At 45.4% G+C, this 125,169-nt stretch overlaps 2 protein-coding genes and 2 long non-coding RNA genes across 7 annotated transcripts; 3 read left to right on the top strand and 1 right to left on the bottom strand.

The window, feature by feature from the left end:
- Positions 1-17,504: 17,504 nt before the first annotated feature.
- On the top strand, positions 17,505-23,491 carry LOC109883692 (uncharacterized). Its single transcript, XR_002254218.2, has 2 exons — positions 17,505-17,884; positions 22,924-23,491. It is a non-coding gene; the product is annotated as an uncharacterized LOC109883692 (long non-coding RNA).
- Positions 23,492-35,845: 12,354 nt separating this feature from the next.
- LOC109883694 (cyclin-dependent kinase inhibitor 1B-like) lies at positions 35,846-37,020 on the top strand. The gene is made up of 2 exons (XM_020475729.2): positions 35,846-36,513; positions 36,662-37,020. Exons 1-2 carry the CDS (start codon positions 35,973-35,975, stop codon positions 36,775-36,777), a joined length of 657 nt encoding a protein of 218 aa, XP_020331318.1. The 5' UTR covers positions 35,846-35,972; the 3' UTR covers positions 36,778-37,020.
- Positions 37,021-40,449: 3,429 nt separating this feature from the next.
- kcnq1.1 (potassium voltage-gated channel, KQT-like subfamily, member 1.1) lies at positions 40,450-103,901 on the bottom strand. 4 transcript variants are annotated; one of them, XM_031812741.1, is made up of 18 exons: positions 103,788-103,901; positions 93,322-93,412; positions 87,118-87,244; positions 86,133-86,211; positions 76,459-76,555; positions 75,917-76,057; positions 75,432-75,542; positions 75,079-75,174; positions 74,487-74,603; positions 72,699-72,837; positions 72,413-72,430; positions 68,087-68,143; positions 67,771-67,894; positions 56,603-56,678; positions 44,311-44,405; positions 43,645-43,691; positions 43,327-43,388; positions 40,450-42,724 (listed from the first exon to the last, which is right to left on the bottom strand). In XM_031812741.1, the coding sequence occupies exons 1-18, from the start codon at positions 103,847-103,849 to the stop codon at positions 42,491-42,493; spliced, it is 1,773 nt and encodes a 590-aa protein (XP_031668601.1). In that variant the 5' UTR covers positions 103,850-103,901; the 3' UTR covers positions 40,450-42,490. The 4 variants fall into 4 exon arrangements, 3 of the variants coding, with proteins under 3 accessions (XP_031668601.1, XP_031668598.1, XP_031668600.1); XM_031812738.1 differs by lacking the exon at positions 103,788-103,901 and adding an exon at positions 103,122-103,777; XM_031812740.1 differs by lacking the exons at positions 72,413-72,430; positions 103,788-103,901 and adding an exon at positions 103,122-103,777.
- A 12,468-nt stretch (positions 103,902-116,369) lies between these two features.
- LOC109878583 (uncharacterized) lies at positions 116,370-118,482 on the top strand. The gene is made up of 3 exons (XR_004206735.1): positions 116,370-116,624; positions 118,145-118,288; positions 118,435-118,482. It is a non-coding gene; the product is annotated as an uncharacterized LOC109878583 (long non-coding RNA).
- Positions 118,483-125,169: the final 6,687 nt, after the last annotated feature.

Below are 125,169 nucleotides of genomic sequence, written 5' to 3'. Positions count from 1 at the left end.
AGGTACAAATCTGTCGTTCTGAACAGGCAGTTAACCCACTGTTCCTAGGCCGTCGTTGAAAATAAGAATTTGTTCTTAACTGACTTGCCTAGTTAAATAAAATATTTAAAAAGGCTTCTAAACAGCTTCTACCCCCAAGCCACAAGACTCCTGAACAGCTAATCAAATGGCTACCCAGACTATTTGCATTGTATACTTACGTCACTTAAATAACTCTACCTGCATGTACATCTTACCTCAACACCTGTGACCCTGCACATTGACTCTGTACTGGTAGCCCCTGTATATAGCCTCCACATTGACTCTGTATTGGTAGCCCCTGTATATAGCCTCCACATTGACTCTGTACTGGTACCCCCTGTATATAGCCTCCACATTGACTCTGTACTGGTAGCCCCTGTATATAGCCTCCACATTGACTCTGTACTGGTAGCCCCTGTATATAGCCTCCACATTGACTCTGTACTGGTAGCCCCTGTATATAGCCTCCACATTGACTCTGTACTGGTACCCCCTGTATATAGCCTCCACATTGACTCTGTACTGGTACCCCCTGTATATAGCCTCCACATTGACTCTGTACCGGTACCCCCTGTATATAGTCTCCACATTGACTCTGTACTGGTAGCCCCTGTATATAGCCTCCACATTGACTCTGTACCGGTACCCCCTGTATATAGCCTCCACATTGACTCTGTACTGGTAGCTCCTGTATATAGTCTCCACATTGACTCTGTACTGGTAGCCCCTGTATATAGCCTGCACATTGACTCTGTACTGGTAGCCCCTGTATATATTCTCCACATTGACTCTGTACTGGTAGCCCCTGTATATAGCCTCCACATTGACTCTGTACTGGTAGCCCCTGTATATAGCCTCCACATTGACTCTGTACTGGTAGCCCCTGTATATAGCCTGCACATTGACTCTGTACTGGTAGCCCCTGTATATAGTCTCCACATTGACTCTGTACTGGTAGCCCCTGTATATAGCCTCCACATTGACTCTGTACTGCATGCCCCTGTATATAGCCTCCACATTGACTCTGTACTGGTAGCCCCTGTATATAGTCTCCACATTGACTCTGTATTGGTACCCCCTGTATATAGCCTCCACATTGACTCTGTATTGGTAGCCCCTGTATATAGCCTCCACATTGACTCTGCACTGGTAGCCCCTGTATATAGTCTCCACATTGACTCTGTATTGGTAGCCCCTGTATATAGTCTCCACATTGACTCTGTACTGGTAGCCCCTATATACAGCCTCCACATTGACTCTGTACTGGTAGCCCCTGTATATAGCCTCCACATTGACTCTGTACCGTAATACCCTGTATATAGCCTCCACATTGACTCTGTACTGGTAGCCCCTGTATATAGCCTCCACATTGACTCTGTACCGTAATACCCTGTATATAGCCTCCACATTGACTCTGTATTGGTAGCCCCTGTATATAGCCTCCACATTTACTCTGTATTGGTAGCCCCTGTATATAGCCTCCACATTGACTCTGTACTGGTAGCCCCTGTATATAGCCTCCACATTGACTCTGTACCGTAATACCCTGTATATAGCCTCCACATTGACTCTGTATTGGTACCCCCTGTATATAGCCTCCATATTGACTCTGTACTGGTAGCCCCTGTATATAGCCTCCACATTGACTCTGTACTGGTAGCCCCTGTATATAGCCTCCATATTGACTCTGTACTGGTAGCCCCTGTATATAGCCTCCACATTGGCTCTGTACTGGTAGCCCCTGTATATAGCCTGCACATTGACTCTGTACTGGTACCCCCTGTATATAGCCTCCACATTGACTCTGTACTGGTAGCCCCTGTATATAGCCTCCACATTGACTCTGTACTGGTAGCCCCTGTATATAGCCTCCACATTGACTCTGTACTGGTAGCCCCTGTATATAGTCTCCACATTGACTCTGTATTGGTACCCCCTGTATATAGCCTCCACATTGACTCTGTATTGGTAGCCCCTGTATATAGCCTCCACATTGACTCTGCACTGGTAGCCCCTGTATATAGTCTCCACATTGACTCTGTATTGGTAGCCCCTGTATACAGTCTCCACATTGACTCTGTACTGGTACCCCCTGTATATAACCTCCACATTGACTCTGTACTGGTAGCCCCTGTATATAGCCTCCACATTGACTCTGTACTGGTAGCCCCTGTATATAGCCTCCACATTGACTCTGTACTGGTAGCCCCTGTATATAGCCTCCACATTGACTCTGTACTGGTAGCCCCTGTATATAGCCTCCACATTGACTCTGTACTGGTAGCCCCTGTATATAGCCTCCACATTGACTCTGTACCGTAATACCCTGTATATAGCCTCCACATTGACTCTGTACTGGTAGCCCCTGTATATAGCCTCCACATTGACTCTGTATTGGTAGCCCCTGTATATAGCCTCCACATTGACTCTGTACCGTAATACCCTGTATATAGCCTCCACATTGACTCTGTATTGGTACCCCCTGTATATAGCCTCCACATTGACTCTGTACTGGTAGCCCCTGTATATAGCCTCCACATTGACTCTGTACTGGTAGCCCCTGTATATAGCCTCCACATTGACTCTGTACTGGTAGCCCCTGTATATAGCCTCCACATTGACTCTGTACTGGTAGCCCCTGTATATAGCCTCCACATTGACTCTGTATTGGTACCCCCTGTATATAGCCTCCACATTGACTCTGTACTGGTAGCCCCTGTATATAACCTCCACATTGACTCTGTACTGGTAGCCCCTGAATATAGCCTCCACATTGACTCTGTACTGGTGGCCCCTGTATATAACCTCCACATTGACTCTGTACTGGTGGCCCCTGTATATAGCCTCCACATTGACTCTGTACTGGTGGCCCCTGTATATAGCCTCCACATTGACTCTGTATTGGTAGCCCCTGTATATAGCCTCCACATTGACTCTGTACCGTAATACCCTGTATATAGCCTCCACATTGACTCTGTATTGGTACCCCCTGTATATAGCCTCCACATTGACTCTGTACTGGTAGCCCCTGTATATAGCCTCCACATTGACTCTGTACTGGTAGCCCCTGTATATAGCCTCCACATTGACTCTGTACTGGTAGCCCCTGTATATAGCCTCCACATTGACTCTGTACTGGTAGCCCCTGTATATAGCCTCCACATTGACTCTGTATTGGTACCCCCTGTATATAGCCTCCACATTGACTCTGTACTGGTAGCCCCTGTATATAACCTCCACATTGACTCTGTACTGGTAGCCCCTGAATATAGCCTCCACATTGACTCTGTACTGGTGGCCCCTGTATATAGCCTCCACATTGACTCTGTACCGGTAGCCCCTGTATATAACCTCCACATTGACTCTGTACTGGTGGCCGCTGTATATAACCTCCACATTGACTCTGTACTGGTAGCCCCTGTATATAGCCTCCACATTGACTCTGTACTGGTAGCCCCTGTATATAACCTCCACATTGACTCTGTACTGGTAGCCCCTGTATATAGCCTCCACATTGACTCTGTACTGGTAGCCCCTGTATATAACCTCCACATTGACTCTGTACTGGTAGCCCCTGTATATAACCTCCACATTGACTCTGTACTGGTAGCCCCTGTATATAGCCTCCACATTGACTCTGTACTGGTAGCCCCTGTATATAACCTCCACATTGACTCTGTACTGGTAGCCCCTGTATATAGCCTCCACATTGACTCTGTACTGGTAGCCCCTGTATATAGCCTCCACATTGACTCTGTATTGGTACCCCCTGTATATAGCCTCCACATTGACTCTGTACTGGTAGCCCCTGTATATAACCTCCACATTGACTCTGTACTGGTAGCCCCTGAATATAGCCTCCACATTGACTCTGTACTGGTAGCCCCTGTATATAACCTCCACATTGACTCTGTACTGGTGGCCGCTGTATATAACCTCCACATTGACTCTGTACTGGTGGCCCCTGTATATAGCCTCCACATTGACTCTGTACTGGTAGCCCCTGTATATAACCTCCACATTGACTCTGTACTGGTGGCCGCTGTATATAACCTCCACATTGACTCTGTACTGGTGGCCCCTGTATATAGCCTCCACATTGACTCTGTACTGGTGGCCCCTGTATATAACCTCCACATTGACTCTGTACTGGTACCCCCTGTATATAACCTCCACATTGACTCTGTACTGGTGGCCCCTGTATATAGCCTCCACATTGACTCTGTACTGGTGGCCCCTGTATATAACCTCCACATTGACTCTGTACTGGTGGCCCCTGTATATAGCCTCCACATTGACTCTGTACTGGTGGCCCCTGTATATAACCTCCACATTGACTCTGTACTGGTGGCCCCTGTATATAACCTCCACATTGACTCTGTACTGGTGGCCCCTGTATATAGTCTCCACATTGACTCTGTACTGGTGGCCCCTGTATATAATCTCCACATTGACTCTGTACTGGTGGCCCCTGTATATAGTCTCCACATTGACTCTGTACTGGTAGCCCCTGTATATAGTCTCCACATTGACTCTGTACTGGTAGCCCCTGTATATAGCCTCCACATTGACTCTGTACTGGTGGCCCCTGTATATAGTCTCCACATTGACTCTGTACTGGTAGCCCCTGTATATAGCCTCCACATTGACTCTGTACTGGTAGCCCCTGTATATAGCCTCCACATTGACTCTGTACTGGTGGCCCCTGTATATAGCCTCCACATTGACTCTGTACTGGTGGCCCCTGTATATAGCCTCCACATTGACTCTGTATTGGTACCCCCTGTATATAGCCTCCACATTGACTCTGTACTGGTAGCCCCTGTATATAGTCTCCACATTGACTCTGTATTGGTACCCCCTGTATATAGCCTCCACATTGACTCTGTACTGGTGGCCCCTGTATATAGCCTCCACATTGACTCTGTATTGGTACCCCCTGTATATAGCCTCCACATTGACTCTGTACTGGTAGCCCCTGTATATAGTCTCCACATTGACTCTGTACTGGTACCCCCTGTAGACAGCCTCCACATTGACTCTGTACTGGTGGCCCCTGTATATAACCTCCACATTGACTCTGTACTGGTGGCCCCTGTATATAACCTCCACATTGACTCTGTACTGGTGGCCCCTGTATATAGCCTCCACATTGACTCTGTACTGGTGGCCCCTGTATATAACCTCCACATTGACTCTGTACTGGTGGCCCCTGTATATAACCTCCACATTGACTCTGTACTGGTGGCCCCTGTATATAGTCTCCACATTGACTCTGTACTGGTGGCCCCTGTATATAATCTCCACATTGACTCTGTACTGGTGGCCCCTGTATATAGTCTCCACATTGACTCTGTACTGGTAGCCCCTGTATATAGTCTCCACATTGACTCTGTACTGGTAGCCCCTGTATATAGCCTCCACATTGACTCTGTACTGGTGGCCCCTGTATATAGTCTCCACATTGACTCTGTACTGGTAGCCCCTGTATATAGCCTCCACATTGACTCTGTACTGGTAGCCCCTGTATATAGCCTCCACATTGACTCTGTACTGGTGGCCCCTGTATATAGCCTCCACATTGACTCTGTACTGGTGGCCCCTGTATATAGCCTCCACATTGACTCTGTATTGGTACCCCCTGTATATAGCCTCCACATTGACTCTGTACTGGTAGCCCCTGTATATAGTCTCCACATTGACTCTGTATTGGTACCCCCTGTATATAGCCTCCACATTGACTCTGTACTGGTGGCCCCTGTATATAGCCTCCACATTGACTCTGTATTGGTACCCCCTGTATATAGCCTCCACATTGACTCTGTACTGGTAGCCCCTGTATATAGTCTCCACATTGACTCTGTACTGGTACCCCCTGTAGACAGCCTCCACATTGACTCTGTACTGGTGGCCCCTGTATATAACCTCCACATTGACTCTGTACTGGTGGCCCCTGTATATAACCTCCACATTGACTCTGTACTGGTGGCCCCTGTATATAGGCCCGCTATTGTTATTTACTGCTGCTCATTATTTGTTATTCTTATCTCATACTTTTTTCTTAGGTTTTTTCTTACCTGCTTTGTTGGTTAAGGGCTTGTAAGTAAGCATTTCACTGTAAAGTCTACTACACCTGTTGTATTCGGGGCATGTGACAAATATATTTTGATTAGAACACTGGGTTAGGTTGTGGATGCTATAATACTTGCCACTGGGGGTCAGTATATCACCATAAAGTCACACATAAACAGCTCCAGGCTGGTCTAATGTGGTCTTAGTTTTAATGAAACATGGTTGATGGGTCTTCTATCTTTATCTGAGGCTAAACCCATAGGTATATGAAGAACAGTTGATTTATATTGAACATTTTAACTTGTATACAGGTAGACCAGAGAAGCCACATCCCTTTTGATTGGCAGGTGAGTGGCAACCCTGATTAGAAGCACCTGCTGCTCATCAGTTTGCTCACCTGTGTTCCCTATAAATACTGTGTTGAACGGAAAAGGTTTCTACCTACACACTGAAGAAGGCTGCAAAGCAAAAATGTTTTTTTTTAATTAAGCTTTAAGCGAGATATATTTTTGAATGCGGACCCATTACCCATTTTTGCTTATCTGAATTTACGGGTTTTCACGCACCAACCAAACTTCTGTGAGAGCCTGACGGTCCCCTTTTGATAGGCCACGACACCATACCATTTTCAGCTTGAATCCATCCAAGTTTTCAATAGATATTTCTTTCTCCAAATTGTCCTTCAGCTTGGATAGACTGAAACGCCTGAAGTATGAGTGTAATAAATACTGGTAATAACCCGTATATTGATAAGCATATCATTGCCTATATCATTTGAACAGGCTTCAAATAACCTATGTAATGTTCTGAAACCTATTGGCTGTTTATCTGTTCCACTGAGGATAAGGCACATTTTCGAAGCAAAGTTGTCTTTTGTTAAAAGGTAAAGGCGGTTTAAAACCATTTAAAACAGCCGCATTTATTAAAGGCTGGAATCAATCCCTATCGCAGAAGATCTGCGTTGAAATGTAAAGGCAATATCCGATTGAGCCGATATAACAGCGTTTACAGTTAATGCCGTCTCCGCTCATTCCTTTTACATATCAATCCAGCTCTAACGCGGATCTTCCGCGATTTCGAAGATACCAACACAGAAGATACAGATCGAATCCTGCACCAAACAGCAGAAATACGTAGGCTACAATCACTCCCGCAGTGCAGAAGTCTGTCATTAAACTTCCTGCAAGGATGCAAAAGTGAACCTCATTTGGTGCCATTCCAAATACCCCCCACCAAGCCACCCAATTAGACTACTTTTTTAATATATATTTTTATTTATTGAAACAATAACAATATTACACATCAATACTGGGACATTCCTGTGAATACAATGAAACAATAAAAAAATAAAATAGAACACCATGACATCATTTATATGCGACAAGGCAATGAGGTTGACAGACATTCAGAGACATGACTTCTAATAATTGTTCCTACTTTTTACGTTTCACAAGTCTGAGGGATTTATAAAATTGTAACTGTTCAATGAAAATAAATACGAAATAAGGAATTTTTCCACCCCATGTACATTTGTGAATATAATATTAGGCCAAGATAATAATAATGTTAATAAAATAGTTATGATCGGAATTACAAGGATAAGCATAATGCCATTTAACATCATGAAAGGTAAACATAGGAAATTCTGGAGATTTTATACACGACCATTCATGAATTTCAATCCATAGTTCACTAGGATGGGGGCACGAAAAAAATAAATGCTCTATAGATTCTAATGCAGAGGAACATAAAACACAAGGCATTTTGTCAAAATGGAATCTTTTGGGCAAGAAATCATTAAGGTAAATTAAGGGTAGTCGCTTTTGACCATAGCATGGGGGTTGATCACTTCCATATTAATATATTGAATTATAATCACCAAAAATGACTTTATTAACTGCCAATCGTGGAATTGCTTCGCAAACCTTCATATATTCTCTCTGAGTAATATTAACCTGAAATTTACCAATGAACTGATCAAACAGCAAAAACTCCTAATTAGACTACAGTCACGCCATTTAAAAGGTGAAAAGGGGCGTGTTTTCACGCCAATGGACAACCAATAATCAAGACCGGGCAATATATAGTCGGCATCCTTGGGCCTTTAAATAGACTACCTCCGCTCACAAAATGTCAGTGAGGTTAGGAGTAATATAGATTTTAGGTTGAATCATTAAGTCAGGGATCTTCAGGTCAGCGCTCTAGACTTTTTACACTCTAGACGTTTAAAACCTATTTTCCCAGTCAGCACTTGTTTTTTTCTGAGTTCCCAATTGGCCTGACCGTGGCAGAATGTATTGAATTTTTTCTGGCCCAAGTGATGCATGTGAATGTTTATCCTTTATAAGCTTGGAAAAGAGACCCTTAAACCCAGACTTGGACCACACACACCCTCCACTGACTAGCAGGCAGGGGAAGCAAACATATTGTTAAGGATTGCTTTGCAACAAAAAAAGAAACGTCCCTTTTTCAGGACCCCGTCTTTCAAAGATAATTGGTAAGAATCCAAATAACTTCACAGATCTTCATTGTTAAGGGTTTAAACACTGTTTCCCATGTTTGTTCAATGATCCGTAAACAATTAATAAACATGCACCTGCTGAACGGTCATTAAGACACTAACAGCTTACAGACGGGAGGCAATTAAGGTCACAGTTATGAAAACGTAGGACACTAAAGAGGCCTTTCTACTGACTCTGAAAAACACCAAAAGAAAGATGCCCAGGGTCCATGCTCATCTGCGTGAACGTGCAGAACGTGCAGCCTTAGGCATGCTGCAAGGAGGCATGAGGACTGCAGATGTGGCCAGGGCAATAAATTGCAATGTCCATACTGTGAGATGCCTAAGACAGCGCTACAGGGAGACAGGACGGACAGCTAATTGTCCTCGCAGTGGCAGACCACGTGTAACATCACCTGCACAGGATTGGTACATCTGAACATCACACCTGCGGGACAGGTACAGGATGACAACAACAACTGCCCAAGTTAAAACAGGAACGCACAATCCCTCCATCAGTGCTCAGACTGTTCGCAATAGGCTGAGAGACGCTGGACTGAGGGCTTGTCAGACATCACCTGCCACAACTTCGCTTATGGGCACAAACCCACTGTTGCTTATGGGCACAAACCCACTGTTGCTTATGGGCACAAACCCACTGTTGCTGGACTAGACAGGACTGGCAAAAAGTGCTCTTCATTGATGAGTCGCGGTTTTGTCTCACCAGGCGTGATGGTCGGATTCACGTTTATCGTCGAAGGAATGAGCTTTACACCGAGGCCTGTACTCTGGAGCGGGATCAGGGTGGAGGGTCCATCATGGTCTGGGGTGGTGTGTCACAGCATCATTGGACTGAGCTTGTCATTGCATGCAATCTCAACGCGCTGTGCGTTACAGGGAAGACATCCTCCTCCCTCATGTGGTACCCTTCCTGTAGCCTCATCCTGACATGACCCTCCAGCATGACAATGCCACCAGCCATACTGCTCATTCTGTGCGTTACAGGGAAGACATCCTCCTCCTTCATGTGGTACCCTTCCTGCAGGCTCATCCTGACATGACCCTCCAGCATGACAATGCCACCAGCCATACTGCTCATTCTGTGCGTTACAGGGAAGACATCCTCCTCCTTCATGTGGTACCCTTCCTGTAGCCTCATCCTGACATGACTCTCCAGCATGACAATGCCACCAGCCATACTGCTCATTCTGTGCGTTACAGGGAAGACATTCTCCTCCTTCATGTGGTACCCTTCCTGTAGCCTCATCCTGACATGACCCTCCAGCATGACAATGCCACCAGCCATACTGCTCATTCTGTGCGTTACAGGGAAGACATCCTCCTCCCTCATGTGGTACCCTTCCTGCAGGCTCATCCTGACATGACCCTCCAGCATGACAATGCCACCAGCCATACTGCTCATTCTGTGCGTTACAGGGAAGACATCCTCCTCCCTCATGTGGTACCCTTCCTGCAGGCTCATCCTGACATGACCCTCCAGCATGACAATGCCACCAGCCATACTGCTCATTCTGTGCGTTACAGGGAAGACATCCTCCTCCCTCATGTGGTACCCTTCCTGCAGGCTCATCCTGACATGACCCTCCAGCATGACAATGTCACCAGCCATACTGCTCATTCTGTGTGTTACAGGGAAGACATCCTCCTCCCTCATGCGGTACCCTTCCTGCAGGCTCATCCTGACATGACCCTCCAGCATGACAATGCCACCAGCCATACTGCTCATTCTGTGCGTGGTTTCCTGCAAGACAAGAATGTCCGTGTTCTGCCATGACCAGTGACGAGCCCGGATCTCGAGGAGATGCACTGCAATACTTAATGCAGCTGGTGGCCACACCAGATACTGACTGTAACTTTTGATTTTGAAACCCCCCCCCCCCCCCCTTTGTTCAGGGACACATTATTCAATTTCTGTTAGTCACATGTCTGTGGAACTTGTTCAGTTTGTCTCAGTTCTTGAATCTTGTCATTTTCATACAAATATTTACACGTTAAGTTTGCTGAAAATAAATGCAGTTGACAGTGAGAGGACATTTCTTTTTTTTTTGCTGAGTTTAGTTAGCCACTGGTTTAGATATTATCTATCAGAAAGATATCAGTTTGTCTCTGTGGATGGTTTGTCCTCTGACAAATCAACTGTACATTTCAGTGTTCCTTAAGGTTCCGTTTTAGGACCACTATTGTTTTCACTATATGTTTTGCCTCTTGGTGATGTCATTCGGAAACATAATGTTGACTTTCACAGCTATGCGGACGATACATATGTACATTTCAATGACAAAATTGCCCTCCCTGGAAGCCTGTGTTTCAGACATTAGGAAGTGGATGGAGGCAAATGTTTTACTTTTAAACTCGGACAAAACAGAGATGCTAGTTCTATGTCCCAGGAAACAAAGATCTTCTGTTGGATTTGACAATTAATCTTGATGGTTGTACAGTCGTCTCAAATAAAACTGTAGGACCTCAGCGTTACTCTGGGCCCTGATTACTGTTTCTCTGGACCCTGATTACTGTTTCTCTGGACCCTGATTACTGTTTCTCTGGACCCTGATTACTGTTTCTCTGGACCCTGATTACTGTTTCTCTGGACCCTGATTACTGTTTCTCTGGGCCCTGATTACTGTTTCTCTGGACCCTGATTACTGTTTCTCTGGGCCCTGATTACTGTTTCTCTGGACCCTGATTACTGTTTCTCTGGATCCTGATTACTGTTTCTCTGGGCCCTGATTACTGTTTCTCTGGACCCTGATTACTGTTTCTCTGGGCCCAGATTACTGTTTCTCTGGATCCTGATTACTGTTTCTCTGGACCCTGATTACTGTTTCTCTGGGCCCTGATTACTGTTTCTCTGGACCCTGATTACTGTTACTCTGGGCCCTGATTACTGTTTCTCTGGGCCCTGATTACTGTTTCTCTGGGCCCTGATTACTGTTTCTCTGGACCCTGATTACTGTTTCTCTGGACCCTGATTACTGTTTCTCTGGGCCCTGACTACTGTTTCTCTGGGCCCTGATTACTGTTTCTCTGGGCCCTGATTACTGTTTCTCTGGACCCTGATTACTGTTACTCTGGGCCCTGATTACTGTTTCTCTGGACCCTGATTACTGTTTCTCTGGGCCCTGACTACTGTTTCTCTGGGCCCTCATTACTGTTTCTCTGGACCCTGATTACTGTTTCTCTGGGCCCTCATTACTGTTTCTCTGGACCCTGATTACTGTTTCTCTGGGCCCGGATTACTGTTTCTCTGGGCCCTGATTACTGTTTCTCTGGACCCTGATTACTGTTTCTCTGGGCCCTCATTACTGTTTCTCTGGGCCCGGATTACTGTTTCTCTGGACCCTGATTACTGTTTTAACCATGCTCTTGTCACTTCTAGATTAGTGTAAGGGTGCGTGCTGGTGGCAGGGAAGTCAGGCGCAGGAGATCGAACTTGGTATAAAACGGAGCAGTTTAATAAGTGCTCAAAAACTCTGAAAACCAAAATAATACACGTGGGTACAAAACCCGTCGCACACCAGAACATAACTTGCACAATACTTACAAACAAATAATCACCGACAAGGACAATGAGGGAGAACAGAGGGTTACAAGGCCTCTCCTTGTTCCTGCGGCGTTCTGCAGTCGAAGTCGCTGACCTGCTAGCCATCGCTGATCCTCTTTTCATTTTCCTTTGGTTTTGTCTTGTCTTGTATCACACCTGGTTCCAATCCCATTCATTACATGTTGTGGGACCAACATCGGTGGAAGTCGTGAATTAGACTACTGCAATGCTCTACTTTCCAGCTACCTGAAAAAAGCACTAAATAACTTCAGTTAGTGCTTAACACGGCTTCTAGAATCTTGACTAGAACCAATTAATGCGATCATATTACTCCAGTGCTAGTCTCTCTACACTGGCTACCTGTTAAGGCTAGGGCTGATTTCAAGGTTTTAGGGCTAACTAACATACAAAGCATTACATGGGCTTGCGCTTATCTTTCCAATTTGGTCTTGCCGTACATACCTACACGTACACTATGGTCACAAGATGCAGGCCTCCTTGTTGTCCCTAGAATTTCTAAGCAAACAGCTGGAGGCAGGGCTTTCTCCTATAGAGCTCCATTTTTATGGAACGGTCTGACTATCCATTTGAGAGGCGCAGACTCGGTCTCAACTTTAAGTCTTTATTGAAGACTCATCTCTTCAGTTGGTCTTATGACTGAGTGTAGTCTGGCCCAGGAGTGTGAAGGTGAACAGAAAGGCACTGGAGCAACCATCCACCCTTGCTGTCTCTGTCTGGCCGGTTCCCCTCTCTCCACTGGGATTCTCTGCCTCTAACCCTATTACGGGGACTGAGTCAGTGGCTTACTGGTGCTCTACCATGCCATCCCTAGGAGGGGTGTGTCACTTGAGTGGGTTGAGTTACTGACGTGATCTTCCTGTCTGGGTTGGCACCCCCTCGGGTTCATGCCGTGGGGGAAATCTTTGTGGGCTATACTCGGCCTTATCTCAGGGTAGTAAGTTGGTGGTTGAAGACATTCCTCTAGTGGTGTGGGGGCTGTGCTTTGGCAAAGTGGGTGGGATTATATCCTGCATTGTTGGCCCCACACCACTACAGGAATGTCTTCAACCACCAACTTACTACCCTGAGAAAAGGCAGATGGCCTTGTCTGGGGGTATAGTCGGACGGGGCCACAGTGTCTCCTAATCCCTCCTGTCTCAGCCTGCAGTAATCATGCTGCAATGGTTTGTGTCGTGGGGCTAGGGTCAGTCTGTTATATCTGGAGTATTTCTCCTATCTTATCCAGTGTCCTGTGTGAATTGAAGTATGCTCCCTCTAATTATTTATCTTCTCTCAGAGGACCTGAGCCCTAGGACCATGCCTCAGGACTACCTGGCCTGATGACTCCTTGCTGTCCACCTGGTCGGGCTGTTGCTCCAGTTTCACCTGTTCTGCCTGCGGATATGGAACCCTGACCTGTTCACCGGACGTGCTACATTGTCCCGGGCCTGCTGTTTTCAACTCTCTCTCTACCGCACCTGTCGTCTCTAACTCTGAATGATCAGCTATGAAAAGCCAACTGACATTTACTCCTGAGGTGCTGACCTGTTGCACCCTCTACAACTATTATTTTTTGACCCTGCTGGTCATCTATGAACATTTGAACATCTTGGCCATGTACTTTAATAATCTCCACCCGGCACAGCCAGAAGAGGACTGACCACCCCTCAGAGCCTGGTTCCTCTAGGTTCCTGCCTTTCTAATGAGTTTTTCCTAGCCACCGTGCTTCTACATCTGCATTGCTTGCTGTTTGGGGTTTCAGTATAGCACTTTGTGACATCGGCTGATGTAAATAGAGCTTTATAAATATATTTGAGTATCAGAAAGTTTCCTGGATCGAATCCCCGAGCTGACAAGGTAAAAAATCCAAGTGTTCTGCCCCTGAACTGGGCAGTTAACCCACTGTTCCCCAGTAGGCTGTCATTGTAAATAAGAATTTAGTTCTTAACTGACTTGCCTAGTTAAATTAATATATATATATATGTATATGTGATTCTGAAAGTATGTTGACATGATCAGTCAAATCAAAGCTACAGTAGATTTGGCATCATTTTATCTGTGGCCAATGATGTTGAGCCTTCTTGGATGGGAATGTAATGTAACTATGGCGACGGGGCAGGAACGTTCCAGCTCTCCCTGTATTCTTCGTTTTTTAACAAAACATGTGACTCAACTGCCCCACCTACCCTGAATGACTAGTGGCCACTGACACTAACTCCTTAAGGAGCAGCTTGTTTTAATGACTTGCAAACTGTGTAACGTCGATGTTCTTGTATTATTGACTGTGATGTGAATTGAAGGCTAATACAATAAAATATTTGATTTGAGCTAGCTTAGTTGAATTAAACAGGTTTTTCTGAGATTGTTTAAATGGTAGCTGGGGAAAAGACAAACAAATGTAGCATACATTTGGACTTTCTGCTCATTTTATTATTGCATTAGTGAGCTCTCAACAGCAATGCGCAGGGACACCCCCTGGCACTGTCGATATGTAAATGAATACTCCATTCATCAGCATAAGCATATTTCCGGTTTGAGACCGATTTGATATGTAAATGAACTAATCCATTCAACAGCATAAGCATATTTCCGGTTTGAGACCGATTTGATATGTAAATGAACTAATCCATTCAACAGCATAAGCATATTTCCCGAAATGAGACCGATGTGGGGGTTTTCTGAATGACGGTATTGGGGAAGATCTCTGATTTGTGGCTTAACACCCAATACATCTGTATAGTAATAACCATACAATGTAACAACAAGACTTTTACACAAATGATTGTCGTTTCTTTTCAAATTCTGTGTTAACACCAAATGCTTTTACTTTTCAATAACAGGCTACGAAGATGGCCAACCGTTAATGGCATGTGCACACTATTTGACTTACCTTTTCAAAAGCAAACACGTCTGTCGTAAATAAACAAGTTTAGAAGTGCAATACATTGTATCTTAACCTACATCTGACGGTAATAGATGAATGTGTCAACTTTTAAATTGACCTAACGGTCCCTATCAAATGGACAAAAAAATAAATAAACCACTGACGTTAGTCAGATTTGGTCTGGTTCTAGTGGGAGAATAACGTATAAACTAATAGTTTTATTGTGAGAATAAGGAGTAAGCGTGACTATATGGTAATGTATAATGTCATGTACATACCTAAGTCAATAGTGAATGCGATAGCAATCGTGCAAAAACGGTGAGTAATATCCCTTTTGATTGGCAGAGTGGCAACCCTGTTTAGAAGCACCTGCTGCTCATCAGTTGCTCACCTGTGTTCCCTATAAATGCTGTTTTGAATGGAAAAGGTTTCTACCTACACACTGAAGAAGGCTGCAAAGCAGTCTGTGTATGTGAACACTGAGGCAGTGAAAATAATAATAACAATTAAGTAAGCTTTAAGCGACATGTTTTTGAATGCGGACCCATTACACATTTTTACTTATCTGATTTTACGGGTTTTCACGCACCAACCAAACTTATGTGAGAGCCTGACGGTCCCCTTTTGATAGGCCACACAAGTTTCAGCTTTAATCATTCCAAGTGTTCAATAGATATTTCAATAGATATTTATTTCTCCAAATTGTCCTTCAGCTTGGATAGACTGAAACGTCTGAAGTAATTAATAAACAGAGTGCAATAAATACTGGTAATAACCCGTATATTGATAAGCACATCCTCGTCTATCATTTGAACATGCTTAAAATAACCTGATAATGTTCTGAAACCTATTGGCTGTTTATCTGTTCCACTGAGGATATGACACATTTTCGAAGCAAAGTTGTTTTGTTAAAAGGTAAAGGCCAACACGGTTTAAAACCTTTTAAAATAGCCGCATTTATTAAAGGCTGGAATCAATCCCTCGCGGGAATATCGCAGATAATCTGCAATGAAATGTAAATGCAATTTCCGATTGAACCGATATAGACAGCGTTTACAGTTAATGCCGTCTCAACTCATTCCTGTTACATTTCAATCCAGCTCTAACGCGGATCTTCCGCGATTTCGACGATACAGATTGAATCCTGCCCCAAACAGCAGAAATACGTAGGCTACAATCACTCCTGCAGTGCAGAAAGTCTGTCATTAAACTTCCTGCAAGGATGCAAAAGTGAACCTCATTTGGTGCCATTCCAAATACCCCACACCAAGCCACCCAATTAGACTTGTTTTTCTCTCTCTCTCCGCACCTGCTGTCTCTAACTCTTAATGATCGGCTATGAAAAGCCAACTGACATTTATTCCTGAGGTGCTGACCTGTTGCACCCTCTACAACCACTGTGATTATTATTATCTGACCCTGCTGGTCATCTATGAACGTTTGAACATCTTGGCCATGTACTGACCACCGCACACTGCTCTTGATAGTATCACTGATATTTAATAAGCTTACGTATCAGCCTCACGGCCTTCGTCAGAGCTTTTGTGAATTTTTAAAAATTAGGGTTAGGGTTAAAAAGTCACAAAAGCTCTGACGTAGGCCGTGAGGCCGATACGTAAGCTTATTAAATATCAGTGATACTATCAAGAGCAGTGTGCGGTTTCCTTTTCCCTTCATCTTGTTCAACTGTTGCCATGCACCAGCAAATAAGATTGCTCAGATGTGCGAGTGCCTTCTGAATTTAGTACAGCACTTTGTGACAGCCCCCCCCCCCCCCCCCCCCCCCCCCCCCCCCCATTTAACATCATGAAAGGTAAACATAGGATATTCTGGAGATTTTATACACGACCATTCATGAATTTCAATCCATAGTTCACTAGGATGGGGGCACGAAAAAAATTAGATTCTAATGCAGAGGAACATAAAACACAAGGCATTTTGTCAAAATTGAATCTTTTGGGCAAGAAATCATTAACGGGATAAATGGAAGAACATATTTTAAAATGAGTTTCTTTAACTTTTGGGATAACCGGACAATTAAGGTAAAAGATAGTCGCTTTTGACTATAGCATTAGGGTTGGTCACTTCCATAGCAATATATTGAATTATAATCACCAAAAATGACTTCATTAACTGACAATCGTATCCACTTATTGTTGCATTTTTTTTAATCCAAAAGATTCAAGTCATTATTTGCAGACTTGGAAAACAGAGAACAACCTCAAATAACAAAGTGTTCATAATAAGTCCAAGTAAAGAAAGTGGAATTGCTTTGCAAACCTTCATATATTCTCTCTGAGTAATATTAACCTGAAATTGCCCAATGAACTGATCAAACGGCAAAATCTCCTAATTAGACTACAATCGCGCCATTTAAAAGGTGAAAGGGGCGTGTTTTCACTCAAATGGACAACCAATAATCAAGACCGGACAATAATATAGTCGGCATCCTCCGGCCTTTAAATAGCCTACGGCTCACAAAATGTCAGTGATCGCATCGGAAGTTAGAGGTAACATCCATTTTCTATTTCTTCAATCTTGACATATTGCAGGACGTCATGACGAACGTTCCGACGCCAACTGGTTTGGAGAGCGCGGTGGCAGAGAGAGCAACTCTTCCACGTCGCCATTCAAGCGTTTGTCGGAACTTATTTGGACCCGTCGACCATAATGCTCTGAACCGCGAGTTGAAGGCGAAGCTGAAGGAAATATCTGAACGAGACCAGCGTCGATGGAATTTCCACTTCGAGACAGACGCACCGATTCCCGGGATTTATGAATGGGAAGGAATGTCAGCGGAGTCGATGCCTGCCTTCTACCAGGTGTCGGAAGTTGGCGGACGCAGGTAAGGCAAGCCCTAGCCTTTTTCTGACCAATCAGTCTTCACTGAGCTCAGTGGCGACTTTAGTATGTAAATCTTGGTGGTGCGAACTCCATATTTTCTTATGCATACCAGCAAAGCCACAATACATTAATTGCACTAACCACGACAAGCGTTCCCACAAACTGTTAGGGCCTACATATAGTTATCCCAGTAGAGTTCTTTCCAGCACAATGGATCGAATGAAGCCTCTTACAATAGGTGCCATTTCTCGAACGGGTTGTAGGCTACATGTGCACCACCAAGTCAGAACAGGAGGTGAAAATAGACCAAATGATTAGGTTGAAGCATATGTGCTACGATCAGCTTGATACACAACATACACGTAGTATTACTTTATCTACAGTATACATTTCTCCCTGGCATATTACATGATTGATGCAGCACCATACAATGTTTTTTGACTCACCTTGTGATCTGATCACGTAAACAGGAAGATTCCGTGGTGGTCCTTTGTGGGCATTTTGTTAGTCTGGCATTCTCTAGCTTTATGGTAAACACACCACTCCATTGAATAGCAGGCTAGTGGTTGCTTTGCAGTGCTTGCAGTTAGCCACTGATTCCTTCCAAACGACATTGTTGAATTTTGTTATTTCCAACTTGTGTGATCTTTATAGCCGATGAGCACCAATATGTTACATTTTACTTATCTTCATATGACAAGGATTAAAATGCATTGGTTTGATTTAATGATGCCCGCTAGTTAAAATGCATTGGTTTGATTTAATGATGCCCGCTAGTTAAAATGCATTGGTTTGCTTTAATGATGCCCGCTAGTTAAAATGCATTGGTTTGATTTAATGATGCCCGCTAGTTAAAATGCATTGGTTTGATTTAATGATGCCCGCTAGTTAAAATGCATTGGTTTGCTTTAATGATGCCCGCTAGTTAAAATGCATTGGTTTGATTTAATGATGCCCGCTAGTTAAAATGCATTGGTTTGCTTTAATGATGCCCGCTAGTTAAAATGCATTGGTTTGATTTAATGATGCCCGCTAGTTAAAATGCATTGGTTTGATTTAATGATGCCCGCTAGTTAAAATGCATTGGTTTGCTTTAATGATGCCCGCTAGTTAAAATGCATTGGTTTGATTTAATGATGCCCGCTAGTTAAAATGCATTGGTTTGCTTTAATGATGCCCGCTAGTTAAAATGCATTGGTTTGATTTAATGATGCCCGCTAGTTAAAATGCATTGGTTTGATTTAATGATGCCCGCTAGTTAAAATGCATTGGTTTGATTTAATGATGCCCGCTAGTTAAAATGTTGACCTGTTCAGTCCAAAGCTGCTGTACATATAATTTGACATTGAGCCTTTTTTTTTTTTTTTGAAGGCCACTTAATAATATATGACAGGACCCAAACAGCTGAAATGTGTCAATCCTTACTAAGGATTTAATCTGGACTATGTACTGTCCCCATGAGTGACAGAACACTGAGCCAGTCATGGCACAATGTTCCTATTTGCTGCTTGCTTGCCGCACCACCACAAGGCACTGAGAGGCTGAAAGGCATGTATTTTGGAGCTGCCTTAAGAAAACAAACCTTGTTCGTATGGGCTTTAAATCAGTATTTTTGTTACGTTTGCAAACTGACACTATTAATGCCAAAATAACAGGAAGCCCCAATTTATTTTCTGCTAGAAATGTAGAGACCTTAGGTTGTGGATGCTATACTGACCCAGCTTTGCTGGAACATGCTTGAAAGTTATTTTCTTAGCTAAACCCACGTTTTTAAAGAAATGATATATATTAATAAACCACGAGGCCAGGTCTACAGGTAGACCAGAAGCCACATCCTTTTTAATTGGCAGATGAGGGGCAACCCTGATTAGAAGCACCTGCTGCTCACCTGTTCCCTATGCTGGTTTGAATGAAAATGATGAAACCCACACACTGAAGGCTAAAGCAGAAACGTCTGTGTACGCAGCGACTATACGAAATGAAGTGAACGTTAAGCAACTACTTTATGAATGCGGGCCATCACATTTTATCACATCTAAAATTACGGGTTTTACTCACCAACTTAACCTCTAGGCGAGTCCGATGTTCCTCTTTAGAAAAGCCACGACTTTTTTTCCCCCGCTTGATTATGTTTTCAATAGATTCTCCAAATTGTCCTACAGTTTGGATATGCAGAAACGCTTAAAGTAATAACCAGTATGTCATTGGAACAGGCTTCAAATAACGGCATATGTTCTGAAACCTATTAGCTGTACCTGTTCCACTGAGGATCAGGCACATTTTCAATGTTTGTGTTTAGAAAGGTGTAGGTCTACACGGTATAAAGCCTATTAAAATATACACCTGTTTAGGGCTAGATTGAATTTGTATCGCGGAAGATCGGCCTTAAAATGTAAAGGTAATTTCCGATTGATCCGACATCCAGGGTTTACCGTGAACGCAGTCTCCGCTCATTGCCTTTTCAACTGTGACGATGCCTAGAAACATTTGATTTGGATGTGTGGTATGAAAAATGACGACGTAAAATATTCTGAAATTGGAGGTTTGAATTTATCAAGCCTAAAAAGCCTTATTTGAATGATGAGTTAATGGATCTAGGGTCAGTAATGCGCAAGGCTGAGTACCTATTGTTAGTGTAACACTGGGAATACAAGAGAATAGTGTATGAATTAAAAAAATGGCTTGTTAAGACTGCCTTTTTTATTTTGATGGCGAACTGAACAAGAACCGCAGAACATGTTGTGTAGTCAATTGGTGTGTAAAATATCGACTCGTGATGAAATAAACACACAGATAACCAGCTACTAAAGTGTTTCAGATTTGTTTTGGTGAAGACATTCTTGAGTTTAATAGCATTTATAAAAAATGTTTTTATTGATAAACATGACCTTTCTATACGCAACATCTGCCCTGGCCGACTCGGCAAGTAGAGCTCCTTGGGAGTTATAGGAAACACTCAAAGATATTGGTTATGCTAAGTATTACAAACTGTATCAGACATGCGTGTGTTCTGGACTATTCAGCAGGAGTTTTGGGTGCCAAGAGGTATTTTAAAAACGAACGTGTTCATAACCGAGCAGTACGTTACTTTTTAGGTCCACGTTTGCACCTATACTTGGAATAACTCGGGACATGGGCTGGGAACCAGGTGAGATGGATGACGTCTATGGTGACACTTTGGAATAGACTGTTGGCTTTGCCAGAATAGTTAGCAGTTTCAGTGGCATCTATCCATAGGGGGCGCCTGGGCAACTGAAATGTCTGACTGAACATCTGCACGAATCTAATTTAAGGGAGACATGGATATTATTAAACAACTGATGCAATATGAAGACGATGGGTGGAAGAGATTAATCATGAGCCTGTTTGAGTTAAGGGTGAATTCGTAAGATATTATGTCTGACCTTTCTAAAAGTAAGATCGCATGTGCCCCGATCAGGGATATTGCCTCTGCGTAGTGAAACACTTCGGTATTGTGGTGAAGAGGAAAGACGATTTAACTATTGTGACCTTGAAGAAATGCCGGATCAAATTAGTTTAATTCTCGATTGCCCTTTTCTACCATGATATGAAGGTTCTCTTATTCCAGAAACCACACCAGATATGCACTATGTGGCTGAGTGGAGGAATTTGTGTTTTGTCCCTTGTATTTCCGTTTGAGGAATATTTAAATAAAGCCTGGAATAAAAGGGCTACCTGTAATTAAATTGTACTAATATTTAGCTTGTGTGTATAGGCTTGTCTGTTATGAGTACTTTGTGCCAGACTGCAATCTAGTAACTCATGTTGTTTTTCTGTGTTTACTGCTCCAGGGTTGTAATTATTGTTTGCTTAATCTTATGTACTATGTATTGATTTGTTATTTTTCACTGTGCTGCGCAATGCAGTGAATGCCGGAATAATGAATTTATTTGCCATAGTGAATTATTGTTTGTCAATTAATCCCATAAGGGGTGGGATGACGGTTTGACACAAATACAATTTAATTCCAGTCAACGCCGTTATTCCGCGATTTCAACGATCGATTGAATCCAGCCCTAAACCGCAGAAATCCGTAGGCTACAATCCATCCTGCAGTGCAGAAAGGTTAAATAATTAAACCCCCTGCAAGTATGCAAAAGTTAACCTCATTTGGCGCCATTCCTAAACATTTTTAAAGTTTCCTGTACACCAAGTCAGAACCATAGGATAAAGGGGGCGTAAAAACAGACAATGAAAGTTCTTAAAATCTGACAGTTCCATAAAATAGGGTAATATGGGAGGAGGGGAGGGACCAAATTGTTAGGGTAGTCACATGGCCTACTAACGGCTTACTGACCCTGGCATATTACATCAATATTACATCATTTATGCAGCATACAATACGTTTTTGGACAGGAAGATGGCACAGTGGGCAAATTGTCATGTGACTTTGTCAGTCTGGCATTCTCTGGATTTATGGTGCTTTCTAGATCACTGGGAACTTGGGGGTTTGAAACGAGGTTGAATCGTCATCACTCTAGACTTGGAACTCGGAGTTAGATTTTGAATGCTCATCCATTTACCCAGTCTGCACTCTTTCCCCCCCCCCCCAAATGTTGTTACTGTGAATGTTTATCCTTAAGCTTGGATAAGAGCCTTAAACCCAGACTTGGACCCCACACCCTCCACCAACTAGCTGGCAGTGGAGGTCAACCTTTTTTTAGGGATTGTTTTGCAACTCCGCCTCTGACTCCTTCCAAACCACTCATTGTTGAAATTGCATTTTCCAACTTGTGTAATGTTTATGGTCGATGCCCTTGAGGCTTCTTGGATTGGAATGTCTAATGTAACTATGGCAGCACCCGAGGGGGGCATGAACTTTCTGGCGCTCCCTGTCGTTTATTTTTCTTAAGACAGGTGAGGCTCCGCTGCCCCACCTGCCCTGAATGACTAGTTGTCACTAACACAAACTCTTTAATGGGAAACTTGTTTTAATGACTTGCCGACTACATAATGTTGATCTTGTATTATTGACTAGTATGAATTGAAGGCTAACCGTTCTGCACTTCTTCCCTGCAGATTTGTTCCCGAGGAGAAGATCAATGTCTGAGATGACTAGCCCCCAGCACAATTCTTCTCTCAATTCCCCTTGAAGAAACGAGGGAACCTTTCGATTAACCACGCTGACAAATGCTACCATCTGCTACCATCTGCCGCTTCTGCAGTTAATATTTTCCATCTCGGGCCAAAAGATGGAGTAACCCTCTCAAATAAGCAACATATGTTTATGCCAAAGTAACAATGTATTTAAAAAAGAATAATTCAATTAACTTGTGTTAATTTATTACGTGTGATTGTTTGAAATGGCATCTGTGAAAGACAATTTTGGTGACTTTCTGCTCACTTAATTGCATTAGTGAGCCCTCAAATGATACTTAAGCTTAATTTGCTACATAGGTTATCTGCCTTTTTCAATTATTTTCCATTGGACAAAAGATGTAACCCACATGATGGCCTAGGTTTTTTGCCAAAGTAACAATGTTTTTAAATTATTTGATTTCAACTAATTTATGTTTTAATTCAATTTAAGTTTTCTGCGATTGTTTAAATGGTAGCTGGGGAAACTATTAAAACAATGTAGTTTACATTTGGACTTCTCATTTTATTGTATTAGTGAGCCCTCAAATGGCTAACGAGATGAACAGGGACACTACCTGCCCATGACCACCCCTCACACACAATAGAGAAACAAGAGCAGCAGTCGTTCCATTTGACAGCACTTGAAGAGTGCCTCAACAAATTGTAAAAGTAGACCTATAGACTAGCCCTACACTGAATCATTTATGAGATCTGCCTCATTATGGCTCGTTGGTAGATATACTAATCCCACGAGCTTTAAATTTACTGCTCATTATTCCGCACGGAGATGCAGATGCTATTACCCTCGCTGTCGATATGCAAATCAACTCATCCATTCTACAGCATGTAAGCATATTTCCGATATGAGACCAATGTGGGGGGTTTTCCGATTGACTAGCCCTTAACAGGGATTTGGGGAAGATCTGATTTGTGCCTTAACACCTAAAACAGCTGTATAGTAATACACCAAACAATATAACAAGTAATCAAGATTACACATGATTGGCGTTTCTTTTCAAATTCTGTAACTCCAAGTGCTTTCGCTTTTCCATATCAGGCTATGAAGATGGCCAACCGTTAAGTCAGTGTGCCCCTGCCATTATCTTCTATAAAGCAAATACGCCAGGTGTGTAAAATAAACACGTTTAGAAGTGCAATACATTGCATCTTAACCTACGTCTGCCTGTATAGAGTAACGTCAGCTTTAAATTGACCTATCAAATAGACTAATGAATACATGTGTGGTTTATGTATCAGATTTGGTCTGGTTCTAGTAGAAGTATAACCTAATAGTTGTATTGAGAGTAAGTAACTGGGACTATGGAAATGTATTTAAATATTGAATGCGATAACAATTGTGCAAAAAACCGTGAGTAATATGACCGAATAGATCCATGAGCGATGCGCGCATATACATTACGCAGTAGGAGGATGGGAGATTTGCAGGACAATTTAAGGTTCGCACGTCTCAAGGATTGGCCATAGAGCAGGAAATGATTTAAATATAGATATCAAGTAAAGAAATCTCTTTATACACCAAGTCTTTAGATGTTTAATGAAAAAACAAATCAACTAGTGTAGTACACAGTAGTGGTATTATATGGTTGACTATATTCATTCTCAACGCATTTCATTTTTCATTTTGGTTCCATATTTAATGGAGTTGACAATATTATAGTCTGTACCTGCAGTAGTGTAGACTGAATTCATCCCGGACTAGTGCACTTTCCTCCCGTAACAGATGGTCTATATCGTGTCGCCCCAAGGCATCCAACTTTACCATCAATGTTTCATAAAATCTGTCCCAAGGGCTTGTCATTGCCCACCCACTGATAGAATTCCCTTCGTGATGTAACTTTGTTCCCTCTCCTTTGTCCAGTGAGTGATACAGTGACAGTTGATCTGCCTGTAGGAGAGACTATATGACACACCACACGTGGACAAGCAGCTTTAATTGGCAATAGTTTGGTCTGCACTGTAACGGACGTTTATTATAATGGAATCGAAAGACCATCTAGGTACTAATACTGTCTTGGCCAGTTTGATCAATGAACTGTCTCTTAGGACCAATATGGGTGGTGGTACGGAAGAAATTTCTAACATGGTGTAACAGTGTTCCCTTTCCCCTTGTCCTACTGGTGCCAGTGAAGTCCATGTTCCCCCCTCGTCCTGTTGCCCAGTGTCCCCCTCGTCCAGCTGAGAGTAGCAACAGCAGGCACATCACATAGTGTTTACAGTCCAGTCATTAACAGTCCATGACAAACACAAACCACTCCTACCTTTGCTCCAGTGATCACTCCAGTACATCCCCGCATCGTGGGCATCGTCTCTGCAGCGGTAGCGCCCCCTATAGACACAGCACCCATAGTGCACAACATGACCTTTACCCCACATCCAGGTAAATCTACCCCAGAATCATTCACCAGTCACACTGCTGCTGATGACAGGTGTGAGGCATCTCCAAGAGCTTAGACCTACAGTACCAGTCACTCTGCTGCTGATGACAGGTGTGAGGCATCTCCAAGAGCTTAGACCTACAGTACCAGTCACTCTCCTGCTGATGACAGGTGTGAGGCATCTCCAAGAGCTTAGACCTACAGTACCAGTCACTCTGCTGCTGATGACAGGTGTGAGGCATCTCCAAGAGCTTAGACCTACAGTACCAGTCACTCTGCTGCTGATGACCTATATGCAAAGCATATATAGTTAGCCTTTTAATTTTTGCTCTGCATGCAAAAAGCTTCATGAGTTCTGTCGTCATAGTGAACCACATGCGCTCTGTAGAATGAAAGCTAGACGCAGGTGTAGGACGCCGCAGGGGTGGGGGGGGCAGCAGCGGCGGCTCTGAGCTCAAGTTGCATCGCCCTACATTTGTTTAACAATTAGAAGGTAAATATACAAACATTGGGTGACCAATCACAAATGAACAAAGAGCAGTCGGATCACATGCTAGCTATTTTCATATGATCTTCACTGCTTATGTATTCACGAGACCTGAATAAACTCACTGTCAGCACCCCTTTATCAATACACATTACTACCAACTATATCACACTGTCATCACCCCTTTATCAATACACATTACTACCAACTATATCACACTGTCCTGTCGGCACCCCTTTATCAATACACATTACTACCAACTATATCACACTGTCAGCACCCCTTTATCAATACACATTACTACCAACTATATCACACTGTCAGCACCCCTTTATCAATACACATTACTACCAACTATATCACACTGTCAGCACCCCTTTATCAATACACATTACTACCAACTATATCACACTGTCAGCACCCCTTTATCAATACACATTACTACCAACTATATCACACTGTCAGCACCCCTTTATCAATACACATTACTACCAACTATATCACACTGTCAGCACCCCTTTAGCAATACACATTACTACCAACTATATCACACTGTCCTGTCGGCACCCCTTTATCAATACACATTACTACCAACTATATCACACTGTCAGCACCCCTTTATCAATACACATTACTACCAACTATATCACACTGTCAGCACCCCTTTATCAATACACATTACTACCAACTATATCACACTGTCAGCACCCCTTTATCAATACACATTACTACCAACTATATCACACTGTCAGCACCCCTTTATCAATACACATTACTACCAACTATATCACACTGTCAGCACCCCTTTATCAATACACATTACTACCAACTATATCACACTGTCAGCACCCCTTTATCAATACACATTACTACCAACTATATCACACTGTCAGCACCCCTTTATCAATACACATTACTACCAACTATATCACACTGTCAGCACCCATTTATCAATACACATTACTACCAACTATATCACACTGTCAGCACACATTACTACCAACTATATCACACTGTCATCACACATTACTACCAACTATATCACACTGTCGGCACCCTTTATCAATACACATTACTACCAACTATATCACACTGTCATCACCCCTTAATACACATTACTACCAACTATATCACACTGTCAGCACTCCTTTATCAATACACATTACTACCAACTATATCACACTGTCATCACCCCTTTATCAATACACATTACTACCAACTATATCACACTGTCATCACCCCTTTATCAATACACATTACTGCCAACTATATCACACTGTCAGCACCCCTTAATATATACACATTACTACCAACTATATCACACTGTCATCCCCCTTTATCAATACACATTACTACCAACTATATCACACTCAGCACACATTACTACCAACTATATCACACTGTCAGCACCCCTTAATACACATTACTACCAACTATATCACACTGTCATCCCCCCTTTATCAATACACATTACTACCAACTATATCACACTCAGCACACATTACTACCAACTATATCACACTGTCAGCACCCCTTAATACACATTACTACCAACTATATCACACTGTCAGCACACATTACTGCCAACTATATCACACTGTCAGCACTCCTTAATACACATTACTACCAACTATATCACACTGTCAGCACCCCTTAATACACATTACTACCAACTATATCACACTGTCAGCACACATTACTACCAACTATATCACACTGTCAGCACCCCTTAATACACATTATTACCAACTATATCACACTGTCAGCACCCTTTAGCAATACACATTACTACCAACTATATCACACTGTCAGCACCCCTTAGTACACATTACTACCAACTATATCACACTGTCAGCACACATTACTACCAACTATATCACACTGTCAGCACCCTTTATCAATACACATTACTACCAACTATATCACACTGTCAGCACCCCTTTATCAATACACATTACTACCAACTATATCACACTGTCAGCACCCTTTATCAATACACATTATTACCAACTATATCACACTGTCATCACCCCTTTATCAATACACATTACTACCAACTATATCACACTGTCAGCACTCATTTATCAATACACATTACTACCAACTATATCACACTGTCAGCACCCCTTAATACACATTACTACCAACTATATCACACTGTCAGCACCCCTTAATACACATTACTACCAACTATATCACACTGTCAGCACTCCTTTATCAATACACATTACTACCAACTATATCACACTGTCAGCACTCATTTATCAATACACATTACTACCAACTATATCACACTGTCAGCACACATTACTACTAACTATATCACACGTCAGCACCCCTTCATCAATATACATTACTACCAACTATATCACACTGTCAGCACACATTACTACCAACTATATCACACTGTCAGCACCCCTTAATACACATTACTACCAACTATATCACACTGTCATCCCCCCTTTATCAATACACATTACTACCAACTATATCACACTGTCATCACCCCTTTATCAATACATATTACTACCAACTATATCACACTGTCAGCACCCCTTTATCAATACACATTACTACCAACTATATCACACTGTCAGCACCCCTTTATCAATACACATTACTACCAACTATATCACACTGTCAGCACCCCTTTATCAATACACATTACTACCAACTATATCACACTGTCAGCACCCCTTTATCAATACACAGTACTACCAACTATATCACACTGTCATCACCCCTTTATCAATACACATTACTACCAACTATATCACACTGTCATCACCCCTTAATACACAGTACTACCAACTATATCACACTGTCATCACCCCTTAATACACAGTACTACCAACTATATCACACTGTCATCACCCCTTAATACACAGTACTACCAACTATATCACACTGTCATCACCCCTTAATACACATTACTACCAACTATATCACACTGTCATCACCCCTTAATACACATTACTACCAACTATATCACACTGTCATCACCCCTTAATACACAGTACTACCAACTATATCACACTGTCATCACCCCTTAATACACATTACTACCAACTATATCACACTGTCATCACCCCTTAATACACATTACTACCAACTATATCACACTGTCATCACCCCTTAATACACATTACTACCAACTATATCACACTGTCATCACCCCTTAATACACATTACTACCAACTATATCACACTGTCATCACCCCTTAATACACATTACTACCAACTATATCACACTGTCATCACCCCTTAATACACATTACTACCAACTATATCACACTGTCATCACCCCTTAATACACATTACTACCAACTATATCACACTGTCATCACCCCTTAATACACAGTACTACCAACTATATCACACTGTCATCACCCCTTAATACACAGTACTACCAACTATATCACACTGTCATCACCCCTTAATACACAGTACTACCAACTATATCACACTGTCATCACCCCTTAATACACAGTACTACCAACTATATCACACTGTCATCACCCCTTAATACACAGTACTACCAACTATATCACACTGTCATCACCCCTTAATACACAGTACTACCAACTATATCACACTGTCATCACCCCTTAATACACAGTACTACCAACTATATCACACTGTCATCACCCCTTAATACACAGTACTACCAACTATATCACACTGTCATCACCCCTTAATACACAGTACTACCAACTATATCACACTGTCATCACCCCTTAATACACAGTACTACCAACTATATCACACTGTCATCACCCCTTAATACACAGTACTACCAACTATATCACACTGTCATCACCCCTTAATACACAGTACTACCAACTATATCACACTGTCATCACCCCTTAATACACAGTACTACCAACTATATCACACTGTCATCACCCCTTAATACACAGTACTACCAACTATATCACACTGTCATCACCCCTTAATACACAGTACTACCAACTATCATCAAAGGCTAATGTATCTGCTGCACTATGTACCTTAATAGGACAGCTCTTATAAGGATGTGAATGAAATGAGACAGGATGTTATCAGAGGGAGTTAGATGGACAGGGAGAGCAGGAGAGGTTAACCTCATTGGCTGTGAAGTTGAATACCAAAAAAAGTTTATTCATGTATTTGAAAGGAGTAGTTGGCTTTTATTTTTCTTCTCAATCGATGGATGCCACTCAGCTCAAGGCTGAGGGTTGGCTGTAAAATGAGATTAGACTGCTGCATTTAACCTATATTCTTCCCTAGACTGAGCTGAGGGTTGGCTGTCAGATGAGATTAGACTGCTGGAAAAGAACCATAAAAGATTGGTCTCCTACTGGCAGCGATTAAGAATTTGCATCGGAGTCAACATTACTTGATGGTGCTCATTTGCCTGGGATGCCTGGTAAAAGATGATCATCAGAAATGGGAAGAGATTCGAGGCCCATGCCTGCACAGCAAAAACAAGCAGCTTCAGCTTATTACTGTATTTGGCCACTCAGTAAAATGTATCTGGATCATGGCCAGTCATTTGGACAGGTTATGGGCAAAGATCTCCCCCCTTCTGGGGTCCATTCTTCCTGTCACTGTCCTCAGAGGGCATGTATGATCCTAACTGCTCTGTGAAGCTCCGCCCATAGAATGTCTCTGTCTGTCCTTCAGCTCACTGTCCTCAGAGGGCATATGTATGATCCTAACTGCTCCATGAAGCTCCACCCATAGAATGTCTCTGTCAGTGGATATGTTGGAGAAAATATTCACCAATGCTATCATTTTACATCAACTTTCATAGAGCATGATATTACCCTGAAAAGTAGCCAAACTGACAACGTTTCCCTGAGGCGACACAAAGAAACCTACAAAATGGTATTGTGCTGAGGGCACCGATGTGCAGTAGAGGGTTAAGACATACTGATGGCGTGCAGTTTGTCATGATTGTTTTTTTTTTAATGTAAAAGTGAGTCTGGTCTCGACGGGTCTTATTTGAATGAGGGGCAGGAAGGACTGTGAGGCTAAAGGACTGGGTGGGGGGGAGAGGGAATACGTGGGTGCCTGTTTGTATACGTGTACAGTATGCTCCTCGGTATAGAGGCGTGCTCCTCGGTATAGAGGCGTGCTCCTCGGTATAGAGGCGTGCTCCTCGGTATAGAGGCGTGCTCCTCGGTATAGAGGCGTGCTCCTCGGTATAGAGGCGTGCTCCTCGGTATAGAGGCGTGCTCCTCGGTATAGAGGCGTGCTCCTCGGTATAGAGGCGTGCTCCTCGGTATAGAGGCGTGCTCCTCGGTATAGAGGCGTGCTCCTCGGAAAAGAGGCGTGCTCCTCGGTATAGAGGCGTGCTCCTCGGTATAGAGGCGTGCTCCTCGGTATAGAGGCGTGCTCCTCGGTTTAGAGGCGTGCTCCTCGGTTTAGAGGCGTGCTCCTCGGTATAGAGGCGTGCTCCTCGGTATAGAGGCGTGCTCCTCGGTATAGAGGCGTGCTCCTCGGTATAGAGGCGTGCTCCTCGGTATAGTGCCGTGCTCCTCGAGTCAGTGTGTCCTGTATTGTGATTTCTGCTCCACTAGATTAGTGGGCTGTTATCACTCAAATAATTAGGTCACGGGCCAATAGTTTGATGAGGTAACTTCAACCAACTCTACAGTCTCAGGAAGTATGATACACACTACATCATAACTTGTTTACAAATGAATGCTGATTTTTCTATGAACTCAAGTGTTCTACCACTTTAATAATGAAACTTATTTGGAAGGTAAGGTTGAGTACTGTTGACTTTTCTTTTAAAACTAGTCATATACAGTGCCTTGCGAAAGTATTCGGCCCCCTTGAACTTTGCGACCTTTTGCCACATTTCAGGCTTCAAACACAAAGATATAAAACTGTATTTTTTGTGAAGAATCAACAACAAGTGGGACACAATCATGAAGTGGAACGACATTTATTGGATATTTCAAACTTTTTTAACAAATCAAAAACTGAAAAATTGGGCATGCAAAATTATGATAAGATAACGGATATGATACAACAACGGATAACTGATAAGATAACGGATATGATACAACAATGGATAACTGATAAGATAACGGATATGATACAACAACGGATAACTGATAAGATAACGGATATGATACAACAACGGATAACGGATATGATACAACAACGGATAACTGATAAGATAACGGATATGATACAACAACGGATAACTGATACAACAACGGATAACTGATAAGATAACGGATATGATACAACAACGGATAACAGATATGATACAACAGTTATAATACAATAACTGATAACTATCAGATAAATTATATTTTATTTAACCTTTATTTAACTAGGCAAGTCAGTTAAGAACAAATACTTATTTACAATGACGGCCTACCAAAAGGCAAAAGGCCTCCTGTGGGGACGGGGGCTGGGATTTTTTTTTAAATTATTTTTTATTATTAATTAACATATAAATATAGGACATAACACACATCACGACAAGAGAGACAACACAATACTACATAAAGAGAGACCTAGGACAACAACAAAGCATGGTAGCAACACAACATGGTAGCAACACAACATGGTAGCAACACAACATGGTAGCAACACAACATGGTAGCAGCACAAAACATGGTACAAACATTATTGGGCACAGACAATAGCACAAAGGACAAGAAGGTAGAGACAACCATACAACAACATAATACAATAATACCATATAATACAATAACGGATATGATACAACAACTGATGTCACTTAAAGCAGATGAGATTCCCTGGTCCACATGGGAATCATATCTGCTCTTCACAATGTATTTCTATATTTCTATGTTATTGTAAAATTGCCTTCACCTGAATAAGCCCCTGTGTCTCCCAAATAGGACCGACAATAGGTTAGGTTGTGGATGCTATAATACTTGCCACTGGGGGTCAGTATATCACCATAAAGTTACACATAAACAGCTCCAGGCTGGTCTAATGTGGTCTTAGTTTTAATGAAACATGGTTGATGGGTCTTCTATCTTTATCTGAGGCTAAACCCATAGGTATATGAAGAACAGTTGATTTTATATTGAACATTTTAACTTGTATACAGGTAGACCAGAGAAGCCACATCCCTTTTGATTGGCAGGTGAGTGGCAACCCTGTTTAGAAGCACCTGCTGCTCATCAGTTGCTCACCTGTGTTCCCTATAAATACTGTGTTGAACGGAAAAGGTTTCTACCTACACACTGAAGAAGGCTGCAAAGCAAAAAATATTGTTTTTAATTAAGCTTTAACATTTTAACTTGTATACAGGTAGACCAGAGCTAAACACACCAGCTAAACACACCTGTCAGTCCCAGCTAACACACCTGTCAGTCCCAGCTAACACACCTGTCAGTCCCAGCTAACACACCTGTCAGTCCCAGCTAAACACACCTGTCAGTCCCAGCTAACACACCTGTCAGTCCCAGCTAACACCACCTGTCAGTCCCAGCTAACACACCTGTCAGTCCCAGCTAACACACCTGTCAGTCCCAGCTAACACACCTGTCAGTCCCAGCTAACACACCTGTCAGTCCCAGCTAACACACCTGTCAGTCCCAGCTAACACACCTGTCAGTCCCAGCTAACACACCTGTCAGTCCCAGCTAAACACACCTGTCAGTCCCAGCTAACACACCTGTCAGTCCCAGCTAACACACCAGTCAGTCCCAGCTAACACACCTGTCAGTCCCAGCTAACACACCTGTCAGTCCCAGCTAACACACCTGTCAGTCCCAGCTAACACACCTGTCAGTCCCAGCTAACACACCTGTCAGTCCCAGCTAACACACCTGTCAGTCCCAGCTAACACACCTGTCAGTCCCAGCTAACACACCTGTCAGTCCCAGCTAACACACCTGTCAGTCCCAGCTAACACACCTGTCAGTCCCAGCTAACACACCTGTCAGTCCCAGCTAACACACCTGTCAGTCCCAGCTAACACACCTGTCAGTCCCAGCTAACACACCTGTCAGTCCCAGCTAACACACCTGTCAGTCCCAGCTAACACACCTGTCAGTCCCAGCTAACACACCATGTCAGTCCCAGCTAACACACCTGTCAGTCCCAGCTAACACACCTGTCAGTCCCAGCTAACACACCTGTCAGTCCCAGCTAACACACCAGTCAGTCCCAGCTAACACACCTGTCAGTCCCAGCTAACACACCTGTCAGTCCCAGCTAACACACCTGTCAGTCCCAGCTAACACACCTGTCAGTCCCAGCTAACACACCTGTCAGTCCCAGCTAACACACCTGTCAGTCCCAGCTAACACACCTGTCAGTCCCAGCTAGCACACCTGTCAGTCCCAGCTAACACACCTGTCAGTCCCAGCTAACACACCTGTCAGTCCCAGCTAACACACCTGTCAGTCCCAGCTAACACACCAGTCAGTCCCAGCTAACACACCTGTCAGTCCCAGCTAACACACCTGTCAGTCCCAGCTAACACACCAGTCAGTCCCAGCTAACACACCAGTCAGTCCCAGCTAACACACCTGTCAGTCCCAGCTAACACACCTGTCAGTCCCAGCTAACACACCTGTCAGTCCCAGCTAACACACCTGTCAGTCCCAGCTAACACACCTGTCAGTCCCAGCTAACACACCTGTCAGTCCCAGCTAACACACCTGTCAGTCCCAGCTAACACACCTGTCAGTCCCAGCTAGCACACCTGTCTCCAATAATCAACCAATCTTGATTTTCAGTTAAAAATGCAATTTTTAAAATCAGGTGTGTTTCTAGGGATGGGCGAAAAGTGACACCAATCAGGCCCCTGAGGACTGTAATTGCCCTGGCCTGGTCTACGCTATCCATGATGTAGTGAAAATAATAACAAATTAATTTATGTGACATCTTTTTGAATGCGGACCCATTACCCATTTTTGCTTATCTGATTTTACGGCTTTTCACGCACCAACCAAACTTCTGTGAGAGCCTGAAGGTCCCCTTTTGATGGGCCACGACACCATACCATTTTCAGCTTGAATCCATCCAAGTTTTCAATAGATATTTCTTTCTCCAAATTGTCCTTCAGCTTGGATAGACTGAAACGCCTAAAGTAATTAATAAACAGAGTGTAATAAATACTGGTAATAACCCGTATATTGATAAGCATATCCTCGTCTATATCATTTGAACAGGCTTCAAATAACCTCTATAATGTTCTGAAACCTATTGGCTGTTTATCTGTTCCACTGAGGATATGACACATTTTCGAAGCAAAGTTGTCTTTTGTTAAAAGGTAAAGGCCAACACGGTTTAAAAACGTTTAAAACAGCCGCATTTATTAAAGGCTGGAATCAATCCGTATCGCGGAAATATCGCAGGAGATCTGCAATGAAATGTAAAGGCAATTTCCGATTGAGCCGATATAGACAGCGTTTACAGTTAATGCCGTCTCCGCTCATTCCTTTTACATTTCAATCCAGCTATGAGACTACTCAGACAAAGCAGGTCACCCGCCATAAGGGGTTCCCGTGTGGCGCAGCGGTCTAAGGCACTGCATCTCAGTCCCTGGTTCGAATCCAGGCTGTATCACATCCGGCCGTGATTGCGAGTCCCATTGGGCTGCGCACAATTGGCCCAGCGTCGTCTGGGTTTGGCCGCGGTAGGCCTTCATTGTCAATAAGAATTTGTTCTTAACTGACTTGCCTGGTTAAATAAAAAATAAAAAATAAAAAAATGCAGGGTTTACAGGGTGGCTTCAGTCTCTGCTGATTGGCTTTAAATTTAAATCCAACTATAACGCGGAACTTCCACGATGTCGACGTGCAGGCTACAATCCCTCCTGCAGTGCAGAAAGGTTAAATCATCAAACCCCTCGCAAGGAGGCAAAAAGTCAACCTCATTTGGCGCCATTCCAAATACCCCCCAGCAAGCAGAGTAGTAAGAAAGGGGCGTGAATAAACCAAGGGCAACCAATAAGCAAGACCAGCCATTATATAGGCGGCATCCTCCTGGTCTTTAAATAGCCTTCCTATATCCACATTATATCAGTAGTCGCAGTTGAAGTTACATTGTAGTTAGGTGAAACAGCCCAGTGTGAATCCATTTTGTATTTCTTCAATCTGGACATATTGCTGGACGTCATGACAAACTTTCAGACGCCGACTGGTTTGGAGAGCGCGGTGGCAGAGAGAGCAACGCTTCCCCGTCGCCATTCAAGCGTTTGTCGGAACTTATTTGGACCCGTCGACCATGATGCGCTGAACCGCGAGTTGAAGGCGAAGCTGAAGGAAATATCTGAACGAGACCAGCGTCGATGGAATTTCCACTTCGAGACAAACACACCGATTCCCGGGAGTTACGAATGGGAAGGAATGTCAGCGGACTCCACACCTGCCTTCTACCAGGAGTCGACGGAAGTTGGAGACATGAGGGTTCAGGTTGTGACATCAAACACCGACTATAGCGCAGAGGTTGTCACTGATAATGTGCGTGGTTGTTGCCTCAACCAAACCCCTCTATCAGACTGTGAACAGACTGCACTTTGTTCCAACGAAGTTAACCAAGAGAATTGGTCCAATTCCCCCAATACGAGGAAATTGAACTCCAAATCAACACAATGTATTCGGCGTAAGAGGTCGAGGACATCTTATGAACGTGCAGTCAACGTTACTCAAATTACAGGTAGGTCTACTTTTTCTTGGTAACGCTATATAACTCCTTAATAAGCAACTCGTTTTAATGGCTTGCCGACTACATAACGACGATGTTCTCGTATGATTGACTCTAATGTGAATTAAAGAACTAACCGTTCTACATTTCTTCCCCGCAGATTTTTTCCCAAAGAGAAGGAGAAGATCAACGTCAGAGATGAAGAGCACCCAGCCCAATTCTTCCCTCTCAATTCCTCTTGAACAAACGCCACGCAAAGCACAAATAATTCGATAAACAACGTGGAGAAATCGTACCATTGCCTATGTGGAAAATTAGTCTATCTGCCTCTTTTTGTTATGTTATTATTATTATCGGTCTTGGACCAAAAAAAAGATGGAGTGCCCATCCAAAATATGTTGGCCTATGTTTATGCCACGGTAACAATGTTTTGTCTTTAATTTACAATATTGTTTAATTTATTTTATTTAAGTTTCTAATGTGTTTAATTCAACTAAGGTTTATGAGATATTGTTTGTCTGTTGACTTGTATCCGTGAAAAATACAATTAAAAACGATTTAGTTTACATTTTGCTGACGTTCTGTTCATTTTATTATTGAATTAGTGAGACCTGAAAACGAGTATCAGTGTGCTAACGAGGTGAACAGGGACACCACCTGCCCACCCCTCACACACACTACAGAAACACTAAGAGCAGCAGTCGTTCCATTTGACAGCACTTGAAGAGTGCCTCAACAAATTGTAGCAGCAGTAGGCCTATAGACTAGTCCTACACTGAATTAATATGTTATGTCTATGGGCATTGTTCAAGAAAATAAAATCAGTCTGCATTGTGCCTTTTTGGTAGCTATACCAATCACGAACTTTCACTTGCTGTGCATAATCCCGCATGGACACATGTGCACAAAGAACAGCAGACACACTATAACCTAATTACCATCGCAGATGCTATTACCCTCACTGTCGATATGCAAAACAACTCATCCATTCTACAGTATGTAAGCATAGACCAAAGTGGGGGTTTTCCGATTGACTAGCCCTTAACAGGGTATCGGGGAAGATCTCTCTGATTTGTGCCTTAACACCTAAGACCGCTGTATAGTAATAAAACCAAACAATGTAACACGTAATCAAGACTTACACAAATGATTGCCGTTTCTTTTCAAATTCTGTATTAACTCCAAGTGCTTTCGCTTTTCAATAATATCAGGCTATGAAGATGACCAACCGATAATGGCAGGTGCACACTATTTGTCTTATCTTTTATAAAGAAAATACGTCTGGTGTACATAAAAAACAATACCAAAATATTTTTTTAAGTTTAGAAGTGCAATACCTTTAAAAAAAATGTTAACCTACGTCTGACGGTAGAGATGATTTAATGTGTCAACTTTGAAATTGTTGACCTAACGGTGAACATGAATACATCAAACACAATGAAATGTATTAGATTTGGTCTGGTTCTAAGTGGGAGAATAAAGTATAAACTAATAGTTGTTTTATTGTGAGAAGAATGAGTAAGCGTGACTATATGGTAATGTAATGCATATACTTAAGTCAATAGTGACTGCAAAAGCAATCGTGCAACAATAGGAAGTAATAGATCCATGAGCGATGCGCGCATATACATTAGGCAGTAGGAGGATGGGAGATTTGCAGGACAATTTAAGGTTCGCACGTCTCAAGGATTGGCCATAGAGCAGGAAAAGAACAATACCCTGAAGAATTTAAGTGGCCATCTGGCATCGTGGCTCGCGACATGGAAGAAGGGACATGTGGTGAAAGAGTGTGCCATTTCTTTCACCTGCAAATGCAGATTGGTGGCAAAATGAACGCTCCCAGACGCTCCCCCGCGTTTTTACTGACAAAGTTACATTCTTCTTTTTTCAGTTAAATGCGTTGTATTATTCTTACTTCTCGTGCCGAAACCCATTCGAATGGTTATTTTTAGTTCCAAACTCTACTAGCCCTTCGTTCTATCTGTAGGCCTAACCAATTAAGATCTATAGGCTACACAGAAAAAACACGTATTAGTCAAAAATGGCACTATCTTTATAAATTATAGATATATTTATATTTATACAATATTTATCTTTATACACTATCTTTACTTCAGATACGTCTTTAGACATGAATGAAAAACTAGTCTAGTACACAGTAGTGGTATATTATATGGTTATTGACTATAGTCACTTTTTCACAGCATTTAATAGTTCATTTTGGTTCCATATTTAATGGAGTAGACAATATTATAGTCTGTACCTGCAGTAGTGTAGACTGAATTCATCCCGGACTAGTGCACTTTCCTCCCATAACAGATGGTCTATATTGTGTCGCCCCAAGGCATCCAACTTTACCATCAATGTTTCATTAAATCTGTCCCAAGGGCTTGTCATTGCCCACCCACTGATAGAATCCCCTTCATGATGTAACTTTGTCCCCTCTCCTTTGTCCAGTGAGTGATACAGTGACAGTTGATCTGCCTGTAGGGGAGACTATATGACACACCACACGTGGACAAGCAGCTTTAATTGACAATAGTTTGGTCTGCACTGTAATGGATGTTATTATAATGGAATCAAAAGGACGAAAGACCTCTATGTATTAACACTGTCTCGGTCCATCTATGTATTAACACTGTCTCGGCCCATTTTATTAAGCTAGGATGAAATGGTTGTGAGATTTAATCAATAGACCTCCTATGAAGTCAAACACGGATGAAATTCTATCATGACCTCAGCAGAACATAATTCGGGACCATTTTCTGTCTAGGTTCACTAGGGCATGTTAATAGCAGAAACATCACATTCCCTCTACATGACTGACTTACTCTAGACAAGATACTTCATGTTTCTTGACATGTCGGCAGGTAGCCTAGTGGTTAGAGCGTTGGACTAGTAACCGGAAGATTGCAAGTTCAAACCCCCGAGCTGACAAGGTACAAATCTGTTGTTCTGCCCCTGTTCCTAGGCCGTCTGCCACTGTTCCTAGGCCGTCATTGAAAATAAGAATGTGTTCTTAACTGACTTGCCTGGTTAAATAAAAAAATTAAAATAAATAAATAAAATGTTGTCGATTCAATGCCAATTAGTGCAGTAGCATAGGGGTTTATTTGTCTCTCTACCCAGAATATGAGGACCATTCTGAATGTATCATATTGAAACATAGTAGCGATCACCAGCATGATAAAGGATGTGTTTGTGGAGCAGCACATGAGCTGTTATTTCCCTCTTTGTTGGTCAGAATACCAAGCCCGTCTTATCACAATGACCAGTAAGACCAGTCAACCGGACCTCTACAAAGCTCTAGAACCCAGCAGTGTTCCTATAGCAACACCTCTCTCCTCTCCCCTCACCCACCTCCAAAAGCACCACAATGACTGCCACAATGACCCCCACACTTACACACCACACTTAGAGAGGGGGTGCTATTGTCATGAGCACCCAGGCAGAAGGCAGGCAGGGCCCAGATGGTCATCTGCTCTTTTATCTGTGTGCCTACTACTACTGAAGGAATGGAAGGATCCCCGGAAGGCAAGCGGGATGAGGTCACCATCTGCTGCAGCTGAGGTCATCTGTCCAAAGCTCTGGTATTAGCCACGCCACTGGTCCTTCCATCCACCATCCCCCAAGGCACAAGACATGAGAGGGGAAGGGGGATCTAGGTGCAATTAACTCTTCCCTCCCTTTGGTCTTCATGGAATGGAGTCTACTCCGAGGGGGGGAGGCAGGGGCAAGGTTAATGTTGTGGGTTTTAAAGGGACAGGACCATGTATCTTAAATGTTATAGTCCTTTAAGGCACATTCCACACATTCACGCTTCCAATGGGACATTGATATGACCTAACTTGGATGTAATAATCTATAACTAAATTATTGATGCAAGATCCATGGTTGAACAGAATTGTTTGACAATCACCCCCCCCCCCCCCCCAAGAAGTTATGGATATTTGCCACATTCATTTATTGGCAATGCAAAATCTTTATAAAACAGGATAGCTACACAATTTGATTGCATTGAAAATCTACACCCCGACCCCAACAATTTAGTTTATGTTTTGACGGTACATACATGGAGAACCTTTTGAAAACATAGTGTTATTATAACTGCCTACTTTTAGTATGGACATCGTTCCATATTCACCATCAAAAAACATAGCTACCTTTATACTGAAGTGTTGGCTTTGCATATCAACATATTTCAAATCAAATAGAATACTACCATTACTTTTTGATATTGTAACATTCCAATGCTCTTACACAGCCGGAATAATGTTATATATGCACTTTAATCTAATTTCCTTTTGATTGAGGGGAAAGCGTTTGAATATGGCGCTTGCTCACATTTCCAAGAAAAGTTCCCCCCTGGAACATTGACAATTGCAGTAAATGAGAATTCAGAAACATAATCATATCCAGGATCTATGAAAAATATGTCCCGTCTGTGTGTCTAGCTGGCTTGTCCTGTAGGCTGAGGCACTGTTCTGTTCTAGGGAAGGGAGCCCTGCAGCTACCTCGCTCTCCAACCAAGGTGCATGAATTGAGGAGCAAACTGAAGTAGAGAGGAGATATAGCAACTCTTGGGAGGACATTGGAATTCAATTAAATAATCTTTGTTTAAAGGCCAAAAGCTGAAACGTGTTGGTTCTACTTTTAACAATATATTTTATTTATTTTATTTAATTCGATTGTCCTCCAAGAGTTGCTAAATCTCCTGTCTATACGGTTCTTCTCTAGGGCAGGGTTTCCCAAACTTGGTCCTGGGGCCCCCACTGAGTGCGCATTTAGTTTTTTGCCCTAGCACTACACAGCTGGTTCATTATCATGAAGAACACTGATCTCAGAATAAGACAAAGAGAGAAAGCGTCAAAAATGGTTTTGGTGTTTCTCTGCATCAGGATGGTCGATTCAGGAGCTCTTGTCCTGGCTGAGGCTGGGGTTGAGGGGTGGATGGAGGGTCGATTCAGGAGCTCTTTTCCTGGCTGAGGCTGGAGTTGAGGGGTGGATGGAGGGTCGATTCAGGAGCTCTTATCCTGGCTGAGGCTGGGGTTGAGGGTGGATGGATGGTCGATTCAGGAGCTCTGGTCCTGGCAGAGGCTGGGGTTGAGGGGTGGATGGAGGTTCGATTCAGGAGCTCTTTGTCCTGGATGGGGTTCAGGGGTGGATGGATGGTCGATTCAAGAGCTCTTGTTCTGGCTAAGGCTGTGGTTGAGGGGTGGATGGATGGTCGATTCAGGAGCTCTTGTCTTGACTGAGGCTTGGGTTGAGGGTGGATGGAGGGTCGATTCAGGAGCTCTTGTCCTGGCTGGGGTTGAGGGTGGATGGATGGTCGATTCAGGAGCTCTTGTCCTGGCTGAGGCTGGGGTTGAGGGTGGATGGATGTTCGATTCAGGAGCTCTTGTCCTGGCTGAGGCTGGGGTTGAGGGTGGATGGATGTTCGATTCAGGAGCTCTTGTCCTGGCTGAGGCTGGGGTTGAGGGTGGATGGATGGTCGATTCCGGAGCTCTTCTCCTGGCTGAGGCTGGGGTTGAGGGTGGATGGATGTTCGATTCAGGAGCTCTTGTCCTGGCCGAGGCTGGTGTTGAAGGTGGATGGATGGTCGATTCAGGAGCTCTTCTCCTGGCTAAGACCGGGGTTGAGGGGTGGATGGATGGTTGATTCAGGAGCTCTTGTCCTGGCTGAGGCTGGGGTTGAGGGGTGGATGGAGGGTCGATTCAGGAGCTCTTGTCCTGGCCGAGGCTGGGGTTTGAGGGGTGGATGGATGGTCGATTCAGGAGCTCTTTTCCTGACTGAGGCTGGGGTTGAGGGGTGGATGGATGGTTGATTCAGGAGCTCTTGCCTGGCTGAGGCTGGGGTTGAGGGGTGGATGGATGGTTGATTCAGGAGCTCTTGTCCTGGCTGAGGCTGGGGTTGAGGGGTGGATGGATGGTTGATTCAGGAGCTCTTGTCCTGGCTGAGGATGGGGTTGAGGGGTGGATGAAGGGTCGATTCAGGAGCTCTTGTCTTGGCTGAGGCTGGGGTTGAGGGGTGGATGGAGGGTCGCGGTGGAGAGCTGCTCGTAGCTGGGTAGGCTATCCTGGCTGGGGACACCTGCCCCACCCTGTGACCTCCTCCTACCTTGCCCCTGTGCTCCCCCCATGTCCCCCTGCCCCTGGCTTGTCCCAGACAACAGCTGGGTAAGGGACTCTGCAATTTGGTTGAGTGTCTGGTCCATGCGTTGTATCTGTAAGTAGATGGACAAACAGAAAAGTCAATGCTGTACAGATCAATATAATATAATTAATAGATACTCTTTCTATTTTATTGTCTGTTTTTGCAGAAAATGGAAATGTGTATTCTAATTTTCACGTTATCTGCCTTTTTCAGGCAAATCACCAAATCATTTTCATCTTGGGAAAACAAACCAAGACATTATCATCCCTCATTAAATGATCAAAAGAGTTTTAATGAAAGCCAAAACAAATAGAAAACTTGAAAGGTTTTGTAAATGAAAATCCACCCTGGTTTCTCAACTCCTGTTTAGGGATATCATTAGGGGACTGATTATGTCAGTATAGAGTGAATTCCCTCCTATCAGACCAGTCTGAACACAGTTGAACCAAATTGGTGGCTTTTCTATAGTCAAACTGACTTGGCACAAACTGATTTGGCACAAAATGGCTGCTGTGTGTCACTGAGTTGGGTGCTTATCATTGGCTGTGGGTAAGGTGGCACAAAATGGAGGGCTTTGAAATCTGATTAAAGGCACAATAGAAATGACACCTGTAGATGAGTAGCCGTACTCTGCTCAGAGAGCAGAGGGTGTAACGTGGCGTAATGTCCTACCTTGTCCTCCATCCTGTTGAGTCTGGAGCCGATGGTGTTGGTGCCTTTGTCTTTGGCTTTGTCTTTTGCCCCAGGAGCATCATGGTCCAAGTCATAGAACAGCGAAACAAGACGACGTAACAAGAAACAAGAAGAGACGTAAGATTCTGTAAGATTCCGTAGAGATATAGTACACTGTGTCCAGCCCCTCTAAGATGCTGTAAGATACAATAGAGATATAGTACTGTGTCCAGCCCCTCTAAGATGCTGTAAATTAGAGATATAGTACTGTGTCCAGCTCCTCTAAGATGCTGTAAATTACAGTAGAGGACTGTTTACCTGAGCTAGTCTGGAACAGGGTCAGCTTCCCTAGAGACTGGTCCAGTCTAGAGGAGAATTAAACACATTGAATGCAGTGCTTTGGGTTATATACAGGTGCAGTCACGGCACAGCATGCCGCACTCACCTGGGTCAAAATCTGAGAGAGAAAGTCGACAGAAAATGTCATTTCCGTGGTGAGAAGGAGGATATTTATTATTTCTATGTAAAAAACATATTTGTGGATTTTGACCCAGACGAGTGTGACAACAACAACAAAGACTATCCCCACTGGGCAAAAACAGGTTGAAACAACGTTGTTTCCACGTCATTTAAACCCTCAAAAATCTATGTGATGACGTTGTATCAACGTAGAAAACGAATTGGTTTTGCAAAACGTCACCAACGTGAGGGAGGGCATTCATCTTTTTTTCACCCAACTTTTAACCTAAATCTAATGACATGGTGATTGTTTTTGTTGATTTGATGTTGTATTCACATTAGTTGACAACTCAACTAAATGTAAATCAAAACTAGATGTTGAACTGATGTCTGTGCCCAGTGGGTCTGTAGTGTGCACGTCACATGCACTTTTATCAGTTGAGTTAATTGCAATGGATGAGCTAAAGACCTTGATATCAATTTCAAATGAATGGGACTTAGGAGACCGTTTGAGATGCAGCCCACCTCCTCTGTAGCTCCTTGATGCGCACCATGAGATTCAGGTGTCCTTGGGAATACTGCTCGATCACGTCTCGCACATCATAGGGCTTACGTGCTTGCTGCAGAACACACACACAGTGTTAATCACCCTCAGCAGTAAAAACTCTAAAGAACTCAACAGATGCAGAACACACACACAGTGTTAATCACCCTCAGCAGTAAAAACTCTAAAGAACTCAACAGATGCAGAACACACACACAGTGTTAATCACCCTCAGCAGTAAAAACTCTAAAGAACTCAACAGATGCAGAACACACACACAGTGTTAATCACCCTCAGCAGTAAAAACTCTAAAGAACTCAACAGATGCAGAACACACACACAGTGTTAATCACCCTCAGCAGTAAAAACTCTAAAGAACTCAACAGATGCAGAACACACACACAGTGTTAATCACCCTCAGCAGTAAAAACTCTAAAGAACTCAACAGATGCAGAACACACACACAGTGTTAATCATCCTCAGCAGTAAAAACTCTGAAGAACTCAACAGATGCAGAACACACACACAGTGTTAATCACCCTCAGCAGTAAAAACTCTAAAGAACTCAACAGATGCAGAACACACACACAGTGTTAATCACCCTCAGCAGTAAAAACTCTAAAGAACTCAACAGATGCAGAACACACACACAGTGTTAATCACCCTCAGCAGTAAAAACTGTAAAGAACTCAACAGATGCAGAACACACACACAGTGTTAATCACCCTCAGCAGTAAAAACTCTAAAGAACTCAACAGATCATTGTGTTTGAGAAAAGAAGTTTGAGTTGCAGACTAGAGAATATATGAAAAGATCTCTCTCTGATGTAAACACATCGGACAGTCATACCACACGCACACACAATTATTGAAAGCAGTCAAGACAATACACAGACACCCCCCACAAATGACATATTGCAGCTTTAAATCTGAGAAATATGATTTAAAACACTTGTGGTTTTAACCCACTAATCTGAGAACTATGATTTAAAACACTTGTGGTTTTAACCCACTAATCTGAGAACTATGATTTAAAACACTTGTGGTTTTAACCCACTAATCTGAGAACTATGATTTAAAACACTTGTGGTTTTAACCCACTAATCTGAGAACTATGATTGAAAACACTCGTGGTTTTAACCCACTAATCTGAGAACTATGATTTAAAACACTCGTGGTTTTAACCCACTTTAATCTGAGAACTATGATTTAAAACACTCGTGGTTTTAACCCACTAATCTGAGAACTATGATTTAAAACACTCGTGGTTTTAACCCACTAATCTGAGAACTATGATTTAAAACACTCGTGGTTTTAACCCACTAATCTGAGAACTATGATTTAAAACACTCGTGGTTTTAACCCACTAATCTGAGAACTATGATTTAAAACACTCGTGGTTTTAACCCACTAATCTGAGAACTATGATTTAAAACACTCGTGGTTTTAACCCACTAATCTGAGAACTATGATTTAAAACACTCGTGGTTTTAACCCACTAATCTGAGAACTATGATTTAAAACACTCGTGGTTTTAACCCACTAATCTGAGAACTATGATTTAAAACACTCGGAGTTAACCCACTAATCTGAGAACTATGATTTAAAACACTTGTGGTTTTAACCCACTAATCTGAGAACTATGATTTAAAACACTCGGAGTTAACCCACTAATCTGAGAACTATGATTTAAAACACTCGTGGTTTTAACCCACTAATCTGAGAACTATGACTTAAAATACTCATGGAGTTAACCCACTAATTTGAGAACTATGATTTAAAACACTCATGGTTTTAACCCACTTTAATCTGAGAACTATGATTTAAAACACTCATGGTTTTAACCCACTAATCTGAGAACTATGATTTAAAACACTCATGGAGTTAACCCACTTTAATCTGAGAACTATGATTTAAAACACTCATGGTTTTAACCCACTAATCTGAGAACTGTGATTTAAAACACTCATGGAGTTAACCCACTGAGTGTTTTTTTCCTTGTCAGAAACCGACATGATGTACAGCAGTTGTGTAAAGTACTTAAGTAAAAATACATTAAGGTACTACTTAAGTCCATTTTTGGGGTATCTGTATTTTGCTATTTATATTTTTGACAACTTTTACTTCACTACATTCCTAAAGAAAGTATAGTACATTTCCCTTGACACCCAAAAGTACTCATTGTATTTTTAATGCTTTGCAGAACAGGAAAAGTCCAATTCAGGCACTAAACAAGAGAACATCCCTGGTCATCCCTACTGCCTCTGATCTGGAGAACATCCCTGGTCATCCCTACTGCCTCTGATCAAGAGAACATCCCTGGTCATCCCTACTGCCTCTGATCTGGAGAACATCCCTGGTCATCCCTACTGCCTCTGATCAAGAGAACATCCCTGGTCATCCCTACTGCCTCTGATCAAGAGAACATCCCTGGTCATCCCTACTGCCTCTGGTCTGGCGGACTCACTAAACAGAGAACATCCCTGGTCATCCCTACTGCCTCTGATCTGGAGAACATCCCTGGTCATCCCTACTGCCTCTGATCTGGAGAACATCCCTGGTCATCCCTACTGCCTCTGATCTGGAGAACATCCCTGGTCATCCCTACTGCCTCTGATCTGGAGAACATCCCTGGTCATCCCTACTGCCTCTGATCTGGAGAACATCCCTGGTCATCCCTACTGCCTCTGATCTGGAGAACATCCCTGGTCATCCCTACTGCCTCTGATCTGGAGAACATCCCTGGTCATCCCTACTGCCTCTGATCTGGAGAACATCCCTGGTCATCCCTACTGCCTCTGATCTGGAGAACATCCCTGGTCATCCCTACTGCCTCTGATCTGGAGAACATCCCTGGTCATCCCTACTGCCTCTGATCTGGAGAACATCCCTGGTCATCCCTACTGCCTCTGATCTGGAGAACATCCCTGGTCATCCCTACTGCCTCTGATCTGGAGAACATCCCTGGTCATCCCTACTGCCTCTGATCTGGAGAACATCCCTGGTCATCCCTACTGCCTCTGATCTGGAGAACATCCCTGGTCATCCCTACTGCCTCTGATCTGGAGAACATCCCTGGTCATCCCTACTGCCTCTGATCTGGAGAACATCCCTGGTCATCCCTACTGCCTCTGATCTGGAGAACATCCCTGGTCATCCCTACTGCCTCTGATCTGGTGGACTCACTAAACAGAGAACATCCCTGGTCATCCCTACTGCCTCTGATCTGGTGGACTCACTAAACAGAGAACATCCCTGGTCATCCCTACTGCCTCTGATCTGGTGGACTCACTAAACAGAGAACATCCCTGGTTATCCCTACTGCCTCTGATCTGGAGGACTCACTAAACAGAGAACATCCCTGGTCATCCCTACTGCCTCTGATCTGGTGGACTCACTAAACAGAGAACATCCCTGGGCATCCCTACTGCCTCTGATCTGGAGGACTCACTAAACAGAGAACATCCCTGGTCATCCCTACTGCCTCTGATCTGGTGAACTCACTAAACAGAGAACATCCCTGGTCATCCCTACTGCCTCTGATCTGGAGGACTCACTAAACAGAGAACACCCCTGGTCATCCCTACTGCCTCTGATCTGGTGGACTCACTAAACAGAGAACATCCCTGGTCATCCCTACTGCCTCTGATCTGGTGGACTCACTAAACAGAGAACATCCCTGGTCATCCCTACTACCTCTGATCTGGTGGACTCACTAAACAGAGAACATCCCTGGTCATCCCTACTACCTCTGGTCTGGTGGACTCACTAAACAGAGAACATCCCTGGGCATCCCTACTGCCTCTGATCTGGAGGACTCACTAAACAGAGAACATCCCTGGGCATCCCTACTGCCTCTGATCTGGAGGACTCACTAAACAGAGAACACCCCTGGTCATCCCTACTGCCTCTGATCTGGAGGACTCACTAAACAGAGAACACCCCTGGTCATCCCTACTGCCTCTGATCTGGAGGACTCACTAAACAGAGAACATCCCTGGTCATCCCTACTGCCTCTGATCTGGTGGACTCACTAAACAGAGAACATCCCTGGTCATCCCTACTGCCTCTGATCTGGTGGACTCACTAAACAGAGAACATCCCTGGTCATCCCTACTGCCTCTGATCTGGTGGACTCACTAAACAGAGAACATCCCTGGGCATCCCTACTGCCTCTGATCTGGTGGACTCACTAAACAGAGAACATCCATGGTCATCCCTACTGCCTCTGATCTGGTGGACTCACTAAACAGAGAACATCCCTGGGCATCCCTACTGCCTCTGATCTGGTGGACTCACTAAACAGAGAACATCCCTGGGCATCCCTACTGCCTCTGATCTGGAGGACTCACTAAACAGAGAACATCCCTGGGCATCCCTACTGCCTCTGATCTGGAGGACTCACTAAACAGAGAACACCCCTGGTCATCCCTACTGCCTCTGATCTGGAGGACTCACTAAACAGAGAACACCCCTGGTCATCCCTACTGCCTCTGATCTGGAGGACTCACTAAACAGAGAACATCCCTGGTCATCCCTACTGCCTCTGATCTGGTGGACTCACTAAACAGAGAACATCCCTGGTCATCCCTACTGCCTCTGATCTGGTGGACTCACTAAACAGAGAACATCCCTGGTCATCCCTACTGCCTCTGATCTGGTGGACTCACTAAACAGAGAACATCCCTGGGCATCCCTACTGCCTCTGATCTGGTGGACTCACTAAACAGAGAACATCCCTGGTCATCCCTACTGCCTCTGATCTGGTGGACTCACTAAACAGAGAACATCCCTGGTCATCCCTACTACCTCTGATCTGGTGGACTCACTAAACAGAGAACATCCCTGGTCATCCCTACTACCTCTGGTCTGGTGGACTCACTAAACAGAGAACATCCCTGGGCATCCCTACTGCCTCTGATCTGGAGGACTCACTAAACAGAGAACATCCCTGGGCATCCCTACTGCCTCTGATCTGGAGGACTCACTAAACAGAGAACACCCCTGGTCATCCCTACTGCCTCTGATCTGGAGGACTCACTAAACAGAGAACACCCCTGGTCATCCCTACTGCCTCTGATCTGGAGGACTCACTAAACAGAGAACATCCCTGGTCATCCCTACTGCCTCTGATCTGGTGGACTCACTAAACAGAGAACATCCCTGGTCATCCCTACTGCCTCTGATCTGGTGGACTCACTAAACAGAGAACATCCCTGGTCATCCCTACTGCCTCTGATCTGGTGGACTCACTAAACAGAGAACATCCCTGGGCATCCCTACTGCCTCTGATCTGGTGGACTCACTAAACAGAGAACATCCCTGGTCATCCCTACTGCCTCTGATCTGGTGGACTCACTAAACAGAGAACATCCCTGGGCATCCCTACTGCCTCTGATCTGGTGGACTCACTAAACAGAGAACATCCCTGGGCATCCCTACTGCCTCTGATCTGGAGGACTCACTAAACAGAGAACATCCCTGGGCATCCCTACTGCCTCTGATCTGGAGGACTCACTAAACAGAGAACACCCCTGGTCATCCCTACTGCCTCTGATCTGGAGGACTCACTAAACAGAGAACACCCCTGGTAATCCCTACTGCCTCTGATCTGGAGGACTCACTAAACAGAGAACATCCCTGGTCATCCCTACTGCCTCTGATCTGGTGGACTCACTAAACAGAGAACATCCCTGGTCATCCCTACTGCCTCTGATCTGGTGGACTCACTAAACAGAGAACATCCCTGGTCATCCCTACTGCCTCTGATCTGGTGGACTCACTAAACAGAGAACATCCCTGGGCATCCCTACTGCCTCTGATCTGGTGGACTCACTAAACAGAGAACATCCCTGGTCATCCCTACTGCCTCTGATCTGGTGGACTCACTAAACAGAGAACATCCCTGGGCATCCCTACTGCCTCTGATCTGGTGGACTCACTAAACAGAGAACATCCCTGGGCATCCCTACTGCCTCTGATCTGGTGGACTCACTAAACAGAGAACATCCCTGGTCATCCCTACTGCCTCTTATCTGGAGGACTCACTAAACAGAGAACATCCCTGGGCATCCCTACTGCCTCTGATCTGGAGGACTCACTAAACAGAGAACATCCCTGGGCATCCCTACTGCCTCTGATCTGGTGGACTCACTAAACAGAGAACATCCCTGGGCATCCCTACTGCATCTGATCTGGTGGACTCACTAAACAGAGAACATCCCTGGGCATCCCTACTGCCTCTGATCTGGTGGACTCACTAAACAGAGAACATCCCTGGTCATCCCTACTGCCTCTGATCTGGTGGACTCACTAAACAGAGAACATCCCTGGGCATCCCTACTGCCTCTGATCTGGAGGACTCACTAAACAGAGAACATCCCTGGGCATCCCTACTGCCTCTGATCTGGAGGACTCACTAAACAGAGAACACCCCTGGGCATCCCTACTGCCTCTGATCTGGTGGACTCACTAAACAGAGAACATCCCTGGTCATCCCTACTGCCTCTGATCTGGTGGACTCACTAAACAGAGAACATCCATGGGCATCCCTACTGCCTCTGATCTGGTGGACTCACTAAACAGAGAACATCCCTGGGCATCCCTACTGCCTCTGATCTGGTGGACTCACTAAACAGAGAACATCCATGGGCATCCCTACTGCCTCTGATCTGGTGGACTCACTAAACAGAGAACATCCATGGGCATCCCTACTGCCTCTGATCTGGTGGACTCACTAAACAGAGAACATCCATGGGCATCCCTACTGCCTCTGATCTGGTGGACTCACTAAACAGAGAACATCCCTGGGCATCCCTACTGCCTCTGATCTGGTGGACTCACTAAACAGAGAACATCCATGGGCATCCCTACTGCCTCTGATCTGGTGGACTCACTAAACAGAGAACATCCCTGGGCATCCCTACTGCCTCTGATCTGGTGGACTCACTAAACAGAGAACATCCATGGGCATCCCTACTGCCTCTGATCTGGTGGACTCACTAAACAGAGAACATCCCTGGGCATCCCTACTGCCTCTGATCTGGTGGACTCACTAAACAGAGAACATCCATGGGCATCCCTACTGCCTCTGATCTGGTGGACTCACTAAACAGAGAACATCCCTGGGCATCCCTACTGCCTCTGATCTGGTGGACTCACTAAACAGAGAACATCCATGGGCATCCCTACTGCCTCTGATCTGGTGGACTCACTAAACAGAGAACATCCATGGGCATCCCTACTGCCTCTGATCTGGTGGACTCACTAAACAGAGAACATCCCTGGGCATCCCTACTGCCTCTGATCTGGTGGACTCACTAAACAGAGAACATCCATGGGCATCCCTACTGCCTCTGATCTGGTGGACTCACTAAACAGAGAACATCCCTGGGCATCCCTACTGCCTCTGATCTGGTGGACTCACTAAACAGAGAACATCCATGGGCATCCCTACTGCCTCTGATCTGGTGGACTCACTAAACAGAGAACATCCCTGGGCATCCCTACTGCCTCTGATCTGGAGGACTCACTAAACAGAGAACATCCCTGGGCATCCCTACTGCCTCTGATCTGGTGGACTCACTAAACAGAGAACATCCATGGGCATCCCTACTGCCTCTGATCTGGTGGACTCACTAAACAGAGAACATCCCTGGGCATCCCTACTGCCTCTGATCTGGTGGACTCACTAAACAGAGAACATCCATGGGCATCCCTACTGCCTCTGATCTGGTGGACTCACTAAACAGAGAACATCCCTGGGCATCCCTACTGCCTCTGATCTGGAGGACTCACTAAACAGAGAACATCCCTGGGCATCCCTACTGCCTCTGATCTGGTGGACTCACTAAACAGAGAACATCCATGGGCATCCCTACTGCCTCTGATCTGGTGGACTCACTAAACAGAGAACATCCCTGGGCATCCCTACTGCCTCTGATCTGGTGGACTCACTAAACAGAGAACATCCATGGGCATCCCTACTGCCTCTGATCTGGTGGACTCACTAAACAGAGAACATCCCTGGGCATCCCTACTGCCTCTGATCTGGTGGACTCACTAAACAGAGAACATCCATGGGCATCCCTACTGCCTCTGATCTGGTGGACTCACTAAACAGAGAACATCCATGGGCATCCCTACTGCCTCTGATCTGGTGGACTCACTAAACAGAGAACATCCATGGGCATCCCTACTGCCTCTGATCTGGTGGACTCACTAAACAGAGAACATCCATGGGCATCCCTACTGCCTCTGATCTGGTGGACTCACTAAACAGAGAACATCCCTGGGCATCCCTACTGCCTCTGATCTGGTGGACTCACTAAACAGAGAACATCCATGGGCATCCCTACTGCCTCTGATCTGGTGGACTCACTAAACAGGTGAACATCCCTGGGCATCCCTACTGCCTCTGATCTGGTGGACTCACTAAACAGAGAACATCCATGGGCATCCCTACTGCCTCTGATCTGGTGGACTCACTAAACAGAGAACATCCCTGGGCATCCCTACTGCCTCTGATCTGGAGGACTCACTAAACAGAGAACATCCCTGGGCATCCCTACTGCCTCTGATCTGGAGGACTCACTAAACAGAGAACATCCCTGGTCATCCCTACTGTCTCTGATCTGGTGGACTCACTAAACAGAGAACATCCCTGGTCATCCCTACTGCCTCTGATCTGGTGGACTCACTAAACAGAGAACATCCCTGGTCATCCCTACTGCCTCTGGTCTGGTGGACTCACTAAACAGAGAACATCCCTGGTCATCCCTACTGCCTCTGGTCTGGTGGACTCACTAAACAGAGAACATCCCTGGTCATCCCTACTGCCTCTGGTCTGGCGGACTCACTAAACAGAGAACATCCCTGGTCATCCCTACTGCCTCTGATCTGGTGGACTCACTAAACAGAGAACATCCCTGGTCATCCCTACTGCCTCTGATCTGGAGGACTCACTAAACAGAGAACATCCCTGGTCATCCCTACTGTCTCTGATCTGGAGGACTCCCTAAACAGAGAACATCCCTGGGCATCCCTACTGTCTCTGATCTGGAGGACTCCCTAAACAGAGAACATCCCTGGTCATCCCTACTGTCTCTGATCTGGTGGACTCACTAAACAGAGAACATCCCTGGTCATCCCTACTGCCTCTGATCTGGTGGACTCACTAAACAGAGAACATCCCTGGTCATCCCTACTGCCTCTGATCTGGCGGACTCACTAAACAAGAGAACATCCCTGGTCATCCCTACTGCCTCTGATCTGGCAGACTCACTAAACAGAGAACATCCCTGGTCATCCCTACTGCCTCTGATCTGGCAGACTCACTAAACAGAGAACATCCCTGGGCATCCCTACTGCCTCTGATCTGGCGGACTCACTAAACAGAGAACATCCCTGGGCATCCCTACTGCCTCTGATCTGGCAGACTCACTAAACAGAGAACATCCCTTGGCATCCCTACTGCCTCTGATCTGGCGGACTCACTAAACACAAATGCTTTGTTTGTAAATTATGTCTGAATGTTGGTGTGAACCCCTGGCTTTCCATAAATAAATAAAAAACAAGAAAATGGTGTAATCTGGTTTGCTTAATATAAGGAATTTGGAATGATTTATACTTTTACTTGTTATACTTTAGTATGTTTTAGCACAGATATGTACTTTGGATACTTAAGTATAATTTTAACCAAATACGTTTAGACTTATACATAAGTAAAATTTTACTGGGTGACTTTTACTTCACTCATTTTCTATTAAGGTATCTTTACTTTTACTCAAGTATAACAGGTACTTTTTCCACCACTGATGTCCAGTATCTATCCTTCATGAGCCACTAGGTGTGTTTGACTGTAGAGTCAGTTTCTCTGTGCGTGCCGTGCAGTGTGCTAACAGGGTAGAGCCGTGGGCCTGTAGCCAGGAGAGTAGCTACCTCAGCTGAACTCAGGCCTCGACTGACATGGACTCAGACGCTACTGTACTTCAACACAGCCTCACAGTAGATGGTGTTCCAAAGATATGTCACCAGATCAAACACACCTACTTCACACCAAACATAAAGACATTCTACACACACACACACACACACACACACACACACACACACACACACACACACACACACACACACACACACACACACACACACACACACACACACACACACACACACACACACACACACACACACACACACACACACACACACACACACACACACACACATCACCAGTCTCTTCAACTAAAACCCTGGAAAACACACTACAGAGTATTCTAGAACCCTAAAGACAGCCGGATCACTCAAACACTAAGCCCATACACACAACCATAATAACACTACAATCCAAAAACCAAGTCCAAATCCTCCTCACCGCCACCCTCCCATCCCCCACACACACTACTGAGAACCCAGACACACACAGACTCAAAGGCAAACCCAAAACTTGAGTGATGTCCGCTGTCCTGCTTTTCAGCCTGAGGGAAGAGCCTCTTCATTGATTGACTATGTTAGTTTTAGGCTGAGCTCCACAACACCTGCTCAGACAGCAGTGTGAAGCTGCCTGTTTGTCCTGGAGTCCCGGTGTGACTTGATCAAGGCAGCCTGTCTGGAAGGCAAACAGTCACACCGAAGTGAGGACAAGCAGACCCGTTAAGAGGCGGGTAAACAGTCATCAGCGTGACATCATTGTCCCAAACACTATCTAGCGCTAGTCTGCGGCTAACAGCCTGCTGATAAAACAGGATATGCTGTGTGTTGGCTGCTGAGGGCAACCAGAAAGAACCAGGATGGGGGGGCGAGAGAGGAGGGAAGGGGGGGGGGGGGGGGGAGAGGGGGAGAGGGGGGGGGGGGGGGCGAGAGAGGAGGGAAGAAGGGGGGGCGAGAGAGGAGGGAAGAGGGGGGGGGAGAAGGGGGGACGTGTGAATGTATGGAGTGGATTGTAATGGTGTTAGGGTAGAGAGGGAAGGAGGAAAGAGCTGAAATAGCAGCAGACCTGGGTGCAAATACATGTGCATTTGAGTATTTATTTAAATACTTTTTTCTGTGTATTTGAGTATTTTCAAATAAACAGCCCAAAACAAGTACTTTTATTTGAGGATTTGAATGGTTATTTGTAAAAATAAAAATAATTTAAAAAATGTAGACCAAAATGTATGTGAAAGTACTTTCAAATGTTTCAAATGCATGGGGGTTAAATGCATGGGGGTTAAATGCATGGGGGTTAAATGCATGGGTTAAATGCATGGGTTAAATGCATTCGAGTCAGTGCATGGGTTAAATGCATGGGTTAAATGCATGGGTTAAATGCATGGGGGTTAAATGCATGGGGGTTAAATGCATGGGTTAAATGCATTCGAGTCAGTGCATGGGGTAAATGCATGGGGTAAATGCATGGGTTAAATGCATGGGTTAAATGCATTTGAGTCAGTGCATGGGTTAAATGCATGGGTTAAATGCATGGGTTAAATGCATGGGTTAAATGCATGGGGGTTAAATGCATGGGGGATAAATGCATGGGTTAAATGCATTCGAGTCAGTGCATGGTTTAAATGCATGGGTTAAATGCATTCGAGTCAGTGCATGGGTTAAATGCATGGGTTAAATGCATGGGCTAAATGCATGGGCTAAATGCATGGGTTAAATGCATGGGTTAAATGCATTCGAGTCAGTGCATGGGTTAAATGCATGGGTTAAATGCATGGGTTAAATGCATGGGTTAAATGCATGGGTTAAATGCATTCGAGTCAGTGCATGGGTTAAATGCATGGGTTAAATGCATTCGAGTCAGTGCATGTGTTAAATGCATGTGTTAAATGCATGGGTTAAATGCATGTGTTAAATGCATGGGTTAAATGCATGTGTTAAATGCATGTGTTAAATGCATTGAGTCAGTGCATGGGTTAAATGCATTGAGTCAGTGCATGGGTTAAATGCATTGAGTCAGTGCATGGGTTAAATGCATTGAGTCAGTGCATGGGTTAAATGCATTGAGTCAGTGCATGGGTTAAATGCATGGGTTAAATGCATCGAGTCAGTGATTTTCAGTATTTGTTTTATACTTTCCAAGTCTATTTACAAATACATTTCAATTTTCAACTACTTGTTTTTTGTTTGTTTTTAATATCTGAATACTTGTTTTGAAAAGTAATGAAAATACCTGAACTGGTATTTGAACCCAGGTGTGGTAGCCTATACCAGAATGTAGGTATCTGTCAATATAGTGGGTCGTTCCGCTGGTCAAAAACACTCCTACAAACAACGTACCCACCTGGAATCTCTTCTTAGCGACAAAATAGCGCATCCGTAGGATCACGTGGATAGCTGCTCTGTGACTCCCCTGCAGCCTGTGTGAGGGAGATGGCTATGAGGGATTTTTTTATAGTAATCAAAATGTATTCACACTCCTTTACTTTTTCCACATTTAGTTGTGTTATAGTCTGAATTTAACATTTATTTAAAAATAATAATAATAATAAAAACTGTGTCACTGGCCTACACACAATACCCCATAATGTCAAAGTGCACTGGCCTACACACAATACCCCATAATGTCAAAGTGCACTGGCCTACACACAATACCCCATAATGTCAAAGTGCACTGGCCTACACACAATACCCCATAATGTCAAAGTGCACTGGCCTACACACAATACCCCATAATGTCAAAGTGCACTGGCCTACACACAATACCCCATAATGTCAAAGTGCACTGGCCTACACACAATACCCCATAATGTCAGAGTGCACTGGCCTACACACAATACCCCATAATGTCAGAGTGCACTGGCCTACACACAATACCCCATAATGTCAAAGTGCACTGGCCTACACACAATACCCCATAATGTCAAAGTGCACTGGCCTACACACAATACCCCATAATGTCAGAGTGCACTGGCCTACACACAATACCCCATAATGTCAGAGTGCACTGGCCTACACACAATACCCCATAATGTCAGAGTGCACTGGCCTACACACAATACCCCATAATGTCAAAGTGCACTGGCCTACACACAATACCCCATAATGTCAGAGTGCACTGGCCTACACAATACCCCATAATGTCAGAGTGCACTGGCCTACACAATACCCCATAATGTCAGAGTGCACTGGCCTACACAATACCCCATAATGTCAGAGTGCACTGGCCTACACAATACCCCATAATGTCAGAGTGCACTGGCCTACACAATACCCCATAATGTCAGAGTGCACTGGCCTACACAATACCCCATAATGTCAGAGTGCACTGGCCTACACAATACCCCATAATGTCAGAGTGCACTGGCCTACACAATACCCCATAATGTCAGAGTGCACTGGCCTACACAATACCCCATAATGTCAGAGTGCACTGGCCTACACAATACCCCATAATGTCAAAGTGCACTGGCCTACACACAATACCCCATAATGTCAGAGTGCACTGGCCTACACACAATACCCCATAATGTCAAAGTGCACTGGCCTACACACAATACCCCATAATGTCAGAGTGCACTGGCCTACACACAATACCCCATAATGTCAAAGTGCACTGGCCTACACACAATACCCCATAATGTCAAAGTGCACTGGCCTACACACAATACCCCATAATGTCAGAGTGCACTGGCCTACACACAATACCCCATAATGTCAAAGTGCACTGGCCTACACACAATACCCCATAATGTCAAAGTGCACTGGCCTACACACAATACCCCATAATGTCAAAGTGCACTGGCCTACACACAATACCCCATAATGTCAAAGTGCACTGGCCTACACAATACCCCATAATGTCAAAGTGCAATGGCCTACACACAATACCCCATAATGTCAAAGTGCAATGGCCTACACACAATACCCCATAATGTCAAAGTGCACTGGCCTACACACAATACCCCATAATGTCAAAGTGCACTGGCCTACACACAATACCCCATAATGTCAAAGTGCAATGGCCTACACACAATACCCCATAATGTCAGAGTGCACTGGCCTACACACAATACCCCATAATGTCAAAGTGCACTGGCCTACACAATACCCCATAATGTCAGAGTGGAATTGTGTTTTTCTATTTTTGTTTACAAATGAATTAAAAATGAAAAGATGAAAAGTCTTGAGGCAATAAGTATTCAGCCCTTTTGTCATGACAAGCCTGAATACGTTCAGGAGTAAAACAGTTTCTTAACAAGTCACATAATAAGTTGCACGGACTCACTCTGTGTGCAATCATAATATATTTTGGAATGACTACCTCATCTCTGTACACCACACAAACAAGTATCTGTAAAGTCCCTCAGTCGAGCAGTGAATTTCAAACACAGATTCAACAAAAAGGACCAGGGAGATTTTCCAATGCCTCACAAAGAAGGGCACCTATTGGTACTATAAAGGTACAGGTGTCCTTCCTAACTCAGTTGACAGAAAGGAAGGAAACCGCTCAGGGATTTCACCATGAGGCCCATTGTAACTTTAAAACAGCTACAGAGTTGAATGGTTGTGATAGGAGAAAACTGAGGATGGATCAACAACATTTGTAGTTACTCCACAATACTGATCTAAATTACAGCGTGAAAAAAAGAACGCCTGTACAGAATATATCTATTCCAAAACATTCATCTGTTTTCAACAAGGCACTAAAGTAATACTTCAATACAATGTGGCAAAGCGATTCACTTTTCATCCTAAATACACAGTGTTATGTTTGGGGAAAATACAATAGAACACATTACTGAGTACTACTCTCCATATTTTCAAGCTTACTGGTGGCTGCATCATGTTATGGGTATGCTTGTAATTGTTAAGAACTGGGGAGTTTTTCAGGATAAAAAATGTAACTGGCGCTTAACACAGGCAAAATCCTAGAGGAAAACCAGGTTGAGTCTGCTTTCCACCAGACACTGGGAAATTAATTAACCTTTCAGCAGGACAATAACCTAAAACACAAGGCCAAATATACACTGGAGTTGCTTACTAACTATCCAGGAATATTCTCAAGTCAAAACTAGTTAAGTAAACCATACAGTCACAAGGAAATTCATTTGTACAGCACCCTACAACAGTGGTTCTCAACTGGTTTTGCCCGGGGACCCAAATTGAACCAGGTCGTCTCAGTCGCGCCGCAATATTGGAATCGCGATAAATAATCACCAAAATACAATCTGGAAAACGATATTTGTATTTTCAAATGCTATATTGATAGTAAATGTAGCAATTATATGACAAGGGAACAACATTCCCAACTCTTTCATTGTCAATAATACCATTTTGCCCTTATGAAGAATGTTAATAAACTCATTGGCTTGAGACCACAAAATCAACAAACACAGCACTGATAATAGCTCTATATTGGAAATACTGTGATTGAAGAAAACATTTTCAGAAATTAAATTACTCATAAAAAATATGTGTTATCATGTCTACACACTTTCTCCTTGTTTTAAGTTATTTGAGTTCAGAGTATTTCTTCATACCTTATTATTATATTTTATACTCCCATGACTCACTCAAAACCTCCCTTGACCAAAATTTTGGTTGCGACCCACCAGTTGAGAATCGCTGTCCTAGAGCATGAGGGTAATTCTGTAGCTGAAGAGTGTCAGGGTGTGTCAGCATAAATGCTGCCTAAATATGACCCCGGCCTCATTTCTTCTGAATAAACAGATGGAGCCAGATTGAGACGGGGCCATTCCCTACAGACTACACTTCCAGCAGAGAGTTTAGGTCTGATTATCCAATGAGGCTTCATTCACAGCAATCACTGCCCACTGGACACAGACAAGTTGAACGTTTGGTTTTGATTTACATTTGGTTGCGTTGTAAACTAACGTCAAATAAATATAAAATTTAAAAAAAAAAATAGTCTTATGTCATTGGATTTAGGTAAACATTGTTGGTGAAAAAGACACAATTCCCTTATCTTGGCTTTTTGCAAAACCAATCAGTTTTCCACAGTGATTGAACGTCATCACATAAACATTTTTCAGGTTGAAATTATGTGGAAACAACATTGATTCAACCACTTTTTGCCCAGTGGGTGTCAACTAAGTGGTTTTGCAAAATACAGTAAATAAATATATTGATGAATATGTACAGTGCCTTGCGAAAGTATTTGGCCCCCTTGAACTTTGCGACCTTTTGCCACATTTCAGGCTTCAAACATAAAGATATAAAACTGTATTTTGTGAAGAATCAACAACAAGTGGGACACAATCATGAAGTGGAACGACATTTAGTGGATATTTCATATCCACTTGATTACACACAGGTGGATTGTATTTATCATCATTAGTCATTTAGGTCAACATTGGATCATTCAGAGATCCTCACTGAACTTCTGGAGAGAGTTTGCTGCACTGAAAGTAAAGGGGCTGAATAATTTTGCACGCCCAATTTTTCAGTTTTTGATTTGTTAAAAAAGTTTGAAATATCCAATAAATGTCGTTCCACTTCATGATTGTGTCCCACTTGTTGTTGATTCTTCACCAAAAAAATACAGTTTTATATCTTTATGTTTGAAGCCTGAAATGTGGCAAAAGGTCGCAAAGTTCAAGGGGGCCGAATACTTTCACAAGGCACTGTATGTGGCTCAGAAACACTTATGTTTTATACTCAATGTCTCTGTCATTTGCCTCTGATAAAGTGGCTCAAAAAACACGGGTGGTTCCAAAACATCAGTGGATCGGTCTTTGAGTGTCGTTGTGAACACTAAGCCCAGAGTGGTGCTTTAACTAAGTGGTGGATGGTCCTGGTGCTTAGCATCCATTAGAGGGAACCTGTACTCTCTCAGGCCTCATCACCCTGATAGAACCTGTACTCTGTAAGGCCTCATCACCCCGATAAAACCTGTAGTCTGTCTGGTCTCATCACCCCGGTAGAACCTGTAGTCTGTCTGGCCGGTAGTCTGTAGCCTGTAGTCTGTCTGGCCGGTAGTCTGTCAGGCCTCATCACCCTGATAGAACCTGTAGTCTGTCAGGTCTCATCACCCCAATAGAACCGGTAGTCTGTCAGGCCTCATCACCCCGATAGAACCGGTAGTCTGTCAGGCCTCATCACCCCGATAGAACCGGTAGTCGGTCTGGTCGCATCACCCTGATAGAACCGGTAGTCTGTCAGGCCTCATCACCCTGATAGAACCTGTAGTCTGTCTGGTCGCATCACCCCGATAGAACCGGTAGTCGGTCTGGTCTCATCACCCTGATAGAACAGTGAGGGAGCCAGCAGCACACCACTCTGATCTGGGGAGGACTGAGAAAGGGAACTGGGGACATCCACCATAGAGGAAGAGGAATTGAAAGGGGGGGGGGGGGTGACTGGGTAGGCAACTAATAGTCTATTTCAATCTATCGTCCCTGCACTCTTGCAGTAATCTTACCACCCCTACACAACCATACACACCAAGCCTAAATCTAGAAGACCATGCACTAACTTTTCCCCCTAGCCTGGACAAACACCCATGGATGTAATCCTGCCTTCTCTCTCTCTCCATCTCTCCCCCTCTTTCACCAAAGTGACACTTGGGTGACAAGAGGAGAAATGACCTTGATAGTGTGGGTCTGGACTGTGTCTGTCTGTCTTTCTGTTTGTTTGTTTGTTGGGGACAACAACAAGGCAGGCATATGAAAGGAGCTGAAAGTGACAGGAAAAGGTCATGTCATTACTGGTGTCAACACCCTGGTCTAAACAGCCACTCCCTCTCTCTCTGATCTCAGAGCAGCTGACACTGTGATCGTCACAATGCTAGATGAGGACCTGTGGCAAGCAACGTTGACTCCTCCTACTTTCTTTAAGCCAAAAACAACCCAGATGAGTTAACATCTTTGATTTGACACGTTATGAATGTCTATAGGTGCTACTCTATCTTCATACTAGTAGCTGTTAATGACCGAGGGGAGTCTTAAACCAAACTACAAACAGCAGCACTATCACAAAATGGCCGCCCCCTCCCCTGCTATCATTGTGCTAAAGATTATGGAGTCATCTTGGCTGTTATCTACCAGGGAGCTGAACAGTAGCTGCCTGCCAATCATTCCTCTCCAGTGCCCTCCCCTGATGGGAAAGAAAAGAGCTACCTCCTCAACTGCCCACCACTGCAATCAGGATAAGATAAACAGGAACCTTATCTTGTTGGTCAAAATACACCACATGTTAACTCATCAAAACAATTGCAAGAAACATTAAAGGCCAGTAGGAAGATCCAGGAACGTTTTACAAATCTCAAATAACTGCTGTGTCATCTGAGCAAAATCTGCCCATAATAAGCCTGCATCTATCTATCTATAGCCAGTAGCTAGTAGACACCCATTGTTGGAGTCACAGGCCCCAATAAACCAATGATATACCTTACTGTACCTGACAGTAGCCTATCAGGGTAAAACCATTAGCCTATAACACACAGAGATCACTAGAGGACCTGATGTCATAGATCCTCATAGTTACACAGTGTGCTGATTATGGCAGCCATTTTAGTGAAGGATAAATCAGTCTAATATGCCTAGAAAGTGATTATAATTTTTTTTAAACAATTTTGTACATTTAACCTTTATTTAACTACGCCAGTCAGTTAAAAACAAATGATTATTTACAATGACGGCCAAATCTGGATGATGCTGGGCCAATTGCAAGTCAAACTAAATGCATGCTCTTCAACCGATCGCTGCCTGCACCTGCCCGCCCGCCCAGCATCACTACTCTGGACGGTTCTGACTTAGAATATGTGGACAACTACAAATACCTAGGTGTCGGGTTTGACTGTAAACTCTCCTTCCAGACTCACATTAAACATCTCTAAACCAAAATTAAATCTAGAATCGGCTTCCTATTTCGCATCAAAGCATCCTTCACTCATGCTGCCAAACATACCCTCGTAAAACTGACCATCCTACTGATCCTCGACTTCGGCGATGTCATTTACAAAATAGCCTCCAATACCCTACTCAATAAATTGGATGCAGTCTATCACAGTGCCATCCGTTTTGTCACCAAAGCCCCATATACTACCCACCACTGCGACCTGTATGATCTCGTTGGCTGGCCCTCGCTTCATACTCATCACCAAACCCACTGGCTCCAGGTCATCTACAAGTCTCTGCTAGGTAAAGCCCTGACTTATCTCAGCTCACTGGTCACCATAGCAGCACCCACCCGTAGCACTCGCTCCAGCAGGTATAGCTCTCTGGTCACCCCCAAAGCCAATTCTTCCTTTGGCCGCCTCTCCTTCCATTTCTCTGCTGCCAATGACTGGAACGAACTGCAAAAATCTCTGAAGCTGGAGACTCTTACCTCCCTCACTAGCTTTAAGCACCAGCTGTCAGAGCAGCTCACAGATCACTGCACCTGTACATAGCTCATCTGTAAATATCCCATCCAATCTACCTCATCCCCATTCTGTATTTATTTATTTATCTTGCTCCTTTGCACCCCAGTATCTCAACTTGCACATTCATCTTCTGCACACCCTACCATTCCAGTGTTTAATTGCTATATTGTAATTACTTCACCACCATGGCCTATTTATTGCCTTACCTCTCTTATCCTACCTCATCTGCACATGCTGTATATAGACCTTTTCTACTGTATTATTGACTGTATGTTTGTTTATTCCATGTGTAACTCTGTGTTGTTGTATGTGTCAAACTGCTTTGCTTTATCTTGGCCAGGTCGCAGTTGCAAATGAGAACTTGTTCTCAACTAGCCTACCTGGTTAAATAAAGGTGTTCTCAACTAGCCTACCTGGTTAAATAAAGGTGAAATAAAAAATAAAAAAATTACAAATTGTGCACTGCCCTATGGGACTCCCAATCACAGCCAGATATGATACAGCCTGGATTTGAACCAGGGACTGGTTTAGATCGCTGCATCACTCGGGAACACAGTGGTCCCTGCTTGTTTAATTAAGGAGCATTGTTGCCGTGCTGGTTTCAAGGGGTTTAGCAGGCAATGGGGCAGAGAGAGGGTCCCAGTTAATGATGTCCCTGCATGCAATAGCCAGCCTGACCCATTACCCCACTGTTTAGTATGGAGCCTTCAGGGACAGGAACTCAGCCTCATTTACACCACTTTTCTCACAGAGGTCTATATCACAGTGGCTTTCACCTTGCCCATGATACGCATACTATGCAAGTGCGTTTGTGTGTGTTTTTGAGTGTGTGCGCATGCGTCTTTGTGTCTATCTGTGTGTGTCCTCAGGGAGCTAAGTCTTCAGGTATCAGACAAGGTTAGTCATCATCAAGAGAGTTGCAACCGCTGTTACAGTAACTGAGGCTCAACCGCTGTTACGGTAACTGAGGCTCAACCGCTGTTAGGGTAACTGAGGCCCAACCGCTGTTACAGTGAATTAGGCTCAACCACTGTTACAGTGAATTAGGCTCAACCGCTGTTACAGTGAATTAGGCTCAACCGCTGTTACGGTGAATTAGGCTCAACCGCTGTTACAGTGAATTAGGCTCAACCGCTGTTACGGTGAATTAGGCTCAACCGCTGTTACAGTGAATTAGGCTCAACCGCTGTTACGGTGAATTAGGCTCAACCGCTGTTACAGTAAATGAGGCTCAACCGCTGTTACGGTAACTGAGGAGCAACAGCTGTTACGGTAAATGAGGCTCAACCGCTGTTACGGTAACTGAGGAGCAACAGCTGTTACGGTAAATGAGGCTCAACCGCTGTTACGGTAACTGAGGAGCAACAGCTGTTACGGTAAATGAGGCTCAACCGCTGTTACGGTGAATTAGGCTCAACTGCTGTTACGGTGAATGAGGCTCAACCGCTGTTACGGTAAATGAGGCTCAACCGCTGTTAGGGTAACTGAGGCTCAACCCCTGTTACGGTAAATGAGGCTCAACCGCTGTTACGGTAAATGAGGCGCAACAGCTGTTACGGTAAATGAGGCGCAACAGCTGTTACGGTAAATGAGGCTCAACCGCTGTTAGGGTAACTGAGGCTCAACCCCTGTTACGGTAAATGAGGCTCAACCGCTGTTACGGTAAATGAGGCTCAACCGCTGTTACGGTAAATGAGGCGCAACAGCTGTTACGGTAAATGAGGCTCAACCGCTGTTACGGTGAATTAGGCTCAACCGCTGTTACGGTAAATGAGACCCAACCGCTGTTACGGTAAATGAGGCTCAACCGCTGTTACGGTAAATGAGGCTCAACCGCTGTTACAGTAACTGAGGCTCAACCCCTGTTACGGTGAATGAGGCTCAACCGCTGTTACGGTAAATGAGACCCAACAGCTGTTACGGTAAATGAGGCTCAACCGCTGTTACGGTAAATGAGGCTCAACCGCTGTTACGGTAAATGAGGCTCAACCGCTGTTACGGTAACTGAGGCTCAACCCCTGTTACGGTGAATGAGGCTCAACCGCTGTTACGGTAAATGAGGCTCAACCGCTGTTACGGTAACTGAGGCTCAACCCCTGTTACGGTAAATGAGGCTCAACCGCTGTTACGGTAAATGAGGCTCAACCGCTGTTACGGTAACTGAGGCTCAACCGCTGTTAGGGTAACTGAGGCTCAACCGCTGTTAGGGTAACTGAGGCTCAACAGCTGTTACGGTAACTGAGGCTCAACAGCTGTTACGGTAACTGAGGCTCAACCCCTGTTAGGGTAACTGAGGCTCAACAGCTGTTTGGGTAACTGAGGCTCAACCGCTGTTACGGTAACTGAGGCCCAACCGCTGTTACGGTAACTGAGGCCCAACCGCTGTTACGGTAACTGAGGCTCAACCGCTGTTACGGTAACTGAGGCTCAACCGCTGTTACGGTAACTGAAGCCCAACCGCTGTTACGGTAACTGAGGCCCAACCGCTGTTACGGTAACTGAGGCCCAACCGCTGTTACGGTAACTGAGGCCCAACCGCTATTACGGTAACTGAGGCTCAACCGCTGTTACGGTAACTGAGGCCCAACCGCTGTTACGGTAACTGAGGCCCAACCGCTGTTACGGTAACTGAGGCCCAATCGCTGTTACGGTAACTGAGGCCCAACCGCTGTTACGGTAACTGAGGCCCAACCGCTGTTACGGTAACTGAGGCTCAACCGCTGTTACGGTAACTGAGGCCCAACCGCTGTTACGGTAACTGAGGCCCAACCGCTGTTACGGTAACTGAGGCTCAACCGCTGTTACGGTAACTGAGGCCCAACCGCTGTTACGGTAACTGAGGCCCAACCGCTGTTACGGTAACTGAGGCTCAACTGCTGTTACGGCAACTGAGGCTCAACCGCTGTTACGGTAACTGAGGCTCAGGCTGGAAATAGAGCACAGACTGAAAGGGAAACAGACTCACTGGAATGATGTCATTATGATGGGACCAATCAGAAAGCAGGGTTATAATGATGTCATTACGAAAGGCACAATCACAGAGCAGGGTTATAACAATGTCATTATGAAGGGACCAATCCGAGAGCAGGGATATGATGACGTCATTATGAATAGACCACTTAGAAAGCAGGGTTATAGCAATGTCATTATGAAGGAACCAATCAGCCGGCTAATGATGATGTCATTGTCTCACTGTGACACGTGGGTGATGGACCACAGACTGAAAGAGAAACAGACTGACTGTGACGTGGGTGATGGACCACAGACTGAAAGAGAAACAGACTGACTGTGACGTGGGTGATAGACGACAAACTGAACGGGAAACAGATGACAGACTGAAAGAGAAACAGACTGACTGTGACACGTGGATGATAGACGACAGACTGAAAGGGAAACAAACTGACTGTGACACGTGGGTGATAGACGACAGACTGAACGGGAAACAGACTGACTGTGACACGTGGGTGATAGACGACAGACTGAAAGGGAAACAGACTGACTGTGACACGTGGGTGATAGACGACAGACTGAAAGGGAAACAAACTGACTGTGAGACGTGGGTGATAGACGACAGACTGAAAGAGAAACAGACTGACTGTGACACGTGGGTGATAGACGACAGACTGAACGGGAAACAGACTGACTGTGACACGTGGGTGATAGACGACAGACTGAAAGGGAAACAGACTGACTGTGACACGTGGGTGATAGACGACAGACTGAAAGGGAAACAGACTGACTGTGACACGTGGGTGATAGACGACAGACTGAAAGGGAAACAAACTGACTGTGAGACGTGGGTGATAGACGACAGACTGAAAGAGAAACAGACTGACTGTGACACGTGGGTGATAGACGACAGACTGAACGGGAAACAGACTGACTGTGACACGTGGGTGATAGACGACAGACTGAAAGGGAAACAGACTGACTGTGACACGTGGGTGATAGACGACAGACTGAAAGGGAAACAAACTGACTGTGACACGTGGGTGATAGACGACAGACTGAACGGGAAACAGACTGACTGTGACACGTGGGTGATAGACGACAGACTGAAAGGGAAACAGACTGACTGTGACACGTGGGTGATAGACGACAGACTGAAAGGGAAACAAACTGACTGTGACACGTGGGTGACTGGGGTCAGAACACACTGGTCCTCCTGGTCCAGATCGTCCCCAAAGCTGCTGTTCCTCTGGAGGGGACGAGGGTGCTGCACCTCCAACAAACCAGGGGTCTTTTTCACTGCCAACACATACAGTCCCACGCACGCACGCACGCACGCATGCACGCACACACACACACACTCAGAATATGCATAGCCAAGTGACAGAAGATTTCCCTATGATCTTATAATGTAATTTCAAAAAATCCATGCAACCCTTTCACATTTCTATATTTCTGTAGCGAAAACAAAACAGCTCAGTGCTTTGTTACCTGGGAGTGGAGAGCTGAACGTAAGGGAGGAAAGAGAGGTCCAGGACTGCTGGGTATCTGTGAGACCAAGAAGAGGAGGGAAGGGAGGGATGGAGACAAACACACAAGAGGATCATGTAGCTAGCAATCTAGTAGATACATGATCCTCTGGGTGGGATGGGAAAGGCTGGGAGGCATGGTTTCTACGGGTCATGGAGGGGGATGGGGGCTAGGCGGGACGGGATGGGAAGCATAGTTTCTACGGGTCCTGGAGGGGGATGGGGGCTAGGCGGGACGGGAAGCATGGTTTCTACGGGTCATGGGGGGGGGGGGCAAGGCGGGATGGGAAGCATGGTTTCTACGGGTCATGGAGGGGGATGGGGGCTAGGCGGGACGGGATGGGAAGCATGGTTTCTACGGGTCATGGGGGGGGGCAAGGCGGGATGGGAAGCATGGTTTCTACGGGTCATGGAGGGGGATGGGGGCTAGGCGGGATGGGAAGCATGGTTTCTACGGGTCATGGGGGGGGGGGGGGCAAGGCGGGACGGGAAGCATGGTTTCTGGGTGGGGACGGAGGATTGCAGAAGGTGGATGGGGACTAAGGGGGCAATGGGAAGCATGGTTTCTGGGTGGGGACGGAGGATTGCAGAAGGTGGATGGGGACTAAGGGGGCAATGGGAAGCATGGTTTCTGGGTGGGGACGGAGGATTGCAGAAGGTGGATGGGGACTAAGGGGGCAATGGGAAGCATGGTTTCTGGGTGGGGACGGAGGATTGCAGAAGGTGGATGGGGACTAAGGGGGCAATGGGAAGCATGGTTTCTGGGTGGGGACGGAGGATTGCAGAAGGTGGATGGGGACTAGGCGGGATGGGAAGCATGGTTTCTGGGTGGGGACGGAGGATTGCAGAAGGTGGATGGGGACTAAGGGGGCAATGGGAAGCATGGTTTCTGGGTGGGGACGGAGGATTGCAGAAGGTGGATGGGGACTAGGCGGGATGGGAAGCATGGTTTCTGGGTGGGGACGGAGGATTGCAGAAGGTGGATGGGGACTAAGGGGGCAATGGGAAGCATGGTTTCTGGGTGGGGACGGAGGATTGCAGAAGGTGGATGGGGACTAAGGGGGCAATGGGAAGCATGGTTTCTGGGTGGGGACGGAGGATTGCAGAAGGTGGATGGGGACTAAGGGGGCAATGGGAAGCATGGTTTCTGGGTGGGGACGGAGGATTGCAGAAGGTGGATGGGGACTAAGGGGGCAATGGGAAGCATGGTTTCTGGGTGGGGACGGAGGATTGCAGAAGGTGGATGGGGACTAAGGGGGCAATGGGAAGCATGGTTTCTGGGTGGGGACGGAGGATTGCAGAAGGTGGATGGGGACTAAGGGGGCAATGGGAAGCATGGTTTCTGGGTGGGGACGGAGGATTGCAGAAGGTGGATGGGGACTAAGGGGGCAATGGGAAGCATGGTTTCTGGGTGGGGACGGAGGATTGCAGAAGGTGGATGGGGACTAAGGGGGCAATGGGAAGCATGGTTTCTGGGTGGGGACGGAGGATTGCAGAAGGTGGATGGGGACTAAGGGGGCAATGGGAAGCATGGTTTCTGGGTGGGGACGGAGGATTGCAGAAGGTGGATGGGGACTAAGGGGGCAATGGGAAGCATGGTTTCTGGGTGGGGACGGAGGATTGCAGAAGGTGGATGGGGACTAAGGGGGCAATGGGAAGCATGGTTTCTGGGTGGGGACGGAGGATTGCAGAAGGTGGATGGGGACTAGGCGGGATGGGAAGCATGGTTTCTGGGTGGGGACGGAGGATTGCAGAAGGTGGATGGGGACTAAGGGGGCAATGGGAAGCATGGTTTCTGGGTGGGGACGGAGGATTGCAGAAGGTGGATGGGGACTAAGGGGGCAATGGGAAGCATGGTTTCTGGGTGGGGACGGAGGATTGCAGAAGGTGGATGGGGACTAAGGGGGCAATGGGAAGCATGGTTTCTGGGTGGGGACGGAGGATTGCAGAAGGTGGATGGGGACTAAGGGGGCAATGGGAAGCATGGTTTCTGGGTGGGGACGGAGGATTGCAGAAGGTGGATGGGGACTAAGGGGGCAATGGGAAGCATGGTTTCTGGGTGGGGACGGAGGATTGCAGAAGGTGGATGGGGACTAAGGGGGCAATGGGAAGCATGGTTTCTGGGTGGGGACGGAGGATTGCAGAAGGTGGATGGGGACTAAGGGGGCAATGGGAAGCATGGTTTCTGGGTGGGGACGGAGGATTGCAGAAGGTGGATGGGGACTAAGGGGGCAATGGGAAGCATGGTTTCTGGGTGGGGACGGAGGATTGCAGAAGGTGGATGGGGACTAAGGGGGCAATGGGAAGCATGGTTTCTGGGTGGGGACGGAGGATTGCAGAAGGTGGATGGGGACTAAGGGGGCAATGGGAAGCATGGTTTCTGGGTGGGGACGGAGGATTGCAGAAGGTGGATGGGGACTAAGGGGGCAATGGGAAGCATGGTTTCTGGGTGGGGACGGAGGATTGCAGAAGGTGGATGGGGACTAAGGGGGCAATGGGAAGCATGGTTTCTGGGTGGGGACGGAGGATTGCAGAAGGTGGATGGGGACTAAGGGGGCAATGGGAAGCATGGTTTCTGGGTGGGGACGGAGGATTGCAGAAGGTGGATGGGGACTAAGGGGGCAATGGGAAGCATGGTTTCTGGGTGGGGACGGAGGATTGCAGAAGGTGGATGGGGACTAAGGGGGCAATGGGAAGCATGGTTTCTGGGTGGGGACGGAGGATTGCAGAAGGTGGATGGGGACTAAGGGGGCAATGGGAAGCATGGTTTCTGGGTGGGGACGGAGGATTGCAGAAGGTGGATGGGGACTAAGGGGGCAATGGGAAGCATGGTTTCTGGGTGGGGACGGAGGATTGCAGAAGGTGGATGGGGACTAAGGGGGCAATGGGAAGCATGGTTTCTGGGTGGGGACGGAGGATTGCAGAAGGTGGATGGGGACTAAGGGGGCAATGGGAAGCATGGTTTCTGGGTGGGGACGGAGGATTGCAGAAGGTGGATGGGGACTAAGGGGGCAATGGGAAGCATGGTTTCTGGGTGGGGACGGAGGATTGCAGAAGGTGGATGGGGACTAAGGGGGCAATGGGAAGCATGGTTTCTGGGTGGGGACGGAGGATTGCAGAAGGTGGATGGGGACTAAGGGGGCAATGGGAAGCATGGTTTCTGGGTGGGGACGGAGGATTGCAGAAGGTGGATGGGGACTAAGGGGGCAATGGGAAGCATGGTTTCTGGGTGGGGACGGAGGATTGCAGAAGGTGGATGGGGACTAAGGGGGCAATGGGAAGCATGGTTTCTGGGTGGGGACGGAGGATTGCAGAAGGTGGATGGGGACTAAGGGGGCAATGGGAAGCATGGTTTCTGGGTGGGGACGGAGGATTGCAGAAGGTGGATGGGGACTAAGGGGGCAATGGGAAGCATGGTTTCTGGGTGGGGACGGAGGATTGCAGAAGGTGGATGGGGACTAAGGGGGCAATGGGAAGCATGGTTTCTGGGTGGGGACGGAGGATTGCAGAAGGTGGATGGGGACTAAGGGGGCAATGGGTTGGGGTTATCTTTCTATGCATTCAAATGTATTTTTATAAAGCCCTCTTTACATCAGCAGTTGTCAACGTGCTTCATAGAAACCCAGCCTGAAACACCAACAAGCTACTAAGATAATCACGATAACAAGATAGAAGGGTGGCACAACTGAGACATTTTGAAGGGGGTTCCAGAACCACTACAACCTCAATGTGCTGGAACCAACACATTCAACTGAAGACGGATTTATCTGCAGTTGACTGACTAAAGGGTTATATACCTATACACACATGTACCGAAGGAGCAGGCAGTGAGAGACAGATATAACAGTAACCGAGACAGTGATTGGCCAAGAGGACAGCTGCAGTGATTGGTCAAGAGGACAATGACAGATGCAGTGATTGGTCAAGAGGACAGTAACAGATGCAGTGATTGGTCAAGAGGACAGTAACAGATGCAGTGATTGGTCAAGAGGACAGTAACAGTGACAGTGATTGGTCAAGAGGACAGTAACAGTGACAGTGATTGGTCAAGAGGACAGTAACAGATGCAGTGATTGGTCAAGGGGACAGTAACAGATGCAGTGATTGGTCAAGAGGACAGTGACAGATGCAGTGATTGGTCAAGAGGACAGTGACAGATGCAGTGATTGGTCAAGAGGACAGTAACAGATGCAGTGATTGGTCAAGAGGACAGTAACAGATGCAGTGATTGGTCAAGAGGACAGTAAAAGTGACTGGACAGGAGGAGTGGACACTAACAGGAGCTCACCACATCCTAGTGCTTCAGCTAAACAAAAGCCAGAAACAGCAGATAGGGAAAAGAGAGAGGGGGAGAAAGAGAAACAGAGAGGTAAAGAGAATAGAGAGTGTGTTGAAAACCGTGGGAAATGTCTAATACATTCATAAAATTAATCATAATTAATTTGACAGAAATGGAAATGGCTCTGATAACCCCTGGCAGAGTGCCATTAAAATGGGGGTGAACTGCCCCTTTAGGTTACTCAAATCCACTAAGATGCAGTGTAAATATATATAAGAGAGTACCCCTCTCCTACCTGTACACACAGTGCTGTAGACATCAGAGCTGAGCTCCCTCCCACTATTGAACACTGAGTCGTAGGAGATACTGGGAACAGTGGGAGAACCAGGCCCGTCGTCCTTCTCACTGCTCTTCAACTTCCTCCTCAGCTTCACCTGTTTACAGAGGGACAGACCTGAATGGATGGATGGATGGATGGGGGGGGGGGTGGATGGGGGGGTGGATGGGTGATGGATGAATGATGATGGGTGGGTGGGGGGGGGGGGAGTGGATGGATGATGGATGAATGATGGATGGATGGACAGATGGGTGGGTGGGGGGGTAGATGGATGATGGATGCATGATGGATGGATGGACAGATGGGTGGGTGGGGGGGTAGATGGATGATGGATGCATGATGGATGGATGGACAGATGGGTGGGTGGGGGGGTAGTTGGATGATGAATGCATGATGGATGGGTGGGGGGGTGGGGGGGTGGATGGGTGATGGATGAATGATGATGGGTGGGTGGGGGGGTGGATGGATGATGGATGAATGATGGATGGATGGACAGATGGGTGGGTGGGGGGGTAGATGGATGATGGATGCATGATGGATGGATGGACAGATGGGTGGGTGGGGGGGTAGATGGAAGATGAATGCATGATGGATGGATGGGTGGGGGGGTGGATGGATGAATGATGGATGGATGGATGGGTGGGGGGGTGGATGGATGATGGATGCATGATGGATGGATGGACAGATGGGTGGGTGGGGGGGTGGATGGATGATGGATGAATGATGGATGGATGGACAGATGGATGGGTGGGTGGGGGGGTGGATGGATGATGGATGAATGATGGATGGATGGGTGGGTGGGGGGTGGATGGATGATGGATGAATGATGGATGGATGGACAGATGGGTGGGTGGGTAGATGGATGATGGATGCATGATGGATGGATGGACAGATGGGTGGGTGGGGGGGTAGATGGATGATGGATGCATGATGGATGGATGGACAGATGGGTGGGTGGGGGGGTAAATGGATGATGGATGCATGATGGATGGATGGGTGGGGGGTGGATGGATGATGGATGAATGATGGATGGATGGATGGGTGGGGGGGTGGATGGATGATGGATGCATGATGGATGGATGGACAGATGGGTGGGTGGGGGGGTGGATGGATGGATGATGGATGAATGATGGATGGATGGACAGATGGATGGGTGGGTGGGGGGGTGGATGGATGATGGATGAATGATGGATGGATGGACAGATGGATGGGTGGGTGGGGGGGTGGATGGATGATGGATGAATGATGGATGGATGGACAGATGGATGGGTGGGTGGGTGGGTCGGTGGGTGGGTGGGTGGATGGATGATGGATGAATGATGAATGATGGATGGATGGACAGATGGGTGGGTGGGTGGGTGGGTGGGTGGGTGATGGATGAATGATGGATGGATGGATGGATGGATAGATGGGTGGGTGGGTGGGTGGATGGACGGATGGGTGGGTGGATGGATGATGGATGAATGATGGATGGATGGGTGGGTGTGTATACGGACAGTGGGTGAATGGATGGGTGGATAGATGAATGGATGGGTGGATAGATTGATGGATGGATGAATGAATGGGTGGGTGGGTGGATGAATGGATGGGTGGGTGGGTGGGTCAATGGATGGACGGAGAGCGGATTGGCTGGATGGGTAAATGGATGGGTGGGTGGATAAATGGATGGGTAGAAGAATGGATTGATGAATGAATTAATGAAATAGCATCGATCTGATAACCAGTGATTCTATATGGACAGCTGACCGTTTTCTTGGGCTTGGGACTGGATACAGAGGAGCTGAGCAGAGCAGGTCTCCTCCTCACAAACATCTTGAAGGTGGCCGAGTCAGGGTTCTCCACAGCAAAGACCCTCCACGAAGTCTGGACAGAGAATGTGATCAGGAAGTAAACAGACATTAACATTGCAGGTGACTACTAGAATCTACACCACAGTTGACTCGAGATGAAGGTACTTTTAAGGAAAAGTGAGGAATGCATCTACCTAACCAAGCTCCACAGCATCTCCAGACTAATAGGTTTTCTGAAATGCAACAGTTGTTGTGAAGTAAAAGAGCATGCTGGTATAACAGAGATAAGAATGGGCCGAAAAGCTCACTTCACGGCTAGCTTGAAATGTCGCCAATTGTGCCATCGAATGGGATCCTTTTCTATAGCTCAACTGGTTCGTACGTTGTCAAGGGGGGCGGTCAAAGTGTGTTAGCGAGGCAGAGGGCCCCAGGTTTGAGCTGTGGAACAGACAGTTTACTCTGAGTTGTAGTCAGAGAGAAGGAAGCTAATGTTGCTTATCTAGCACACTGATGTCAGTTTCACTGGGTACTGTCTCTGTCAGACTCACCTGGATGAGAATGGCAGCTGCAGGGATCTGTCTGTTGAAGTGCTTCTGTCTCTGTTTCTGTTGAACCTTCAGTGCAAAGCCTGAACCCAGGATCCCCTGCAAACAAACGCAGAGGATTACTACACTAGAAAAGTAGGGGTGTTACCTAGTACCATAAAGGGTTCTTCAATTGTCCCCTAAGGAGAACCCTCTGAAAATAACTATTTTGGGTTCCAAGTAGAACCTCCAAAGGGTTCTACCTGGAACGAAAAAAAAGGTTATCCTATGGGGACAAACGAATAACCCTTCTTTTCTAAGAGTGGTGTTACTGATGAACAAACAGTATCTTTCCACCTGATTACTCCTGCACTCACAGCTGGTAGGGCGAAGAAGGAGATGGCAAAGACTGAGAAACACGATGCAATGGTTTTACCGATCCACGTCTGAGGCACCTTGTCTCCATAGCCTATAGTTGTGACGGTCACCTGCAAAAGACAAAAGACTGCTTGGTGAGTCATCCCAGACACCTGCCCTGTTAAGTGAAGCCAGACACACACACACCAGTGGAGGCTGCTGAGAGGAGGACAGCTCATTATAATGGCTGTAACGGAGCCAATGGAATGGCATCAAATATCTGGAAACCATGGAAACCATGTGTTTGATACCATTCCACTGATTCCGCTCCAGTCATTACCACGAGCCTGTCCTCCCTGATTAAAGTGACACCAACCTCCTGGGAAACACACACACACACACACACACACACACACACACACACACACACACACACACACACACACACACACACACACACACACACACACACACACACACACACACACACACACAGCAGCCTTACCACCCCCCACCACAAGGCGTCAGCGTAGCTCCCGAACTCATTGGCTCCATTGCTGTCCACAGCATCCTTCTCTGCCAGGTACACAAAGTAGGAGGAGAAGATGAGCCCCAGGAAACCAATGTACAGCGTGGTGATGAGCTCCTGGGCACACACACACGCACGCACGTGCACACACACACACACACACACGCACGCACATACACATACACACACACGCATGTACACATGCACGCGCACACATAAAGGCACACACACACATGCACGCACACACACATACACACACACGCATGTACACATGCACGCACACACACAAAGGCATGAACACACACACACAAAGGCATGAACACACACACACACAAAGGCAATGCAAACACACACACACGAGGAATAAATGTATTAATAAAAAATTAAAGTTTGTCGCTCAGCATTAAATTAGGAGTGTGTGTTAGTGTTAGTCAACTCTGTTAATCTGTGCAGTGAACAACTCATAATGATAAGAATACATGGTATTTATATAGCGCTTTTCAAGGACCCAAACTAACCTGCCTGTGGATGAAGACCACAGAGCCCAGCAGACGCCACGTTCCTCCCTGCCGGTCCACATGAAGCATACGCAGGATCTGCAGGAAGCGAATCCCTCTGGAACAAAAAACACACGGTCTGTGATCGGGGCTCCAGACAAACATTTTCCCCTGATGGAACTGCACACAATAGAAAACAACTGGTAATCATCTGATAAAGTGATTTAGTTATAGACAGACTACTGCGATGGTATTACAGATATTACCAATTAGTAATCATCTGATAAAGTGATTTAGTTATAGACAGACTACTGAGATGGTATTACAGATATTAGTTGTTTCATCTAACATGTCCACGCAGGAATGCCACGCAGGAATGCCACGCAGGAATGCCACACAGGAATGCCACGCAGGAATGCCACGCAGGAATGCCACGTAGGAATGCCACGTAGGAATGCCACGCAGGAATGCCACGCAGGAATGCCACGCAGGAATGCCACGCAGGAATGCCACGCAGGAATGCCACGCAGGAATGCCACGCAGGAATGCCACATAGGAATGCCACGCAGGAATGCCACGCAGGAATGCCACGCAGGAATGCCACGCAGGAATGCCACGCAGGAATGCATGATTCAACGAATCCAGTGAGGTCATGAATTTTGGGGCAAATATTCTATAGTTGTTATAGCTGTTTTTTTTTGCATTTTCTTTTTGTTCAATAGAGATACATTTGCCCACATCTTTTATGTGCAATAATATCATAGGCAGATTTATTTGGGACTATTTCACCACCTGAGTAAGTGGAAACTCCAAAAATATTAGCTTGATCACTTAACATAATACCCACTGATGGTGACCATGTAGGATTCTAACACTAAAGTCAATTACCTAAAAAAACATTGCAGTTGTAGCCTACTACCCAATGAGGCTATGGCCGATGCAACGTCCGACTCGCATTTCTCCAGCTGCGTATCTCAAAACCATATTAAATATCTTGGTTGTAAAATAGCTTACTGAGAGTTGAGAAATAAAAACTACATCTACAGAAAGCTGAGAACCTCCTCTCTTTAACAGTGACAACTGTAGGTGCTGAGAACCTCCTCTCTTTAACAGTGACAACCGTAGTTGCTGAGAACCCCCTCTCTTTAACAGTGACAACTGTAGTTGCTGAGAACCCCCTCTCTTTAACAGTGACAACCGTAGTTGCTGAGAACCTCCTCTCTTTAACAGTGACAACTGTAGTTGCTGAGAACCTCCTCTCTTTAACAGTGACAACTGTAGTTGCTGAGAACCTCCTCTCTTTAACAGTGACAATCGTAGTTGCTGAGAACCTCCTCTCTTTAACAGTGACAACCGTAGTTGCTGAGAACCTCCTCTCTTTAACAGTGACAACTGTAGTTGCTGAGAACCTCCTCTCTTTAACAGTGACAACCATAGTTGCTGAGAACCTCCTCTCTTTAACAGTGACAACCATAGTTGCTGAGAACCTCCTCTCTTTAACAGTGACAACCGTAGTTGCTGAGAACCTCCTCTACTACAACCGTAGTTGCTGAGAACCTCCTCTCTTTAACAGTGACAACCGTAGTTGCTGAGAACCTCCTCTCTTTAACAGTGACAACTGTAGTTGCTGAGAACCTCCTCTCTTTAACAGTGACAACCATAGTTGCTGAGAACCTCCTCTCTTTAACAGTGACAACCGTAGTTGCTGAGAACCTCCTCTCTTTAACAGTGACAACTGTAGTTGCTGAGAACCTCCTCTCTTTAACAGTGACAACCGTAGTTGCTGAGAACCTCCTCTCTTTAACAGTGACAACTGTAGTTGCTGAGAACCTCCTCTCTTTAACAGTGACAACCGTAGTTGCTGAGAACCTCCTCTCTTTAACAGTGACAACCGTAGTTGCTGAGAACCTCCTATCTTTAACAGTGACAACCGTAGTTGCTGAGAACCTCCTCTCTTTAACAGTGACAACTGTAGTTGCTGAGAACCTCCTCTCTTTAACAGTGACAACCGTAGTTGCTGAGAACCTCCTCTCTTTAACAGTGACAACTGTAGTTGCTGAGAACCTCCTCTCTTTAACAGTGACAACCGTAGTTGCTGAGAACCTCCTCTCTTTAACAGTGACAACCGTAGTTGCTGAGAACCTCCTCTCTTTAACAGTGACAACCGTAGTTGCTGAGAACCTCCTCTCTTTAACAGTGACAACTGTAGTTGCTGAGAACCTCCTCTCTTTAACAGTGACAACCATAGTTGCTGAGAACCTCCTCTCTTTAACAGTGACAACCATAGTTGCTGAGAACCTCCTCTCTTTAACAGTGACAACCGTAGTTGCTGAGAACCTCCTCTACTACAACCGTAGTTGCTGAGAACCTCCTCTCTTTAACAGTGACAACCGTAGTTGCTGAGAACCTCCTCTCTTTAACAGTGACAACTGTAGTTGCTGAGAACCTCCTCTCTTTAACAGTGACAACCATAGTTGCTGAGAACCTCCTCTCTTTAACAGTGACAACCGTAGTTGCTGAGAACCTCCTCTCTTTAACAGTGACAACTGTAGTTGCTGAGAACCTCCTCTCTTTAACAGTGACAACCGTAGTTGCTGAGAACCTCCTCTCTTTAACAGTGACAACTGTAGTTGCTGAGAACCTCCTCTCTCTAACAGTGACAACCGTAGTTGCTGAGAACCTCCTCTCTTTAACAGTGACAACCGTAGTTGCTGAGAACCTCCTCTCTTTAACAGTGACAACCGTAGTTGCTGAGAACCTCCTCTCTTTAACAGTGACAACTGTAGTTGCTGAGAACCTCCTATCTTTAACAGTGACAACCGTAGTTGCTGAGAACCTCCTCTCTTTAACAGTGACAACTGTAGTTGCTGAGAACCTCCTCTCTTTAACAGTGACAACCGTAGTTGCTGAGAACCTCCTCTCTTTAACAGTGACAACTGTAGTTGCTGAGAACCTCCTCTCTTTAACAGTGACAACCGTAGTTGCTGAGAACCTCCTCTCTTTAACAGTGACAACTGTAGTTGCTGAGAACCTCCTATCTTTAACAGTGACAACCGTAGTTGCTGAGAACCTCCTCTCTTTAACAGTGACAACTGTAGTTGCTGAGAACCTCCTCTCTTTAACAGTGACAACCGTAGTTGCTGAGAACCTCCTCTCTTTAACAGTGACAACTGTAGTTGCTGAGAACCTCCTCTCTTTAACAGTGACAACCGTAGTTGCTGAGAACCTCCTCTCTTTAACAGTGACAACTGTAGTTGCTGAGAACCTCCTCTCTTTAACAGTGACAACTGTAGTTGCTGAGAACCTCCTCTCTTTAACAGTGACAACTGTAGTTGCTGAGAACCTCCTCTCTTTAACAGTGACAACCGTAGTTGCTGAGAACCTCCTCTCTTTAACAGTGACAACTGTAGTTGCTGAGAACCTCCTCTCTTTAACAGTGACAACTGTAGTTGCTGAGAACCTCCTCTCTTTAACATTGACAACTGTAGGTGCTTCCAAAGATGTTTATTACCCGCAATTTGGATTTTGAAATGTTACAGCCTATACAATCTTAATACAAATCTCCTGGAATGCGGGGAGAGAGTGAGTAAGTGGCTCGCTCATTACAGCAGCAGGCCCCAGCTAAACAGGCACAGAGACCTTCACTACAGCAGCAGGCCCCAGCTAAACAGGCACAGAGACCTTCATTACAGCAGCAGGCCCCAGCTAAACAGGCACAGAGACCTTCACTACAGCAGCAGGCCCCAGCTAAACAGGCACAGAGACCTTCATTACAGCAGCAGGCCCCAGCTAAACAGGCACAGAGACCTTCACTACAGCAGCAGGCCCCAGCTAAACAGGCACAGAGACCTTCATTACAGCAGCAGGCCCCAGCTAAACAGGCACAGAGACCTTCATTACAGTAGCAGGCCCCAGCTAAACAGGCACAGAGACCTTCACTACAGCAGCAGGCCCCAGCTAAACAGGCACAGAGACCTTCACTACAGCAGCAGGCCCCAGCTAAACAGGCACAGAGACCTTCATTACAGCAGCAGGCCCCAGCTAAACAGGCACAGAGACCTTCACTACAGCAGCAGGCCCCAGCTAAACAGGCACAGAGACCTTCATTACAGCAGCAGGCCCCAGCTAAACAGGCACAGAGACCTTCATTACAGTAGCAGGCCCCAGCTAAACAGGCACAGAGACCTTCACTACAGCAGCAGGCCCCAGCTAAACAGGCACAGGGGCAGAGACCTTCATTACAGCAGCAGGCCCCAGCTAAACAGGCACAGTGACAGAGACCTTCACTACAGCAGCAGGCCCCAGCTAAACAGGCACAGAGACCTTCACTAAATCAGCAGGCCCCAGCTAAACAGGCACAGTGACAGAGACCTTCACTACAGCAGCAGGCCCCATTTAAACAGGCACAGGCACAGAGACCTTCATTACAGCAGCAGGCCCCATTTAAACAGGCACAGGGACAGAGACCTTCATTACAGCAGCAGGCCCCAGCTAAACAGGCACAGAGACCTTCACTACAGCAGCAGGCCCCAGCTAAACAGGCACAGAGACCTTCATTACAGCAGCAGGCCCCAGCTAAACACGCACAGGGACAGAGACCTTCACTACAGCAGCAGGCCCCAGCTAAACAGGCACAGGGACAAAGACCTTCACTACAGCAGCAGGCCCCAGCTAAACAGGCACAGGGACAGAGACCTTCACTACAGCAGTAGGCCCCAGCTAAACAGGCACAGGGACAAAGACCTTCACTACAGCAGCAGGCCCCAGCTAAACAGGCACAGGGACAGAGACCTTCACTACAGCAGCAGGCCCCAGCTAAACAGGCACAAGGACAAAGACCTTCACTACAGCAGCAGGCCCCAGCTAAACAGGCACAGGGACAAAGACCTTCACTACAGCAGCAGGCCCCAGCTAAACAGGCACAGGGGCAGAGACCTTCACTACAGCAGCAGGCCCCAGCTAAACAGGCACAGGGGCAAAGACCTTCACTACAGCAGCAGGCCCCAGCTAAACTGGCACAGGCACAAAGACCTTCACTACAGCAGCAGGCCCCAGCTAAACAGGCACAGGAACAAAGACCTTCACTACAGCAGCAGGTCCCAGCTAAACAGGCACAGGGGCAGAGACCTTCACTACAGCAGCAGGCCCCAGCTAAACAGGCACAGAGACCTTCACTACAGCAGCAGCCCCCAGCTAAACAGGCACAGGGGCAGAGACCTTCACTACAGCAGCAGGCCCCAGCTAAACAGGCACAGGGACAGAGACCTTCACTACAGCAGCAGGCCCCAGCTAAACAGGCACAGAGACCTTCATTACAGCAGCAGGCCCCAGCTAAACAGGCACAGGGACAGAGACCTTCACTACAGCAGCAGGCCCCAGCTAAACAGGCACAGAGACCTTCATTACAGCAGCAGGCCCCAGCTAAACAGGCACAGGGACAAATACCTTCACTACAGCAGCAGGCCCCAGCTAAACAGGCACAGGGACAAAGACTTTCACTACAGCAGCAGGCCCCAGCTAAACAGGCACAGGGACAGAGACCTTCACTACAGCAGCAGGCCCCAGCTAAACAGGCACAGGGACAGAGACCTTCACTACAGCAGCAGGCCCCAGCTAAACAGGCACAGAGACCTTCATTACAGCAGCAGGCCCCAGCTAAACAGGCACAGGGACAGAGACCTTCACTACAGCAGCAGGCCCCAGCTAAACAGGCACAGTGACAGAGACCTTCATTACAGCAGCAGGCCCCAGCTAAACAGGCACAGGCACAGAGACCTTCATTACAGCAGCAGGCCCCAGCTAAACAGGCACAGGCACAGGGACAGAGACCTTCACTACAGCAGCAGGCCCCAGGTAACAGGCACAGTGACAGAGACCTTCACTACAGCAGCAGGCCCCAGCTAAACAGGCACAGGGGCAGAGACCTTCACTACAGCAGCAGGCCCCAGCTAAACAGGCACAGGGACAGACACCTTCACTACAGCAGCAGGCCCCAGCTAAACAGGCACAGGCACAAAGACCTTCACTACAGAATGCAGGCACCAGCTAAACAGGCACAGGGACAAAGACCTTCACTAAAGCAGCAGGCCCCAGCTAAACAGGCACAGGGACAAAGACCTTCACTACAGCAGCAGGCCCCAGCTAAACAGGCACAGTGACAGAGACCTTCACTACAGCAGTAGGCCCCAGCTAAACAGGCACAGGGACAGAGACCTTCACTACAGCAGCAGGCCCCAGCTAAACAGGCACAGTGACAGAGACCTTCACTACAGCAGTAGGCCCCAGCTAAACAGGCACAGTGACAGAGACCTTCACTACAGCAGCAGGCCCCAGCTAAACAGGCACAGAGACAGAGACCTTCACTACAGCAGCAGGCCCCAGCTAAACAGGCACAGTGACAGAGACCTTCACTACAGCAGCAGGCCCCAGCGAAACAGGCACAGGGACAGAGACCTTCACTACAGCAGCAGGCCCCAGCGAAACAGGCACAGAGACAGAGACCTTCACTACAGCAGCAGGCCCCAGCTAAACAGGCACAGGGACAAAGACCTTCACTAAAGCAGCAGGTCCCAGCTAAACAGGCACAGGGGCAGAGACCTTCACTACAGCAGCAGGCCCCAGCTAAACAGGCACAGAGACCTTCACTACAGCAGCAGCCCCCAGCTAAACAGGCACAGGGGCAGAGATCTTCACTACAGCAGCAGGCCCCAGCTAAACAGGCACAGGGACAGAGACCTTCACTACAGCAGCAGGCCCCAGCTAAACAGGCACAGAGACCTTCATTACAGCAGCAGGCCCCAGCTAAACAGGCACAGGGACAGAGACCTTCACTACAGCAGCAGGCCCCAGCTAAACAGGCACAGAGACCTTCATTACAGCAGCAGGCCCCAGCTAAACAGGCACAGGGACAAAGACCTTCACTACAGCAGCAGGCCCCAGCTAAACAGGCACAGGGACAGAGACCTTCACTACAGCAGTAGGCCCCAGCTAAACAGGCACAGGGACAAAGACCTTCACTACAGCAGCAGGCCCCAGCTAAACAGGCACAGGGACAGAGACCTTCACTACAGCAGCAGGCCCCAGCTAAACAGGCACAAGGACAAAGACCTTCACTACAGCAGCAGGCCCCAGCTAAACAGGCACAGGGACAAAGACCTTCACTACAGCAGCAGGCCCCAGCTAAACAGGCACAGGGGCAGAGACCTTCACTACAGCAGCAGGCCCCAGCTAAACAGGCACAGGGGCAAAGACCTTCACTACAGCAGCAGGCCCCAGCTAAACTGGCACAGGCACAAAGACCTTCACTACAGCAGCAGGCCCCAGCTAAACAGGCACAGGAACAAAGACCTTCACTACAGCAGCAGGTCCCAGCTAAACAGGCACAGGGGCAGAGACCTTCACTACAGCAGCAGGCCCCAGCTAAACAGGCACAGAGACCTTCACTACAGCAGCAGCCCCCAGCTAAACAGGCACAGGGGCAGAGACCTTCACTACAGCAGCAGGCCCCAGCTAAACAGGCACAGGGACAGAGACCTTCACTACAGCAGCAGGCCCCAGCTAAACAGGCACAGAGACCTTCATTACAGCAGCAGGCCCCAGCTAAACAGGCACAGGGACAGAGACCTTCACTACAGCAGCAGGCCCCAGCTAAACAGGCACAGAGACCTTCATTACAGCAGCAGGCCCCAGCTAAACAGGCACAGGGACAAATACCTTCACTACAGCAGCAGGCCCCAGCTAAACAGGCACAGGGACAAAGACTTTCACTACAGCAGCAGGCCCCAGCTAAACAGGCACAGGGACAGAGACCTTCACTACAGCAGCAGGCCCCAGCTAAACAGGCACAGGGACAGAGACCTTCACTACAGCAGCAGGCCCCAGCTAAACAGGCACAGAGACCTTCATTACAGCAGCAGGCCCCAGCTAAACAGGCACAGGGACAGAGACCTTCACTACAGCAGCAGGCCCCAGCTAAACAGGCACAGTGACAGAGACCTTCATTACAGCAGCAGGCCCCAGCTAAACAGGCACAGGCACAGGGACAGAGACCTTCACTACAGCAGCAGGCCCCAGGTAACAGGCACAGTGACAGAGACCTTCACTACAGCAGCAGGCCCCAGGTAACAGGCACAGTGACAGAGACCTTCACTACAGCAGCAGGCCCCAGCTAAACAGGCACAGGGACAGAGACCTTCACTACAGCAGCAGGCCCCAGCTAAACAGGCACAGGCACAAAGACCTTCACTACAGCATGCAGGCACCAGCTAAACAGGCACAGGGACAAAGACCTTCACTAAAGCAGCAGGCCCCAGCTAAACAGGCACAGGGACAAAGACCTTCACTACAGCAGCAGGCCCCAGCTAAACAGGCACAGTGACAGAGACCTTCACTACAGCAGCAGGCCCCAGCTAAACAGGCACAGGGACAGAGACCTTCACTACAGCAGCAGGCCCCAGCTAAACAGGCACAGTGACAGAGACCTTCACTACAGCAGTAGGCCCCAGCTAAACAGGCACAGTGACAGAGACCTTCACTACAGCAGCAGGCCCCAGCTAAACAGGCACAGAGACAGAGACCTTCACTACAGCAGCAGGCCCCAGCTAAACAGGCACAGTGACAAAGACCTTCACTAAAGCAGCAGGCCCCAGCTAAACAGGCACAGGGACAAAGACCTTCACTACAGCAGCAGGCCCCAGCTAAACAGGCACAGTGACAGAGACCTTCACTACAGCAGTAGGCCCCAGCTAAACAGGCACAGGGACAGAGACCTTCACTACAGCAGTAGGCCCCAGCTAAACAGGCACAGTGACAGAGACCTTCACTACAGCAGCAGGCCCCAGCTAAACAGGCACAGGGACAGAGACCTTCATTACAGCAGCAGGCCCCAGCTAAACAGGCACAGAGACAGAGACCTTCACTACAGCAGCAGGCCCCAGCTAAACAGGCACAGTGACAGAGACCTTCACTACAGCAGCAGGCCCCAGCGAAACAGGCACAGGGACAGAGACCTTCACTACAGCAGTAGGCCCCAGCTAAACAGGCACAGGGACAAAGACCTTCACTACAGCAGTAGGCCCCAGCTAAACAGGCACAGAGACAGAGACCTTCACTACAGCAGTAGGCCCCAGCTAAACAGGCACAGGGACAAAGACCTTCACTACAGCAGTAGGCCCCAGCTAAACAGGCACAGAGACAGAGACCTTCACTACAGCAGTAGGCCCCAGCTAAACAGGCACAGGGACAAAGACCTTCACTACAGCAGTAGGCCACAGCTAAACAGGCACAGAGACAGAGACCTTCACTACAGCAGTAGGCCCCAGCTAAACAGACACAGGGACAGAGACCTTCCCTTCAGCAGCAGGCCCCAGCGAAACAGGCACAGGGACAGAGACCTTCACTACAGCAGCAGGCCCCAGCGAAACAGGCACAGGGACAAAGACCTTCATTACAGGAATCATGAGGATAATAATGCACATGACTATTTGACCAAATCATGGTTACAGCCAAGTTTGGAGTGAGGTGACCATGTGGAATGTGCAGCTTGCACCAATGAGACCAATAATTTTTTTTTACTCGCAATAGCCAAGTCAAAAGTGTAGCAAAATGCAACTAAATGGTCGCAGTCTGGAGCCCTGCATGATAGTGCTGTAAACATAGATCATTTAGGACATGAGAGTCGAGGGCCAGTGTCTTACCTGACAGCAGACGTGGCAAACACCTGTCCATTGGAGCCAACTACCAGTACGATGATGGAGGCCACCACTACAATCAAATCTGCAGAGAAGCACACAGTGGAGGGGAGACGTGTTACAGGAGGGAGCCGTGTTACAGGAGGGAGCCGTGTTACAGGAGGGAGCCATGTTACAGTATGGAGCCATGTTACAGGATGGAGCCGTGTTACAGGATGGAGCCGTGTTACAGGATGGAGCCGTGTTACAGGAGGGAGCCGTGTTACAGGAGGGAGCCGTGTTACAGGAGGGGGCCGTGTTACAGGAGGGAGCCGTGTTACAGGAGGGAGCCGTGTTACAGGAGGGAGCCGTGTTACAGGAGGGAGACGTGTTACAGGATGGAGACGTGTTACAGGAGGGTACCGTGTTACAGGAGGGTACAATTTGACAGGATGGAACCATGTTACAGGAGGGGCCATGTTACAGGAGGGTCATGTTACAGGAGGGAGCCGTGTTACAGGAGGGAGCCGTGTTACAGGAGGGAGCCGTGTTACAGTAGGGAGCCGTGTTACAGAAGGGAGCCGTGTTACAGGAGGGAGACGTGTTACAGGATGGAGACGTGTTACAGGAGGGTACCGTGTTACAGGAGGGTACAATTTGACAGGATGGAACCATGTTACAGGAGGGGTCATGTTACAGGAGGGTCATGTTACAGGAGGGTCATGTTACAGGAGGGTCATGTTACAGGAGGGTCATGTTACAGGAGGGAGCCGTGTTACAGGAGGGAGCCGTGTTACAGGAGGGAGCCGTGTTACAGAAGGGAGCCATGTTACAGGAGGGGACAATTTTACAGGAGGGATCCCAGGGTTGTTGAATTGTCACTGTTACTTAATTAGGATATCTATTTGCATACTGAATGCAAATAATTGCCATTATTGTACATGTTTTGTCTTGTTTTAACTGAAGACTGAGGATGCCAGTGGGGAGTGTGGAGTTTGTTCCAGGCACTTGCCGATGATGGAGATAGGCTTCCTGGCAAAGCGCAGCCGGCCCCAGACGCCAACATATTTACTACGGCACCCTGCCGACCACAGCCGCACACCATACTCCACACCAAATAACACCACCAGCGCTATCTCCTGTTAAAGACAGAGAGTTGGGTGGTGGGGGGGGGGGGGGGGGGGGGGTGCAGAGAGACAACTTTTGTGAGTGTAATGTTCACTGTCAATTGTTATTGTTTATGATCTATTTCACTTTTTTTTAGGCAATGTAAACATATGTTTTCCATGCCAATAAAGCCCCTTAAATAAATAAATAAACAAATAAATAAATAAAGAGAGAGAGAGTGACACACAGAGAGAGAGACACACAGAGAGAGACACACACAGAGAGACACACAGAGAGAGAGACACACACAGAGAGAGAGAGTGAGAGAGAGAGACAGGGAGAGACAGAGACAGAGAGAGACAGAGAGAGACACAGAGAGAGAGACAGAGAGAGAGAGAGAGAGACAGAGAGAGAGAGAGAGACACACACAGAGAGAGAGAGAGAGAGAGACACAGAGAGAGAGAGAGAGACACAGAGAGAGAGAGAGAGAGAGACACACACAGAGAGAGAGAGAGAGAATGTAGGAAATAGTAAGTGATCTCTCAGATAGAAAAAGAGGGAATAGAGCAGGTGATAAAACTAAAGGCTCAGACACACCAACAGCTGGCCCAGAGCACTTAGCACCTCTGAACGTCATTGGAGAACCAAGTGTGCACTGATTTTACATGTAGAATGTTGTGAAATATGTGGTCAGTCAGACATCTCCAGCTGGTGGTCCCTAAAACACAGCGTGCTGAACTATCTGCAGCCCAACACTACATCCAGGATGTGTGACAGCCTTCAGGGAACCACAACAGGACTAATATGTGACCCTGTGTTGTGGTTATTCATGTCACATCACCTGGATTCTAACTTTCCTTTTCCAGGAAGGAGAATTAGATCAAAAATGAAAGCAAACGGTCTAAGGATGGTGCTGGACAATTGGTGCTGGAGGATTGGTGCTGGACTATCTGACATAAAAAGAAAAGGGGACAGTTAGATGAAAACAATTTACAAGTTACATGATATGAATCAAACAATGAACTGAAATTAAACGCCAAATGACTCCCAGTGCATGATATGAATCAAACAATGAACTGAAATTAAACGCCAAATGACTCCCAGTGCATGATATGAATCAAACAATGAACTGAAATTAAACGCCAAATGACTCCCAGTGCATGATATGAATCAAACAATGAACTGAAATTAAACACCAATGCAATTCCATTCAAATTTGCAAGTTTAGCATTTAGCAATTTAGAAGACCAATACCAAATCAATAACCTTTAATGGACTTTTGACAGATGCCCAATACATGTTCCGTCCTGGCGCTGGACAGACACATGTTCGTATCAGGGGTCCCGAGTGGCACAGCGCTCTAGTTAAATAAAGGGTCAATAAAACGTTTCATTAAATCACAACAGTGCCACAGATGCACTAGGTTACTCCTTCCAGGAAGAGAGAATCTACACTGGACCTTGTTAACAGTGAGTAAAGTGGTGACCTCACGTGCAGTGGGGTGCAAACCTGACAAAGGAAGAGCTGTTGTTGTTGTGGTGGGGATGGGAGTGGAGGGAGGAGGACGGAGGGCAGGGTCATCAGCATTGTGGTCCAGTCATTCCACCTATAGGCCCCTTTCTGATCAGACTTACTAGCGTAGTTATACTGAGGTCAGACACTATGTGGCACCAAAATATGGACACAAAATGCGAAGAATCAAATCCAGAGATATGTATATGGACACAGATGGCCACAGAAAAAAAGCACTGTCCCTGATCAGTTGAACATTAAGTGCGTTAAGTCATGAATTAGTTCAAAACAGTCTTTCACGTTCTGACGACTCACACATCTCTTTCTTTATTTTTCCAATAGTTGAGAAACAAAAGAGGGACAACTGTCCTAGCAGAGCTAGTTAGGGCCCCTGGCAAACAGAAGGGCCTCTCTAGTTAGGGCCCCTGGCAAACAGAAGGGCCTCTCTAGTTAGGGCCCCTGGCAAACAGAAGGGCCTCTCTAGTTAGGGCCCCTGGCAAACAGAAGCGCCTCTCTAGTTAGGGCCCCTGGCAAACAGAAGCGCCTCTCTAGTTAGGGCCCCTGGCAAACAGAAGGGCCTCTCTAGTTAGGGCCCCTGGCAAACAGAAGCGCCTCTCTAGTTAGGGCCCCTGGCAAACAGAAGGGCCTCTCTAGTTAGGGCCCCTGGCAAACAGAAGCGCCTCTCTAGTTAGGGCCCCTGGCAAACAGAAGCGCCTCTCTAGTTAGGGCCCCTGCTAATCCCACCTCTGCAGGCGCAGATTAATCTGTGATTCTGGGCGTCGTCCTGATGAGTGGACAGCGTCATTTAATCCTGTTAGACACTGGCTGAGGTGAACTTTCCACCTGCGTGTGCGTGACCTTGTGGCCCCCACACTCCGACCCCGACCCCGCTCCTGTCTAACCCTAATCCCTCGTTCTCTCTCTCTTTCCCCTCTTTCTTTCTCCTCTACGAAGACTCTCAAGCATAGTCCCCCTCTTTCTTCTCCTTTGTCTCCGTTCCTCTGACTGCAGAAGGGATCTGTCAGCCAGACTAAGCATACAAACACAAGAGCTGTTTAACTCAGCAGCTGGTCGGTGGTGTCTAGGTTTGAGGGAAGGATTTACGGTTCAGGGTCTGGATGGGTTTAAAAATTCAGAATTGCTTTGGCTGACCGCACAGACATCACATTTAGGGATGTATGTCAACACAGATCTGTGAGCATGGACAAATTTGGCAGTTCTTTTGGTTCACAAATAATATCATTTTGCCTATGGCAATGAGGACCCATCCAGGTGGATGCTACATATTGGTGATGAATGTGATTGAGTTTCACTCATACAATGAAGAGCGCTTCCATCCAATCAACTATTGTCTATACAGTATTATTCCCTAAAATGAGACTTAAAGAATGAAATGGTCTTTAGACAGAAGGATAGGGCGAGGAATCAGACAAGGGTGAAGATGAAATACAATGTCAAATGCAGGTTTGGTGTTAGGGGCTGGTATGGCTGAAGTTTAGGGTCAGGTTTGATGTTTGATGTTTGGGATAGCTATCTGACCATGCATGTTGTGCTGAAGGTTTGGGCGGATGGGGAGAGGACTGTCATAGGAAGAATGACCTTTCTATAGTGTAGAGAGAAAATAGACCACTACTGCTCTCTGCTGGCCAAGCAACTCTGTTACACAATAAGGATCTGCCCTCTGCTGGCCAAGCAACACTGTTACACAATAAGGATCTGCCATCTGCTGGCCAAGCAACTCTGTTACACAATAAGGATCTGCCCTCTGCTGGCCAAGCAACTCTGTTACACAATAAGGATCTGTCCTCTGCTGGCCAAGCAACTCTGTTACACAATAAGGATCTGAATATTGTGGAGAAATGCAGGAACATTTTGGGTTTGGCCTACTGGCAAGTAACCAAAAAGCATAAATGTATCCACTGATTCCTAATTGGCTGACTGATTCATCACTGATTCATTACTCAGTGTAAGCATTCTGTCTCCCATGGCATCATCCAGGTGGGTGTTACACTTTGGCAGTAAATAACATAAATATCCTACTGAATTACCCAAACCTGACTGTAAACATGAGGAGGACTGGCCACCTCTCAGAGCCTGGTTCCACTTTAGGTTTCTTCCCAGGTTTCTGCCTTCTAGGGAGTTCATCCTAGCCACTGGGCATTGCTTGCTCTTTGAAGATTCAGGCTGGGTTTCTGCCTTCTAGGGAGTTCATCCTAGCCACTGGGCATTGCTTGCTCTTTGAAGATTCAGGCTGGGTTTCTGTAAAGCACATTGTGACAACTGCTGATGTAAAATGGGCTTCATAAAATAAATTAAATTGAGAGCATGTTGCTGTTCCAACTCACCACACAGAAGAGAGTGCCAGAGCCTGGTACTGCCCTATAGTAGAGTATATAATAACTCACCACCCAGAAGAGAGTGTCAGAGCCTGGTACTGCCCTATTTTATGTGTCGGGGGGCTGGGGTCAGTTTGTTATATCTGGAGTACTTCTCCTGTCCTATTCGGTGTCCTGTGTGAATTCTCTAATTCTCTCTTTCTTTCTCTCTCTCGGAGGACCTGAGCCCTAGGACCATGCCCCAGGACTACCGGACATGATGACTCCTTGCTGTCCCCAGTCCACCTGGCCGTGCTGCTGCTCCAGTTTCAACTGTTCTGCCTTATTATTATTCAACCATGCTGGTCATTTATGAACATTTGAACATCTTGGCCATGTTCTGTTAAAATCTCCACCCGGCACAGCCAGAAGAGGACTGGCCACCCCACATATGCTCTCTCTAATTCTCTCTTTCTTTCTCTCTCTCTCTCGGAGGACCTGAGCCCTAAGACCATGCCCCAGGACTACCTGACATGATGACTCCTTGCTGTCCCCAGTCCACCTGGCCGTGCTGCTGCTCCAGTTTCAACTGTTCTGCCTTATTATTATTCAACCATGCTGGTAATTTATGAACATTTGAACATCTTGGCCATGTTCTGTTAAAATCTACACCCGGCACAGCCAGAAGAGGACTGGCCACCCCACATATGCTCTCTCTAATTCTCTCTTTCTTTCTCTCTCTCGGAGGACCTGAGCCCTAGGACCATGCCCCAGGACTACCTGACATGATGACTCCTTGCTGTCCCCAGTCCATCTGACCGTGCTGCTACTCCAGTTTCAACTGTTCTGCCTTATTATTATACGACCATGCTGGTAATTTATGAACATTTGAACATCTTGGCCATGTTCTGTTATAATCTCCACCCAGCACAGCCAGAAGAGGACTGGCCACCCCACATATGCTCTCTCTAATTCTCTCTTTCTTTCTCTCTCTCGGAGGACCTGAGCCCTAGGACCATGCCCCAGGACTACCTGACATGATGACTCCTTGCTGTCCCCAGTCCACCTGGCCGTGCTGCTGCTCCAGTTTCAACTGTTCTGCCTTATTATTATTCAACCATGCTGGTAATTTATGAACATTTGAACAACTTGGCCATGTTCTGTTAAAATCTCCACCCGGCACAGCCAGAAGAGGACTGGCCACCCCACATAGCCTGGTTCCTCTCTAGGTTTCTTCCTAGGTATTGGCCTTTCTAGGGAGTTTTTCCTAGCCACCGTGCTTCTACACCTGCATTGCTTGCTGTTGGGGGTTTTAGGCTGGGTTTCTGTACAGCACTTTGAGATATCAGCTGATGTACGAAGGGCTATATAAATACATTTGATTTGATTTGAATTTGATGATATAGTAGAGTATATAATAATATAATAACTCACCACCCAGAAGAGAGTGTCAGAGCCTGGTACTGCCCTATAGTAGAGTATATAATAACTCACCACCCAGAAGAGAGTGTCAGAGCCTGGTACTGCCCTATAGTAGAGTATATAATAACTCACCACCCAGAAGAGAGTGTCAGAGCCTGGTACTGCCCTATAGTAGAGTATATAATAACTCACCACCCAGAAGAGAGTGTCAGAGCCTGGTACTGCCCTATAGCAGAGTATATAATAACTCACCACCCAGAAGAGAGTGTCAGAGCCTGGTAATACCTTATAGTAGAGTATATAATAACTCACCACCCAGAAGAGAGTGTCAGAGCCTGGTACTGCCCTATAGTAGAGTATATAAGAACTCACCACCCAGAAGAGAGTGTCAGAGCCTGGTACTGCCCTATAGTAGAGTATATAAGAACTCACCACCCAGAAGAGAGTGTCAGAGCCTGGTACTGCCCTATAGTAGAGTATATAATAACTCACCACCCAGAAGAGAGTGTCAGAGCCTGGTACTGCCTTATAGTAGAGTATATAATAACTCACCACCCAGAAGAGTGTGTCAGAGCCTGGTACTGCCTTATAGTAGAGTATATAATAACTCACCACCCAGAAGAGAGTGCCAGAGCCTGGTACTGCCCTATAGTAGAGTATATAATAACTCACCACCCAGAAGAGAGTGTCAGAGCCTGGTACTGCCCTATAGTAGAGTATATAATAACTCACCACCCAGAAGAGAGTGTCAGAGCCTGGTACTGCCCTATAGTAGAGTATATAATAACTCACCACCCAGAAGAGAGTGTCAGAGCCTGGTACTGCCCTATAGTAGAGTATATAATAATATAATAACTCACCACCCAGAAGAGAGTACCATGTGCCAGAGCCTGGTACTGCCCTATAGTAGAGAGCACACTGAGGATTAGACAGGCGAGCACGATGAGGAACCTGCAGGACAGAACAATAATCACATCACTTTATGTAAGACGTGGAGAGGTATATAAAACAACGCAGAGACGTGGAGAGGTATATAAAACAAGGCAGAGACGTGGAGAGGTATATAAAACAAGGCAGAGACGTGGAGAGGTATATAAAACAAGGCAGAGACGTGGAGAGGTATATAAAACAACGCAGAGACGTGGAGAGGTATATAAAACAAGGCAGAGACGTGGAGAGGTATATAAAACAACGCAGAGACGTGGAGAGGTATATAAAACAACGCAGAGACGTGGAGAGGTATATAAAACAAGGCAGAGACGTGGAGAGGTATATAAAACAAGGCAGAGACGTGGAGAGGTATATAAAACAACGCAGAGACGTGGAGAGGTATATAAAACAACGCAGAGACGTGGAGAGGTATATAAAACAACGCAGAGACGTGGAGAGGTATATAAAACAACGCAGAGACGTGGAGAGGTATATAAAATAACGCAGAGAAGTGGAGAGGTATATAAAACAACGCAGAGACGTGGAGAGGTATATAAAACAACGCAGAGACGTGGAGAGGTATATAAAACAACGCAGAGACGTGGAGAGGTATATAAAACAACGCAGAGACGTGGAGAGGTATATAAAACAAAGCAGAGACGTGGAGAGGTATATAAAACAACGCAGAGTATGTGGGAAATGATTGAAAGCAGTCGAGAGACACAGACGCCCCCAAAAGTTACATATTGGAGCTTTAAAGCTGAGAACTATGATTTAAAACACTCATGGTTTTAACCCACTTTAAATTCAGAGCTATTACTTAAAACAATCAGGGTGTTAACCCACTTTAATCTGAGAACTATGACATAAAACAATCAGGGTGTCAACCCACTTTAATCTGAGAACTATGACATAAACACAATCAGGGTGTTAACCCACTTTAATAAACTGAGAACTATGATTTAAAACACTCAGGGTGTTAACCCACTTTAATCTGAGAACTATGACTTAAAACACTTGTGGTGTTAACCCACTTTAATCTGAGAATTATGATTTAAAACACTTATGGTGTTAACCCACATTGAGTGTTTTTTTTCTCAGTCATAAACCGACATGATGTACAGTATCTATCCTTCATGAGCCACTAGGTGTGTTTGACTGTAGAGTCAGTTTCTCTGTGCGTGCCGTGCAGTGTGCTAACAGGGTAGAGCCGTGGGCCTGTAGTCAGGAGAGTAGCTACCTCAGCTGAACTCAGGCCTCGACTGACGTGGACTCAGACGTTACTGTACTTCAACACAGCCTCACAGTAGATGGTGTTCCAAAGATATGTCACCAGATCAAACACACCTACTTCACACCAAACATAAAGACATTCTACACACACACACACACACACACACGCACGCACACGCACACACACAAACACACACACACACACACACACACACACACACACAAATAGACAAATACACATCCACACATTCTAATACCACTATCGTGCCAACCACTGACATTCTGAAAGGACAACAACATCCTGTCATTCTCTTTGATCTCAAGGTCATACGTTCTTTTTCCAACTGAACCAACAATCAGACCACTGAGTCCTCAAGAGATAAAAATGCTTTTCTTTGTACAAGATAAGGCTACAAGCTGCTACAACACTACTGACACAGACACAATGCAGATGACATTGTAAATGCCAATTTCCACCCCTTGACAAGTTGACTTTCCCTCAGTCAATGGGAATCCTATTGAGATGATATCCAGCAGTTTGTGTAGGTCTACACCAGTGGCCAGATAGTAATGATAGACCTACCGTATGAACCTATAGCAAAACTACAGATGTAGGATCTTAATTTGAGCCAGTTTGCTACAGCAGGAAAATAATCCTGCAGCAACAGGAAATGTGAATTATTATGTGGATTACAATTAATGGACATTTTTGTCAGGGTTGATACATTTTTCGTTAGGGCAAATCAAGTCTGAAATTTCAAAGTGGAAATTACAAACTTTAGAAGCCTTTTTAAAACTCAAATACACTACTGGTTTGCATTTCCTGCACTGAAAATGATCTACAACAAAAGAGTGATCAAATTAAGGTCCGACATCTGTAGGGAGAGGGGTTGCTGTTTTGTTTGCGGTTAGTGTTTGTTCCATTGAGACCCTTATCCCTTTACGGCGTGTCCGGTATGCTTACTGATGACTGGTCTGGAATCCAACCACCTCACATAGAACAGAGAAGAAGAGGGATCCACTGTGAAGCAGCCAGTAGAACAGAGAAGAAGAGGGATCCACTGTGAAGCAGCCAGTAGAACAGAGAAGAAGAGGGGTCAACTGTGAAGCAGCCAGTAGAACAGAGAAGAAGAGGGATCCACTGTGAAGCAGCCAGTAGAACAGAGAAGAAGAGGGATCCACTGTGAAGCAGCCAGTAGAACAGAGAAGAAGAGGGGTCAACTGTGCAGCAGCCAGTAGAACAGAGAAGAGAGATCCACTGTGCAGCAGCCAGTAGAACAGAGAAGAAGAGAGATCCACTGTGCAGCAGCCAGTAAAACAGAGAAGAAGAGGGATCCACTGTGCAGCAGACAGTAAAACAGAGAAGAAGAGAGATCCACTGTGCAGCAGCCAGTAAAACAGAGAAGAAGAGGGATCCACTGTGCAGCAGCCAGTAGAACAGAGAAGAAGAGGGATCCACTGTGCAGCAGCCAGTAGAACAGAGAAGAAGAGGGATCCACTGTCCAGAACAGACTATGGGAGGCACACAGTACTACATGTGGAACTCAATTCCACATCAGGTAACTAATGCAAGTAGAATCATTTAAAAAACAGATAGAACCTTATGGAATAGCTGGGACTGTAAAGACACACACATGCTAACACAAGCACTCTACACACACGAACACATGGATGTTGTATTGTAGATATGTGGTAGTAGAGTAGTGGCCTGAGGGAACACACAATGCATTGTGAAAAGTGTTATGAAATGTAATGTCATGTAATATTTGTAATTGTATATAACTGCCTTAATGTTGCTGGACCCCAGGAAGGGTAGCTGCTGCCTTGGCAGGAACTAATGGGGATCCATAATAACCCCCAGGAAGAGTAGCTGCTGCCTTGGCAGGAACTAATGGGGATCCATAATAACCCCCAGGAAGAGTAGCTGCTGCCTTGGCAGGAACTAATGGGGATCCATAATAACCCCCAGGAAGAGTAGCTGCTGCCTTGGCAGGAACTAATGGGGATCCATAATAACCCCCAGGAAGAGTAGCTGCTGCCTTGGCAGGAACTAACCATAATAACCCCCAGGAAGGGTAGCTGCTGCCTTGGCAGGAACTAATGGGGGTCCATAATAACCCCCAGGAAGAGTAGCTGCTGCCTTGGCAGGAACTAATGGGGATCCATAATAAACCCCAGGAAGAGTAGCTGCTGCCTTGGCAGGAACTAATGGGGATCCATAATAACCCCCAGGAAGAGTAGCTGCTGCCTTGGCAGGAACTAATGGGAATCCATAATAACCCCCAGGAAGAGTAGCTGCTGCCTTGGCAGGAACTAATGGGAATCCATAATAACCCCCAGGAAGAGTAGCTGCTGCCTTGGCAGGAACTAATGGGGATCCATAATAAACCCCAGGAAGAGTAGCTGCTGCCTTGGCAGGAACTAACCATAATAACCCCCAGGAAGAGTAGCTGCTGCCTTGGCAGGAACTAATGGGAATCCATAATAAACCCCAGGAAGAGTAGCTGCTGCCTTGGCAGGAACTAATGGGGATCCATAATAACCCCCAGGAAGAGTAGCTGCTGCCTTGGCAGGAACTAATGGGATCCATAATAACCCCCAGGAAGAGTAGCTGCTGCCTTGGCAGGAACTAATGGGAATCCATAATAACCCCCAGGAAGAGTAGCTGCTGCCTTGGCAGGAACTAATGGGGATCCATAATAACCCCCAGGAAGAGTAGCTGCTGCCTTGGCAGGAACTAATGGGAATCCATAATAACCCCCAGGAAGAGTAGCTGCTGCCTTGGCAGGAACTAATGGGAATCCATAATAACCCCCAGGAAGAGTAGCTGCTGCCTTGGCAGGAACTAATGGGGATCCATAATAACCCCCAGGAAGAGTAGCTGCTGCCTTGGCAGGAACTAATGGGGGTCCATAATAACCCCCAGGAAGAGTAGCTGCTGCCTTGGCAGGAACTAATGGGAATCCATAATAACCCCCAGGAAGAGTAGCTGCTGCCTTGGCAGGAACTAATGGGAATCCATAATAACCCCCAGGAAGAGTAGCTGCTGCCTTGGCAGGAACTAATGGGGATCCATAATAACCCCCAGGAAGAGTAGCTGCTGCCTTGGCAGGAACTAATGGGGGTCCATAATAACCCCCAGGAAGAGTAGCTGCTGCCTTGGCAGGAACTAATGGGGGTCCATAATAACCCCCAGAAAGAGTAGCTGCTGCCTTGGCAGGAACTAATGGGGATCCATAATAACCCCCAGGAAGAGTAAATGCTGCCTTGGCAGGAACTAATGGGGATCCATAATAACCCCCAAGAAGAGTAGCTGCTGCCTTGGCAGGAACTAATGGGGATCCATAATAACCCCCAGGAAGAGTAAATGCTGCCTTGGCAGGAACTAATGGGGATCCTTAATAAATACAAGTAACATGGGCTTTACTGGCCCCTATATAGTGGGCTGTGTGGGCCCTATTGAGCTCTACACAATACTGTAAGCATCACGTCTCCAAGCTCCATGTATTATTGATGGGCAGGATCTCTTCCAGTCTACTGCGTCTGCAGGGGGGTAGCAGGACTGAGCAGAAATGGGTAGACAGCAGCACTGTGTACAGGTAATCACATCATAAGGTTTTACTATCAGGCACTAGAACACATCTAAGGCAGGTTGAATAGTGACGTCATAGACGGCTGGCTTGTGGAGCGAAGGGACAATGTGATAGTTTCATGTGGCAGTGTCACTGTGTAGGGTCTCAGTCTCCCTGTTATATAGCTCAATCATTGTGAACGTCATGACTCGACAAGGTTTAGTACAGTCTCAGGATCTGAAAGTAAATGTATGTATCCAACAGAATGTTGCCATGTCATTATGAATGGAAGCATTGTAAACAGCATACAGTAAGTAGCACAAGCACATAGCTTGAGGCAACATGCCAACACTACAGAGGTCATGGTGTAACGGAACTATTCAACCATGCAAACACACACACACACTCTCTCTCTTGTGGGGGAGGTCCTGCAGTCCTGATAGCACTCTGTCTGGAGAGCTCACTCTGGGTCAGTGATAAGCCAATGTTCATTCTTGCCTCCCACTCTTATAGTTACACAACAATGAAATAACATTAACATGAACATTTGAGTTATTTAGCAGACGCTAGTACCCAGAGTGACTTCAAGTTGGTGCATTCATCTCAAGGTAGCTAGGTGAGACAACCACATATCACAGTTATAAACTAGGTTTCCATCCAACCTTTTCATGTGAGTAAAGTACATTTCGGGTTTTTAAAAGGATTAAAAAGTCATTCCAGGCTTGACATGGAAACAGGAAACAATTATGTATACTTTCCAAAAGTCCACAAGAACAAAAAAATAGACAAGGTGGGATCTTTTTGTGTCGGTAAAATGAATTATTATGCGAGAAATTTCATTGGAAACGCTTTTATGTGCAAATATTGATATTATAACCATAATATCAACGTAAACTTTGAGACACACGATGACATGTTGTGTGGTCCTCCCACTACGACTCGTCGGGAAAGCAGGCAGTGTATTAGGCTACAGATGAAAGACATTAGGAAAAAAATCACAGGTTGGTGAAAGTGCAAGGTGATGAGTTTGATGCTCCAAAAATGAAAGGTCTTATTCTGATGACATGATCATCGATGCTTAGCTGCCCTTTGACAAATAAAAATAATCTTGCTCTTTTGTCCATAATAATCTCATCATGTAATGTCGGATATGCGTATCTGCGCGCTGTTGGCTAGAGCACACCGTGCCAATACTAGAGTGGGCACAGTCTCTACATAACGCAACATTTTGTTGTGAGAAAACTATAACAGTTGAAAATGCGATGGAAATCAATGTAAAAAAAAATGTGCACTACGTCGTCACGCACAGCCTTTTTATCTGACACAAGTCAATTTGATGGAAACACATATGTGGGTGGGAAAATTAGGGTTTTAGAATATTCGCATGAAAAACTGTCGCCAATTGGATGGACACCTACTTCCCTCGTTAAAGCAGCTATCAGCAACGTCAGTGGTAGTAAGAAAAGACACGTGTTTAGTGTAAAAAAGGAAAGGGTTTACCTTGCACCCTCATTGGAACGCGAGACATTACCTTTGTTAAGATGGTTTTGGCTTCGTAAAGTTACTTAGAAAGTCAGAACCCAACTGTCCAGATTCTTAACATCTGATATGTCACAATTAGGACAGTGCTGTGATTGGCCTCCTAAACAGGTGAGGAAAATACTGCCTAAATACAAATTAATCTATTAAGTAGTTATTTAGTTTACCTTGCACGCTCATTGGAACGCTAGACATTGTAGTGGTGGTCCTTTAGTATCCAGTGCTAACAGGTCTATCTCTGCCCTGATGCATCAGGACCATCTCTGCCCTGATGCATCAGGACCATCTCTGCCCTGATGCATCAGGACCATCTCTGCCCTGATGCATCAGGACCATCTCTGCCCTGATGCATCAGGACCATCTCTGCCCTGATGCATCAGGCTCACCCAAAGCAGCCAGCCTGCATCAGGCATCCCCCATCCCTCACCAGCAGGTCATGGAGTGGCAGTATCAGGCTACTGCTCTCTAAGCAGCCAGCCTGCCAAGTTTAGCTGCCTGCTATCAACTCCAGTGAGAGGAGATACTGAGCACTGGGGGTTGGTCTTCAGACTGAACATTCCTCAGCCAGAGATCAGGCCCCCGAAACACTTACAGTATGCCCACATCCCTGGACAACATTCTATGATATAGGGCTGTTTTCCCCTGGGCACCATGATGATATAGGGCTGGTTTCCCCTGGACACCATGATGATATAGGGCTGGTTTCCCCTGGACAACATGATGATATAGGGCTGGTTTCCCCTGGACACCATGATGATATAGGGCTGGTTTCCCCTGGACAACATGATGATATAGGGCTGGTTTCCCCTGGGCAACATGATGATATAGGGCTGGTTTCCCCTGGACAACGTGATGATATAGGGCTGGTTTCCCCTGGGCAACATGATGATATAGGGCTGGTTTCCCCTGGACAACGTGATGATATAGGGCTGTTTTCCCCTGGGCAACATGATGATATAGGGCTGGTTTCCCCTGGACAACGTGATGATATAGGGCTGGTTTCCCCTGGGCAACATGATGATATAGGGCTGGTTTCCCCTGGACAACGTGATGATATAGGGCTGGTTTCCCCTGGGCAACATGATGATATAGGGCTGGTTTCCCCTGGACAACGTGATGATATAGGGCTGGTTTCCCCTGGGCAACATGATGATATAGGGCTGGTTTTCCCCTGGGCAACATGATGATATAGGGCTGGTTTCCCCTGGACAACGTGATGATATAGGGCTGGTTTCCCCTGGGCAACATGATGATATAGGGCTGGTTTCCCCTGGACAACGTGATGATATAGGGCTGGTTTCCCCTGGGCAACATGATGATATAGGGCTGGTTTCCCCTGGACAACGTGATGATATAGGGCTGGTTTCCCCTGGGCAACATGATGATATAGGGCTGGTTTCCCCTGGACAACGTGATGATATAGGGCTGGTTTCCCCTGGGCAACATGATGATATAGGGCTGGTTTCCCCTGGACAACGTGATGATATAGGGCTGGTTTCCCCTGGGCAACATGATGATATAGGGCTGGTTTCCCCTGGACAACGTGATGATATAGGGCTGGTTTCCCCTGGGCAACATGATGATATAGGGCTGGTTTCCCCTGGGCAACATGATGATATAGGGCTGGTTTCCCCTGGACAACGTGATGATATAGGGCTGGTTTCCCCTGGGCAACATGATGATATAGGGCTGGTTTCCCCTGGACAACGTGATGATATAGGGCTGGTTTCCCCTGGACAACATGATGATATAGGGCTGGTTTCCCCTGGGCAACTTGATGATATAGGGCTGGTTTCCCCTGCACAACGTGATGATATAGGGCTGGTTTCCCCTGGGCAACATGATGATATAGGGCTGGTTTCCCCTGGGCAACATGATGATATAGGGCTGGTTTCCCCTGGGCAACATGATGATATAGGGCTGGTTTCCCCTGGACAACATGATGATATAGGGCTGGTTTCCCCTGGGCAACATGATGATATAGGGCTGGTTTCCCCTGGACAACGTGATGATATAGGGCTGTTTTCCCCTGGGCACCATGATGATATAGGGCTGGTTTCCCCTGGACAACGTGATGATATAGGGTTGGTTTCCCCTGGACAACGTGATGATATAGGGCTGGTTTCCCCTGGACAACGTGATGATATAGGGCTGGTTTCCCCTGGACAACGTGATGATATAGGGCTGGTTTCCCCTGGGCAACATGATGATATAGGGCTGGTTTCCCCTGGGCAACATGATGATATAGGGCTGGTTTCCCCTGGACAACATGATGATATAGGGCTGGTTTCCCCTGGGCAACATGATGATATAGGGCTGGTTTCCCCTGGACAACGTGATGATATAGGGCTGTTTTCCCCTGGGCACCATGATGATATAGGGCTGGTTTCCCCTGGACAACGTGATGATATAGGGTTGGTTTCCCCTGGACAACGTGATGATATAGGGCTGGTTTCCCCTGGACAACGTGATGATATAGGGCTGGTTTCCCCTGGACAACGTGATGATATAGGGCTGGTTTCCCCTGGGCAACGTGATGATATAAGGCTGGTTTCCCCTGGGCAACATGATGGTATAGGGCTGGTTTCCCCTGGGCAACATGATGATATAGGGCTGGTTTCCCCTGGGCAACATGATGATATAGGGCTGGTTTCCCCTGGACAACATGATGATATAGCGCTGGTTTCCCCTGGGCAACATGATGATATAGGGTTGGTTTCCCCTGGACAACATGATGATATAGGGCTGGTTTCCCCTGGGCAACATGACGATATAGGGCTGGTTTCCCCTGGACAACATGGTGATATAGGGCTGGTTTCCCCTGGGCAACATGATGATATAGGGCTGGTTTCCCCTGGACAACATGATGACATAGGGCTGGTTTCCCCTGGACAACATGATGATATGATGATATAGGGCTGGTTTCCCCTGGGCAACATGATGATATAGGGCTGGTTTCCCCTAGACTAAAAAGTCTGCTAAACTGAGAATCTCCATTGAAATATACAGTATTTTTAGACCAGTCATAGGCTTAATATGTGTTCAGGAAACCAGACCGTGGAGATCGGCAGAAATGCCACGTTCAGACAAAACGGTCAATACTTCATAATAGCAGTCTGACGCCAGTGCCCCCATGTTGTTCATTAAATACTGAAGGGAGTTTGTTCAGCTGTATACGTCTACATATAGACTATAGGGTAATTCAGTAACATAATTGTAAAGTATTGTATTCGGACTACTAGAAGTAATCCAAAGGATAGCCTAGTGTCATGCCTTTCAACTGCTTTGAATCATTTGGCAAAACGCCCACAAAGCACTTGGCATGGTTGACAAATGGAAGTAATGTGTTATTTGTTATAATAACGTTATTTACTATAAACACTCACACTGAGAAGTGATACACGAAGCATTTCCACCCAGATGGTCTTTCCAGAAAGTTATAAGCGCGTCCTTGAATGTAAGCACGGCTGACGATAACTTGACGAGTTGTGCTGTATACGGACATCCGGGGGTTCAGATTGAGCCCGGGTAGGTGAGACACCGACGGTCGAGTGACAGTTGTGTGAATGGTGATGCCCTCGGCGTCACACAGAAACCTGTTGTTAGAAATATGCGCTCCAGGTTGTGAGGCTGACGCGGCTTGTGACATCTCAAACTCCGTCTGTTTTCTCCCATGTCCCGCCACCATCGAGGACCTCCGTATGTTATTCAGGACTTCATTCCTTTGGGTTGTCTTGTCTGGAGATGACATGCTGTTTGTTTTCTCATCAATGGGACGGACACACGCTTTAGTCTCCGCGTATTGCGGACTTGGTGGATAAATGAAGTGGGACAAAACAGAGCCTGCATGCGGTGCGCGAAAAAAAATATGTAAAAAAATCGTACTAAAGCCTCTGCCTTGTCGGATATGTCTCACTGACCGCCGCTTTCCGAAATCATATTATAATAGCTTACATTGGTAGAGCAAGTATCCGACACATGTTAAATTACGGAAGAAATGTCCCTACCTGTTGCTGGACGGTTAGACTACTACTTATCATCAGTTGACTTACTTGTGCGTGCTTGTTTCGCGCTTGATCGCACAAAAGGGGAGGCAGTGCCCTCTGGGCAGCATTGAACAACAATAATTTGGAGCTGTGAGTGTTGACCCCTCAAAACAGCATAGAACAACAGCACACACACACACACTCTCTCTCGCTCGCTCTCCCCCTATCGCGCTCGCTCTCCCTCCCCCTATCTCGCTCGCTCTCCCCCCCTCTTGCTCTCTCCCCCTCTCTCTTTCGTTATCTCTCTCTCTCCCCCTCTCTCTTTCGTTATCTCTCTCTCCCCCTCTCTCTTTCAGTATCTCTCTCTCTCCCCCTCTCTTTCATTATCTCTCTCTCCCCCTCTCTCTTTCATTATCTCTCTCTCCCCCTCTCTCTTTCATTATATCTCTCTCCCCCTCTCTCTTTCATTATCTCTCTCTCTCCCCCTCTCTCTTTCATTATCTCTCTCTTTCGTTATCTCTCTCTCCCCCTCTCTCTTACATTATCTCTCTCCCCCCTCTCTCTTTCATTATCTGTCTCTCTCCCTCTCTCTTTCATTATCTCTCTCTCCCCCTCTCTCTTTCATTATCTCTCTCTCTCCCCCTCTCTCTTTCATTATCTCTCTCCCCCCCTCTCTTTCATTATCTCTCTCCCCCCTCTCTTTCATTATCTCTCTCTCTCCCCCTCTCTCTTTCATTATCTCTCTCCCCCTCTCTCTTTCATTATCTCTCCCCCCCTCTCTTTCATTATCTCTCTCTCTCCCCCCTCTCTTTCATTATCTCTCTCTCTCCCCCTCTCTCTTTCATTATCTCTCTCTCTCCCCCTCTCTCTTTCATTATCTCTCTCTCTCCAACACGCTCTTCCCATCTCTTTACCAATTAACTCCACGAAAGCATACCATACCCTACTGGCAGTTTATGTGTCCTGTAATGGTAACATAAGTAACAATACCATGCTTGACTGTCTCTGTGTAAAGTTACAATGCGGAATTCATTTAAATGACCTTGACCATCCTTGATAGTGAACGAGGGACACTGGTTTGCTTGCCTTATACAAGGGTTTTAATTGAGAAAAGTAATGTGGCGTTCTAGTGATGACAGACTCTGTTGTCAGGTACACATGAACCTACCTTACCTGATGACCTGAATGTGAGAGAGCACTAGCCTACTGCTAGTGCTGAGCGATTAGTGCTTTTTAATGTCGGTTCAGTTTCGGTTCGATTATTTAAAAACTAATTATGGTTCAGTTTCGATCATTTTTTTTGTAATACATTAAATGCACTACGCATTGCTGTAACACAGAATAAAACAATGAATAAAAGTCCCATGATGGTTGTCACTGCCCATTACTGTTTATCACTTCCTAACCATCATTTATTCACATTACTTTACCTTCATTAAATATGTTTTATTTGATGACTTTATTATTTCATTCCAAGACATCTCATCTCTGTAGAGCTGCTGCCTATTCTGTCTAACAAAATAACTATTTTATTAGTTCTTCAAAGTACACCGTACACCGAATCCGTAAAGAGCACAATTCCCCAGCGTGCCAATGGCCATCGAAGGTGAGCATTTGCCCATTGAAGTAGGATTACAACTCCAAACTGCAGTCAGATCAAGACCCTTGTGAGGACGACATTCATGCAAAACAGCTTCCCTGAGACAGTTTCTGACAGTTTGTGCAGAAATTCTTCAGTTGTGTAAACCCACAGTTTCATCAGCTGTCCAGGTGGCTGGACTCAGACGATCCCGCAGTTGAAGAAGCCGGATATGGAGGTCCTGGGCTGGCATAGTTACACGTGGTCTACAGCTGTGAGGCCGGTTGGACATACTGCCAAATTCTCTAAAACAATGTTGGAGGTGGCTTATGGTAGAGAAATTAAAATGAAATTATCTGGCAACAGCTCTGGTGCACATTCCTGCAGTCAGTAAGCCAATTGCGTGCTCCCTCAAAACTTGACACATCTGTGGCATTGTGTTGTATGGCAAACTAATAGAGTGGCATTTTATTGTCCCCAGCACAAGGTGCACCTGTGTAACGATCATGCTGTTTAATCAGCTTCTTGATATGCCACACCTGTCAGGTGGATGGATTATCTTGGCAAAAGAGAAATGCTGACTAACAGGGATATACATATATATATTTTAAATATGCTTTTTGTGCGCATGGAAAACTTCTGAGATCTTTTATTTCAGCTCATGAAGCACTTTACATGTTGCGTTTTATATTTTTGTTCAGTGTAAATAAGGTATAATTTCATGATTGCTGAATACCAACTATCAATCAGAGTATGTGTCACGTTCTGACCTTTATTTCCTTTGTTTTGTCATTATTTAGTATGGTCAGGGCGTGAGTTGGGTGGGCAGTCTGTTTTTCTATGATTTGGGTATTTCTATGTTTCGGCCTAGTATGGTTCTCAATCAGAGGCAGGTGTCATTAGTTGTCTCTGATTGAGAATCATACTTAGGTAGCCTGGGTTTCACTGTGTGTTTGTGGGTGATTGTTTCTGTCTCTGTGTTTGTTTTCACCAGATAGGCTGTTTAGGTTCTCACGTTTATTGTTTTGTTAGTTTGTTCATGTTAGTTGCTTTATTAAAATCCCCCCCAAAAACTGCCACCCCAAATTTGCTCCATTCATTAAAATAACAGTTTAACCAACACTCATCTATTGTTGTGACTACCTGGACCTACCATTTAACCAACACTCATCTATTGTTGTGACTATCTGGACATACCATTTAACCAACACTCATCTATTGTTGTGACTTCCTGGACATTCTATTTAACCAACACTCATCTATTGTTGTGACTTCCTGGACATTCTATTTAACCAACACTCATCTATTGTTGTGACTTCCTGGACATACCATTTAACCAACACCCATCTATTGTTGTGACTATCTGGACCTACATTACCATTTGGGTTTGAAGTATTGAAACCAAACCATATGATTTGAATGAAAAGTATTATAATTAACATGAAAAGGTGAATGTAAGAAGTTCTCATCATGTCATAGTTAACATCATAGAAACACTTTAAATAGGTCAGGACCCAGACAGGGAGCCTAAGAATATGAATTATTTAGGCTATATTATTTCAATTGTTTCAAGGCTATAGCCTACAAATAAACACATTGTGAAGCATTAGCGAGTGTGACACACTAGGCTGGTAGGGAGTCGGTGACTGTCAAGTGGTGGGTGTAGCTGGTGCATGGAAGTCAGGCGCAGGAGAGCAGAGATGAGTGGACAAAGCACTTTACTGAGGCAATATAATTAGAACAGAACGCGTCACAAAAACAAATGCCCAAAGAACAAGTGAGACAGCACAAAGTACAACAACCCAGTACAACAACCCAGTACAAAGTACAACAACCCAGTACAAAGTACGACAACCCAGTACAAAGTACGACAACCCAGTACAACAACCCAGTACAAAGTACAACAACCCAGTACAACAACCCAGTACAAAGTACAACAACCCAGTACAAAGTACGACAACCCAGTACAAAGTACAACAACCCAGTACAACAACCCAGTACAAAGTACAACAACCCAGTACAAAGTACGACAACCCAGCACAAAGTACAACAACCCAGTACAACAACCCAGTACAAGGTACAACAACCAAGTACAAAGTACAACAACCCAGCACAAAGTACAATAACCCAGTACAAAGTACAACAACCCAGTACAAAGTACAACAACCCAGCACAAAGTACAACAACCCAGTACAAAGTACAACAACCAAGTACAAAGTACAACAACCCAGTACAAAGTACAACAACCCAGTACAAAGTACAACAACCCAGCACAAAGTACAACAACCCAGTACAAAGTACAACAACCCAGTACAAAGTACAACAACCCAGCACAAAGTACAACAACCCAGCACAAAGTACAACAACCCAGTACAAAGTACAATAAACCAGCACAAAGTACAACAACCAAGTACAAAGTACAACAACCCAGTACAAAGTACAACAACCCAGCACAAAGTACAACAACCCAGTACAAAGTACAACAACCCAGCACAAAGTACAACAACCAAGTACAAAGTACAACAACCCAGTACAAAGTACAACAACCCAGTACAAAGTACAACAACCCAGCACAAAGTACAACAACCCAGTACAAAGTACAACAACCCAGTACAAAGTACAACAACCCAGCACAAAGTACAACAACCCAGCACAAAGTACAACAACCCAGTACAACAACCCAGTACAAAGTACAACAACCCAGTACAAAGTACAACAACCCAGCACAAAGTACAACAACCCAGTACAAAGTACAACAACCCAGTACAAAGTACAACAACCCAGCACAAGGTACAATAACCCAGTACAAAGTACAACAACCCAGTACAAAGTACAACAACCCAGCACAAAGTACAACAACCCAGTACAAAGTACAACAACCCAGCACAAAGTACAATAACCCAGCACAAAGTACAACAACCCAGTACAAAGTACAATAACCCAGCACAAAGTACAACAACCAAGTACAAAGTACAACAACCAAGTACAAAGTACAACAACCCAGCACAAAGTACAACAACCCAGCACAAAGTACAACAACCCAGTACAAAGTACAACAACCCAGCACAAAGTACAACAACCCAGTACAACAACCCAGCACAAAGTACAACAACCCAGTACAAAGTACAACAACAACAACCCAGTACAAAGTACAACAACCCAGTACAAAGTACAACAACCCAGTACAAAGTACAACAACCCAGTACAAAGTACAACAACCCAGCACAAGGTACAATAACCCAGTTCAAAGTACAACAACCCAGTACAACAACCCAGTACAAAGTACAACAACCCAGTACAAAGTACAACAACCCAGCACAAAGTACAACAACCCAGTACAAAGTACAACAACCCAGTACAAAGTACAACAACCCATCACAAAGTACAACAACCCAGTACAAAGTACAACAACCCAGAACAAGGAGAGGGAGGGACCGACTTCGGCTGAAGTCGTGACAGTGACATTATTAAGCTGTCAGCATTTTAACAACATTTTGTTATATTCGATTATTATAGTCTATCAATTGCGAATATACTTACTTAGAATTAAATACAAATTAAACAAAAAATGCCTTATTAGGCTCAGTCAACAGTGTCATTGAATTAATTTCTAGAAACACCAGTTTGGCCAGAGTCTATGGATTCAGGCTCATGTGATGGTGCCCAGTACAGCAGGCCAGCAGGGGAGCAGGCCAGCAGGGGAGCAGGCCAGCAGGGGAGAATATCTTCTTTGTGCTTGCAGAGCCACTGGGAATGCTAAACACCCTTTGACTCTTGCCAGTCTGGGCAGGGATGCAGAGTTTATTTTATTTTTTCTATAGGTAGGCCTAAAGGTTTTTAGGCAAAATAACCCAATCAAAACGGACAACTCCATGAAAGTTGGAATATGCCAGGCCACAATCAATGGCCTATTGTATAGATAACAGAACAAAAATGAAGGAAATGTTTAAGAGATCTGATTTTTTGTTTATAAATACTGTACTTTGCTACAAGGACACACCTTGTTATATACCCACTTCATTTCTTTCTTTTAGCATGTGCAAATAGTAAGTACACCACAGACTGGAATATGTTCCGGGATTCAGCCAATGGCATTGAGGAGTATACCACCTCAGTCACCAGCTTCATCAATAAGTGCATCGAAGACGTCTTCCCCACAGTACATATCCAAACCAGAAGCCATGGATTACAGGCAACATCCGCACTGAAATAAAGGCTAGAGCTGCCGCTTTCAAGGAGCGGAACATTAATCCGGACGCTTATAAGAAATCCCGCTATCCCCTCAGACGAACCATCAAACAGGCAAAGCATCAATACAGGACTAAGATTGAATGCTACTACACCGGCTCCGACGCTTGTCGGATGTGGCAGGGCTTGAAAACTATTACATACTACAAAGAGAAAACCAGCCACGAGCTGCCCATATTTAATTTTTAAGTTTACTAGGCAAGTCAGTTAAGAACAAATTCTTATTTTCAATGATGGCCTAGGAACAGTGGGTTAACTGTCTGTTCAGGGGCAGAATGACAGATTTGTTCCTTGTCAGCTTGGGGATACGAACTTGCAACCTTTCGATTACTAGTCCCTGCCGCCCAGTGATGTAAGCCTACCAGACAGGCTAAATGCCTTTTATGCTCGCTTCGAGGCTAGCAACACTGAAGCATGCATGAGAATACTAGCTGTTTCGGATGACTGTGGTATCACTTCTCCATTGCCGATGTGAGCAAGCCCCTTATCAGGTCAACATTCACAACGCCGCGGGGCCAGACGGATTACCAGGTCGTGTACTCAGACCATGCATGGACCAACTGGCAAGTTTCTTCACTGACATTTTCAACCTCTCTCTGACCGAGTCTGTCATACCTACATGTTTCAAGCCGACCACCATAGTCCCTGTGCCCAACAAAGCGAAGGTAACCTGCCGAAATGACTACCGCCCCGTAGCACTCACGTCTGTAGCCATGAAGTGCTTTGAAAGGCTGGTCACGGATCACATCAACACCATCATCCCGGAACCCAAGAACCACTCCAATTCGCATACAGCCCCAACAGAACCACAGATGACGCAAGCTCAATCGCACTCCACACTGCCCTCTCCCACCTGGACAAAAGGAACACCTACGTGAGAATGGTATTCATTGACTATAGCTCAGCGTTAAACACCATAGTGGCCACAAAGCTCATCACTAAACTAAGGACACAAGGACTAAACACCTCCCTCTTCAACTGGATCCTGGACTTCCTGACGGGCCGCCCCCAGGTGGTAAGGGTAGGCAACAACACATCTGCCACGCTGATCCTCAACATGGGGAGCCCTTTAGGGGTGTGTGCTTAGTCAGCTCTTGTAGCCGCTGTTCACCTACGACTGTGTGGCCAAACACAACTCCAACACCATCATTAAGTTTGCTGAGGACACAACAGTGGTAGGCCTGATCACCGACAACGATGAGACAGCCTACAGGGAGGAGGTCAGAGAATTGGCAGTGTAGTGCCAGGACAACAACCTCTCCCTTAATGTGAACAAAACAAAGGAACTGATCGTGGACTACAGGAAAAGGAGTGCCGAACACGCCCCCATTCACATCGACGGGCTGTAGTGGAGCGGGTCGAGAGTTTCAAGTTCCTTGGTGTCCACATCACCAACAAACTACCATGGTCCAAACACACCAAGAAACGCCTTTTCCCCCTCAGGAGACTGAACAGATTTGGCCTGGGTCCCCAGATCCTCGAAAAGCAGCAAGCCATAAGATTGCTGAACAATTAATCAAATGGACACCAGAGTATTTACATTGACCCCCCTTTGTTTTTACACTGCTGCTACTCGCTGCTTATTATTTATGCATAGGTACTTTACCCCTACTACAGTACATGTACAAATGACCTCTTCTAACGTGTACCTCTGCACATTGACTCGGTACCGGTTCCCCCTGTATATAGCCTCATTATTGTTATTTTATTGTGTTAAGTTATTTATTTTCTTTTTTTTGGTTGACTTGAGTTAAAAAAAGATATATTTATTTAAAACAGCATTGTTGGTTGAGGGCTTGTAAGTAAGAATTTCACGTGCATGTGACAAATAAAATTTGACTAGATTTTTTATTTGTATTATTCTTTAGGGATATGTGTCTTTTCAGATTCCACAATGATTCTTTAGTTGTGGACACTACATCACCACACTCCCTCTCTTGCTCTTGGTCCTCATCTTTGTAAGTCACCTTGATTTAACACCTGTGTGTTTTATCAGTTTCTTTATAAAAGTATTTCGTGAACTCCATGACAGTAGCTAAAGCAAGGGGCTATAGCAGCACACGAGTAGCCTACAAATGTGCTCGTGAAGTGAGCGCTGTAGGAGCGAAATTAGAGCTGGCGAGAAGACCAACGCTCCATCCTTTGGGAATCTCGCTCAGTGCTCCAGCCTTTGGGAATCTCGCTCAGTGCTCCAGTCAAATTGGGCACGGTCAGCTCCAGCTCCAGCTCCGCTCCACTCACATACTCTGCTATCTCAATCACTTAGATCAGGTATTTTCAGACTCGTGAAGAAACTGCTTTCTACCCCTCTCGATCGCATGCTCCGCACAGACCAGACACGTTTAAGCGTGCACGCAATGGATTATGGTCATTATAGTTAATTACCATGTTTTCTGCGTAGAATATTGGCCGGTTGAAAACTACAACTCCCTACTACATCGCACAGTTCAGGTTCGATCTAATTTATCTCTACAGAAATTGGACATTGAGCTCACAGAAGAAAAAAAAAGAATTAAATGGAATTCAAATAAATGAACTGATGTCAGTCAATTAGTTGTTTATAAACTGAAAAATCTCAGCACAACCTACTACATGGTTCCAGTAGGAAGTCAAGTTACAGTAATTGCGTTGTTTGCTCTATAACCTGTTAGTTCATAGGAAAAGGGGGATACCTAGTCAGTAGTACAAATGAATGCATTCAACTGAAATGTGTCTTTCCCATTTAACCCAACCCCTCTGAATCAGAGAGGTGCGGGGAGCTGCTTAATCGACATCCACGTCTTCGGTGCCTGGGGAACAGTGGGTTAACTGCCTTGTTCAGTGGCAGAATGACCAATTTTTTTAACCTTGTCAGCTCTGGGATTCGATCCAGCAACCTTTCAGTTACTGGCCCAACGATCTAATCACTAGGCTACATATGCCTTGCCACTGTGATAAATAGGCCTAAAGGCCGAGACAATAAGAATAGATTCAACCACAACATTGTTTTATCATAAAACCGGAGAGCAACCAGGTGAAGTCCACAAAACATGTTACAACTCCCTTCACGTGACCTACTGCATGGTCACGCAAGGTAATGTTTCTGACATTTTCTGACCACTAAACAACTATTGATTTAGAACCATGAAGAGATACCGCAAGTCACAAAAAAAACAGGTGTTGCCTCCACTATTCCAGCACCATTTCAACATCAATATTTACTAAAGCGATTTAGTCCTATCAGAGTAAGCTAAATACGATGTGGCTGTCCATGGTACTGGTGTGTGTGTGTGTGTGTGTGTGTGTATGTGTATGTGTATGTGTGTGTGTGTATGTGTGTGTGTGTATATGTGTGTATGTGTGTGTGTGTGTGTATGTGTGTATGTGTGTGTGTGTGTGTGTGTGTGTGTGTGTATGTGTGTGTGTGTGTGTGTGTGTATGTGTGTGTGTGTGTGTATATGTGTGTATGTGTGTATATGTGTGTATGTGTGTGTGTGTGTGTGTGTGTGTATGTGTATGTGTATGTGTGTGTGTGTGTGTGTATGTGTGTGTGTGTATATGTGTGTATGTGTGTGTGTGTGTATGTGTGTGTGTGTGTGTGTGTGTGTGTGTGTGTGTGTGTGTGTGTGTGTGTGTGTATGTGTGTGTGTGTGTATATGTGTGTATGTGTGTGTGTGTGTGTGTGTGTGTGTGTGTGTGTGTGTGTGTGTGTGTGTGTGTGTGTGTGTGTGTGCGCGTGGAAGCAAGTGGAAAAAACATGTTGACTCACCCTATTTTGTAGTGAACCTCCCATGCCATCCTCCTCTTTAATGTTTCTGAAAGGGTCTATAACTCAAAATCATAACATACAGTACACTCTTTTAGTTTTTGTTGTCCTAGGCTACCTGGCTAAAATGCTTGCTCGTTAGCCTAACTTCCTTTCATGGACAATGACGCGCCAGGCCAGCTAGTTAACAGTAGCCTAACTTTACTACATCGATCTACATGTTGAACTTCCATCCTCTCAGGCCAGGGGCACAATGTATGAATTTATGGTCGCCGTTATGATTATTGGCCAGTACGGAGAATTACATTACCATTCAAACGTTTGGGGTCACTTAGAAATGTCCTTGTTTTTGAAAGAAAAGCACATTTTATGTCCATTAAAATATGGCCAGAACAAAGACCTTTCTTCTGAAACTCATCAGTCTATTCTTGTTCTGAGAAATGAAGGCTATTCCATGGAAGAAATTGCCAAGAAACTGAAGATCTCGTACAGCGCTGTGTACTCCCTTCACAGAACAGTGCAAACTGGCACTAACCAGAATAGAAAGAGGAGTGGGAGGACCCGGTGCACAACTGAGTAATAGGACAAGTACATTAGAGTGTCTAGTTTGAAAAACAGACACCTCATAAGTCCTCAAATGGCAGCTTCATTAAATAGTACCCGCAAAACACCAGTCTCAACGTCAACAGTGAAGAGGCGACTCCGGGATGCTGGCCTTCTAGGCAGAGTTCCTCTGTCCAGTCTCAACGTCAACAGTGAAGAGGCGACTCCGGGATGCTGGCCTTCTAGGCAGAGTTCCTCTGTCCAGTGTCTGTGTTCTTCTGCCCATCTTAATCTTTTCTTTTTATTGGCCAGTCTGAGATATGGCTTTTTCTTTGCAAAAAAAAAACATTTTCAGCTACGACAGTCATTTACAACATTAACAATGTCTACACTGTATTTCTAATTAATTTCATGTTATTTTAATTAATGGACATTTTTGTTGTTGCTTTTCTTTCAAAAACAAGGTCATTTCTAAGTAACCCCAAACTTTTGAACGGTAATAGCACAATTCCAAATCCCTATCTCCATCCATGGCAAATTTAGGAAAATGAACGATTTTAGCTAGCTAGCTAGTCACCGAAGGACAACGACACAACAAGATGCAACATTTTCAAGTTTTCTGTCAATGACATTTGGCTTGATGTGATGTGATTGGTCTGAGCCAAATCCAAACGGGCTTCCCTTGACACTTTGTGTTGGTGCGCCAGGACCATTTACAGCTGAGCTCACTCAGTTTAGCTCAACACTGATTGGTTATTATTTTATCATTTTTTTAATCAATTGAGACCAAATGCTCGCTGGCTTCCCTGACTTCCCTTGCATTCAATGCTATACTCGGCAACAGTGTGGTTAGTGTTAGGGTTAAAGTTTGCCTGATGACTCATCCTGAATTAAATTCGATCGCTCCATAAATCAGTTTGAACCTACCATCCTAGAAGTTGTTTATTAGGATGTCAAAATCACGAGATTCATGAAGAGATTTGTGTAGGCCAGCAAAATGCATCACTCTATTTTTTCGAAAATTCTATATCTTGATTGCTGACATGCAAAACATTTAGGACTGTATCAGCAGTGGACTAATGAAACAAATAACAAAATAGTGGCATTTTAAAATCTGATTTTAAGAAGAGAAATGATAGAATTAACTATATTGGTGTCAGCAGTGCCAGTGAGGTCATTGGAGAGGCTTGTATATTTCTTATAGACTAGACGTAACATAGTACATGTAAATCCGGGACACTCAAATTAGTATGATATGTTATGTTAGGTATGGTTAAATACTGTAAGACACAAGGTCACTTAAGGCAAAAACTAAAGTAGGGTGCTTAGTCGGGCGTATAACACGAGCGTCTACCAACCCAAAGGTTGCGAGCTCGAACCTCATCATGGACAACTTTAGCATTTTAGCTAACTAGCAACTTTACAACTACTTACTACTTTTTTAGCTAGGATACTTTGCAACTTCTTAACATATTAGCTAACCCTTCCTCTAAAAATTAACATTAACCTTAATCCTTTAACCTAACTCCTAACCCTATCCATACCTCTAACCCCTAGCCTAGCTAACGTTAGCCACATAGCTAACATTAGCGTTAGCAACCTAGTTAAATAAAGGTTCAATAAAAAATTAAAAATATACTTTGAACCAAGAGGTTCTTGACTAATGTACTGAACAGTATTACTGTTGTAGGGTTAACAGTATTGTAGGGTTCACCATTTACCAAGATCCTGCAATATGTGTTCTGGGATATAATCCAGGCTAACTACTATAACAGTCACCAAAAACAAGTGGATAGCCTGAGCCCTAACAGTCAGAAAAATAGGTGGATAGCCCGGGCCCTAACCGTTTCAAAAACTGTGCAGCGGTACGAGGTAGATATGTACATATACCAGTGGAGGCTCCTCAGAGGAGGAAGGGGAGGAGCATCCTCCTCAGTAAAATATCATAAAAATAAAAATAGTGAAACACTAAAAAAGTGATCATTTTTAGATTAAACTATACTAATATATTCATGTCACCAAATAATTAAAGCACATTGTTTTGCAATGAAGGTCTATAGTAACTTCAACAGCACTCTCTGGGGTAGCGCCATGGTATAGCCAGGGAACAGCTAGTTTCTGTCCTCCTCTGGGTACATTGACTTCAATAGAAACCTAGGAGGCTTGTAGGCCTCACCCCCTTCCATAGACATACATGGTAATTATGACCACTTCCGGAGGACGACCTCCAACCAATCAAAGCTTTTTCAGAATAAACTGACATGTTGTTCATCCAATCATAGGATTAGGATCAAAGAATGAACAAAGTGAGTTGTATTGGGGTTTCTGTGTGTTGAGAAACTTGGTGACATTATTGGATAGAGATTGAAAAGAGATAGTTGAGCATTTTTTCAAATTAGTTTCTTCAAATTACAAGAGACGGAGGAAGTAGATTAAAAATTGTTTTCTTGGTTTTAGAATGTATGTTTGTGCCCAGTTAGTACAATTTTTTTCAATTTGCCCTGTTAGTAGCAGTAGCTAGCTTGCTAACGTTACCAGCTCCAGTGTGCAGTTTTCGACGCCAACATTACCTACAATTTTGTTGACTTTGTTGAAAAACCCCGTTCATTCTCTGGGGTACACGGAAAAGATGCGAATTAAAACTGAGTATTCGTTTCATGAATACAGATGCAAAGGTGAGGGCGTTCAATACCAATTGGTATCAGTATAGCTGGTTACAGGGAGCCTGTCATCAAGCCGCCTGTATTGCTAGCCTGCTTTTTTTGGAAGTCTGAGCCTTAGTCGAAAGGTGGGTACAGATCAAAATCAAATCAAATGTATTTATATAGCCCTTCGTACATCAGCTGATATCTCAAAGTGCTGTACAGAAACCCAGCCTAAAACCCCAAACAGCAAGCAGTGGCCTGAAGAACATCGATCGTTCAGCTAAACGGCAAAACAAAAGCAGGGAGCATATAAATACCCACATCAGATTTACGCTTCTGGGAAAAAGCCGCATAGATCACAAAGAAGGTCTGCGTATTCAAACTGCACAACACAACGAGACAGTAAAAAGAAATTGGGATGTTCTCAAGCGGATTATCCACACCATTGCGTTTTTGGGCACGCAATAAAAGGCTTTTAGAGGACACCACAAGAGGGAAAGTTCCGCTAACAGCGGTAATTGCACGTTACGATGCTTTACTTCCTGGACATATGGAACTTTCGACTGTCTTTTCTGGGATGTCGAAATCAAATCAGAAGGATTTGACAGCTTCCATCGTATCATACATTTGATTAAAGAGAGGTTGACACTTTTTTCCGCGCGCGTTCATGTAGGCTTTCCACATTCCTCCGATATTTATTTAGCAAAGATGATACCACATAATCACTAGGGACAAACACAAGCACAAACTTGTTACATAAATGCTACACCTTACAATTAGAGATCTGACATGGTGTATGCGATGAAAACGAGACAATTTTTCAGTCTGATCAACGGTAGACTACTAATAAATGCTGTTGCATACAGCCTATGTGCGCTGTCCATTTGGTCAGGGTAAACTAATTAGTAACGTATTGTGTTTATAGTACATTTGTGTGTCAGGAGAAAATGTGGATGTGATCAAATGTGGTTTATATTCCAAATTGGGCTGGCTAGGCTGTCTATACGTTTTCAATCCCAAATGATTCACTGGAATGAATCAATCAACATAATAGTGGTTACAGATGTGAGTACATTTCTTTAAAGGCCTACAGTTGCATAGACCTGCACGATACAAACATGCATAAAGCTCAGCCCTGTGAGTTATATTCTCTATCAATTGTTGTCTCTGTGTCTGGGTAGAGGAAATCCCCCTCCCAATTTAGTCTGAATGTGATTCAAGTGAACAAGTTGCTTCCCCAAGGGCCAGGAGTTTTTTTTCTTCAGTTTTTTAAAACCATGGGACCTGAAGAAACTAGTCCCATCATAGAAAACCCTGTGCCCTGAAAAACGGGTCCCTTGTAAAACCTTTTGACAACTGATTCATCACTGTCATACCTTATATGGTCCAGAGTTTTCCTGGTTAGGGTAACAGATATGGAAAAACTCCGTGCCCCAGGGGTAAAAAAAATTACCCCACCGCTCTGGGACCTATGGTGCCACCAGTCTGCTTGCTTGTTTTCCGTTATCGTCAGGTACTTTGATGTGTCAAGTGGGCGAGATGCTCAGTCTATTTGACTTTGTGAATTTTGAGATATCCGAGTTTAACTTCATGGAGAAACTCGTTATTCAAACCTACAGTGGTGCAACTGTAATGGAATGTCTCTGCCATTTTGTATTTACAGCTGAGTCCCCTCCTGTTCACTGATTAAGAGGTGATGACTACTCCACTCTACTGCCATTGTCAACTTTCTCCTGACATGAACTGAAGCCACGTCTCATGTGCCCGTTCATCCACGGGCACATTGAGTGTTTCCTCTCCAAGCACTGTGAGGACCTCTATCAATGTTCTTTCATTACTGTATGTAGAGACAATCACATTATTACACATCAATGATTTTACTCCTTACTTGGACTAACTCATTATTAGCTCTTTTGTCTGACTGTGTAGTGTTATTGTTTTTTGTCTTCCCAGTCAAATCCTGTCCTGCACTGAAGTCAAGTCTCTGAACACCTCAACTCATGCTTCATACCCTCATTCAATCACTGCTGTGATCCCTTCCCAACACTGTAAGTAGCCCTCTCATTCCCATTCCCCATAATATTGTACTATAAATGTCATTATTAAATGCTTTAGGTTAAAATAATTAGTCTTTATCGATTTTTTTAAACACACTATACCATCCTCCTAAATTTTTTAAGTTACCAGCCTCCATTGATTGATTGATTTATTTCACCTTTGTCTTTGATTTCTTTAAGCCCACTTTGTCGTCCCTGTGCGTTCCGCGCCTATACTGAGCGTCTCCCATCGTCCTCTATTGATCAAGCCACCAGCCTCCACTAACGTATAGGTAGGGGTAAAGTGACTAGGCAACATGATTGGTAATAAACAGCAGCAGCAGCGCATGTGACGAGTCTAAAGGGTTAGTGCAAAATGGTCAATGCAGATAGTCTGTGTAGCTGATAGTCTGATAGTCTGTGTAGCTGTTTTATGTGAGACCCTTTCATAGAACATGGTGGCAGGGTAGCCTAGTGGTTAGAGCGTTGGACTAGCAACCAAAAGGTTGCAAGTTCAAATCCCAGAGCTGTCGTTCTGCCCCTGAACAGGCAGTTAACCCACTGTTCCTAGGCCGTCATTGTAAATAAGAAATTGTTCTTAACTGACTTGCCGAGTTAAATAAAGGTAAAAAAAAAAAAAATTAAACATAAAGCCTCAGTGGTGTAAAGTACTTAAGTAAAAAATACTTTAAAGTACTACTTAAGTATTTTGTGGGGTATCTGTACTTTACTTTACTATTTATATTTTTGTCAACTTTTACTTTTACTTCACTACATTCATAAACAAAATGAATGTACTTTTTACTCTGTACATTTGACCTGACAGCCAAAAGTGCTCATTACATTTTAAACGCTTAGCAGGACAAAAATGGTTCAATTCACACACTTATCAAGAAAACATCCCTGGTCATCTCTACAGCCTCTTATCTGGTAGACTCACTAAACAGAGAACATCCCTGGTCATCTCTACAGCCTCTTATCTGGTAGACTCACTAAACAGAGAACATCCCTGGTCATCTCTACAGCCTCTTATCTGGTAGACTCACTAAACAGAGAACATCCCTGGTCATCTCTACAGCCTCTTATCTGGTAGACTCACTAAACAGAGAACATCCCTGGTCATCTCTACAGCCTCTTATCTGGTAGACTCACTAAACAGAGAACATCCCTGGTCATCTCTACAGCCTCTTATCTGGTAGACTCACTAAACAGAGAACATCCCTGGTCATCTCTACAGCCTCTTATCTGGTAGACTCACTAAACAGAGAACATCCCTGGTCATCTCTACAGCCTCTTATCTGGTAGACTCACTAAACAGAGAACATCCCTGGTCATCTCTACAGCCTCTTATCTGGTAGACTCACTAAACAGAGAACATCTCTACAGCCTCTAATCTGGTAGACTCACTAAACAGAGAACATCCCTGGTCATCTCTACAGCCTCTTATCTGGTAGACTCACTAAACAGAGAACATCCCTGTTCATCGCTACAGCCTCTTATCTGGTAGACTCACTAAACACAAATGCATCTTTTGTTAATGATGTCTGAGTGTTGGAGTGTGCCCCCTGGCTATCCATACATTTTAAAAACAAGAAAATGGTGCTGTCTGCTTTGCTTAAAATAAGGAATTTGAAATCATTTATACTTCTACTTTTATTTTTGATATTAAAGCATACACTGCTCAAATAAATTAAGGGAACGGTAAAATAACACATCCTAGATCTGAATGAATGAAATATTCTTATTAAATACTTTTTCTTTACATAGTTGAATGTGCTGACAACAAAATCACACAAAAATTATCAATGGAAATCAAATTTATCAACCCATGGAGGTCTGGATTTGGAGTCACACTCAAAATTAAAGTGGAAAACCACACTACAGGCTGATCCAACTTTGATGCAATGTCCTTAAAACAAGTCAAAATGAGGCTCAGTAGTGTGTGTGGCCTCCACGTGCCTGTATGACCTCCCTGCAACGCCTGGGCATGCCCCTGATGAGGTGGCGGATGGTCTCCTGAGGGATCTCCTCCCAGACCTGGACTAAAGCATGGAGCGAGACATGATGTCCCAGCTGTGCTCAGTTGGATTCAGGTCTGGGGAACGGGAGGGCCAGTCCATAGCATCAATGCCTTCCTCTTGCAGGAACTGCTGACACACTCCAGCCACATGAGGTCTAGCATTGTCTTGCATTAGGAGGAACCCAAGGCCAACCGCACCAGCATATGGTCTCACAAAGGGTCTGAGGATCTCATCATGGTACCTAATGGCAGTCAGGCTACCTCTGGCGAGCACATGGAGGGCTGTGCGGCCCCCCAAAGAAATGCCAACCCACACCACGACTGACCCACCACCATACCGGTCATGCTGGAGGATGTTGCAGGCAGCAGAACGTTCTCCACGGCGTCTCCAGACTGTCACGTCTGTCACGTGTTCAGTGTGAACCTGCTTTTATCTGTGAAGAGCACAGGGCGACAGTGGCGAATTTGCCAATCTTGGTGTTCTCTGGCAAATGCCAAACGTCCTGCACGGTGTTGGGCTGTAAGCACAACCCCCACCTGTGGACGTCGGGCCCTCATACCACCCTCATGGAGTCTGTTTCTGACCGTTTGAGTAGACATATGCACATTTGTGGCCTGCTGGAGGTCATTTTGTAGGGCTCTGGCAGTGCTCCTCCTGCTCCTCCTTGCACAAAGGCGGAGGTAGCGGTCCTGCTGCTGGGTTGTTGCCCTCCTACGGCCTCCTCCACGTCTCTTGATGTACTGGCCTGTCTCCTGGTAGCGCCTCCATGCTCTGGACACTACGCTGACAGACACAGCAAACCTTCTTGCCACAGCTCGCATTGATGTCCCATCCTGGATGAGCTGCACTACCTGAGCTACTTGTGTGGGTTGTAGACTCCGTCTCATACTACCACTAGAGTGAAAGCACCACCAGCATTCAAAAGTGACCAAAACATCAGCCAGGAAGCATAGGAACTGAGAAGTGGTCTGTGGTTATCACCTGCAGAACCACTCCTTTATTGGGGGTGTCTTGCTAATTGCCTATAATTTCCACCTGTTGTCTATTCCATTTGCACAACAGCCTGTGAAATTTATTGTCAATCAGTGTTACTTCCTAAGTGGATAGTTTGATTTCACATAAGTGGGATTGACTTACATTGTGTTGTTTAAGTGTTCCCTTTATTTTTTTGAGCAGTGTATTTTAGCAATTACATGTACTTTTGATACTTAAGTATATTTAGAACCAAATACTTTTAGGTTTTTACTCAAGTAATATTTTACTGGGTGTCGTTTACTTTTACTTGAGTAACTTTCTATCAAGGTATCTATACTTTTACTCAAGTATGATAATTGGATACTTTTTCCACCACTGAGAATGATCTTTCCTATTTCAAGAAATGTAACCTAATGTCATGAGCCCAAACACAATCTGAAGCCCAATGTCATGAGCCCAAACACATTCTGAAGCCCAATGTCATGAGCCCAAACACAGTCTGAAGCCCAATGTCATGAGCCCAAACACATTCTCTAGCCCAATGTCATGAGCCCAAACACATTCTCTAGCCCAATGTCATGAGCCCAAACACATTCTCTAGTCCAGTGTAATGAGCCCAAACACAATCTCTAGTCCAATGTCATGAGCCCAAACACATTCTCTAGTCCAATGTCATGAGCCCAAACACAGTCTGAAGCCCAATGTCATGAGCCCAAACACATTCTCTAGTCCAATGTCATGAGCCCAAACACATTCTCTAGCCCAATGTCATGAGCCCAAACACATTCTCTAGTCCAATGTCATGAGCCCAAACATATTCTCTAGTCCAATGTCATGAGCCCAAACACATTCTATAGTCCAATGTCATGAGCCCAAACACATTCTCTAGTCCAATGTCATGAGCCCAAACACATTCTCTAGTCCAATGTCATGAGCCCAAACACAATCTGAAGCCCAATGTCATGAGCCCAAACACATTCTCTAGTCCAATGTCATGAGCCCAAACATATTCTCTAGTCCAATGTCATGAGCCCAAACACATTCTCTAGTCCAATGTCATGAGCCCAAACATATTCTCTAGTCCAATGTCATGAGCCCAAACACATTCTCTAGTCCAATGTCATGAGCCCAAACATATTCTCTAGTCCAATGTCATGAGCCCAAACATATTCTCTAGTCCAATGTCTTGAGCCCAAACACATTCTCTAGTCCAATGTCATGAGCCCAAACATATTCTCTAGTCCAATGTCATGAGCCCAAACACATTCTCTAGTCCAATGTCATGAGCCCAAACATATTCTCTAGTCCAATGTCATGAGCCCAAACATATTCTCTAGTCCAATGTCATGAGCCAAAACACATTCTCTAGTCCAATGTCATGAGCCCAAACATATTCTCTAGTCCAATGTCATGAGCCAAAACACATTCTCTAGTCCAATGTCATGAGCCCAAACATATTCTCTAGTCCAATGTCATGAGCCCAAACACATTCTCTAGTCCAATGTCATGAGCCCAACATATTCTCTAGTCCAATGTCATGAGCCCAAACACATTCTCTAGTCCAATGTCATGAGCCCAAACATATTCTCTAGTCCAATGTCATGAGCCCAAACACATTCTCTAGTCCAATGTCATGAGCCCAAACACATTCTCTAGTCCAATGTCATGAGCCCAAACACATTCTCTAGTCCAATGTCATGAGCCCAAACACATTCTCTAGTCCAATGTCATGAGCCCAAACACATTCTCTAGTCCAATGTCAAGAGCCCAAACACATTCTCTAGTCCAATGTCATGAGCCCAAACACATTCTCTAGCCCAATGTCATGAGCCCAAACACATTCTCTAGTCCAATGTCATGAGCCCAACCACATTCTCTAGTCCAATGTCATGAGCCCAAACACATTCTCTAGTCCAATGTCATGAGCCCAAACACATTCTCTAGTCCAATGTCATGAGCCCAAACACATTCTCTAGTCCAATGTCATGAGCCCAAACACATTCTCTAGTCCAATGTCATGAGCCCAAACACATTCTCTAGTCCAATGTCATGAGCCCAAACACATTCTCTAGTCCAATGTCATGAGCCCAAACACATTCTCTAGCCCAATGTCATGAGCCCAAACACATTCTCTAGTCCAATGTCATGAGCCCAAACACATTCTCTAGTCCAATGTCATGAGCCCAAACACATTCTCTAGTCCAATGTCATGAGCCCAAACACATTCTCTAGTCCAATGTCATGAGCCCAAACACATTCTCTAGTCCAATGTCATGAGCCCAAACACATTCTCTAGTCCAATGTCATGAGCCCAAACATATTCTCTAGTCCAATGTCATGAGCCCAAACACATTCTCTAGCCCAATGTCATGAGCCCAAACACATTCTCTAGCCCAATGTCATGAGCCCAAACACATTCTCTAGCCCAATGTCATGAGCCCAAACACATTCTCTAGCCCAATGTCATGAGCCCAAACACATTCTCTAGCCCAATGTCATGAGCCCAAACACATTCTCTAGTCCAATGTCATGAGTCCAAACACATTCTCTAGTCCAATGTCATGAGCCCAAACACATTCTCTAGTCCAATGTCATGAGCCCAAACACATTCTCTAGTCCAATGTCATGAGCCCAAACACAATCTCTAGTCCAGTGTCATGAGCCCAAACACATTCTCTAGTCCAATGTCATGAGCCCAAACACATTCTCTAGTCCAATGTCATGAGCCCAAACACATTCTCTAGTCCAATGTCATGAGCCCAAACACATTCTCTAGTCCAATGTCATGAGCCCAAACACATTCTCTAGCCCAATGTCATGAGCCCAAACACATTCTCTAGTCCAATGTCATGAGCCCAAACACATTCTCTAGTCCAATGTCATGAGCCCAAACACATTCTCTAGTCCAATGTCATGAGCCCAAACACATTCTCTAGTCCAATGTCATGAGCCCAAACACATTCTCTAGTCCAATGTCATGAGCCCAAACACATTCTCTAGTCCAATGTCATGAGCCCAAACACATTCTCTAGTCCAATGTCATGAGCCCAAACACATTCTCTAGTCCAATGTCATGAGCCCAAACACATTCTCTAGCCCAATGTCATGAGCCCAAACACATTCTCTAGTCCAATGTCATGAGCCCAAACACATTCTCTAGTCCAATGTCATGAGCCCAAACACATTCTCTAGTCCAATGTCATGAGCCCAAACACATTCTCTAGTCCAATGTCATGAGCCCAAACACATTCTCTAGTCCAATGTCATGAGCCCAAACACATTCTCTAGTCCAATGTCATGAGCCCAAACACATTCTCTAGCCCAATGTCATGAGCCCAAACACATTCTCTAGTCCAATGTCATGAGCCCAAACACATTCTCTAGTCCAATGTCATGTGCCCAAACACATTCTCTAGTCCAATGTCATGAGCCCAAACACATTCTCTAGCCCAATGTCATGAGCCCAAACACATTCTCTAGTCCAATGTCATGAGCCCAAACACATTCTCTAGTCCAATGTCATGAGCCCAAACACATTCTCTAGTCCAATGTCATGAGCCCAAACACATTCTCTAGTCCAATGTCATGAGCCCAAACACATTCTCTAGTCCAATGTCATGAGCCCAAACACATTCTCTAGTCCAATGTCATGAGCC

The sequence above is a fragment of the Oncorhynchus kisutch genome, unplaced genomic scaffold (genome assembly GCF_002021735.2).
Source record: "Oncorhynchus kisutch isolate 150728-3 unplaced genomic scaffold, Okis_V2 Okis03b-Okis08b_hom, whole genome shotgun sequence".
Classification (NCBI taxonomy): domain Eukaryota; kingdom Metazoa; phylum Chordata; class Actinopteri; order Salmoniformes; family Salmonidae; genus Oncorhynchus; species Oncorhynchus kisutch.
The sequence above is the reverse complement of the archived record's forward strand: the minus strand, read 5'-3'. Positions and strand labels throughout refer to the sequence as shown.

Coding starts and splice junctions, on each gene's coding strand:
- LOC109883694 (XM_020475729.2), top strand. CDS start 35,973: ATGACAAACTTTCAGACGCCGACTGGTTTGGAGAGCGCGGTGGCAGAG. Junction 36,514..36,661: donor CAACGTTACTCAAATTACAG/GTAGGTCTACTT, acceptor TCTTCCCCGCAG/ATTTTTTCCCAAAGAGAAGG.
- kcnq1.1 (XM_031812738.1), bottom strand. CDS start 103,486: ATGTCATCTCCAGACAAGACAACCCAAAGGAATGAAGTCCTGAATAAC. Junction 86,212..87,117: donor GAAGCCTATCTCCATCATCG/GCAAGTGCCTGG, acceptor GCTTCTCTGCAG/ATTTGATTGTAGTGGTGGCC. Junction 75,175..75,431: donor CCTTCTTCGCCCTACCAGCT/GTGAGTGCAGGA, acceptor GTTTGTTTGCAG/GGGATCCTGGGTTCAGGCTT.